Raw genomic sequence first — 126050 nt, forward strand, 5'->3', positions numbered from 1 at the left:
ATGGAGAAGAACGGGTGTTGCACCAAAATCTGAGTCCATGTTGGTTTGAAGAGCCGGATCCAACCACTGTAGCGGAGGAAATGAAGGTTGAGAGGCCAGCAGTGACCAGTGACCAGGGACTGGTGGGCCTACCCTTGGGTCATGGAGGTACTCCAACAGACTTTACCTCCAATCCAGGGATCAGCGGCGGAACAGAGGCCATTGCCTGTGCGGTGATCTTCACAGGCGAACTTTAGCCGGGTGCTTTAGCTGAGTGTGAAGTGTTTTCCCAAATGTTTTAGAGATTGCTGTGCTGAGATCATTGTGTGGGGGGTTGCGGTGTTGCCTGGGTGCTCTATTCACTTATTGGGTCAGGAACACTGAATTGTGGAATCCTGGTAATAAAGGCTTATTGCTATACTTCTGTTGTGAGCTGTTTCTTATACCTGGTGCCCAGTATAGTCGAGTCACAAACCTGCATCATTGGGGAAAAGTGTTCCTCTCTTACAGTATTGTAGCGTCAGATAGTGTTACTGTAAACTAGGTGAAGATGAAGGTAAATGACATACTTAGAAGATGGAGTCGAGTTCGGAAATTACGGTTAAATGATTGTAAGTTTGCTGGTTTAGAGAGAAGACTTGGATTGAGAGAGAAAGACGGAATGTTCCACTTATGTTAGATTTAGCAAAGAAACTGGCCCTGTGTCAGTAACCCGACCATATCACTTACAACTTAATATTTAATATTATCATATTAAACAGGAGGGATTATCCTTGGTCACTCTGATGTACCAAATTCAACACAGGAGAGACTTCATACTAATCTGTAGAAAATAATCTAAATAATCTATCAAATCAAGAGCTTTAGTATGAATTATCTAAATAAAATGGTTAAAATGAGAGATTTTGCCTGACGCCTTGTCTGAAACATCTTGTCTATCTACAGAGGTGTTAACTCTCATCCAACCAACTGGGGGCTGCAAAGACTCTAGAGGTGTATATTTTTGTCATATCTCACTGGTGCTTTTAAAAATTCCAATTATTTATGAATCAATATCATATTTTCAATTGCTCTTTTGATGAGTTTTTTAAAAAAAACAAATGCTTTGGGTCCCCGGTGACCCCAATCAAAAGCACCCAATTCCACATATACAGTTCTGACAAACTATTTATTCAGTTAATGTTTGCCATGGGTCCTAATTTAAAGAATCACACAGTATCATGGTGTCTAGGGGCACTCTGCCAGTCAATCTGAAGAAGACAGGTAGAGATTTCCACATAGGCTCTGTAGACAATCTGACATACCGCTGTTGCTAAGGTAACATGATGTTTAAAGTCCATCCATCTTCTGCACCCACTGGTTCTGTTAAGGGTGGCAGGGGGGTCCAGAGCCAATCCCAGACACTATGGGCACAAGGCGGGGAACAACCCAGGGTGGGGCGCCCATCTGCCATGTTTTAATGGATACTGGGCATAATTTAAAATAACCTTTACAGTCCTTGTTTGCTATGTTGCATATACAGGAACACTACACCCCCTGCCGATTAATGTTTGAATACTAAATACCGTTGTATCATTAAGGAAGGTTTGCTGCTGATAAGGTGAGATTACTGTGTTCATGTGCTTTATTTATTCATGCCTCTTATAATGTATAATCAGTCATGCACCTGTATGTGGGAAGCTGAGATACAGCCTTGCAGCATCATTACAAGGTCATTACTACTATATGACCATAACGTTTTTCCCCATCATATTAATGTGGATTTGGATAAAAATGTCTTGCTTTTAAATATAATTCATGTGTATTTCAGTTAACCAAAGCCTCACTGTAGGTAACAAAGGAGAGACATTTTACAAAAAGGGATTTTAATTGCCGAGTTCAACACGTGACAACTACTCAGTAATGACTGGCTAAGATTCTATTACAAACTCACCGTGTGTAGGGCAAGTACAGCATTATGGATAATACATCAGGACTCATACTGAAATTCCCTATATTTGGATATATTATGTAACCTAAGGGTTTTTAGGAATGTTGAAACACACATATACAAATATATCATATATGAATTTGGATATGGGTGCGGCTGCAACTGCAGAGGCTTGTAGTACATATTCTGCAAAATATTTACAATTGTTGCAAATATTATGTACAAACCATAAGAGACTTGAATGCAAACATGGGTTTTGTTGGGAAAATATCATTTCATGAAATACATTACTGATGAAACTGTATTTGCTATTACTCATATTTAATACTTTTAAGCACACACACATCAAAAGGAAAAATAAACTATTATAACAATTTATATAGCGTGCAATAATTAAACATAAAAAACTATAGTATAGAAAAATCCAATAATACTATCGGACAACATGGCCATAGAAATGTAACAGAGAGCGGTGAGCTGGAGACCAGAGTCTTGACCCTGAGGAGTGAAATTAAATATTTAATTTCTCTGTTGCGTCGCAAACCTGACAGATACACTACTTGTCAAAAAGAAAAGAACTTACTTCCTCACGCATTTCTAAAAGGATGTTTTTGTCAAATCCCTCCAACTCACTGCAAAACAACAGATCAAATTCACATATTATGACATAAATAAAAATATAATATAGATATATAATATAGACAGTTCATGGTGCATTTTGTAATACTCAAGACACACCAAGGCCATGCAGAGTGCATACTGATAAAAGGGAGAGGAAGGGGGAAAAACTTCAATACATTCTCTGTATCACAAGTGTTACGTCCAACAATTCAAGGTATTATATCTTACAGTTGTCTTGGGCGCTCGTCCACTGCTCCCGTGTGCCACGCCCCCTCGTTACTCACGTGTGGAATCCCGATGTCATTCGCTGTTTCCAGCTGTTTTCATTAGTCCTATGTATTTAACTCCGCGTCAAAATATGTTTCCCCAGACCTGTCATTTAAGTCGCTACTTCTATTGCCTCGTGTTCCTAGCTGGTTTCCCCAATAAATCCTTTGTTTCCCGATTCTCCGTCTTCCTGCTCCTGCTTCCCCGATCCGTGACAACAATCAACATGAACGCACCACAGTCCAGAGAACCAATCTGTTGAGGAACATCCTGCAAAATACAATATAGTACTAACGAAGACATTTGTTAAAATTCTAATACAAATGTAACGACAGAAAATGCTGAAATCCACTTTACCATGTTTTTCAAGTATTTTCCAGTGTCCTGGGCTTATTCGGTTTGTCAGTTTGCTGCAAAAAGAAATTTGGAATAGTCAGGGACACAATAAGTACAGCTTTTCATGTAAACGGGATTAAAACTCTATGTAGGAATTAATGGACAAACAGAAGACCTTTTGTCACATTTGTAAATCTTTCACTGTAGCGCGGCATCTGGCTGTGAGTGTTACCCAGAGCGTATGACAGTCTCTGCCCCAACTGTCAGCAGGAATGAAGGAAGAAAATTATGATTAAAAAAGACCTAACAATAAAACTTAACTGTTATAACATTTATTGTACAATATACTATACATATGATAAGGATCACATAACTGCGTGGTGCGCAAGTACGCATTCCCGTACACTCGCGGCAATTCTTTGTTGTAGCAGCGCAAATGCGTATTTATTTTATGTGCATTCACGCTGTTATGACAAAAAATTACCGTGCATCTTAACATTTATGTAGCTAATTTTTACTTCTGCAGGCATGAAGGCTAAAATACACAATGATTTCTTGTCATAACAGCGCGAATGTACATTAAATAAACACGTATTTGCGCTGCTACAAGACATTACCGCGCGTATCGGTTTAAACAGCGAATAAGTACTTTCACACCAGTTATGTGCCCCCTGCATATTATCATTTTTGCATATAAAATAAAGGGCGAGACAAGTCTACACACGTATTCACATTTATATAACGGTTTTATTACCTTGTAAATAATCTTTAGGATTTGCAAACTGCCCAAACACTTTTGATGTAGCCAGTTTTAGGTTTTAAATGGATTAATAGAGATTCTCCATAAGATTTCTTGCTGTGTGCGTTTGAATCTTAAAGCCAGAGTCTCGCGCCAGGTGCGTCAGAGTTGGCAACCTGCTTACAGCCGAATCGGACCTACGACCGGTCAGTCGGTGCCGAACGCGGCCGAAAGTCGCCGACAAGCTGCATAGCACCGCATTGTCTGTTATGGTACGAATGGGCGTCCGTGACAACAGCTTAATTACTTTTGAATCACATTTACTTATCTTCTCACACTTCTTCCGATCATCTGAGGGAAAGCTTGTATTTTGAAGAGAGTCTTCACAATGGAGAACAACGACAGCAAAATAGTTAAGATTAAAATTAAAATCATAATTAAAGTGAAAATATCAACGAAGGAAGGTGTGATAAAGAAGGAAGAGACGGAAAAGCCTCGATTGACACGGAGGGTGCCTGACATGCCGAAGGTAAAGCCCTGGCTTAAGAGACTTTATTAGAGCACTTTAATTAGAGCATAAAATGTGTTATATCAATAATCTTTCCTTGTTTTAACAACCGGCTGTCCAGACTGGAAGAGAAGAAAATCACCAGGGCCAGAGGGTTCGTCCGTGGAGCGGGAGGGACAGGCTACCCACGCTGGAGGAAGAAGGAGCGACGAGGAGGAGGCCCCAGCTGAAGTTCCTCCGTCGTCCGGACAGCAACGGCTCCTGCGCCCTGCGAGCAGAGAGAGGCCAGGGGCAGCATCAGCATTCCGCCGAGCAGCAACTCCTGCAACGAATGCACGGACTCATGGGTTATGGCCGGAAACGGAGGACTGACAGAGACATTATTGGTGACGGACTTGTGGGTTATGGCCGGGGACAGAAGACTGACAGAGACATTGGTGATGGACTTGTGGGTTATGGCCGGGGACGGAGGGATAGTAGAAATGTTGTTTAAGGATTATTATAGATATAAGATAGGATCGGATAAGAGGCTTAGATGAAATAGATTAAGATAAGATAAATTAAAACATAATAAGATTAGTTAAAATATAATAAGATAGGCTAAGTTAAAATATAAGATAGGTTAACATATGATAGGCTAAGTTAAGATAAGAGATTTACAATAAAACATATATTTACTTTTCAAACTGTGTCTTTGTCATCTCTTCAGTGTTGTGTCTGTCTCTTAAGTGTTTGATAATTTTGCACCGTTAATTTATATCTGACACTCTCCTAAATGTCAATAAGCAGAGACGGAGGAATGGGAGGAAGGTACGGTTAAGTTAAAGGAAATGATAAAGTATCAAAATCACAGTGTTACCTTATTTTGACGCAGAGAAAGTAATTTCAGTGTTACTACCACCTATGAGTTAATGGCTGCAAATGTTGGTGTTAGAAGTGCCGGTAAATAACGCGCCGTAAGTTTAACTCCGGTGTGTTTCTGAAAAACGCACCGCCTTCTAACTGCTGTCATTCGGCGAACGTATAGGAGACTATTCTGGTAAGTAATAGGTAAAGTTGTCATTTAACGTAATGCTAACGTGCATTACCAGTTAGTAAGTGTTTTACTATATCACACACCTTACGTCCTTTATAGTTTTAGTCCGGTGCACTCTGTATCCATAACTAGCTAGCTAATGTTAACATGACGCAGTACAGTCTTCCAGCTTGGGGATTCCCACCCCGGTCCGCGGCCAGTATTCCGCAGGGGGGTTTGCGGAGGAGTTGGTTGCAAATGCAAACGATCCCTTCATATTCATGCGTTGTGTTCTAATGTGTAAATAAAAGATAACGATCAAATTCAATGTTTATGACCTATTATACTAGATAAGACTGTAAAATAGTTTGCCCTGTATATGGATGCCATGCAGTCAGAGTATGATCAAGATAGGGTGTGAGTGTGGAATAAAGACAAATGTAACAGTATTTGAGGGAAGATTGAGAAGGAGGGAAATTCAGGTAACAAATCCTTAGAAATCCAATCCTGAGCATCATGCCAAGAAACACCACTTGTTTACTGATAACTGCTTTCATGTAAACTCTGCTGTGCTGAGAGTAAAGATGAAGAGGGAGAGACAGCAAGAGGCTGCTGACGGCAGAGAATGCAGGCGACATGGAGGGGAGTGAGAAAAGGAGCAAATATTGATGGTTAAGAGTGAATAATGACGTCACAGCAGCCTGATCCTGATGTTAGTTTAATATGCTTCTTAGTTTGGCCTGTGGTGTGTATTTCAGATACAGCATTTAATCAGGGAGACTGAGTGTGAGTCAATGACAGAGAGAGAGAGAGAGAGAGAGAGAGAGAGAGAGCAGACAGGCAGATGAAGATGAAGGTGTATTAGGGAGGAGGGGGGAGGAGCTTGGACCTTCACCAAATCAGCCAAATGTAAATGTCACGTCTATCAAACAGGAGACCCTGCTTTATCCAGTGGACCATAAACTAAAATAAGCTTTTCTATTTCAGTTTCTTTCAGATGTTATAAAGTAGTAAATAAACATTCATAATAATTAAACCATGTATTACTATCAGACAACTTCAACAAGTTACGAAATGTATGCAAAATCAAAGATATTCATTTGCGCCTGGCACTAACCATGTATTCCTTCACAATACTAAGCCATAGAAAGGTCCCCAATGAAACCCCTGCATTCCTGCATCGCAGATACTCTAATCTCAGCATTTATAAGATTATATTTGTACTACCTGCCAATTTTTATATTAGATGAGACTAAAAATTGAGAAATATCTATATGCAGAAGTAGTTTTTCCTGATAAGAAGGATAATATCAAGACTGTCAGCATTTACACATCGAATTATGACATATCTGAGTAGCCCAGACTGTCCAGAAAACAAAGCCATACAGCATATGTGGCTGACTAATGTACATACAGTGTAATAAGCTTATAATCAAATGGATAGAAAAACGCTCAATAATGGACAGGATTCAAAGGGTAAATAAGGTGCATCATGTGGAAGAGAAGTTAGGTGGCGTTGGGGTGCATTGTGAGTTTCATCTGGTAGCTAGAAGGGAACAAACAGGGCTTTAGGGGGGGGGGACTTCTCCGGGGGCTACATCGCTCTACCTTTTTGTAAAATGATTTATTTTTAAATAATCTTTTCTCCTTACACTATAATGGCAGGTTTAGGACTAATACAGTACAGTCATAACCAGTGTCAAGGATTCTACGCATCGCTACACAGAGACAAGTCCAGATATTGAGCCCAAGGCAAAAATTGTGGTTTACTTACAAGTGCACTTTGCTGGGCAGTGGGGGGGTTTGTCCATCTCTGCTCACATTTTCCCCTCTTATCCTGTCTTCTCCTCCGCAGCCCTTCCTCCTTCTCTCTGTTGCTCCTATATTCCCTCCCCTCCAGTCATCTATGTTCTCCTTCCTCTGTGGTCTCTCCTCTTCTCCCATTCTTCAGTTATACTGTCTTCTCCGCTCTCCCTGTATCCCTCCTGTCTTCTGGTCCTGTCGTCTTTTCTCCAGTCATCTTCTGCTTCTCAGTCATCTCTGCATCTTTTCACTCTTTTGTTTGCTTATTCTTTGATTGTTTGTGTTATTCGTTAACCCACCACCCCATGCTGAATGAGTCTTGATGTTTTTTGTTCTTTTTAAAGTTAGGCTTCTTCCTTTGTTTTTGTGCCATATCTTCTGCCCTCTTCTGGTTGCGGCAGTGCATGACACGGGTGGAAAAATGGTGACGATCCACCGGCAGCTCAGAGAAACCAAAGGGTTTATTACAACACACACATCAAAACCAAAAGGATCAGGATGGATCCAAAATAAACAGCAAATGACCAGGAATGAACTAAATGATGGAATAAACACAACTATAGAACTATATACATACATACAACATACAGCTATAATGAAGCATCAAAGAACAGAAGCAGAACAGGCACTTAAATACACAGCTAACAAGACACAATGCAGGACAGTGAGAATCATAACCAATAAGAAGGACTGAGGGCAACCCAGGAACAGGTGTTACAGTTAAACAGCACTGGTGAAATCAAAGTGGCCTTTCAGCCACATGGTCAGCTCTGCATCGCCCTCTGCTGTTTGCATTAGAAGCTGCTTGAAATTCCCACTCTCCTTACCAACACCTCGAAAAGCCAGGCCTTGCCGTGCCAAGTACTTAACTCCAGAAGATTTTTCCTCACTTGCTGCTGCTCTTTCCAGCTCATCTGAAGGTTGAATATTAACAGGATTGATCTTCTGAATCCATGTCATCAGTGCTAATCTGTGGCACTGCCTGTCTTTATGTGCACTGAATTTCCCCAGTGCCTTTTCCAGTTTCACATGCCAGTCGTCACAAGAGCTGAATCTGTCTTTCATGCCAGTTTAGACATTTGTGTTACAAATTACTTTGCACAGTAGAAACGAAGAACCCCCCTTAAGAAGAGGGGGGGCTGTAATGGACCCCAGTGTGATCTTTAAACCATTTCTCCTGAAAGCAGGGTCTCCTGTTTGATAGACGTGACATTTACATTTGGCTGATTTGGTGAAGGTCCAAGCTCCTCCCCCCTCCTCCCTAATGCACCTTCATCTTCACCTGCCTGTCTGCTCTCTCTCTCTCTCTCTCTCTCTCTCACTCTTTCTCTGCCATTGACTCACACTCAGTCTCCCTGATTAAATGCTGTATCTGAAATACACACCACAAGCCAAACTAAGAAGCATATTAAACTAACATCAGGATCAGGCTGCTGTGACGTCATTATTCACTCTTAACCATCAATATTTGCTCCTTTTCTCACTCCCCTCCATGTCACCTGCATTCTCTGCCGTCAGCAGCCTCTTGCTGTCTCTCCCTCTTCATCTTTACTCTCAGCACAGCAGAGTTTACATGAAAGCAGTTATCAGTAAACAAGTGGTGTTTCTTGGCATGATGCTCAGGAATGGATTTCTAAGGATTTGTTACCTGAATGGGATGATTAATATATGAAGAACCTTTGACTCACATACTGTATAAGTCTATCATCTGACTGGCACTAATTATCTCACTGTCTCTACTTACTTTCCTGCTTTTCTGTGGTTGCCCAAAAACTCACGATTGTCACACTTCCTCTTCATGATGACAAGCTACTCACTCTGAATAAAAGCTGACTGCAATAGAACTACCTTCATTTAAATCACACATTAATAACGCAAAATACCTTAAGTAAGCAAGTATAGCTTACTACAGTAATGGAATATAAAATTAATTATGCCTATTACTGTCTACAAAATAACACATTCAGCACTATATCAGATTTTACATCAGCTTTCTGACCAATATAAATATACCTGAGTGAGCACCGTTGTTAGTTTCTAGGAGAATGTGCAGCTAATAACATTTCCAGGTAACTTAGCCAACGCAACTGCACATGAGGCAATTACTATAATTATAAACGTAGTAGGGGTAGGGGGCGCTATAGAGCGAAAGGGTGACTACGCCATTCTGTAACTGTCGCTAAGACGGTTATTTTATAATCACCTTTTGCTGGTTTGATTTAATATAGAATGTATACTGTGAAATGTATGCCAGTGCCCTCTGCTGACTATTTAATTGATCCGTGTTAACCCTTGAATACATGGTCATGTGACGGAATAGGGTAGGAGTAAATGCATGCTGGGAGATTCATGGAGTCAACTTGTGGTTTGTCGGCTTGTCACGGCAGGATCTGTAATAACTCCTAAGCATTTGGTCAGAAGGCGCACACAGTAATTTATATTTATTGTATTTACTTGTTGTCTTGTATTGAAAAGTGTAATTGCGGTGATGTATGAGCCGCTGTTTAGCGGTAATATCATGGATCTTTTAGAATGTTTTGTAAGATTAAATGTAATGCAGGAATTTAATAATATGTTTATTTTATAGTTTTTCACGGTGTCTAGAAGAATAAAGACGGAATAAACATCTGTCAGGCGCATGTTTTCTGTACCAAATGAAGAACTTTGGGAGCTGTTATATCTTCTATAGTAAAGGTAACCTTACAGTAAATGACTTCAGCTGTGATCTGAAGCTATATAACAAATTTTATTAAATAAGATTAAATTTACCTTCTGCGAGGGGCACCCTAATATAATGATATATATAATAATTATAATATAATATAATTATATAATTATAATAAATATAATATAATTATAATATAATAATACACTGCTGTCTGTCTGCCATAAAATAAATAAAAGGGGGAATTGGAATTGCATATGACTATGGAGAGAATGGCTGACTATGGTGAAAAAGGTGTGAAAAGTTTTACTAATTCACATAAGGGACAGCATAAAGGGTTGTTTAATTCAGTATTGGAGGAACTCATATATTTGTGTGATTATGATAATCACACTATTATAACTTGATTGTACATCTCTTGAATTGAACTAATTACAGTGTCATGTATAACACTGCACTTTTTAATACATTGTTTGGCAGAACAGACTGCAAAACTGTAGTCTCAATGGAAAGCTGGATGAAATTCCTAGGGTGGCGTAGTCAGCTGTCCACTGAGTGGTTCACCGTTTTGTAGTTCGGTCTGTCGCAGTCTGGCGCAGTTGGCAGGATCATCGTCCTGAGAGCAGAGACGCGTGTTCAGTGTGAATGACTCTTCAGTTGTTTTTCTATTTTTAATTACTTTTTTATTCCTATCCACGTCTTTTTTTCCTTTTGTATGCTCATTATTTAGCCAGTACAGCTGTTTTTATTGTAGTCGAAAACAACAGTGAGTGCCAGTCACTGGCAAATCCCTTGGTTCCCGGTTCCACTCCATCGGTCCTCTGGTGGTCCCCTTGAGCTGTGGACCCCTTTCCAGTGTTCTGCAGCCAGATCCTCCTGAGCCGCACGGAAGCGGAAGTTGGCAAAGTGAGATGCGGCAGTAGGCCTATGCATGCAATTGACTGGAGTATGGAGAGTAAAGCCTTTCGTTTTCTTTAATAAATGTTGTCCGTGTATTTTCTCATATGCGAGAACATCACAACTGCCACTGCACTTGTTGATGTGTAAGTGTGTCCTATTCAAACAATAAAGAGAAACTACATGCAGCACTGAAAAACTATTCCACGGCCAAAAAAAATGTAAACATTCTTTCTATATCAGAAGCTAGTCTCTGACTGAAATTTCTATAAATCTTTATATGAACTGATAGCAATTAAACTAAGAGTGCATGCTTGGATTTTAGTATCTGCATGTACTGTGGAACTAAAAAGAATCATAATCAACATATATAATTATGTAAATGAAAAACAAATATGTTGCATTTTGCTTAATAGTTTTGCACGTTGCCATAATTTATATTTAATTTAAAGTATGAAGCACCCAAGCAAAGTTTATGTTGAAATAATACTCAAGATTCTTAAGTCTTAGCTCTGGCACAGTGGTGGATCTAGAAAATTTTAAATGGGGTGGCAAGAGATTTTAACAGAGTGGCATGGAGGTTCAGTGAGAAACCGACTATCATTCAGAATCGTGGAGCTCAGGAGCATACTTACACTGAAAAAGTGACAATTTATCTAAGCATTTGGACTCTCATGGTTAAAACAATGCTGATTGTACTTTTCATTATCACTGACCAGTTGTTTTTCTTTGTTGTGCTGTGCAGCAGAACGTTTCACAAACATATCCAAATTAAGAGCCTTTGCACGCTGTCTGTCAGTTTGCACACACACACACACACACACACACACAAACAGTCAAATGCATTCATACCTGTATATATATATATATATATATATACAGTACAGGCCAAAAGTTTGGACACACATTCTCATTCAATGTGTTTTCTTTATTTTCATGACTATTTACATTGGTAGATTCTCACTGAAGGCATCAGAACTATGAATGAACCCATGTGGAGTTATGTACTTAACAAAAAAAGGTGACATAACGGAAAACATGTTTTATATTCTAGTTTCTTCAAAATAGCCACCCTTTGCTCTGATTACTGCTTTGCACACTTGCTAAACACCTCTGGGAACTCCTTCAAGACTGAAAACCATTTCAGGTGACTACCTCTTGAAGCTCATTGAGAGAATGCCAAGAGTGTGCAAAGCAGTAATCAGAGCAAAGGGTGGCTATTTTTTTGCCTTCAGTGAGAATCTACCAATGTACAAATGGTCATGAAAATAAAGACAACACATTGAATGAGAAGGTGTGTCCAAACTTTTGGCCTGTACTGTATATATATATATATAATCAGGAGTGGTACTTTCACCACAAAATGTCACCCATGTGCACTGTGTCTTCGAGTAGTGAACCAGTTTTCAATATAATGGTTAAAAAGGTTCAAGCCTTCAGTGCCTCGTACCATCTCTACCAGTGTTTTTTGCAACAGGGAAAATACAACTTTTATGCTGGCCTTAGAAGCACAACTTCAAAGAATAGCTGCCATGCTTCTGTCTAGCATGGCAGAGGGAGTAAAATGGTATGGGACTGCTTTGGTGCTGGTAAAGTGGGTGATTTACACAGAGTACAAGGTGCAATGAACCAGCAAGGTTACCGCTCTGTTTTACAACTCATGCCACCCCCTGTGGTCAGCACTTCTATCAAGCAGCAAGGCTGATTCAAAGCACACTGGTGAAAGATGAGGAATCCAGAGGACTGTCCTGCTTGACTGGCCTACAGAATCATCACATCTCCAGCCTATCAAGCTCATGTGAGACCAGCTTCACCGTGAGGTCAGAGAAAATACCAAGCCAGTCCCACCTCTGGGAATAGCAGGATTGAAATTTCCCCTAATATTGTCATAAACGGACAGCTCTAATGGCAAAGGACTGCAAAGCTGTAATTGCTGCAAATATAGTTTTCATACAGTTTGATTAATTGAATATGAAGAAGAAACTTATTGCAATATTTATTATATCACAGAGTAGAAGGCAGCAGGGAAAAGTAAAAAAAGAATCACCCCAGATGGGACTTAAAACCACGATATCCAGCTCAGAAAGTCAGAGCCGTGGGCGTTTGGCCAGTGGGGCAACCGGCAGACCTGAGCTTATGACCGGGACACTTGACTCACAATGGAAGCTCAGCAAATTATAAGCAAGCCTGCAAAAGTGACATGAATGGATCTGTGTAATCTATGGTAAAATGCATCTTGGGGCTGAGACATTAACACTCACAGTCGAGGAGAAGATGACATCCATCACTGGATCTCAGTCAAATGCGCTCATCGAGTTTCCGCTATGCCTTTGGCATTTAATGTTTGTACTTAGCTATAGAGTGGCAGGAACACAAATGAATGGGAAGTTCATTTGCATTACAGCAATACGTCACACATGACTATGTAAGGGAATAGATGAAACCCTGCATACATCACTATACCAGTGCAATTCAGTACGAAATGCACTGACATGTTTCATATGATTCCTGGTTTATTTGGAAAATTTAGGTCCACCATAAGCTATGTGTTATATTTATGATGCAAATTGATGACACTATTTGGCTGACACAATATCAGACTGAATTTATTTTATAATTTTAAAGGTTTAAATACAGTTCTGGGTGTTGGACATCTTGTTAGCCTTAGAAATCTATAATGCTCCCCCTCAAGAGAGAGTAAACGACTGCAGGGCATTACAAAGGTCCAGAATGGATTTTTCATTTACAGATGTCTTCTCTGGCTGTCGTGACCAGTATCTCACTCCGGACCAGTGGTGGATCTCGTACTCAGGCACAGAGAATGGGTCCTTCCACCCCGTGGATCTCCTCATTCCCTCAGCCACTGATTCCCTCCAAGCTGATGGGGTAACTATGGTTGGCAGAACTGGGGTTTGCTGTTCACTGTCATCCGCTTGACATTGATGGACCACTTGCTAAGGCTGAGGATGGTGGTCTTTACGTATCCTCACTGTTAGGCCTCTGCACACCCATTTCTTTTGCTGACCTGTTGCACAGAAACATTTCATAGTAAACTGTAACATAACTACAGCAAATATTTCAATGTTGTTCAGTCAGTGAGAATCTTTTACATAGTAGGGAGCAGATAAGCAAGAAGGGAGGTGGTGTTGCAGAATATGTAAAAGAAAACTTGCAGGCAAGGGAGCTCACTGATAAAAATATAGCTAGAGAAGCTACAGCGCCCTCCACAATTATTGGCAGCCCTTGTAAATATTTGTGAAAAGGGTTAGAAAAAATGTACATTTTCTGAAGTAGCTTCATCTCACACTGAAAAAGTTAGAAAAATAATGCAGTCATTGGTATAGAGTGTAAGGAGGAGGGGCTGAGGACACACCCTTGAGGGGGTCCAGTGTTGTTGATCACAGTTGCTGATTTGGCTGTGCCTATCCTTACAATCTGTGGTCTATTGCTGAGGAAATTATGGACCCAACGGATGAGAGATGGGGATATGTTCAATTGAAGAAGCTTCTTGATCATCTGGTGCCGTTGAATGATATTAAAAGCTTAACTGGAGTTAATGAAGAGGACAGTAGCGAAGGTGCCTGGAGATTCAAGGTGTTGGAGAAGGGAGTGGAGGAGACATACTACAGTACCCTCTGTTCCGCTCTTCACACAGGAGGCAAACTGGTATGAGTCCAGCTGCGGTCTGACAGCTGGCTGGATGATATGGAGTATAATTTTCTTTAGGCATTTCATTATTATCGATGTGAGTGCTGCTGGCCGGTAATGATTTAGCTCAGAGGGACGAGGTTTCTTAGTACCCGGGACGATGGTAGAAGTTTTCCGAACTTTAGGAATGATCACCAATCTATATGAGTTTCAGAGGATGGAATGAAGGATGGGAGCTTGTTCTGTGGCGAATAGCTTCAAAACTTTAGCTGGTACACGATCAGGCCCGGCGGCCTGGCCAGCTTTGCATCTGCTTAGCTGCTGCCTCACGTCCTCTACAGTAAAGGGAGGGTTTGTAGGATCATCAGAGGGAAGGCCATTGAGCAGCTCCTCACAGACAGCAGAGTACTCCTGGTTATCGAACATTGTATAGAAGGAGTTTAAGGAGTCAGCAAAAGTTGTAAGATCAGTGCCTATGGGATGAAGGCCATGGTAGGGTATTTGACCAGTGAGTAACCAAAAGGCCTGTTTGGTGTTCATTGTACTGAACTCCTGATCCAGCCAACCCTTATATTTGAGTTTGGCATTGATTATCTCATTCTTTACTTGTCTACTGAGTGACTGGACAGAAGACCAATCCTTGCATAGAAATGCTTTGTGTTTTTCCTTCAAGCTGTGCTTAACATGGGAAGTGATACTGGGTCTGTAGGTAGAATATCTCCAGACAGTACTGGTGGGAATAGTGGAATAAATACAAACTTGATGTAGTCTGTAATTACAGAAACTTTATGGTTTTGATCACCCTGGAAAATGTCCCAATCTGTACATGCAAGTGAACCTTATAGTCGTTCAATTGCCTCCTCCGACCAGAGGGTGGCCAGGTGCACATGCGGTTTAATGCGCTTCAGTTCTGGTTTGCAGTGAGGTAGCAGGAAGACAACATTGTGGTCAGAGTGGCCAAGTGGAGGATGTACACGCGCGATGAAGGCGTCAGAGATGTTACTGTAACATAAGTCCAGAGTATTAAGCTTCCTAGTGGGAATATCCACATACTGATAAAAAGATGGCAAAACAGCGTTGACATTACAGTTGTTAAAATCATTTGCAGTAACTCCGGGGCGTCGGGATATCTTGCCGTCATGGAGCTGGCGTCCTCACACAAAAGCTCCGCCGCTGCCTTGGTGTTGGCGCTTGGTGGAATGTAGACACAGCTACACTGTAAAAAGTGCTACACCCACAAAGTAGGTTTTATATACTTTAAATATTTGTAATCTAGTTTATTTTATTTGTTTTTTACTAAAAGGTCTCAATATACTTCCTCTTTACTTAAAATATATAAGTTTTTTACATAACTATATATTGTAAATAAAACAATTGCAATTTATTCAGGTTAGTTATTTGTATGTGGTTGTTGTGTACAAGAAATGTTATAAAAGTGAGTTGACATACACATTTTATTAGAGCAGCTGCCGATGTGGCATGTGTGTTCATCAAACTTAAATATCTAAAAATTATTGTAAGTTGGCATTATCTTTTTTTCACTGGTGGGGACTTTCCCACGCAGGTGCAGCATTTTTCTCGGCTGTTGTTCGCTGCAGTGGATCTGGATTTCAGGGACTGGTTAACACGGTAAGTTGAACAATTTAACCAAATGATTGGTGATGTAAAGTCACGCAAAATCGCTACTCCACTAAAGAGCTGAGGTTAAGTTTGTAAGTTGTACTGTATAGCTAGCTATCCTGCACACATCGCACGCTAAGTTGGCTGCACAGTGTAGAAGCAGTGTGGTCTTGTAGGCAAGATGGCGGTTGAGACCGTGTTGTTAATATGAAATTAAATAAGTGCTGTAGTCATGTATACTATGTGTTTCAAGGCTACTTTGGTTTTAATTTTACCAATAATATCACTTTTAATCGTAAATTAGCGTTACTTTAAACTAGCGTAGAACTAATGTTAACGTGTTTTGTCTATGACGTTTGCCTTACAGTTTAATGTCAAATATTAGTTTAACGTTAACTAAAGATTAAAAAATTTAATCCAAAGTAGCCTTAAAACGCATTTGTTTAATTTCATATTAATGGTCTCATCATCGCCACTGTTACAACATTTAGGATGGACGTGTTTGAAAACGCAGATACGTAGTTAATAATTAGTTGCGCAAATGTTATATTTTTAGGTTGCACGAATTTAAATTACGGGCTCAAATGCAATTGAAACGGTCGCAATTTCGAGCCTTCAGGCAGTTGTTGTGCGGGCAAATAAGGGAAAGTAAGCTTTTCTCTACCATGGACAACAGGCAAAACGAGATGGAATTTGACATGATTCTGGAATCAGAGATCATGTTAGTATACTTTTGCATTACTAAAGCAGATGCACAGATTTGACTGTAGAGATGTATGCTTAGTAGTCTGTCTGATTTTAGAGATTTGATTGGTTTTTAATGCTCAATAGTCAATTAATGATATATTGTTGTTTGAAAAAAACCCTAAAACTATTTTTAACCTTTTGCTTAAATAAACTAAATTTACCACTGATTTTTTAAATTATTCTAACATGCATTTTCCTGATCTTTAGATATCCAAGTGCTTTTGTTACCTGAGGTCTTAAAGCTTCACATTCAGGTAAGAAAAACTTCAGAAAAGATACGTATAGTTAAGTAAAACTTAATTAAAACTTAAGTAAAATTGCAAACAGTAGTGGGCTCCATACAATTAGGCAGATATGATCACCTTTTGTCTCCTCCTCTCCACAAAAAACAGTAATAAAGCAGTTACTTGCTATCAGTCATTCTTTCTCTGAGGCAGTTTGGTAAGCTGTCAGTTCCCACATTTACTCAACTTTTTTTCTGTGATAATTTAAGATCCTGACATGTGATGACTAAAATCCTTAATCAAGTTAAATAAACTGTACAACTAAAAACTAACAGACTTTAAAAAGTGTATCATAAAAAAATAAATTGGAGAAAAAGTCCATTAAATGTGGCTTCAGCAGACAACCACAACACTGATGCCTGCACATAGGGGATACTGTATTTGACAGGTGACCAAAATGTAATGGACCATTACACTGAATAAAATGACAGATTTCTTTAAAATTTGATCTTGTTGAAAATAGTTGGAATATTGTATGTACATAGCTCAAAGTATATAACAGATTTTTGTAGACATTTTACTACAAAAAGTTACATATTGCTTTAAATTATTAATGTGGATTAATAGTCTTGGCATGAACCTGAGGGATTTCATTCTTGTATCATTCTTATCCTTAACATTTGTAAATAAATGGTGTGCCTTCATTATTGTAACTGCAAAGTTTACCTAAGACGTCATTACTTTGCCTTTCATTTCCTCTCTAATTTATGTAGGCACAGGCAAAAATGAGTTGGCAATGCAAAAGATGCAGTGACTGCCTATCTACCAGAAGTCACATTTTGAAACATTATAGACTCCATCATGGAACCTTCAGCCATAGTCATTCATGCATATACTTGGAATCAGTGGCGGACTGGGACAATAATTCAGGCCGGGAATTTGACTCCACTCCCAGGCCACCTCTGCTGCTGCAGTCACATTTACCAATAACTTTCACTACATCAATCACTGCCTAAAGGTTTTGCAAATGCAAGACATACTGAGCAGAATAGGGAGTGATTACTTTCATTGTATGTCAGCCATTTTCTGTTTGTGCCATCTTTTGAATGTAATACATCAGGAATGGCTCTTTCAGATGTTTGAATTGGGTGATACTTAAAAAAAAATCTAAATCCTTAGACTGTGGACGGGCAAAATAATCAAAAGAGATATCAAGGCTTTCACTGTCTCCTTCACCTTTCCCTGAATCATTCTCTCTCTCACTCTGCACATCTAGTTGCTCTGCAATATGAAATAAGCGGGTTCAATAATCTGTATTTATAATTGTGCAGCCATCAGTTGTATGTCCCCAAAATCACAGTCCTACTACTGATCTTATAAATCATAAAAAGCACATGTTGTTTAAAAAGTATAGCCTGCTGCCTGCATGTTTAGTTTTGCTTATCTTAAACTTTACCTGAAGGTTCCTGCTCTGACTCAAACGCTGAACTGTCCACCACCTCTAGCTCAACAGCAGGAGCATTTGCAGCACTAGTGCTACTGACGCTTCCTTTGTCACCTTTTCAAAATAAATAAATAAACAAACAAACATTGTAGGCTATATATTGTAGACTAGAAATTAAAAATCAAAATAACTAATACTGTATTCTTTTCCATACCATCTACTTGATTTATTTATTATTTAAAACAATTTGACCCACTAACACTATTCTGTCTACTTTTTATTCATTTTTATTTATTATATAAAAAATATGCTACATGTAGACGAAACGAAACTTGACACAGCACAGCAGCACTTACATATTGTTGCTCGTTTGTTGGTTTAATTTTATCTATTGTGATTATCTAAGTGATTTGGATGAAAGTGTTCGTCTGCCAAATTATTATAAATATAATGTAAATGTAATCTTGACCAACTTGTTCCCTTACTGGCGAACATGGCTGGGATTTTGCAGCTTGCTGCGTCTGCGGCCAGGGCTTTTTTCCTTTTTATACGCTCCCTCTCTGCTCCTCCTCTGCGTTTACGCTCCATTTCTTGAACGATTTAGTCAGATTTACCCTGTCTCTGGATATAGCCAGATATTAGGCAGTGCGCTGACGTTGGGTCATGTGGGAGTGTAATTTTCCCTCCGCCATTGCCTGATTCGTAGATTGAGAGATCCGTCAATTAATTCGTAGTTGCACACCAGCCTATCACATGCCAGGCTGATCGTCTGCACAGCGGCAGCCGGCAGGCCAGAACTACCGTCAGGCCACCGGGAAATGTCCCGGTGCTCCCGATGGCCAGTCCGCCCCTGCTTGGAATGTCCATGTTCTTTCAAAACATGGAGTGGTTTGCATTCACATTTGTCTCGATGTCATGTGGAAAGTCAGACACAAAGACCTGAGATTGTCCTGTCCTTTACATGCGTGGTGTGTAGGACACAAGGGTTTCCAACAGAGAGAGAATATTTTGCACATGTTGGCCATCACCTTAAGTAATGAGACTGTTGAGTGTGTTTGAAGGGTGTGATTTTCAAACCAATATTTATGGAACATTTACAGCACACAAGCACAGGAAGCACACTCCTCATATTCTGAGTGATTTTAAAGGAGTTCTTCTGGAAAAGCCAAATGAAGAACCAACTTTTGAACCTGATAACACTGGAGCTATATGTATAGTAGGACCTTTAACAGCAATCTGACATCAGGCTGTGAATTTTGATCAGATTTTACTTTTTAACAGGATCCATCTGCCTCTGTGGAGAAAAGGAGAGAAGTGGTCCTGAGATGCCTGATTGAGTACATGGGGGAGAGACATGAAGACCTCATCAGTGTCCACCACGTATGTATCGTGCTTAGAGCTACTTGTCTATTTTACTGCTTGTATGTATTCATATTGTGAGGTATACATATTTATCTCATTACTTGTTTGTCTGACCAAACTCTTGATTCTTTTTTGTCTCCACCAATAGAGTCATGATGAAACAGAGGTGCACGCTGAGCTTGGCAGTTGCCCACTGAAAATTTACATATGCCATCAGCCCGACACGATTGGGATCATCATAGGAGGACAGCCCGTGGTCAGAGGTGTGCCAAACCTGTCGAAAGCATGCTGCCTCCTGTTTGGACTTACCTATGCCCTCGACCTCAAGTATCCCTCAAAAATGGTGTATACATTTGAGATATATCAGAGGCTCTTTGTGGGATTGGACCCCATGCGTCCTAAGCCATCATCCAAGTATGCAAGCCTCCTTACCAAGTTGTCTTAGATTATTTCTCAGTGGCATCTGACATTGTTTGCTGTCATTAGAAAAAATTCAGTCACTTTGGTAGGTGATTTTGCTAAATGCCAACATAAACGTACTGTAACATAATCAGATAATTTTATAATATTCAGGGTGATATAAATATTTGTCTCTGAATTTTACCAATATTTTTATTTGAAATAATTAGTTTTACAGATTTCTTTTGTTTGTTTTTGATCTTAAAACTCATTTGACAGGTACAAGTTGCTCAGGTAATATAATTTGGTTATTTTCCTTTTTTGTTCATTATTCAGTGCCTTAATTAATGTGCACTTTGGCCTGTGTTCTGTGCCGATTATTACCTCATAAGGTAAATACTCAACAGTGTTGTGTGCACAATTTGGAAGTTCTTAAAAATAATGGTCAAAATATAGAAATATTTTCAATCTATCTTCCCATCTTTTTCTTCTTCAATTTAATTTGTAACTGTTTTTGACAAAGTCTGTTTATGTACAGTTAATCACTGTAGTACTTAGACTATATAGCCATTTAGATTTTTTTTCTGAGGTTATAGACAGGACTCAATTAAAATGTTTATTCACATTTGATTAGGTTAATTTTACTGAGAAAATAAAGTTAATAAAACCTAATTAAAATGAGTACAGGTTACTTGTAGCAACCCATAAATAAGTTACCTATACCAATAAAAGTAGGTTTATCTAACTGAGCAATACTAGTACTATTAGTTAACTCAACTTGATTTTGTTGTGTTTGTATTAAGTAATGCTACAGTGTTTATTACACTTAAAAAAGGCTGCAAGTTGACTCAACTTAAAACATCCAATGCAGCCACTTGCCTCACTTTTTATGTTAGATCTAGGTATTACTTTTTACAGTGTAATTACTACAGTAGGGAATTCTTACGGAAGGTAGAAGGGGCGTACAGATAGAATCAGCATCTCTGTCAGGTGTACAAACAATGCGGTGTACTTTAATATTCGTGTACCACCGCTCGTTGACAAAGATGCAGACCCTACCACCCCACTTCTTACCTGACTGAGACGTCCTGTCAGTCCGCCAGATCATAAAATTGGAGAGAATAACCAGATTTGATTGGAGAGAATAACCTGAGTCTGAGATGGTGTCATCAAGCCAGGTTTCAGTCAGGGCAATAACACAGGTGATACCGCTCCACCCGACACTTGGCATGCAATAAGTCCATTTTATTCTGGAGTGAACATACATTGGCCAGTATGATGGGCAGTAGCGGTGGTCTGAAGGGTCTCCTCCTCAGCTTGGAGCGTACACCTCCTCGCCTACCTCTTTTCCTCAGGCGAAACTCCGGAGGAAGAGCAACTGCCTTGAGGTGATAGACGACCGCAGTTGGAGAAGCTCCCCTCTACTGTAGGTGAGTGGAGTGTGTCCGCTCACTCTTCCGGGTGGAGTCATGAGGGGATTGTGCTGGATCCATCGGGTTGCCCCAGGAAGGCACGCTGCCCGGCTCCTGGGGTGCTCATCCCTTGCACTGGTGCTCCTGGCCACCACTGTAGGAAGTCGTTGTATAGGAAGTGGTTGTAGTCTTCCACTGATCCCAGGGAGGTTCAGGTCAGGGGACTGAGATGACCATGGCAGAAGCTTCATCCTATAGTCAGCTAACTATTTTTGTGTTGATTTGGACATGTGCTTAGGATCATGGTCCTGTTGGAAGATCCAGTGACGGCCCAGTTTTAGTTCCTAGTGTCAGTATTGTGTATGAATAAAATACAAAAAAATATCCCTTTGTCCACTGGTGTTCCCTTGTTGCCCTCACCCTGTTTGTCCCTTTATCCCATTCCCCTTTCCCGTGAATACTGTTACACTCCAACCCTAGACAGGATATCATAACAGCATCTTACCTATAGTTTTAAAAGAGATGAGGGATATTATTTGTCGACCTTTAATAATTTCATAAATCTGTATCTGTTGTTGTGGTACCTTCTGATTGGAAGCATGCTAATATAACACCCATATTGAAAAGGATAGAAGTAATCCATCAAACTATAGGCTTCTGGAAAAGTAATGGAAGCTATAATCTAAGACAAAATGGTAGACTACCCTTGGTGTGTATGTTGATGCTGCCATGTCCCACTCTCACAAATGTGGGGAAGCAATTAAAAAGGCCAGTATGATATTGGGTTACATCTCTAGCTGTGTGGAATTTAGGTCAAGGGAGGTGATATTTAGATTATATAATTCCTTGGGGGGGGCGGCATGGTGGTGCAGTGGTTAGCACTGTCGCCTCACACCTCTGGGACCCGGGTTCGAGTGTCCGCCTGGGTTACATGTGTGTGGAGTTTGCATGTTCTCCCCATGTCGTCGTGGGGTTTCCTCCGGGTACTCCGGTTTCCCCCCACAGTCCAAAAACATGCTGAGGCTAATTGGAGTTGCTAAATTGCCCATAGGTGTGCATGCATGAGTGAATGGTGTGTGATTGTGCCCTGCGATGGGCTGGCTCCCCATCCAGGGTTGTTCCCTGCCTCGTGCCCATTGCTTCCGGGATAGGCTCCGGACCCCCCACGACCCAATAGGATAAGCGGTTTGGAAAATGGATGGATGGATAATTCCTTGGTAAGAGCCCACCTAGAATATTGTGTGCAGGTTTGGTCACCTTACCGTTAAAACCATAACTGCTGATTTGAACTATTTGTGTGTTTTAAATGCACAATAGCGTTAAATTCATAAATCCAGCTTACCTTAAAAAGGACATTGCTGCCTTTGAAAGGGTTCAATGTAGGGCTACAAGAATGATTCCTGGTCTTAGAGGAATGTCTTATGAGGAGAGGTTAGCTGAGCTGAATCTATTCAGCCTTGAGCAAAGGAGACTAAGGGGGGACATGATCCAGGTATGTAAGATTCTAATAGGATTATTTTTTTCCATTACTGCAATTTGTCACACATGATTATATAACAGAATAGATGAAACCCTGCCTACATCGAACTTTCTCCCAGGGATTCACTATCCCAGTGCAATTCAATACAGTCAGTATCTACTGAGATGCTTGATATATTTTCTTTTTCATTGCATTATTGATGGACATAGAGGACAGAATTTGGCTGAGACAGCATTAGCTTGAAATTTTTATTACATAATAAATATAAATTCTTAAAATTCATAATTTTCACGACAGTGAAAAAGCCATCAGGCCATTGCAGAAGCCCAGGATGATATTTTCATCAATGACTGTCTTTGCTGGCTGTCGCGACCAGTATTTTTCTCTGGGCCAGTGGTGGGTCTCATATCCAGGCACGGAGAATGGGTCCTTATGCCTTTTTGACTCCCTGTGTTCCTGAGTAACAGGTTCCCTCCAAGATGACATGTTAGACAGAACTGCGGCTTCTTCCTCCCTGTCATTTACTTTCTGCGCCGCTTGTTGAGGCTGAGGCTGGACACACAGATGGAGTCTCATCCTCAAAACCAGTTTCTTTTGCTGGCCTGTTGCACAGAAACATTTCTCTTTATTGTACATTGTAATATAATTTCAGCAACTATTCTGCTGTTATTCAATCAGTGAGAATCATTTTCATAGTGCCGACCAATTTTTTAAACTCCAATTATGATCAGACTGTCTCCAATTAATGTAAAAAAAAAAGCTCTGAAATACATACGTTTGAATACTGGCTGCTGGTGATGATCCACCCCAACATCCACGTCTCCAGTGCTGGTGCCAGCCTGGATAGAGGGAGGTGTTGTGGGTGAAGACTTTTCATCTCCCCAATCTATCACCTCATCCCACTTATCCCAGGCTGCCCAGTACTCGTCATCTGTCCAATCCACTGCTTTCTCCATTCTCCTAGTGCTGAGAGGAGAAAAAGGTATCGGTCAGACAGGTTGCACTACAGCACACCAGACAACAGTAAAAACCTCTTAAAGAGCAAATAAATAAGCCGGTTCAATCTAATAATTGTACTTAATAACAAAACAGTACTATCACCTAAGTTTTATCAATGTAGATGCCCAGAAAGTTTTACTGTCACGTATATATGCACTTGTTATAGTGGCAGTACACATATGAACAATAATGCTAATATACTCAATGCAGCTACAGGAAATACAAATACAGAGCATATGGCATACCGAGCATTCTCCTGTATGGTATTAATTCTCGTGGCGCCCCCCCTCCCCCGGTCAATAAAATGTATCACTTGGCAAAAGTTATCCACTTAATACGAACCAGTGTTAATTTTGACAAATTTTTATTTAGTTTTAGTCGTAGTCTTCTGACTAAAATGTAATTTAGTTTCAGTGATAATTTGGTCATCTAAAATATTTTAGTTTTGGTCAACTATATTTCATAAGATTACAGTTGAGTAAAACCAGTTGATTTCCATCCATCCATCCATTTTCCAAACCGCTTATCCTATTGGGTCGCGGGGGGTCCGGAGCCTATCCCGGAAGCAATGGGCACGAGGCTGGGAACAACCCAGGATGGGGGGCCAGCCCATCGCAGGGCACACTCACACACCATTCACTCTCACATGCATTCCTACGGGCAATTTAGCAAGTCCAATTAGCCTCAGCATGTTTTTTTTTGGACTGTGGGGGGAAACCGGAGTACCCGGAGGAAACCCCACGACGACATGGGGAGAACATGCAAACTCCGCACACATGTGACCCAGGCGGAGACTCGAACCCGGGTCCCAGAGGTGTGAGGCAACAGTGCTAACCACTGCACCACCATGCCGCCCAACCAGTTGATTTAGTCGACTAAAATGAAAAGTTCAAAGAATAATGTTTAAAGTTTCCCTTCGATTTCTGAAAGTCATTATGTTCACCAAGATGAAATTAAACCAATGTTAAGGAACGGTGTTAAGGTCTGACTGTGCAGTGCACAGTGACAAAGATTTCACTCTTATTTGAAACATAAACATGTTCATTCACCTGGAAACTAAAATCAGTAATGCCATTAATGCAAAAATAAAGAAAAAGTGCACAGGCTATAGTGCCACCTGGCCTGCTCTATCTGAATATTAAAATAAAAATATTAAAATAAATATTTGCGATATTTTTATTTACTATTGTTCGCTGTTAAATGTTTCACCTGAAATTCTCAAATATGTTTAAAGAAAAAGACCAATAAGGGATTTATACCCATTATCAAGAAAAAAAATCCAAACGTTGAAAACATACCTCTCAACGGTAGCAGGTATTGCAACCATTCTATTTGAACATTTTCAACATCAAAATAATTACCCCAAGGCAACAATTTTATGAGTATATAGAGCCAAAAAACCTCTCTTTCAGGTGATTTCATGTTCGTTGAAGTTTCCGCTTTTTAACAACTGTATAAAGTAATGTTATTTGTTATATAAATCAGGTGAAACAAAAAAAAAGCGTACGTTTTCATGGTTGACAGACCTTAAGCTTCTGGCATGATACGCTTTCAGACTCACGCAGGAAATATTACGGCAATCTTACTGTATTATACCATTATAAACCTAAAATTACGTCCAATTTATACATGGTAAATACAAAAGCAGACTATTTACAAGGTACGAACTGCTACATATGTGTGCTGACAACTCGAACTGAAAATCTCACTCCAGCCAGCTAGTCGAAGTTGGCAACCCCGCGTTTTATTTGAAAAGAAAAGTAAAATACGCTGCTCTCGCCTGAAACCGCTTGTCATTCCTTTTGCGTTGTTACTCCGACAAATATAAAGCTAATATAAGAAGAACATGTCACGTTTTATACATGTTTCGAAATAATAAGACCGCCCATATCCTACTCTAATTGCGATTGAAGTGATAAGTTCGTATGTATTTATATTAAAACGAGACTTTAATTTAATTACCGGTGTGGAATTACAGTATACAAACCAATACTTAAATCCACGAACAGTAAAATATATGACATAAAAACGATTGTATTAAGGTTTTACGGTTTAAGTTAAGCACTTTATTTTATCTAATTTTGAAATGCAGTCCTGTATACTTTTAAAACTTTTGTCCTTTTAAACCTAGTAAATGAGAGAACATTATAAAACATATCGGCACTCATACATGTATGTTCAGCTCTGTCACGTAACAATAAATATTGTCAAAAAGTCTTTGAATTGTACTGAATTCATTTGATAGTTAGATTTTGATTACATGCAATGTTGATACAACTAATAGGATACTTAATATGTCACACTAAAGAGTTAGACATTATGATCTTCCAGACCTTCGCTTCAAGAAATTCTCCAAATGGACCTCTTTAACTTTTAGCTGAATACCCCTGCCTTATGCGAACTACATTAGTTCTGATTGTATGTCGTCTCTGGCAAACATTTTCCTCTCGTTTTTATTTGTTGACGAAAGTGTTAATACGCTTCGTCATAGTCTTAGGTCTCGCAAAATCATTTTTATTTAGATATCGTCTCGTTTTAGTCTAAAAATAAATGTCGTTGACGATAACGATGATTATGGATGAAAATCTGTAACTGATTTTATTTCGAGAGAAATCGCCAAAAAAGTTTAAAACTGGTTTTTCTTTGCCACTCCCCAAGTACCAAAATTTATAAGTAACAGTGTAGCAGTGCATTGTGGAAGACCACCTTGCCCTCTTGTTCAGCAAATTGTCATTAGCAGTCAATGTTAGCCGGTTGATCAGTGTTAACCCAGGAACGCCCTGCCCCCGTCCCCATCACTGAGCTAATTCTTTTGTGGGGGACCCGCCCCCACCCCCCTGCAAAATGTATTTTGGGGGACTCAAAAATCAAGTGCCAATATTTAATCCTAGTTCAGAACTGTATAGAAGTCTACCACTTACCTAGCCATCTTGATCAAGAATGAGCGCCACTGGTGATAGGTCAAAGTTATATAATACTTGAAAATTCTAGAACTTCTATGACAAGATACGCACATAGCAACATGAATTCAGCCAATCAGTGCCCTTGAGTGAGATGCTGTCGTGGTTTTTTCTCCTTCCCCGCCAAATCAGAAGTCAGAGGTCCGCTTGTGCAGTATCCAGAATTCAGTCTTTATTGCAACAATGAAGTTACAACCAAGGCTGGACACGTAAAAGTGTGTCCAGTACTGTTTTACACCAATTTTTATAAGTTCTTATCATTTAACAATATCTTGTCACTTAAGCATCATCATTCCTTCAGCCATTCACAATAATTGTTTTTTCCCTTAATCCACACCCCTAGGTGACAAGTTTGTCCATCATTTCTTTTACCGTTTGGTCTCTCGGCTGAACATAATGGTGGCGCGAGCAGCTCCACTTGGTTTTTAAAAAATGCTCAGCCGTGAACTTCGGGTGAACTCAGGCGAATCCCTTCCTTCAGTAGTAAACCTAGGCAGTTTCAGCCTTTTACACATTGTCTAACTAAAAGGTTGATAATATATTTATCCTTTAACATTGTGATAAAATATACGTTAATAAAAGAATATTCATAGATTCAGGACTAACATAAAGTAGATAACAGAATCTCAGACTAACAAAAGGTGCAAATACATACTCAGTTGATTATATTGTAATCAACACAAAGCAATGTTTATATTGTAATGATTACATCATGGATATTTGACACACTTTTTAATAATATCATAATACTTGTATTCTACGTTATATAGTGCTAAATAATATTCCATATATTTCCCCCTTTGGGACTCCAAGGAGTCCCACACACAATCCTGTCCATCCAGCCTAGGAGGGAGGGCAAAATCCCTATGACCCAGGGAAATTCCACTCCCAGCCCGCCACAGGCACGGCCCCCCTTTGGGGTCCATGGCAGGCATGGCTCACAAACTACTAACACTGAGAATCAACCAACAGCAGCACAGGGGGTACATCAGGAAAGGGAGGGCCTCTAACATCGGGGAGGGGGGACACTGTCGGCCTTGGTCCCCGGCCGCCACTGCTGGCGAGGTGGCAGCCGGAGGGCTGGGTGCGTCGGGTTGCGCCTCCCTTCTGCTCTTCTTCCTCCCCCGGGGGGATGCACCGCTCTTCTTTCGCCTGCTGCTGACGCCTGGAGCCAGGGCGAGCTGCTCCACCTTGTTCGGAGACCCCTCCTGCATTGGTGTCGTACTTGAAGGGGCCTCCTCCACCTCGACCAGGGCTTCTCCTCCTGCCCCCGTCGCCGGCTGTTCCTGCCCAGTCGTGGGGGCTAGAGCTCCCCCACCATTCTCCGTGCCGACTGCTCTGTTACCCGACAGAGCGTCGGCATATGTAGTCTCTCTCTTTGGGCAGATGGTCCTCGCCGTTGCAGTGAATGCAGCGACGGGGGCCCTTGCAGTCCCTGGCCATGTGCCCCGACTCCAGGGTGTGTCCAAAGCTGTGGCACTGCCAGGCAGAAGGGAGGCTGTCCAGAATAAAAAAGGTATGCCTTATTGCCCTGTAGAGTAAAATAGGCTGGGGGGTGGCTAAAACCGCCTGCCCCATTAGCGTCCGGGCGCAGGCGGGCCTGGAACTGGCGTCGGCCAGTCCAGATCCCCAGCTCATCCCGGATGTCCCTGTGGCCAGGAAGAAGATCCACATACTTTGTCAGAAATTGGGAAACGGCCTCGGCGGTAACATGCGGGTTGAAACAATGGACTGTTATTACCCGCTTGTCGGGCCACCACAGCGGCTCGATGTTGTAACGTCCGAGGAGGGGGTGCTGGGCCCCCTCCTTGCTCCGCTCCAGGACCTTGGTGTAACTCTCGTCGGTGGACAAGGTGACCTCAAAGAATTGGAAGGGGCCATTCCGCTGTACGCAAAGAATATGAAGGCCCAGTGCTTTGAAGGCCACCTCCCGGATGAAGGCCAGCCGGTCGGGGAAGGTGCCCACCTCCTCCTCAGCCCTCCAGCAGAACCGGGCGGTATTCCGCAGGCCCCCGCCTGCTACCAGCCACGGCCCGCTGAAGGGCTTCCTCGATGGTCCGCCGGCCGTTGCCATCCGGGAAGGTCCACCGACGTCGCCGCTGGAGCAGAGTCCTTCTGCCGCCGTGGTCCCGACGTCCGCCGTCCGCCAATCTGGGATGAGTCGAGCAGAGCTAAACTATAAAAGCAGCTAAAAAAAAAAAAAACACCAGTTCGCCCAGCAGGGCGGCGGACAAGCCACCAGCCACTGCGGGATCCCCAGCCTACTATAAACAGAAATAAAAGCAGGGATAAAAGGCTAAAAAGGAAGGCACGGGTCGCCCCGTGGCAGCGGCGGTCAAGCCACCTGCTGGTCACGCCTTAGGTTCACCGTGCCTTCCTCTAAAAAACCCGACGCAGTCCGTAAAAAAGCAGTAAAAAGTCAGTAAAATCCACTTGATCTTAGCCAAAAGGCCAAGAAGCGATACCCGCAGACTGCACCCCGCCGATTTTTAAATAATATTATGCTTGTACTACTTGCATTAACACAAAATCACAATTTAAAAGGCTGAAACACCATGCAAATCAATGCCAACCCAGTACAATAAGAATTTTAAGGATAACATTTAACAAATAGAACTACCTGCAGAACTATTACCCTTAAAACAGGCAAAAGAGCAATTCCACCAACAAATACAATTATACACCATTAAAATCTAATTACATGGCCAATAAAACAATTAAAATGTTACCTTATATGCATGCCAATAAAAAGTTAAGACAAAAAGAAAAAGTTCAAAAAGGAACATACCCGCAGACTTCCGACCTCTGCACAAGGGTCGGGCTAAAACACTGTCATACACCTTCCTAAAACACATAAAAGCAGTAACCTTAGGAACAAAATAGGTCAATCACAGAATAAACAGCACAACAGATAAAATAAAATGTTAATAATGTTAATACTGATGAATATGTGCTAACAGTGATCAACATCAAAAAAGTGCTCAGTAAATTCTGTACATGCCATTAAATAAAATCCAAACCAAATAAAACACAAGCACAGAAAAAGAAAGCAAACTTACATAAAACCCGAGGTGTCCTTTGTGTGCTTCAGGAAAGCACATCATGTCAACCCTGTAGGATGGATTGTCACCACCTAGATGTACTGGGGCAGCCTAGGATCAAGGCAGTTAGATGGATGTCAGCTTACCTCTAGGGGTAGGTCGTTTAGGTGGATGGCAGCTTATTTCTGTGATCAGGGTGTTTGGGCAAATGTCAGCTTGCCTCTGAGATCAGAGTGTTTAGGTGGAAGCGAGGTTACCTCAGGGGTCAGGGGGCTGGGTCACAGGCAGCCTACCTCTGGGGTTAGGGCATTTGGGTGGATGTGAGCTTACCTGAGGGGTCTGCGTGTTTGGGTGGACAGCAGCTTGTCTCTGGGATCAGGGTATTTGGGTAAATGTCAGCTTACCCCAGAGAACAAGGCGGTTAGATGGAAGGTAGTTTACCTCTGGGATCAGCATGGTTGGGTGAATGGCAGATTACTTCTGGGAACAATGTGTTTGCGTGGATGGCAGCCTACATCTGGGATCAGGGTGTTTGGGTGGACAGTGCTTTGCCTCTGTGATCAGGGTGTTTCGGTAGACGGCAGCTTACCACTGGGATCAAGGAGCCTGAGTGGATGAAAACATACCTCTTTTATCAGAGTGTTTGGGTTTATGTCATCATAACGCTGGAGTCAAGGCGCTTGGTTGGATGCAGTTGGTTGGATAAGAGCTTTACCTTTGGAATTAGGGCATCTGAGTAGATGACAGCATAACTCTGCGATCAGGGTGTTTGGGTACATGTCAGCTTAGCTCTGGGGTCACGGTCTTCGGTTGGATGTGAGCCTTCCTGTGGAGTCAGGGCGTTTGGGTGAACAGCAGCTTACCTCTGGGGTCACAGCGTTTGTGTGTAGGGCAGCTTACTACAGCTAACTCTCAATTAGTTTAACTGAATTCATCCAAAAAAATTATATTTCTCTCTATACCTGACACACAAAATACTGTGACTTATATATAATGTGGCATGTTGTAAATGCAACCAGTAATCAGAAGACAGTGTGACATGTGCTGCACACCAGGGCAATTTCAGAATCCCAAATCAGATCTGTAGTTAACACCAAGCTATGGTAAACCAAGTGGCAACTATATACATGTATGGAAATCACACAACCCGAAAAACATATTAATACACAGGTATGTCTGACTCACTATCAAAAACGATGTAAACTTCCCTGTAGTAGTTAATAGATTAACAGACACAAAAAACCCAGAGGTACACCAACGAAAACACAGTGCAATGCTAGTACCAACTAGCAAGAACTAGCTAACCAGCTAAAAAGTCGCAATTAACTTCTAAACTATCAAAACCCAGCTACATCGATAAGTACAAAAATTACCACGGAACATACATGTATTAGTTTAATAAAGTTTAGGCAGAAATTATCTAAATAAATCCGGCTTTGGTTTTGTTTGCCGGAGCTCCAACGTCGGACATGTCTTACTCAAAGGGCGCGAACTTTGGCCGGTTTGTGGCAAAGTAACCATGACAACCGCCTGCCGCTGGCGCCACACAACGTCGTTGACCGCAGTCAGACTCTCGCGTGTTTATGTCTGACTGACGCCGCCATAATGAGATTTAGTAGTACTAACGTTAAAAAAAAGCTCTTACCAACCTAATTTCACTGTATCCTATGCACGGCAATTTATTTAGCTTTCAACAAACTTAATTTTACAGAACAGAATTTCTGTATTGCCTCATATATATATATATATATGTTCATTAATTTAATCTAGGCAACGCACTGAATTACGACGGCCAATATTATGTATTATTTTGACAATAATATAAGTAGATTATTCTTTTACTATATGTAAATTCCTTAATTATATTCCATTGCTACTTTACAAAAGCCTTCAGGGAGTTTGGTCTTTTCATGACAACTAACCAAGTGTCTAACCAGTGTTTACCTGAATAATACAGAAAATTAAATGACACTTGTTAAACTCACCTGGACGTACCTTTTACAGTCGTTTAAACCGTCATGAGCAATGCTGAAATCACTGTTGCAAACAGTTCAGCGCGTAACATTGTCATTATTTTTCATCCTTATTAAACAAGGACACATTTTTGTGTAGTCTGTGGTGAAATGCATTTTATATTTTCGTTTTTTGAGACACTCTCCCTCCGCCGTGACGCTCCATGGAACCGATACCTTCGGTTCTCTAGGAGTTAAATAAAAGCCCGCCCGCACTGAAATATGATTGGCTTATATGGCTAAGTAAACCAATCAGGATGCTGTCTGTCTAGCACTGACTACATGAAGAGTCACACATATAGGGATCCACACATATGCACGTTCTCTCTTTCTCTCTATCCTTCTCTCTCTCGCTCATTCCTAGCTCATTTACTTGCTCATTAGTGCGCGCTACTGTCTCGCGTGCATGCTCTTGTTTGCTTGCTCTAGTTTCCGGAATATATATTTTTTTAATTTAGGAGCATCAGGGAGCCGCTGTCAATATGCGGGAGACTTGGGATGTCTGGATAACTGCTTATTTGTACTATAATGATAACTGATCATTTCCAGGGAGCCGTGATGATATTCTAAATTGTGCAGGGTTATATAAGTACTGTGAAGCTGTCTTTATCTAGTTAAATGTTTACAAATATTTATTATTTTATTATATTTCATGTATATTTTCAACTTATTCACACCTTATTGTACCATGCCTCCATGCATACTTTACTGTAAAATCAGACAGATAAACGTTTAGAAAAATAATCGATTCTACAACTTGACTTGCAGCTGTCCAATTACACATCCATATTTTATTGCTGCAGATAACTGAGGTAGGTGTGGCATATAACGCTGAAGGTTAGACGTATAGTACAATAACATATGTACAACATGTGGGCATTTCAGTCAGACAAACGTTTAAAATGGAAAACGAGCTTTATATTTTACCAGCAATTTCCATAGCACGTCTTAGTCGAAGTACTACACTGCCATCTATTGGACAAGTAGGGTTACTGAATCATGAAATGTGTCTTAAATCATGTTTTTTTAGGACCACTAAAAGAGGATTATCAGTATGAAGGTTTATCAATAAAAATAATTTATTAAAATAAATATTACAGGACTCTCCCTGAAAATAAGGTGTTCTTAGCTTCCAAAGCCAAGGACACATTCTAGTGATTTTCCAGGAGACTGGACCTAACTAACCTGGGGCCTTATGAAAAACAATCAATCAGCTCATGTTGAAGCTCACAAGGTGTGGAGAACAAGAAAGACAAGTAAGGGAGAAAGACATGGTGCAGAGCATACACAAGCAGTGTAGCGGCACATCAGTTATAGTGTATGATTAAAAATACATCATTTCTCACAGTATCAATAGTGGCCCATTGCTCCTACTGTAGCCTTACACCTCCAGGGTTGTGGGTTCAATCTGCACCCCTGCTGTAATAAACAGTGAAATTATCACAGTAACACTGTTTATCAGTAAAATAGCACAATACTGTAGAAAGTAGGGCAATATTTATGAGAACCTTGCTGATAAAATGCTGCAATGCACTGTAATTCAGTACGTAAACTGCAAATAAATAAACTGTAGAATTTACTCAAATTAAATGATGCAATAATTTGCACTCGCTTTTTTGGGTTGAATTTAGTATACGCAATTCTAGGAAATATTTTAAATAAATCAAGTTAAAGTCTGGGGTGGCACGGTGGTGCAGGAGTTTAGAATGGCATCACTGGTTCATCAGGTGTGGAGTTTGCATGTTCTCCCCATGTCGTTGGCACTGTTGCCTCGCACCACTGGGACCTGGGTTCGAGTCTCCGCTTGAGTTATATGTGTGTGGAGTTTGCATGTTCTCCCCATGTCGTTGGCACTGTTGCCTCGCACCACTGGGACCCGGGTTCGAGTCTCTGCCTGGGTCACATGTGTGTGGAGTTTGCATGTTCTCCCCATGTCGTTGGCACTGTTGCCTCGCACCACTGGGACCCGGGTTCGAGTCTCCGCCTGAGTTATATGTGTGCGGAGTTTGCATGTTCTCCCCATGTCGTCGTGGGGTTTCCTCTGGGTACTCTGGTTTCCCCCCACAGTCCAAAGACATGCTGAGGCTAATTGGAGTTGCTAAATTGCCCGTAGGAGTGCATGTTTGAGTGAATGGTGTGTGAGTGTGCCCTGCGATGGGCTGGCCCCCCATCCTGGGTTGCTCCCTGCCTCGTGCCCATTGCTTCTGTGATAGGCTGCGGACCCCCCGCGACCCAGTAGGATAAGCGGTTTGGAAAATGGATGGATGGATGGATATTATTCAGAACAATAAGTAAAAAAAACACTTACCGTGTCAATTCTAGGGAAATTAGTTTCAGTAGTTTTGTGGTTGAGGTGACACTTCATCCAGTCCAGACGGTGGATAATTGCAAAACATCAGGTCAGCAGGATCACTGCTTCGTTTCGCGACTAACATTTTCCGCGCTCTAACATACCGGTCTCGCACTTGTTGCCACTTGTTTTTACAAATTTCCAAATTAAAATTCAGGATGTTTGAAATCTCTTGCCATCTATTATTACACGTTATTTTGATGAGGATAATTGCGGACCTGCTCAATCAACAGGTCCTCAAACGTGGACATCTTGACTGTTGACTGCAGATCTCGCAACACTGCCCCCTATAAATTATGCAGGTATTGCATCTCCGTATACGTTCCGTTAATTTTTGAGTACGTGCACAAAAACCGACGCAAAGAACGCAGGATACGGACCGCGGCTGTACGTACGTACATAAGTGTGTAATGAAAAGCAAGTATTTTTCTGCCTTTAGTTTAACATGTAGCCCTACCTCTCGGCTCTGCTTCAAGTGGGCTCTGCCTGCAAGATTTCTGACAGAAGGGATAATCCAGATCTGGCAGGTTAAGAATAATATTGTGAAGTTGTTTACCAATCTCTACCTCAGTGCCCTCCCTAAGATGCAAAATAGTCTATCTGCTGGGGAAACCTCTGAATGCTTAGGTTCACCCATCCCTACTGCAGGCACAAGCAGACTGATGGGATGTGCCAGAGATGTGGTCAGAGCATGGCTGCATAGTAATGACACTGTCACTGCCACTGGAGATGTGGATGCAGTCCTTAGTGTCCTGAAGCAGCATTCTTATTTGACTGTGCATTCTGGGATGCCTCCAGTAGATTTTTGTTCAACCAAGTCAGATGCTAGGGAGGATCCTCTGGACTATTGGGTTAGGCTGAATAAGGCAGCAGATGATGCCAAAGGGTTTATTACATGAGATGTTAGGGCACTGCCATGTCTTTTAGAAATTGCTCTGTAGGAATATCTTATTAATGCATAAATTACATTTATCTGATGCTTTGATCCCTGCGATGGGCTGGCCCCCCATCCTGGGTTGTTCCCTGCCTCGTGCCCATTGCATCCGGGATAGGCTCCGGACCCCCTGCGACCCAGTAGGATAAACGGTTTGGAAAATGGATGGATGGATGGATGATGCCTCGATCCAATAAATGAGTATTTATGTCTGCTCCCTGGGACTCAAAGCCCTTTAGTACCCCGGTGTCTCAGCATATGGTCGCTGCTGATCCTGGTGGGAGGGGACTTGTCATTGGTGATGTAACCACTACTGTCTAGCTCCTCTACCATTTGCCTCCCATTGTAATTTCTCATGTCAAGGTGCACCCTGGGGCGGCATGGTGGTGCAGTGGTTAGCACTGTTGCTTCACACCTCTGGGACCCGGGTTCGAGTCTCCGCCTGGGTCACATGTGGGGTTTCCTCCGGGTACTCTGGTTTCCCCCCACAGTCCAAAAACATGCTGAGGTTAATTGGACTTACTAAATTGCCCGTAGGTGTGCGTGTATGAGTGACTGGTGTGTGAGTGTGCCCTGCGACGGGCTGGCCCCTCATCCTGGGTTGTTCCCTGCCTCGTGCCCATTGCTTCTGGGATCGGCTCCGGACCCCCCGCGACCCAGTAGGATAAGCGGTTTGGAAAATGGATGGATGGATGGATGGATGTGTGGGTATGAGTATCTGTATATAATTAATAAATCATTCATATTAATCACATATTAATCAGGTAAAACACTAACCTGAGGACAGATTATGTTCAGGGAGAAATGTAAATAAATCAACCTGTCCAATGCTAGGATATTACCTTCATCAACTCAGCCAAGTCTGTGGCTAAGAATGGCATCACTGGTTCATCAGTTTGATATCTTGTCAAGAAAGGAGTGAAGGTCCTGGTGATAGCAGAAATGTAGAAATGTAGCTTTGCGAAAATGAGGGGTCTGTCTGAGCAGCTTCAAGGGTGTCAAACGATGCAGTTCCTGGATTTGGTAGCTTCCTCATTCTGACTGCATCCAGGTACCTGGTCAGAGACGGCCACACCTCCAGGGCTCTCTGCTACTGGTAAGTTTAAGCCATCGGTGGCTACAGGATGCAAGTGGAAATTTTGCAGATTTAGTAAAAGCAGTGAAGTCCTCTCTCCTTGCTGGCACACTATGGAAGATAATACAAATGGCTTTCAAACTTCCTCTAGCTGCCATAAGGAGAAACCACATTTGCTGGCATTATATGGGGTTTGAAGGCCACAGCTCCCAACCACAATCAGCTGAGTGCCCTCATACTGCTCATGCTGTTCTTCATGAAGCAGTTCTAAAAACTTCCAGTTTACATTTGGTCCATCCATGGAGACTGAAAGCAGCTGATGAAAAACTGAGTGTCATTTATCAAGCATATATAGACTAGGTGATCATCTATCACAACAAGTAAAACTTAGAACTGCTGCACGGGAAAGTCATATTTTATTATTGTGAAATTTTCAAAAATGTGTTGTTTTTTTTAGATTTACGCATTTTCCAGTTGAAAAATAAAATGTGTTCTCTGTTACAGATTCCAACACGAATGCAAGAATAATAATAATGCATCATTTCAAAACAAAACAGCTATAGTTAGACTACAGGTATTTAGATTTAGATATTAGTGTTGGCTTATAACTTACTTTAAAGTGGTGTAGTAAATCCTAAGGTGTTCTATGACCCATGAATTGGGATCCCAGCTATCTGGACTGGACTTGATTCTCTTTCCAGTAACGAGCATGTAGGTCCAGTTGCTTGGTTTTAGTTGTTTGGTTGAGGGTCTCATCAAACATCAAAGTAAAACTGCCACTGTTGACATCGACCACGCGGAGTTTAATGATGTCAGGAGCCAAATCAAATCTTGTGAAATAGGCTGTTTTGTCTTTACCACACGTGAAGTTTATTGCGATTTCCTAGTCGGGAAACATACAAATGTAACAACAGAAAAGGCTGAAATCCACTTTACCACGTTGTTCAAGTATTTTCCAGTGTCCTGGGCTTATTCGGGTTGTCAGTTTGCTGCAAATAGAAATTTGGAATTGTCAGGGGCAATATAACTACAGCTTTTCATGTAAACGGGATTAAAACTCTATGTAGAAATGAATGGACACACAGAAACATATCCCCAACTCTCTCATTAGCGTTGTAGGATTGGTGTCTTGTTACGCTGTGCAGGCACCACAGTACCTCTGCCTGGAGGGTAGCGCTGGACCCAAAGGTAGACCTGAGGTCTGTCACTGTAACTGATGTGGCGGTCACTTGTGGGTTCGGAGATGGAGCTGAAGTCTGAGAAACTGTTGAGACGGAACAGAAGTGAGAAATGGCAGGCGCCTGTTGGCGGGTTATGGCAGCAGCTTTGTGCTTCACGCTGTGCATATGTGACTCTACAGCTTTAACTCCCACTGAACCAAGTTTAAAAAGCTTCTTGCACAGCGTACAGGGGTCTCATAGCTATTACCTGGAACTGCTTTTAACCATGTCGCAAATGTGGGATTATCCAACCCAGTTAACGTTAAACTTGCACTTCTCCATGAATGACGTGTCCACTAGCAACAAACTGCTAATGTGCGTCCCTGAAATAGCACCCCTCCCACAAACACAACGGAAATGTTGGCGGTTCCGCTCATTCCGATCTCATACACAAAAATGCAATACACCAATTAGAAATTCACCAAATTCTTTATAGATTACCAGAAAAACATATAGCAATCTTGTTTACTGGGTCTGTGGTATTTTAAGACCTTTGAACTCTGGATTTAAGGACTACTAGTCATTTTTAAAGATATTTAAGGCCTTAATTTTGGAAAATCCAATGTAACATTTTTTAAGAATCTGCAGATACCCTGCTCTTATACATTAAAGACGAGGGTTTATATGAATAAAAAGACGCACATGAAGACTGTAATCTCAATTGATCAACAGTAAACCTTCCATAATGATATAACGGTATTTAACACCTCTGTAAGATAGAGATGATGTTTCAGACAAAGCTGGAGAAAGTCAGGCAAAATCTTTCACTTTTACCTTTTCATTTAGATCATTCATCCTAAAGCTCTTGACTTGGTAGGTTATTCAGATTATTTTCTACAGATTAGTATGAATTCTCTCCTGTATTGAATTTGGTACATCAGAGTGAACAGATGAACAGAGTTCATTACACCCATATGACCATAACGTGTTTCCCCCCATCATATAAATGTGGATTTGGATAAAATTGTCTTCCTTTTAAATTTATATTTTGTATATTTCAGTTAACCAAATGTCAGCCTTACTGTAGGTGACAAAGGAGAGACATTTTACACCCTCACAGACCAAAAACAAGGAGTTTTAATTGCAGAGTTCAACATGTGACGACTACACAGTAATGACTGGCTAAGATGTTTCTGTGACTAATATAAACTCACCTTGTGTAGGGAAGTACAGCAGTACGCATAGGACGTCAGGACTCACACTGAAATTCCCTGCATTTGGATATATTATGTAACTCATGGTTTTGTAGGAATGTTGATACACACATATATAAAGATATCATATATGAATTTGGATTTGGGTCTGGCTGCAACTGGAGAGGCTTGTAGTACATATTCTGCAAAATTTTTATAATGGTTGTTGCAAATATTATGTACAAACCATGACAGAGGCTTGAATGCATACATGGGTTTTGTTGGGAAAATATCAGTTCATGAAATACATTACTAAGGAAACTGCAGTTTCTTTTACTCCTATTTAATACTATTAAGCACAGACATCACAAGGAAAAGAAACTTATTTATAATGATTTATACAGCAGACAATAACTACACATACAAATATAGCACAGAAAAATCCAATAATACTATCGGACAAAATGGCCATGGAAATGTAACAGAGAGCAGTGAGCTGGAGACCAGAGTCTTGACCTTGAGGAGTGAAACATAATATTTAATTTCTCTGTGCCGCAAACCTGACAGATACACTACTTTTCAAAAAGAAAAGAACTTACTTCCTCACACATTTCTAAAAGGATGTTTTTGTTTAATCCCTCCAGCTCACTGAGAAATAACACATCAAGAGCACATATGGCCTAAATAAAGATATAACATAGACATATAATACACTGGGCGACATTTTAAAATGTTTTGTTAGGTGATTTAACAAAAAACAAGTGCATGTTCTACAGTTTTTCCTGTAGTTTTAGAATATGGCTTCCAATTTGCCGCCACATGTCTGGTTTTGTCACAATTTACAATTAAAGTTCAACATAAATTACACTAACGACATCAAATTTGGTTAATAATAGCAAATGACATTTTTCAAACACCCTTCATAAACAAACGTTTTTAGTATATTTAGTTTTGCTCCAGTACGTCTGCTTTTTCGACGTAACTTTATTTCATATACAATGCATTGTATTCCTAATAATGTCATATAAAATCACCAGTAACCTGTCATAGACTCATTTTTTGTACAAACTAGTCAGCAGGGTTTACAGGCAGCTTGCAGATATGTAAACTTACAGGTATGCCGCTGCAGGTCAACTGACGCCGACCTTTGTATGCAGAACTGTGTTCCGCCTTCCGGTACTAAGTGACAGTCCAACAACTCAAGGTGGTCTATCTTACAATTATCATGCCCCGCTTGTCCGCTTCTCCTGTGTGCCACGCCCCTCGTTAACCTCGTATGGAATCCCGATGTCATTAGCTGTTTACACTTATTTTCATTAGTCCTATGTATTTAACTCCACAACAAAGTATGTTTCCCCAGTCTTGTCATTGGAGTCGCCAGGGGCGCCGCTAAGGGGGGGAAAGTTGGGACAATTCTAAGGGCCCACGCCCTTTAGGGGCCCCCAGAGATCTGCTTTATTAATAATAACACTACTAGCAGTAAAGTAAAAGAAATTAAAAAATGTATCTACAAAAGAGTTACAAATAAAACAAAATTACGGCTTATTTCTGCATCTCCAGTCAAATTACACCCCTCTCTGATTCACTGCATGGTTCAGCCCATCCTACCTAGCGTAGAGTGTCGCTGCTGAGTGAGAGCAGGTGCAGATATGTCAAGTTCAACAAAGAAGCATAAGTCCGGTCATCGGAAACGACAAGCGAGGTTACATAGAGCAGAGAGAGAAAACGGGCCGACAATTACTCACTAAGTTTTTCGAAAAGAAAGGTATTCACGAAGCTTCCTTTGATGTAATGTTGGCGCTACTTGCATAGCGAACCATTAACGTTATCTGATACTGAATAGAACAGGTTACGTTTTTCACCAATGAAAATTAAATATGTAATTTTTTGTCCAGATATAGATCTTGAATTTGTTGCAAATATGCCAGCATTATCTTATTGGCTAACTATGCTGGCGGACTTTAAATACTACCACCGTGTATGATAGCAGATAGTTCACTAATAATGAGATCTTCCTAATACTGTACAGATGCAGCCTCGCCCTCACCCACTCTTCCTCACGAAGTTCCCCCGGCTCTTCTCCCAGTTGAAGAAGGAAGTAACCAGAATGTCACTGAGATCCATCCTTTTAAAAACAGGCTAAAAGGCATTGCAGTTTGATTATAAGCATTAATTATACTATTTCAATGTCTGACATAGCCTTACTTAGTCAATATTAAAGATGAATTTTTCTTTTTGTAGATTGATTTTATGCAGAAACAGTAAATTATTAATCAGGTTTATTATGTAGAATGATTGAGAATAATGCTCAATGGATATTGAATATTGCTGAAAATTATATAGTATTAAGGGGTATTCTACATACTATTATAATTTATTTTAATACTGATTAACTAGTCAAACTCATTTCATATCAGCATAATAGTGTGGTACAGAACCTCTTTCAGTGTAGACATGTTCTGAATGAATTATGTATACGTCTTTTGTATACACTAGGGCCAGGATGCTCCTCAAGCCAGTCTGTCAGGGAGGTCACAGAAAGAGATTTTAAAACAGCAGAGGAGGCTCAGGAGAGAATCTGTAGCAGCAGCAGCTCAGATGAGGAGGAGAAAGAAGTGAGGAGCTTACAGTTTAAGGGACAGAGTGAAGATAAGATGGACACTTTAGATACTGAGCCGCATGACCTGTTGTCAGTTGACCCAGGTTTGTGGCCTACAAAATTAACTGACAAAGACAGAGCAACTATCGTTTGTAAATTGGCACAAAAAGAAGAAAGAGACATGCCTCATGATTCACAGGGAAAGCCATTTCCAGACTACTTGAAATACTGTAAGGCAGCAAATGGTAGAGTAAAGATGAGAAGGGATTGGTTGATTTATAGTGAGAGTACAGATGCACTGTTCTGCATCCCATGTGTTCTTTTCTCTCAGGGGCAGAAAAGACCTTCTCATAGTCTTCTGAATAGTGACCAGGGGTACAAGATGTGTGATGTTAAGTGGCGTCGTATGTATGATAAACTCCCAAATCATGAGAATAACAGGGCTCACAGGGACTGCTATTTAAAATGGAAAAGTCTGCAGTGTTCTGAAAGAACTGCAAGTGGCATCAACATGCAGATGCAGAGAGAGTTACAGTCTGAAATTGAGAGAAATAAAGCTCTCTTGCAGAGGCTCCTTGATGTAACTCTACACTTGGCATCAAGAAATTTACCTTTCAGGGGTAAAACAAAAGACTTAGGTGATGTCCATAATGGAAATTTCCTAGGGACTTTAGAGCTTTTGTCCCATTATGACCCACTGTTGAAAGACCACTTAGAGAAAGTGAAGGCATCCAGAAAAGAAGGCAGGTTAACTCATTATTTGAGCTCAGACATCCAGAATGAGTTTATTGAATTGTGTGGCCAGAGTGCAAAAAAACATCTTGAAGGAAAGGGAAGATGCCATATATTATGGGATCATTTGTGATGCTACGCCTGACATTTCTCACACTGAGCAGAATGTTGTGCTCATACGATATGTGCATTACAATAAAAATATGAAAGACTGGGAAATTACAGAAAGATTTCTTGAATTCAAGGATTTCTACAAGAAAACAGGAAGTGAAATAGCAGGAATGATACAGAGTGTGCTTATGGATCAAGGGATAGACATTAGTGATTGCAGGGGGCAAGGTTATGATAATGGGGCAAATATGTCTGGGAAGATCAAGGGAGTCCAGGCCCAAATTTTACAAAAAAATAATCTTGCCACATTTTCACCTTGTGCTTCCCATACATTGAACCTTGTGGGTGTGCACGCAGCAGGCTCTAGCCCTGAAGCCTCTACATTTTTTGGCTACATCAATCGCCTGTACAGTTTTGTAAGTGCCAGTCCAGAGCGATGGGCTATATTCAAAGACACTGTAGGCTGCTCTCTGCATAACTTATCTGACACTCGATGGAGTGCTCGAATAGATGCTGTCAAACCTGTGGCAAAACATTTGCCACGGGTAAAAGAGGCCCTGAGTGCTATACTAAGCACATGCAGTCTTTCAAATGAGGCCAGGGCAGAAGCTTTCGGACTCAGAAAGTACTTTAGCTCATTTGATGCTATTGTGCTTTTGACCATTTGGGTAAAAGTTTTGCAGTGCATTGATGACAGGAATATAATTCTCCAGTCAGGGAAAATTTCCCTGGAGGTTGAGGCAGCTAATGTCAGGGACCTTAAAAATGAGATACTGTAGGGAGCCGCCCACTGGCCCAATGGCGGAATCCAATGGCGCAGCCGAAGGCTGTGAATGCGTGTTGGTCCTTCCAAGCGCTCCTGGGAATTACTTACCCTTTTTAATATACAAGATATTCTTTTAGACATATATCTGACTCCATTTTATTAATGACCTTATTTCAGTATATTGTAGTCATGACGTTTATGTTGTTCGGATTACTTCGGGACTCTCCTTTAGATTACCAACTCTAGTTTACCCCTGACGAAGGAGTCCGCCAGATTCGCCTCGGCCGACAGGGCGATCCGTGGGCTCGTTCCACAGGGTTTGTCTTAGAGGTACGGAAACCGCCACCATTTAAGACAATGTCAGCCTCTGATTATTCGGGTCCCTCGACCTATATAATTCCCCAAAGGCTCAGTGTCTGCCAATTACTGAGCATGTGGGTGCCTCGGAGATTAAGCCGATGTTTACCTGAACCACACGTACGTTCACCTCAGAGGCTCAGCCGGGGGCAGCCCACATCATAACATGTGTCAACCTCAGCGGCTGTGACGGCGCACCTTTTGTTGCGGTAGTTTGTACAAGGTTTTACTTTGGGCTCGTCTCAGGGACTCCGCCGATGCCGCCCATTGTCTTACCATGTGAGCGTCTCAGGGACTATGCCCGGTGCCTAGGAACATAGTGTGTACGCCCCTCAGAGGGTAGACCGGTACCTTTCATCAGCATGTGTTGACCTCAGAGGTTAAGTCGGCCCGTAACTGAGCGTGTGCGAACTCCAGAGGTGCGGTTTTGGTATCCACCTAACTTAACTTGGGCAGTCGAGTTTGGGACCCGGATAAAAGGTATTTAACCCAGAGGCTGCAAGATAGTATTTACCACTTTAGTCCTAATCAGGATCGAAGCCCAATCTGGAAAGTTTATAAAGAAGTTAGCAAATCAGACAGTCATGAAGTAATCAAGACAACATTTATTAAACATATTACAATATCCAATCATTGACATGTGGCCACATACTTGTAAATACAATTTGACAAATACAATATTAAACAATCACATTCCTCAGCTGAGAGTGCACAAAGTTCTGCGGAAAGTATCTGACTACAGATGGACTTTCACGCAGTTCTCTGTGGGAGCTCTGATTACAGAGTGACTCCCCGAATCCTTCTGAGGCCCTTCCTTAAGTATCTAAACCAGGTGATGGCATGTCTCTGAAGACTGACCAATTTCGGTCAACGGTTAATTTTAGGGGCATTGTTGGCCTTGGTTCTCAAGTCCTCAGCCAATCAGATCACTTTAGGGGGTGGTCGTAATTCCCTTGTTCTGCCATGTGAGAGGCTCTCTCAGTTTGGTGGGTTTAGCCGAAGTTTCTATAGTTCTCTTAGGGAAAACTATACTGCCTTAAATCTGAGTGTATAACACTCGCCGTCTCATGCCTATTCAAACGAGACCAAACATGCGTGTATTTGTCCCTAACATCTATGTGTGGTGAGTTATCCTATTTCTAGTGGAAAAGGTGTCTGTGTCTGGGGACTGACAGTTGTTGTTCTGTGGATCGACTGTGGAACTCTGGCCACTCCAGGGGGTGAAAGGTCTTGCTTTTTCTGTATTGCTCCAGTTATTCTCAGGAGCCAGCAGGGCTTTGCCTTCCTTAAAAGGGATGGTTTGATGCATGGAGTCCAATCTTGCCTGGGCCAGTGGATCCTTTTCTTGGAGTTCTGAAATAGACTGATGCAGGCTGATCAGAGTTGGGGCCTGCAGGACCTATAAGTTTTATGTCCTTACAGTTCCCCCCTTGGCCCCTTGGGGCAGACCATTGTCCCAGAGGGGTCATTTCCAAGGTCCCTGAAGTCTCCAACCTCTGTACAGGTTGTACCTGTAGAGGACTAAGGATGAAGGCGTTTTTGGTAGATGTTTTGAGAATCAGGATGTGATGTCGGAGGTAGCAGAATCGGAGTCTGATGATGATGAAGATAAAGCCACTGGCGATAACGCATATCCGAAACATCCAGTCCCACCGTGAGCAGATATACTGCGCTAACCGTGTGGATGTGCTGGTCAGGATATGTACAGTTTCCTTTGCTAAGCTGGCCGGCACCTGCGGTTGATGGAGGTGGTAGTCAATCTGTAGAATGACCTGCTGAACTAAATCCATGGTTTCGGTCATGGTTCGAGTGCCTTCTACATAAAAGGCGTCGTCCCATCATGGGAAGACATCAACATCTAATGGTACTCTCCCCAGAATGTTGATGTGAACCATGATGAAGTCTTCGGTTACCTCCAGGCAGAAAGTGTGATTTGCAGGGCAGGTAAGGCCTCCATAGGAGAATGAGTCCATTTCACTGACAACACACCATTGTGTATGTGAGACTTGAACTGCTTCTGCGTGTCCATGTAGTGAGTGTATGTTGATGAGTTTTGTGTCGTTATGTGAAAAGAGCTGAAGTGTGTTGCAGGTGCAAATGATATGATGCGTGGTCTCGTGGCAACAGGCACGAGTATTAACTAAGGTTTCAGTCCCTTTCAGAGTCATGCATCCCATACGATGGTCCCACTTAATTACCTGGTCTTTTACTATGGTTCCCCGGGATCGTATGGTAGTCGAATTGGGGCATACCTGGCCTGGATTACTTAAAGAAAAGGTTACAAAGAATCCTATACAACCAACACATTCAGTACCAGTATGCATCATTAAAGAGATTAGCAATTCAGAATATTTCAGAGTTACTCTTATATCTGATTTCAACCATTTCTCTAACTCAAGTTTCCCAATCAGGTCTTTAAGAGCATGTCTTGGAGTTTTTCTCAGACGTAGGTTCAATATTTCTTGTCTTGCTGCGGTAAACAAATCTTGCGCATACACGCAGCAGGCTACATCACGCTCGAGGAATTGTGTCTGGTTAAAGAGGGCTTTGCTAATTGTTAGAAGCGTTAGGGCTTCAGATTTTACTGCTTTGATGAGGTTCTCATCGCTGTTTGAGAGATGTTGGAACCCGGTGGCTACTTGATTAGCCACCCAGGTTGTATACTGGGATTGTCCTGTTATTCTATAACTGTTTATGATGGAATTCCCTGACCCAAACAGTCCGGTTATGCTTGCAATTAGATCTCGTTTGAGTCGTTTATGCGACACTTGAATAGCAAGCCGGCTTTTGTAATCAGAGACTAAGTCCTCGAGTCGCGTTTGTAACTAGGTATATGTCTTATCTTCACCATTACAATGCTTTAGATACAGAGGTAACAGATTTGAAATATTATACGTTACATGAGCCATTACCAAATTAACATCATGTATTAAAGTTTTGTTTAGGTTGCCTTTGATGAGTCCGCCGGGAGGAGCAGGATATACCGTAGGGCATCGGTTGGGCTTATGGTACCCACATGTGGTGAGGTTGAAGCAGTGATGTGCTGTCCATGAGCAGTTCTGAGGGCTGGTGTAGTCAGTCCTGCTGCTTTGGCACTGCCCCACACAGTAAGTCCTTTCTCTCCGGCTGGTCCATATGAAAGTCTTGGGTATGCTGATTTTCCTGGAGGGGAGGTTACTGGAGATTGAAGAACAACTCTGTATAGTGTGTACTAGTGGTGTTGTGGGTTACTGAGTGTGTGCACCAATACTTCGCAGGTTCTAGATCCTGAGTGTTATAACACTTCTTCAGGTCTAGCCCATCGTTTTTCTGTTTATGCATGGGATATAACTTTCCCTCAGTCGCGTCTGGTATATCCTTAAGTTTATACCAGGATGTGAGATTATGGGATCCTGAAGGGATGCTGAGGTATCCAGTTATATTTAAATAGGGAAGATAGGTGGATCCTGTCTTACAGCAAATCTGTGTGGCACAATTTGCTTCCGGAGCTACTCCGGGGGGCCATATAACTGATCCTGTAATTGTGTCTCATGAGATGTGTATGGCCCCTCCATGTGTCTCCACACCCATCTTCCGCATTCTGGGCTGTGCTTCAAGTGGACTCTGCCCCAGCTTGAGGAATGTTTGGTTAGACACCTGTCTCATGTCTGGCATCCATGGAATTTTCTTTTACTAAGACCCATACCATTATCATATCCCCTGCTGAGAACTTGGTCTCAGAATTTGGGTTGCAATAGCTCGGTCTGATTGTTGTTGTCTGATGGCTGCTGACGCTTGAAGTACTTTCAAGCGTTCTTGCAGTTGGAGCAACACTGTTTGTTGCTTAGCCACTATCCGGGGTCCTAAATCTGCAGGGGATATATCTGGGTCAATTTGGCAATCTCATCACTCGTCCGGTCATGAGTTCATATGGACTAACGCCTGTTGCTTTTGTAGGGGTTGCTTGTAGTACCGTCAGGACTGTAGGTAGTACATCAATCCATTGGTTGTGGCATTATGCTATCTGCTTTGCAATGCCTTCCTTGATTCTGCGATTTACTCGCTCAACTATCCCAGAACTCTGGGGTCTGTATGGGACATGGAGCATCTGCTAGATGTTTAGCATCCGGCACATCTCTCTTACTACCTGTCCTGTGAAATGGGTACCCTGATTGGATTCAATTTATTGGTGTCCCCCATAATGGGATGATTTGGTTTGCTAGCACCGTGCCACTGTGGTTGCGGTATTGTTACGTCTGGGTATGACTTCTATCCACTCTGAGAATTTATCAATTATGATCCAGCAATACTGGTACCCCCCTTTGGCACTGGGTAGCGGGCCAATGAAATCCATTTGCAATTTCTCCCAAGGGCCCCATGGTGGATCTGCTCTATGTAATTCGGTACGCTCTGGTTTTCCTTGGTTAATTATGGCACACACATGACATGACTTGTACCATGCGTCCACGTCTGATCCCATTGCTGGGCACCAGAAATACCGCTGTATAAGCTGTAATGTTTTACAGGCTGATACATGCGTATATTCATGGTACAATTTGATTATGGGTTTTCGTTATGCTTTGGATACAACATATTTGCCTTCTCTTTCTCACCTTATAGCAGTCCTCTGTATTATGGCTTGCCTTTTGAACAAAGTTTACACCATTCTAGGGATTTCTGTGGATCTGGGCTATTCCCTTCGGTTATCCACTGAGTTGCGGCTATCGTCCGAGTTTTGCTCAATTTCATCCGGTTTTCTATTTTTCCAGCCCAATCCACTAATGCCCTATACGTATTTTCTGGTAGATCCACACCATGGATCATTGCTTGTTGGATGTGAGGGCCTGCATTATTCTTCAGGAGGTGTATTAACACTTCCTGATCGCGGTGCGCTTCCTCCATCCCCGAGTGTTCTTTAAAGGACACCCACATGCGCTCCGCATAAGCTTCAAACGGCTCTTTAGTAGCCTGCTTAATCTCCAATATTTTATGCCATGCTATATGTGTGGGTCCCCTCAGGTGAAGCAGCGCGTCCCTGAGTCGGCTAAACACATCTTCCTCAACATCCCCATTCTGATTTATTATAATGTCCCCTGACTTTAACTCTGCGGTCAATTTGGGCCACAGCTCTTCGGGGATTGTAAGCAAGACTATTTGCCACACATCCCTGGCTTCCAGATTGTACACTGAAGCCTGTAACATGAGTTTGTCCCAGTATGGCTGAACCGGGCCTTGTCTGGGCATCATACTGACCACCTCTCTGTGTCTTGCACACTCGTCACATGTTAAGGGACGACTGATCACCGTAACATCATTGCCTGCATCCGTCATTGTTTTGAGAACCCTACTCTGACGGATTTTTGGGAAGAGTACCTGTCCTGATCCGGGTCCTTAAGGGACTCCGGCTTTTCGGCTGTCCAGGTCTATGGGGCCGATATTGAGTATCACTAGAGGGACTTGGAGATCTCACTGGATTCCTCCTTTGACTAGCAATCCCCATAGAAGTTCGGCTACGGACTTCTTCCACAGACATATCACGAGTTTTATTAGTTAATGCAGCAATTCCTCATCCTCACTATCGTCATGTGGGTTGGAATCTCTAGACTCGGTTGCTGCCTGCCGAATGGCGGCTACTGGGAACCCGGCATTACCGCAATAATCCTCTAATGCGGATGTATAATTATGCTTCCGCTGGAGTTTATCTTCCAACTTATCTATTTGGGTTTCCCAAGTTTCACCCTGATGTGCCCAGCCCTGCTTTTCATATGCAAAGCTATCAACCTGTGCACGGAGTCTTTTCAACTCCTCTGATTGTGAAGTTTCCAAGCTGCGTATTACCTCTAAGGTCCGCTCTTTCTCTGCTAATGCAGTAAGATCATTACGGCGGAGCAAATACACAATTGCAGCAAGAAGGTCTCGATACTTAGACTTGGATCCCAGCTTCCGCCCTTCGCTATTATACCAATATAAGATTTGGCTCTTATCCCAACTCAGCCCTAAGCCTTTACCATGCAGGCGAACCAGAGTATCTTTAAGGCACACTGAAAGTGCTCCCATCAGCTCCTCATCAGCCTCTCCACTAACATATCCCTGCTTATCCATGTTTAATTACTTACTTTTCTCCACCACTAGATTCCTACTGTCTCCACTCTATTCCTGTTTTACACTACCTGTCGCTCACTTGCCCTCAACTCTTCACCTATAAACAAAAACCACTTTACTCACCAATCCTGCAGAGAGAGAAGGGATGCACCAAACCTCATCTTCTATCCTTCGGGGGCTGTCTTGGGGACGCTTGAAAGCGGCGCTAGAAGGACGTCACTCGCCTGGCTGCTCCAGCTCTCACGGGATCACGTCGCTCGTCTGGCTGGTTCAGCTCTCGTGAGATCACGTCGGGGTCACCAAATTGTAGGGAGCCGCCCACTGGCCCAATGGCGGAATCCAATGGCGCAGCCGAAGGCTGTGAATGCGTGTTGGTCCTTCCAAGCGCTCCTGGGAATTACTTACCCTTTTTAATATACAAGATATTCTTTTAGACATATATCTGACTCCATTTTATTAATGACCTTATTTCAGTATATTGTAGTCATGACGTTTATGTTGTTCGGATTACTTCGGGACTCTCCTTTAGATTACCAACTCTAGTTTACCCCTGACGAAGGAGTCCGCCAGATTCGCCTCGGCCGACAGGGCGATCCGTGGGCTCGTTCCACAGGGTTTGTCTTAGAGGTACGGAAACCGCCACCATTTAAGACAATGTCAGCCTCTGATTATTCGGGTCCCTCGACCTATATAATTCCCCAAAGGCTCAGTGTCTGCCAATTACTGAGCATGTGGGTGCCTCGGAGATTAAGCCGATGTTTACCTGAACCACACGTACGTTCACCTCAGAGGCTCAGCCGGGGGCAGCCCACATCATAACATGTGTCAACCTCAGCGGCTGTGACGGCGCACCTTTTGTTGCGGTAGTTTGTACAAGGTTTTACTTTGGGCTCGTCTCAGGGACTCCGCCGATGCCGCCCATTGTCTTACCATGTGAGCGTCTCAGGGACTATGCCCGGTGCCTAGGAACATAGTGTGTACGCCCCTCAGAGGGTAGACCGGTACCTTTCATCAGCATGTGTTGACCTCAGAGGTTAAGTCGGCCCGTAACTGAGCGTGTGCGAACTCCAGAGGTGCGGTTTTGGTATCCACCTAACTTAACTTGGGCAGTCGAGTTTGGGACCCGGATAAAAGGTATTTAACCCAGAGGCTGCAAGATAGTATTTACCACTTTAGTCCTAATCAGGATCGAAGCCCAATCTGGAAAGTTTATAAAGAAGTTAGCAAATCAGACAGTCATGAAGTAATCAAGACAACATTTATTAAACATATTACAATATCCAATCATTGACATGTGGCCACATACTTGTAAATACAATTTGACAAATACAATATTAAACAATCACATTCCTCAGCTGAGAGTGCACAAAGTTCTGCGGAAAGTATCTGACTACAGATGGACTTTCACGCAGTTCTCTGTGGGAGCTCTGATTACAGAGTGACTCCCCGAATCCTTCTGAGGCCCTTCCTTAAGTATCTAAACCAGGTGATGGCATGTCTCTGAAGACTGACCAATTTCGGTCAACGGTTAATTTTAGGGGCATTGTTGGCCTTGGTTCTCAAGTCCTCAGCCAATCAGATCACTTTAGGGGGTGGTCGTAATTCCCTTGTTCTGCCATGTGAGAGGCTCTCTCAGTTTGGTGGGTTTAGCCGAAGTTTCTATAGTTCTCTTAGGGAAAACTATACTGCCTTAAATCTGAGTGTATAACACTCGCCGTCTCATGCCTATTCAAACGAGACCAAACATGCGTGTATTTGTCCCTAACATCTATGTGTGGTGAGTTATCCTATTTCTAGTGGAAAAGGTGTCTGTGTCTGGGGACTGACAGTTGTTGTTCTGTGGATCGACTGTGGAACTCTGGCCACTCCAGGGGGTGAAAGGTCTTGCTTTTTCTGTATTGCTCCAGTTATTCTCAGGAGCCAGCAGGGCTTTGCCTTCCTTAAAAGGGATGGTTTGATGCATGGAGTCCAATCTTGCCTGGGCCAGTGGATCCTTTTCTTGGAGTTCTGAAATAGACTGATGCAGGCTGATCAGAGTTGGGGCCTGCAGGACCTATAAGTTTTATGTCCTTACAATACAAAATCTCAGGGATAGTTGGGATTCAATCCTTTCAGAGGCATCCTTAATTGCCAGTCAGATGGAAGTGCCACCTAAATTTAATAAGGAGCTGGGCCGTCAGAGGAAGAGAAAGAGATTATCTGATGAGACCCCTGACCCTGAAGAAAGTCAGAAGGACAGCAGTGACAAAGTGTTCCGCAACACAATTTTTTTCACTGCCATGGACCACATTATCTGTGATTTGGACACGCGCTTCAAAACAACTGCAGGTATTGTAGAGGAATTTGCTGCCATAATAAAAGTGGGGCAGTTGAGTGACTGTGATATTTCAACTGTGTGCCAGCCACTCATAAGTAAGTATACAAAGGACCTCACACCTCAGTTTGAGAATGAAATCAGGCATCTCAATGCAATATTTTCAGCCACTTTTTCTGATTGTTCTCCTCTTGCTCTCCTAAATGCAATTCATAAAATGGAACTCCAGAGCATTTTTGGAGAGGTGTGCATTGCCCTGAGGATCTTTTGCACTCTTCCAGTCACTGTTGCCTGTGGAGAGAGGGTATTCATGCAAGCTTAAATTGATAAAGAGCTACTTGAGATCAACAATGTCTCAGGAAAGGTTGAACAACCTTGCCATACTGTCCATTGAAAGTCAGTTGGCTTTAAAACTGGATTTTAAGGATTTGATTGAGGATTTTGCCAGCAAAAAGTCCAGGCGTTTGGCTTTTAGCATTTAAGTCACTGGCAGGTTAAACAAAAGACCATTTCTAATTGATTTGTGTCTAATTGATTTTGAAAAGTCACTGTTGCAGTGTATTGCATTGTGTACTCTGTTTATACATGTTTGTTTGATATTTTTGATTTAGGATTTTGCCAGCAAGAAGGCCAGGTGTTTGGCTTTTAGCATTTAAGTCTCTGGCAGGTTAAACAAAAGACCATTTCTAATTTATTTATGTTGTGTCTCATTGATTGTTAAAAGTCACTGTTACACTGTACTGCATATTGCACTCTGTTTATATATTTTTGTGTTTAGTATAACACGTTTAATCTTTAAGAATGTTGCATTTTCAATGAATATTTGATTACTGTATGTAATTTTTCTATTACATTTATTTTTGAACAATAAATCATCTGCTAGCTACAGCCATGGTAGGTCTCTGATTAAATACTGATACGGTACCTGTCAAAAGCAATAACAAAAGTAATAGGTCGGTACTATTATATTGCAGACAAAGATTTTGAATAGCTAGGTTGGCTTGTATGTTTTGAGCGGAATGGGTGTGGTAGGGGGGCCCAACCTCATATTTTGTCATAGGGCCCAAAATTGCTAGCGGCGCCCCTGCCCATGAACAGAACCCGGTGTGACAATGGTGATATGCATCAGCGGAATGATGTTTGCCCAGAGCTCTCATACTTTGCAGATCGCCGCCATCTTGTCGCTGGATTTCCTGAGTGCTCTGGACTGACGATCGTCAGAGCAGATAACCAGCAACACGTCACAAAAGCTTTGTTTGGGCATCGTTGCTAGAAAAATCACCGGTCTCATTTTCGCACTTCATAAACTTTTGATTGATTCTTAATTGGATTTGAAAACCTCAGCCAATATTAAAAGCCCCATATATGCCGTAAACTCCCTTGCTGTTATTTCTTTCTAGTCCTTGACGAATTTCCTTCTTACCTCCAGGTTGCTAATGTTGATTTTTCCATTGATCTTGGAATAAAAAGTTGGACAGGATATCTTTGGCTTGCCGAATGCAGAGCCTGGTTGGCCGCAGAGAGGTTTTCATTGTGTACTGTGCTGTAATCCTGCCTGGACCATGTCCGTCCAGTGCTTTTCACTACCAGCACATTTGCACATCTTTGGTAATATCAGTCTCTTCCTCTGCAAATTCCACTTCCGAAACCTCAACAGAGGTCTCACACCTACTTCAGTACTGTCCCTTTCTGTACTACTGCTTTCCAATTCCTGGAATACGAGATCTGCTGCTTCTTCAGGTGTATCGCTCCATGTCTCTTACAGAGCAGCACCTCAGATCATCCTCAGGTTTGGCACCAGTATCATAGATAATGCGAACCTTCATATAAGTAAGAGGTAATATTTTGCTCAGTATCAGTTCAAATTCAAATACTTCAGGTTTTTTATTTGACAAAACCCCTAAAATAGTCGTGCAAAGTCATTGATTTATTTTTAAAACTATTGCACTGTGATATATTTAACATCATATTTTCAGTTCTGCCAAATCTCATATTGACATCTTAGTGGTTTTCCAACGGCTTGTGGTGTCACATGGTGGTCGAAAATGATATTACAGGCTTTTGTTGAAATTCCTTAAAATTCATCTGGAATGTATTGATTTATGCTGTAATTAATGATGCAAATTAACACAGATGGGGCCATTTTGACCCAAACAGCTAGTTGGAGGGTAGCAATCCTCCAGATTGTAAAGGTCAAGATACTAAAACCTGGAAAAGTGCAAAGGACTGGAGCAAAAGAATAACAGTGAAAGCTGTCAGAAACAGGCAGGAAACTCTGCATGGATGTTTTTGAAGAGGTAGATGGTCCAGTTGGCTGTATTAGTCAGTCTGCTAAGAAACATAGCGCCAACAAGCCCATGGCCCCTTTTCATGTAAAACTTCGTACAGGAGGCTGTTTGTGCAGTTTAGTGCCTTTGTTAGCCTCGGCTCCTGTAAATCATATAAGCACACCCACCACACCCCCAGGAGCATTCCGCGTGCCCCCACCGGCCAACCTGCCTGTCCCCCCCAACCCACAGACCGTCTGTAGTTCTGAAATCTATCCACATGGCTGCTGGCCAAGTCTAAGGTAAAATTCCATAAATGAAATATTCAGTAAAATACAATTTTTCCCCTAATCTGGGAGACAGTGCAGAATTATTGGAGTCGGTCCTAACTCTGTCTTCAATATGTACCCAGCAGGCACCTAGGACTCGTATCTTCCTCTGAGAATTTCTTCTAATGCGCTCAGCAGCAGAAATTCTCCATCCTAGATGAGCCTGCAAAGTTCTGTAGAAGTTAAATATACTTTAGTCAAATGAGAGACTAACCTGCTGTCAGGCAGGGGAAGCTTGAACAAGGCCTTCATTCATGACAGCTCCACTTGGCTTTTTGACGAGTCCCCATTTAGATGCAGCACGTCAGAGACTGAAGAGCAGGATGAAGGCTGTAAGTACAGTTTGCTGTGGATTGTGTTTGTGTTTAAATCTAATAAAGGATGAGGCAATTTACTTAAAGCATGATACAGTTCATATTGCTCTTCAAGCTTCGTGATAAAATATTAAAATTATGGAGTACAAAGTTGTACATGCAAAGAAAACAATGCAGAGCGGCAGGGCGCCTGGCCCAGAGGGTCTTCACATAGAATTCTACAAAGGCTATTTTTTCCTGTTAGATTTACAGCTTTGGTTGTCTTGCCCTTTAAAGAAATTCTCTCAAGAAAGAAGTTGCCTCTTACCATGTCACAAGCAATTAGTTTTACCCAAAAAGGTGGAGGACCCCTCTCTGCTCCCCGTGTTAGTAGGTTCTCCCCGACTCCTCCTGCTTATTCCTTCCTCCCTCCCTCCTATTTGCGCTCTCCTCCTCCTCTTGGGTTCTATTCATGTCTTTTGGTTCAGCAATAAAACCCACAAGGCTGCCCTTGGATTGTCCCTCTTCCCATCGTGACATATTATGTATTACATGATTATGAAATGATTTGATTATTATACAATAGTCAATTAACCACTTTGTTTCTTCAACTTGTCTTTCTTCTGAATCATCAGATATATGTCGTAGCTGGTAATTTGTTACACTCTGCTGTCAGTGCCAGTGTAGCCTAGGTACAACCAGTCGTATGTTTCGGTCATGCTGATGTTTGAACATTTTTTGGGAACAGATTTTCATAATGTTTTCTCATATATGTGGTGTGATAATTGAGCATGACCCCACTGTTGCTGTGCTTGGTGCTCCTGTCATGACCTGTAATCTCTTATTTTTTCATGTCTCCTCCCACTCATGCCAGCAGAGGGCGCTGCTGGCCCTTTGTAACCCTCCTAATTCTCCTGTATCCCATTATAGTTCTCCATCCTAACCCTGTACACCTGTTTTGTTGCTGATTAGTGTGCTGTGTATAAATATGTCTGCCCTCACTGCGTTCCCCAGCTCAGTCATTGCTGTTCCATGTGTAGTCTGTGTTTCCTTAAAGTCCACGTCTGTCTCAAAGTGGCTGCATTTGAGTCGAGTCTCACCCGATGCTCACATCTCCCCGCAGAAAAACAATACACCGCCTCACAGGCCAGAGCCACAGCCTTCTCCTCTCTGCTGGGTGGAAGAACAACTCTCACACAGTGGAAGTCCTCCAGACCCCCTGCCTTCAGACAATAGGTTAAAGATGTGTTTTCTATGTTACCTATTGAAAATCTGAGATACAGCAGAGGCAACTGTAGGAAGAGCTTTCATGCTGTCTGGTCTCCTTTGACTGAAAATGTGGAGGGCCTGTATCTCACTTGGAAGATATTATTTAATCCCTTATATTACAAACCAAAGAATATTGCACTACACCATTACTAGGCTACACAAAGTTATTTTAACAACCACTGAATGGAAAAAGGTCAGTGCTGAATATATATAGCTGTGGAGCAGCAGCAGACCTTGCTGGGCCGGAAATGCAAGCAGCATTGTCCACATTACCACTCTCTGTACTTGGATTGACCGAATGCTCAGACCGTAGGATAAGAATTAATACTTTTTATTGATCCCCATCAAGAAATTTTCGTTTTGCCTCCCCCAACTTGCTCAGAGTGAGCTGGCCGTGACGGGCAGCCAGTCATAGTGGCACCCAGGGAGCTGGGGGCCTTGCTGAAGGACCCACAGATGTGCCCAGGCTGGGCTAAAATGGGCAATTTTCTGATCACAGGGACAGAGGCTTAGGCCACCGAGCTACACACTGCCCCTAAATTTAAATTTATATGTAACCTGTGTGTGTATGTGTTATCTAGATTTGCCCTGTATGTTTCTAACTAAATCTAATCCAGGCCTTGATCCTACACCTACTATAATTATAAGTACCTCACTATACCTATAACTAACACTGCTATTCATCACCAGTGTTACATGTCAGGGCTTCGCTGCAATAGATCCCTCAGTGCTGCAGGTTATTACTGTGACTTTGCACACACACACGTTGCTGCTTCCTCAGCCAGTGTCACATATACTTTATTACACACAGACCTCAGTAATCTCTGCTACACTCACACCTGCTCACTTTACATCCATGGTTAAATTCTCCTAATGGAATTTATCTTAATGTCTTTATTCTATTTTATTTTAATTGTTGCCATATTATTCATTGTATTGTTCTTTCGATTTTATTTCTATTTTATTATTGCTAATACACCGGATCTGAGTGCCTCATTTTGTTCCCTTCATGTAGAACACGTTTTGTAATGACAAAACATCCTTATCCTCATCTAAATCACACTGTCTAACTACTAACCTGTTTAAATAATATAATTGGATTTCAAAGGTTAATAGTCACTCAATTACCCCCTCAGCCCAACAGTACCACAAACACCCAACATGCACGGAAATTTTCTCCTAAGTTGTTTTCCCTGCCTGGAACAATACCACAGCAGTCACATGGACTGATGTTTCAAAACTTTTCGGAAACCTTGCATTGAAACTTGAGGTCTTTAGGAGGGATCAGTCCTGGGTGGCAAAGTTGCCATCACAAAGGTTTTTGATTAAGGGATTCATGATGCCAGGTAGCCATCTTTCACAAGCTGGTGGGCTGTGCCACTGATGCCTTTGCTTGGGTTTTATATGTCTGTCCTGGTTTGTGTTCTTGCCACTTCAGGTTCCCTGGTTTTGGTCTACATTCCTCGGTCCTCTGCTGTGGAGTCTAACTTCTGCTTCACCTCATTCTGGAGTCGCCCATCCAGTCAGCGGCCCATGTCCCCCTGGTTCCCTGTTTCCTGAAGTTGGTCTGTTAGTCTCCGGGGCCAGGGGGCAGTAATATGCCATGTTGGATGGGTGGCCCAGGTTGGGGTGCTCCATCATAGACTGGTACATGAAGCATTATAAATGGTTTTCAACCAGTATGTACCGAGTGTGCGTCGTGACGAAAAGAATGTCATGGGAACATTTAGGACTGACTGCAGTATTAGTTCAAAGCATGATTGTGTTTTTCTTAATTTTTATTGATTTATTTTTGGATTATTAATTTTCTTAAGTAACTTGATTCAGATAAAAGGGGTTTGTCCATTTGCTTTAGCAGAAGTTCGTGTAAGTATGATGTTTACCTTCCCTTTTCATAGTCTAGTCTTTGCCAAGTTTTATGCTTATTTCCCCTGGTTAAGTTAATCTGACTTGTGTGTTTAGGAGGGTCATACAGGCTTTTTGTTTGTAATGGAAGCACAGGGTCTGTACTTGCAGCTTATTTGCCATGTTAATGGAAGCATTTTACCTTCCTCTCTAATCTCTTTTTTTCTTGGCTCTCACTGCAGTCTCCTCTATGCCAGGGTTTCTCAACCCAGTCCTTGGACCCCACTGCAAAGATCCACAGTTTTGCTCTGTCCAAGCTCTCAGCACAGCAGTAAAAGGTGACTGTTTGGTTCATGCATGCAGGGATCTGGGACAGAGCAAAAACGTGGAGCTGTCTGGTGGGCTGAGGAATGAGTTTAGAAATGCTGCTGTATGAAATATTAAACCATTTGACCGCTTGCATAAATGTTAAAATGTTTTCTCAAAATATAAAAAGAGAGAATCTTCTGTTTTGCGTCTCATTACAAGCAAACTTGTGTTTTGTTTTTATGTCACTCTAGTATTTGATATCTAATTTTCAGTTTTCTGGCAATATAATCTGGTGAATGGGGAAAGTCTTCCAGCAGGGGCTCCGGTTTCCTCCCACAGTCCAAAAGTGCGCAGGGTAGGTTAATTGGCAAATCTGAGTTGTGAGTGTTTGCGCCCTGCAGAGTGTTGACTCCTGCCCAGGGTTGGTTCCTGCCTACGCCTGTTGTTCCAAGGACAGGCTCCGGTCCCCCCCGCGACCTCAGTTTGGCTTCCTGTCTCCCCGCTTGGTTTTCTTTGGTTTACGTCTTCACTAGCCCCCTTGTTGCTTTGACTTGTGTGTAAGCTATGTATGTGTGATTGTATAGCTGTGTAGGCAGTGACTGCTATTTTGTTTTGCAAGTGTGTGTTGGATTCTGTTTATTTGGTTAGGGAGTGAGGTGGAGTGTTTGTCTTTTGGTTTCCTTTTCTATTGCACTTAGGTGAGATTAGCTGTGGGCCGCACTTGATAGTTGAGGATTTTGTTTGTTATTTTGGCTGTGGTCACTCCCAAAGTCTTTTGCACTGGGTTATTTGTTCAGTGTCAGTATTATACATGAAAAAAGCAAAAATACAAAAAATATCCCTTTGTCCACTGGTGTTCCCTTGTTGCCCTCACCCTGTTTGTCCCTTTATCCCATTCCCCTTTCCAGTGAATACTGTTACACTCCAACCCTAGACAGGAGATCATAACAGCATCTTACCTATAGTTTTAAAAGAGATGAGGGATATTATTCACCGACCTTTAACTTTGCTATTTCAGAAATCCGTATCTGCCGGTGTAGTACCTTCTGACTGGAAGTATACACTGTAAAAAAAGGCAATTTGTTTCACAGTTTTAAATCATTTTATATCAGCCAATTTGACTACAGTATAATTATTTTTTTCCTCTCATGTTAAATGACAGAAAAGTTTTATTAAAACTACGTTGCATAAACATATTTTTACGCACAGTTTGTAAAATAACAGAGAAATCCCTTCAGTGAAACTGGTCAATTTCTTTTCTGTATTTTTACAGAAATTAAACTTATAGTCATATGCTTTATCTGTAAAATTTTTATGGTTTTACTGTACCAACATGTGCCTTCGTTTTACTAAAACACAACAGCTGTTTTCTATAATTTTGCTTTCATTAACTCAGTGTACAGAAAGTCTACATTGTTTTACTGTCATAAACCAGATATCCACCCTAAGTGTACTGTGTTGTTGCATATATATGAAATGGTTTGCATAGAGCTAAGGTTATAAACATAAAAAAATGACTTTTTAGAGTTAGATAATTAGAATTAGAAAATATAGAGCATATATTATAGGGAATATATCGAGTCATCGAATTGATATCAAGTACAATTATATTATTGTATAATTAGTTACAGAATCCCTAATTCGGAGAAGTAAGTAGATAAAACAGTTGCCATAGCTCAGTTGACAGCGTCTATATCTGAACATGAACAATCAGGAGCGTTTATAGTGTATGCCTAGTGATTTATAAATTCACAAAAAGTTTAGTTTGTGTTGGACTGCACGCCGCCGGTCGAAATTCGCAAATTCTGTGCATGCGCTGAAGACAGTGGAAAGTTTTTTCTGTATAAAGACATAAAAATTTGCAGTTTAGAACTGATGGGATAATCTGAAAAATAATACAAATACAAGCAACTACAGAAAAGTACCAAGGAACATATCAAGGTACGTGTATTTAGACTTTTCAAAACCTAGTGATTTATGCTTTGCTTGACAGCAGGGCTGGACTGGTAATCTGGCATACTGGGCAAATGCCCGGTGGGCCGACGCACTTGGGGGCTGGTCGATTTAATATGATTTTTTTTTTTTTTAATTGGCCAATGACCGGCCCATAAAGCAGGGCCATCGGCCCATTGGTTCATTTTCTATACTGACACTGGGCTGGCCTAATCATCTCTTAACAGGCTCCACCCCTCCCCCTCTGTTTCTTGTGTCAGATGCAGTCAGTGGCTCAGAGCCAGAAATCAGTGGATTTAGGATGGAGAAGCAAAAGGGCAAGGGGGGTGCAGAGAAGTTGCGGGCCAAAAAAAAAAAATCTAGAGGTTGATGCCTCAACATGTGCAAAACTAACCGACATGTTTAGTGCTGTAGCTTCGGTTTCCAAGCCAACAGTAACGTTACCTGACGACACCAAACAGGTGAACATAGCACATGGAGGAGAGGTGACTAGTCATGGCGGCACCCAGGCAGAGGAGCAGGTGTCTGACAGTGAAGTCAAGGAGGGACAGAGACAGAGTGAGCAGGAGGAGAGTGTAGTTGAAACGGTAAGCATGGTAGCTACATGATTTAACAGGGAGGGAGTGTTAAACAGGGCGGATGCAGCAGGATAGCGTGTGTGGGCCTGGCTGGGCCTCGGGGAAGATGATGATTTACCTAAATTAATGAATATTATAATTAATGGTGGGCCGTTATCGGCGTTAACGTGCTGTGTTAATGCGAGACTCTTATTGCGCGATAAAAAAAAATATTGCCGTTAATCTATTCACAAAGTTGGGAGCTGGGTCTTATACTATGCAAGCTATGATGAAAGAATGAAAAAGTATATCAAAGACATCGCATTCGGAAATTATCACAGAGGTTGTGAGAGAAAAACACAGACATAGCAGATTCGGAGGGGATTAAAATCACCAAGTACGTCTGTGAAACAAAACATTCTCTAACGACCCCCTGAAACACTAGTTACTTTTAATCATTATTTAGGTAGCACAGATATTCTGAATGTCTTTGGCAGAATTCAAATGATTAATTTCTAAATTAATCTAGATTAAAAAAAATAATCCATGCCCACCCCTAATTATAATAAAAACAAACTAATCGTTGTCACTATTATAAAGTCTGTCATATTATCAGTCTGTTACTGCACTAGCGACTTAGTCAGCTAATGTCCAATTACACAGCATAAGCTATTTTGCATTGTTTTTGTAGCTAGGTTAGCAGAGTTAACTTATTCAATTGCAACTTCTGCTGACTATTCTAATGGTAACCCTTTAAAACACATAACGGCCGTCGACAGCCCTTCTCTAGAAAAACTTAGATGATGCTATTTGATTATTTTAATTATTCAATCATTTCCCTCTGTCCTTATGTGTAGTCAATTTTTGGGAATGGAACAGTAGATATGCATATCTACAGGGACCGCAACGATGGTGTACTTGTTGGGTGTGTCCGACCGATTGTGGTGGGCCGGTCTAAGCGAAAATGCCAGGGCCCTTTTTTTGTCCCAGTCCAGCCCTGCTTGACAGTGCTGCTGTCAGTTGATACCGTGTCCTAAAACTGCGTGTGCACGGATGACAAAGGAAGAGGCCGTTGCAAATCGTAGAAGTTATCGATCTGATAATTCGACGAAGAAAAAAAGTACAACTAAACTCACAGAGCAGATAAGGCCCGTTGAAAATTGGTCAATGTAAGTTTTAAGTTATTCTTTATAACTAACGGCTGGTTGCATTGCTTTATTTTGCAGTCATATAGGTAATATGTGGCTGTGGATGAAGACTATTTCAGACATAGCTAACGGTAAACGTTAAAATTAGCTAACGTGTATCATTTCTAGCGAATCATTTCTAATATTAACATGAACATCTAACACATTATTTAAATATTTCAATTTAAGAAAGTAAGCGTGATGCCCGGCCCGTCCGCTCCTCGTGTGTGCCACGCCCCCCTGCTTACCCACGTGTTCGTTCCCGATTGTACCCAGCTGTGTCTAGTTACTTTGATTAGTCCTGTGTATTTAAGTCCAGGTCTCCCCGGCTTCCCTTGTCCGTCATTGATGTCAGTCAGCGTGAGATGTTTCCTGCACCTTGTTTATATAATAAATCCCCGTTCACCCTGCTTCCTACCCGCTCGCCTGCTTCCTACCCGCTCGCCTGCTTCCTACCCGCTCGCCTGCTTCCTACCCGCTCGCCTGCTTGCCTGCTTCCTACCCGCTCGCCTGCCAGTGCGTTCGCCCGCTTCCCGGACGATCGTGACAGTAAGACCTACCGTTATCCTGTTATGAAATATTCGTTTATAGCTGCAAATCATGCATTACAAAATTAAAAGCAACGTATGACTAAAATGAAAGACAATGTATGCCGCACAGTGTTGTGTATATTTTTTGTTATATTTTCCTAAGTGTTTTGTCGAAATTAAATGATGAGAGACTTGAACTATATTTAAGAGGTCTGACATTTCTGAACACCAATGATACGAACTGTGCATATTATTTATATTTGTAGATTCAGCTGAGAACAGAGGAGATTAAAGCACAGACTCACTTTCTTTTTAGAGACCATGGGAGATAGGGAAGGAACTGTTTGGCTCTTTTATTCAGTCTATTCTTAACCCAAGTGGACATCAACAAGTAGTGGAGGCTCTCCAGATATTAGGTGTTGAAGACATGAAGTATATACAATCAGGAGCGGATTATGGGTTGTGTGGGCCCCTAGGCAAAACGTTCGCGAGCCCCCCCACCACCACCAGCACCACCACCACAACCACCACAATTCAAGGGCCCTTAGCAGCCAAACGCCCTCCCTATAGGGTCAGGGGCCCTGGTAGGCAGAGGATCAAAGAATGTAGGCCCTCTAAAATAGACAAACGAAAATACATTGTTCATAAGCGTTGCAAATTGTTTTGGGCTGGGGCCCCACGGGCCCCCTGCACCCCAAGGGCCCCTGGGCAGCAGCCCCGCTTGCCCGATCCGTAATCCGTCCCTGCATACAATTAATGGATCTTCTTGGTGCCCTGTTTGTTTTTAAATATTGGAATATTAACTGCATATTTCAGAGTGTAAAATCAACACTGTGAGTTTGAAGTGAAAACAGTTGGGCACCCGAGTCCACAGTTATCTTGTGTTCGCCACAGAACAAAAGACAAAAATGTATTTATATGTTTTTTTTTTTTTCCCCACAATAGATGTGTTATCTAGATTAACCCAGAAAGGGGCTCCAAGGTGGAGAAAAGACCAAAAAGTCAAGCAGTGAATCCGAATATTCTGTCTCTTATTTCAAGAGTAGCTGACACTGAGTGGAGGAAGCAGCATAAGTTGCACTCAACATCACATGGTTCATCTCAGAACATTGGGGTTATGTATGTACTGTAAGGATGCACTGAGAATGTCATCCTAAACATTTATATTATGATTTACACTGTCCCAGAGTAACTCTGCTGTCAAAACTCCTGTGTGTTCTCCTGTTTCAATGCTTCAGATAAGACCCTATCCGGGGCTGCATCTAAGCAGATCCACACCACCTTCACAGTGCCCACCCTTTACAGCTGGAGAAATAATTTTATTTCAATAGGTTCCTGTGATTAACTTACACAACCTGTCAGAGCTCAAAGAAAGATTAGCTTTCCAAACAATAAGATGAAGTATACAAATATAACATCCAAATTCAAAAAAGAGGATAGAAGTAATCCATCAAACTATAGACAATTAGTTTATCTTGCATTACTAGAAAAGTAATGGAAGCTGTAATCTGACCCAAAATGCTAGGCTACCCTTGGTGTGTATGTTGATCCTGCCATGTCCCACTCTTGCAAGCGTGGGTAAGCAATTGAAAAGGCCAGTAGGATGTTGGGTTACATCTCTAGGTGTGTGGAGTTTAGGTCAAGGGAGGTGATTTTTAGATTATACATTTCCTTGGTAAGAACCCACCTAGAATATTGTGTGCAGGTTTGGTCACCATACCTTAAAAAGGACATTGCTGCCTTTGAAAGGGTTCAATGTAGGGCTACAAGAATGATTCCTGGTCTTAGGGGAATGTTTTATGAGGAGAAGTTAGCTGAGCTGAATCTATTCAGCCTCGAGCAAAGGAGACATGATCCAGGTATGCAAGATTCTAATAGGTTTATTTATTTTCCATTACTGCAATATGTCACAAATGATTATATAACAGAATAGATGAAATTCTACCTACATCTCACTTTCTCCCAGGGATTCACTATCCCAGTGAAATTCAATACAGTCAGTATCTACTGAGATGCTTGATATATTTTCTTTTTCATTGCATTTTTGATGGACACAGAGGACATAATTTGGCTGAGACAATATTTGCTTGAAATTTTAATTTTATAATAAATACAGTTTAAAAATCCATAATTGTCATGACAGCGAAAAAGACTGCAGGTCATTACAGAAGCCCAGGATGATGTTTTCATCTATGGAGGTCTTTGGTGGCTGTCGCGACCAGTATCTCTGTCTAGGCCAGTGGTGGGTCTCATGTTCAGGCAGGTAGAATGGGTCCTTATGCCTGTTGGACTCCCTGTGTTCCTGAGTAATAGGTTCCCTCCAAGATGACATGTTACACAGAACTGCGGCTTCTTCCTCCGTCATTTACGTTCTGCGCCGCTTGTTGAGGCTGAGGCTGGACACACAGATGAAGTCTCATCCTCAAAACCAGTTTATTTTGCTGGCCTGTTGCACAGAAACATTTCTCTTTATTGTACATTGAAATATGATTACAGCAACTATTCTGCTGTTATTCAGTCAGTGAGAATAATTTTCATAGTGCCGACCAATTTTTTAAACTCCAATTAACATCAGACTGTCTCCAACTCATGTTAAAAAAAGCTCTGAAATACATACGTTTGAATACTGGCTGCTGATGATGTTCCACCCCAACATCCACATCTCCAGTGCTGGTGCCAGCCTGGACAGAGGGAGGTGTTGTGGGTGAAGACCCTTCATCTCCCCAATCAATCACCTCATCCCACTTATCCCAGGCTGCCCAGTACTTGTCATCTGTCCAATCCACTGCTTTCTCCATTCTCCTAGTGCTAAGAGGAGAAAAAGGTATCGTCAGACAGGTTGCACTACAGAACACCAGACAACAGTAAAAACCTCTTAAAGAGCAAATACATAAGCCAGTTCAATCTAATAATTGTATTTAATAACAAAACAGTACTATCATATGATAATTACATTTATCAATGTAAATGCCTAGAATGTTTTAATGTTACATATATACATCCATTGTCTATTCATTTTGAGAGGAATTAGCACAAAAGTTTAGAATTTGTTTTCCCTTGCCAGGTAGCTAAATTTTTGTGTAGCAGTGCATGTTAGTCTTCCACAATAAATTTCTACCTATCTTGCAACCTTGTTCAGCAAATTTGGAAAAAGTTGGAATGTGCACAGGATATCTTTGGCTTGCCGAATGCAGAGCCTGGTTGGCCGCAGAGAGGTTTTCATTGAGTACTGTGCTGTAATCCTGCCTGGACCATGTCCATCCAGTGCTTTTCACTACCAGCACATCTGCACATCTTTGGTAATATCAGTCTCTTCCTCTGCAAATTCCACTTCCGAAACCTCAACAGAGGTCTCACACCTACTTCAGTACTGTCCCTTTCTGTACTACTGCTTTCCAATTCCGCAATACGAGATCTGCTGCTTCTTCAGGTGTATCGCTCCATGTCTCTTACAGAGCAGCACCTCAGATCATCCTCAGGTTTGGCACCAGTATAGGACAGTAAGCATCCTTTTCTTCTTTTATAAAAAAAAAATGTTTTTTTAACTGGTTGACTGAAGTGACAACTGTGTTTTCTTTGGCACACACAGAGTAAATCCCATTATAACAGAATTCAAGGGACCTGGAAAAACAGTCCGTTATGTCCAGAGTTGCTGTCTGCCCAGAACACAACTATAGGACACCTTTTACTCATGCCACCCTCCAGCAGACACACTTGTGGTATAGATTATCATATAGTACATGCAGTAATACAATTTTACCTGACCAGATGTGTGTCTATTAATAATCCCGACTTCTATCCTTTATCTTCGCTGGATATTTCCCATAGAAATGAATGGAGAGTCCCAGCAAATACAGAATTGTGTGTGTGTGTGTGTGGTGTAGTGCAAAATATGTATTTTTACAGTGGAAAATGTATTGCCTACTTAGAAAATACTTGCTATGATCACAAGGTATGAAATCTGTGTTACAAAGTACTGTCTGTCTGTGTGAGAGGCAGGGGCTGCTTGGCAGCGACCAGGAGGAAGGTCACACCGATAATTACAGAACTGCTTCTGATGTGTTCTGTTTGGTTGCACACAGAGAAGACAGTAACTGTGGTCCTTCTTTCTTATTACATACAATGACGAACATGAAGCAGAAGAATAAAGGAGCAGCGCAAAAAAAGAATTTTTGTCACTTCTTGTCTGTGGGCACGGTGTCCCGGCTCATTTGATGCATGAAATAACCAAATAGAAAAACTTTGCCGCCTTCATACCCTGTCTTTGGCTGTTTTTGCACCACAGTGTATGTGTGTGTGAAATTCTAATTATTACATTGTGAGGACCTTAATCAGTTGCTGCCATACTCATTACATAAATTTTGCTTATTCTGAAATACTGCTAACCCACACTCCTGAAAACCCCAATAGTTATTTAACTGATAGTAGATGGTTACATGTAAAGCTCTTTTTGACGTAACAATGGTTTTTGAAAGTACTGGATAAGCTTCTATAGAACTAGATCCAGTATATTTGCCTTTTTCTTTCACTAGTTTCCTCAAAAGACACAAGAAAATCTCGTCCTCCCTGCACACAACTTTCCTTCACACAAGCACACCCTATGGGCAACTTGGTTACTCCAATTAGCCTCAGCATATTTTTGGACTGTGGGGGTAAACCGGGGGACCCAGAAGAAACCCCACGACGACACAGGGAGAGCAAGCAAATGCCACAAACATGGAGCCATGGCTGAGACTCAAACCGAAGACCTAGAGGTGTGAGGTAACAATGCTGATCACAGTACCGCCATATACATACAAAGCTATGATAAGGTTTATAAATTTGGTAAATAAGAGATTGACAACAACATAACAAATGTTATGTGAATATGGTCTCTCTCTAAAAATATCTTATTGCACTGTTCCCACACTTCTTCATAAGTATTGTATTTTAAAATAAAGTCTTTTATTTAAAAAAAAAGGCAGCTACTTGAACACAAGCATTGACATACGCCGACAGTATGACACCGATAAACGAGGCAGCAGTCTGACAGCAGGGACGTCTACTAAGTGACTAATGGGCAGGTTGCGTAGTGGATACGATAGACAAACGGATGATTGAAGGCTGGACGGTGCGAAATTTTATCATGGTTCTCAGAATGGTGTCCAATTTAAAACTTTCTGGAATTTTCCATTTAATATGTTTGGGCCATGGGTAACCAAAATCGCGAAAAGTGAAAGTGTTTGAGGACATTTATGACCTCAAAAGATTAAGATCTAGCAAACTGAAATTTAAGCTCAAATTGAAGACATTTTAAGAATTTTTATACACCCTGATATTGCATAAATAACAGTGATTATTTCACAGAAATAAAAAGATTAAATATTACAGTAATTTAACTCACCACTATATTATGCAGGGGGCTGAAAACTGGGCACCAGCTTCCTCTCAAAAACCTTTAGGTGTTTACAGACTGCACAAGGTCACCTGAGTGGCTCACAAGTGAGGCAGTCTTCACTGACAGGGATGCTGGTTCCATCTGTTCAGGCCTTCCAGGAGGCACAGCTGAAAATCCAGACTGTTTGCACTGGTACCTTAATGCAAAAACAAACAATATAGTCAGCAAAACCTTAAGCACAGTTTACTAGTTCTACAATGACTGCTGAAGTGTGAATGTTAAATAGCTTTGTGTTATATAACTGGGCATTAGTGAATAATATTTACATGAAATGAACCTGTCAGCCTGGCGCTCTTAGGATTAATTTTAAAGATCTCTGGCTAGTTTGTAAATGTTTACATGGTCTTGTCTGTCCCAGGCAGATCTCTCAGATCATCAGAGATAAATTTACTGATTATTCCTAAAATGCGGCTGAGGAGGGAGGAGTCAGCTTTAAGTCACTATGGTCCCAAACTCTGGAAAACTATCCCAGAACACCTGAAAACTACTGAATGTCTTAGTGCTTTGAAAACCAGGCTGAAAATGCATCCTTTTCACATTGCAAATAATGATCTACAATGATCAGCTGTTTTATTATTTTATGAATGCAATAAAGTCATCTACTTTTTAATGCTGATTATGTTATTTTCCTTCCATGTGTATGCTTAATACCTTTAAACGTATATAAAACACTTTGTAAACCCTGTGGTTAAAACAGTGCCATATAAATAGAAATTAATTTACTGAAGATTACTGTGAAATAACTCAAAGGAGGTGGAGCGCCTGGCACACCTGTAATCTACCAGGGTGGTCCTCAAAAGTGCACATAAACCAAAAAACAGACTTTCTTGGGGTGCTTGTTACTAAAATACTTCATTATTGTAGGAGTATGATTGGTGCCGAAAATGTTATCTATATGGCTTTATTAACCACCGTCACACTTGGGATGAAAATTACGATGTTGAAGTCTCACATAATTGTATTAATGCAACGGTGCAACTGCTCAACACTAAAACACAAACTAAAAAAGGCAGTTCACTATTAAACTTAAGGGATGCGTTTTAGAGGGGCTTTAGTGCTATCTATCCATCTAGGTTGATCTGCTGGGAGATGCCTAGTTTTTGGGATATCGGTCATAGGAATGTAGGTCTTCTCTCGAATATGAGAGTGAATGACATTCTTTCTGAGGTGATTAAAGCACCAGAACAACGCATTTGAAAAATTCAACAGCAATATTTCTTACCAGAAATCAGGAACAGGTTAAGAAGATCCACAGACGTCGTAGCGAGCAGTTTAATGTACAAACTATTTCTACCCAACTCCACACACCAATAACATTACTGCGCAGCAGATATCGCCAGGGAGCTCGTGCTTGTGTCTAATGCACAGTGATACGAGTAGTGTACTTCGAAAGAAGCCCGACATTTCTACGACTGATATTTCCAAACCTGAACAACTCCCAGCAGAACTTTGATGAATAGATAGCATTAAGGCCCCTCTAAAATATCTTTTTATAGTTTTGGGGTGAACCTCCCATTTAAACGAAGTACATGGTGGTGCTCATGAATTTGAAAGCCTAGATGCCTCATCTCGCTTTTCCACAACGTGTCAGCAGTGCCACCATCTTGGAGCGGTAATTAGACATAAACAAGCAACATATCAGGGTGTAGATGGAAAGATCTTTTGGCCATAACTTCTTTACCAATTAACGCATTTATATCTTACAATTATGTAGAATAAATAAACAAGCCCACCACTACTGCCCCCCCCAAATTAATGTAGTACTGCTGATAGTATTGTCAATAAAAACTAATCATGCTACTATAACTGTCATCAGTTACTTTGATAGCATGAATTATATTTTGAATATACAGGCTACCTTTTTTGGTTATTTATTCGTTTTTGGTATTTGTTTGTATGCACATGTGGTATGCCTAGTTTGTATGGAGTATTGGAGCGGAACATTTGTTGGGAGTAACTTCCGGTAGGATATAATTTTGTGAGGGAACGGCGAGAAAACAAATTCTTCACTGTAACGGTGATAAAGGTGTTATTCTAAGCTGCTGTATGACGTTAATGTTTAAGATTTGTTCTGCAAATGCGTCGTGGAGGAAGCTGAAACTAGGAAGTGAAGAATTAGTTCCTTTGGTAATAAGCTGCCAGCGAGGTATGTGGTCTAATGTTCGTAATATTTAGCTAATGTAACCTGCTAGTTGGCTATGTTAATTTAGCGACATCTGTTCAATAAGATTAGCATGAGTTTGATTGTTGTTTTATTACCAGCTTTCACGGGACGAATCGAGCAACGAAGAAATAAAGGATTTCCCTGTATTTAAAACAAACTTCTTGTCTGCGTGTTACCGGGGAGCTACATGCTAGTATCCCGTCAGTGTCACAGGCTAGTAAACATGTTATATATGCATCGAGCGAACTTCGGGAAATATACATTTTATTGGACCATACCGCAGGTTTTTTACCTGTGAAATGTGATTCCCTGTTTTCTAGTTTTAACATTCCTCATGTTGTTGCAGTTTCGAAAATAGTCGGTTCACTAAGAGATATCAGTCTTCTATTTCACAATCGCCGCGCCAATATGGCGTATCGCCCAACGAGGCATCCAGGCTTTCAAATCTATGGCGATGCTGTCTACGCTACTACCCGTCACATGACACAGGAGCTACCGAATACCCGCCAATCGGGAGCCGGCTAGATCAACCACGCCCACCCGTCACATAAAACGAGGAGAGTGAGGCGAAAGAAGCGAATCAGTTTAAAAATGTCACCTTTAACGTAGTATTCAGTAGTTTGGAGATATTTTACACAAAATAAAGCTGTAGTATTTGTAATACAATTTGAAGATTAGCCATCCCCGAGGAGCTGACAGGAAAGCCAGGTACAGGTTTAGTCCTCATTAACCAGCTAGTCGGTTACTAAACGTCGCCAAATAAGCTTGCCTTTTTCTATGATTTTTTTTCAATTAAATTGACATTAAACGAAGTAATTTTGAGACCTGAGAAATAACATTAGCAACGATGGTCAGTTTTTACAATCATGGATATTTTAACATTGAGGACGTGTGTCTCGTGTCATTTTCACATAGAGGAAGTTTGTTTTTTCTGTGTCTGTGTGTCAACATATATCTATTTAGTTATGTCACTCAAATGTATGATTAGTATCGACATTTCGGTAGACTACTATGTTGTAATAAAACTGTATGGTCCTCTGGGAGTTGGGCAATAGAACGGAATTGTAAAGTATCAATAAGAAACTATTAATGAAGCAGCCGCCCTATCCTTTTACTTTGTATGGAGTGGGCATACAAGACACAAATAATGCAGTTGTACTGTTATGTATATAATTTAAAAGGTATACTTTCCAGCAAAAGATAGAGTTAATAAAATTAAATGAAAAGTATTAAGAGCCCTTGTCATTCATAGTATTATATACCTCTAAATTTTACAAAGACTTTTTTCTCTCATATTCAAGTTTTTGAAATTGATAATCTGGAAAACTATCCATTCTTGACACTTGGAATAGGAATTGAAGTAGAATCAAACAGCCTTACTCACAGCACCCTCTTGTGACATGCAGTAATATAGAAAACAGAACAATTACTAACTGAACGCAACATCCCCCCATTACTTATGTATTCTTCTTCCTGCAGCAGCACTGTATTCTATAAAAGACACGCCTTACCTGTAACATTTCTTCCTTTAAGGTCACTACACCAAAGACATAACCAATAATGTAAGTTCAACAAAATACATTGTGCTTGTGCCTTCCTGTAACTGCACAACCTTTTCACTATGAACTGCCTGTTTTGCTTCCAACAGAAATCAATTACAATTAGAAATGTTCCATTCACTGAGGACCACAGTAAGAGGATCTATGAACAGCATGAAAGGCTCACGAGTTGAAACTTCAAGAATAGGCACAGACACATCTTAAAACCAGCTTGGAAGGTGATGAAATTGTAACCTGGCTGTCTTCATCGCCTGATTTAATCCCCATCGTTAACTACGGGGCCTTAATGTAGCATAAGATTAACCATGATCACAAACATTACACTTCTCAGAGCGGCATCTGGGAGGTTGTCCTACCTGCTTGTGAGTGAGTGTGTGTGTGTGTGTGTGTGTGTGTGCGTGTGTGAACTGATACCAGGCTCATGATGGTCATTAACAAGAAAGGGCATCAAACTTGGCAAAGGGGACTGTAAAGAATGGCAGATAGTTTGTTATTCTTTATATAAATTCAATAACTAAGTCTGCTTTTATTATTGCTTCTCTTAATAGAAAAGAGAGAAAAATCCATCAGTTTCTTTTGTTTTCGTTTGTGACTCATTTTCTCTAAAAAAGAATTTACTTTTAGCAAGACAAAACTTCTGAATTCATTTTCCCAGTCTGTCAGTTTGCACACACACACACAGTCAAACAATTCATAAATGTATATATATAGTCAGGAGTGGTACTTTCACCACGATATGTCACCCATGTGCACTGTCTTCGAGTAGTGAACCAGTTTTCAATACAATGGTTAAAAAGGCTCAAACCTTCAGTGCCTCGTTGTGCCATCTCTACCAGTGTTTTTTTCAACAGGGAAAATACAACTTGTATGCTGGCCTTAGAAGCACAACTTAAAAGAATAGCTGCCATGCTTCTGCCTAGCATGGCAGAGGGAGTAAAACGGTATGGGACTGCTTTGGTGCTGGTAAGGTGGGTGATTTACACAGAGTACAAGGTGCAATGAACCAGCAAGGTTACCGCTCTGTTTTACAACTCATGCCACCCCCTGTGGTCAGCACTTCTATCAAGCAGCAAGGCTGATTCAAAGCACACTGGTGAAAGATGAGGAATCCAGAGAACTGTCCTGCTTGATTGGCCTACAGAATCATCACATCTCCAGCCTATCAAGCTCATGTGAGACCAGCTTCACCATGAGGTCTGAGAAAATACCAAGCCAGTCCCACCTCTGGGAATGGCAGGATTGAAATTTCCCCTAATATTGTCATAAACGGACAGCTCTAATGGCAAAGGACTGCAAAGCTGTAATTGCTGCAAATATAGTTTTCGTACAGTTTGATTAATTGAAAATGAAGATGAAACTTATTGCAATATTAATTATTTCACAAAGTAGAAGGCAGCTGGGAAAAGTAAAAAAAGAATCACCCCAGATGGGACTTAAAACCACGATATCCAGCTCAGAAAGTCAGGGCCGTGGGCGTTTGGCCAGTGGGGCAACCGGCAGACCTGAGCTTATGACCGGGACACTTGACTCACAATGGAAGCTCAGCAAATTATAAGCAAGCCTGCAAAAGTGACATGAATGGATCTGTGTAATCTATGGTAAAATGCATCTTGGGGCCGAGATATTAACACTCACAGTCCAGGAGAAGATGACATCCATCCATGGATCTCGGTCAAATGCGTTCATCGAGTTTCCGCTATGCCTTTGGCTTTTAATGTTTGTACTTAGCTATAGAGTGGCAGGAACACAAATGAATGGGAAGTTTTAAAAAAAAAAAATGCATTACAGCAATACGTCACACATGACTATGTAAGGGAATAGATGAAACCCTGCATACATCACTATACTAGTGCAATTCAGTACAAAGTGCACTGACATGATTCGTATGATTCCTGGTTTATTTGGAAAATTTAGGTCCACCATCAGCTAAGTGTTTTATTTATGATGCAAATTGATGACACTATTTGGCAGACACAATATCAGACTGAATTTATTTTATAATTTTAAAGGTTTAAATACAGTTCTGGGTGTTGGACATCCTGATAGCCTTAGAAATCTATAATGCTCCCCCTCAAGAGAGAGTAAACGACTGCAGGGCATTACAAAGGTCCAGAATGGATTTTTCATTTACAGATGTCTTCTCTGGCTGTCGTGACCAGTATCTCACTCCGGACCAGTGGTGGATCTCGTACTCAGGCACAGAGAATGGGTCCTTCCGCCCAGTGGATCTCCTCATCTCCTCAGCCACTGATTCCCTCCAAGCTGATGGGGTAACTATGGTTGGCAGAACTGGGGTTTGCTGTTCACTGTCATCCGCTTGACGTTGATGTACCACTTGCTGAGGCTGAGGATGGTGGTCTTTACGTATCATCACTGTTAGGCCTCTGCACACCCATTTCTTTTGCTGACCTGTTGCACAGAAACATTTCTCTTTATAGTAAACTGTAACATGATTATAGCAATTATTTCAATGTTGTTCAGTCAGTGAGAATCATTTACATAGTGTTACATAGTTGTGTTTTCAATTAACTCCAACTCAGAAGAAAAAAGGTCTGAAATACATATGTTTGAATTCTGACTTCTGATTAAAGTCTGACTTTTTCTTTTTATTCTGATAATATTCCTTCACCGCCCCAGCATCCATGTCTCCATTACCAGTGCCAGCCTGGTTGGAGGAAGGTGTTTTAGGTGAAGATCCTTCTTCTCCCCATTCGATCACCTCATCCCATTTATCCCAGGCTGCCCAGTACTCGTCATCAGCCCAGCTCACGGCTTTTTCCATTCGCCTAGTGCTGAGAGGACAAACAGCTTTCTGTCAGACAGGTTATACGACAGCACACCAGACAACAGTAAAAACCTCTTAAAGACCAAATACATAAGCTGGTTCAGTCAAGTATTTATATTAAATAACAAAACATGGTACTATTACCCAAGTATTATCAAAGTAGATGCCCAGAACATTTTAATGTCACATAATACATCCATCAATCGCCTCCCCTGGTCATACAGTATCACCTAGCAAATGTTATCCACTTAATGCAAACAAAGGGTAGGGTGAGTGCTCTTGACCTTCTGAACATGGTAACTGGTATTTGTTGCATCCATCCATCCATTTTCCAAACCACTTATCCTACTGGGTCACGGGGGGTCTGGAGCCTATCCCGGAAGCAACGGGCACGAGGCAGGGAATAACCCAAGATGGGGGGCCAGCCCATCGCAGGGCACACTCACACACTATTCATGCTCACATGTACACCTACGGGCAATTTAACAAGTCCAGTAAGCCTCAGCATGTTTTTGGACTGTGGGGGGAAACCGGAGTACCCGGAGGAAACCCCACGACGACATGGGGAGAACATGCCAACTCCACACACATGTCACTGCACCACCATGCCACCCCTGTATTTGTTGCATCTCATTATCAATTCACATAACATCAAATGTTATATGCATGAAAATCTGTAACTTATTTAATTTAGAGAGAAATTGCCACAAAAGTTTAGAACTTTTCACTCGCCACCCCCCAAGTAGCAAAATCTATCTATAGCAGGGTATCAGTGCGTGTTAGCTCAGTGTTATGCCACGTACGGTCTGCCCCTGTCCCTGGGATAATTCTTTTGTGGGTGACCTGCCTTTCTTGTCTAATGTGAGTCCAAGATATTTGAAGTGTTCAACCTGTTCAGCCGTTTTATTGTAAATTAGGTAGGAGTCCATTCTGATGGTGATGTGTGTAAAGTATGAATGACCAGTTCTTTTGCCTTGTCCACGTTCAGTTCCAGGAAGTTGTCGGAGCACCATTGTATGATATGTGAAACAGAATGTTGATAGGCTATAATTGAATTACTGTCAGTAATTCAATTATAATTATTACAGTAATTACAGACCCAGTATAGCACTATCATCAGAATACTTGTAGTAGGTGGTGATAGGTGAGGGGCTAATGCAGTCATTGGTATAGAGTGTAAAGAGGAAGGGGCTGAGGACACACCCTTGAGGGCGTCCAGTGTTGTTGATCACAGTTGCTGATTTGGCTGTGCCTATCCTTACAATCTGTGGTCTATTGCTGAGGAAATTATGGACCCAACGGATGAGAGATGGGGATATGTTCAATTGAAGAAGCTTCTTGATCATCTGGTGGCGTTGAATGATAATAAAAGCGGAACTGGAGTTAATGAAGAGGACAGTAGCGAAGGTGCCTGGAGATTCAAGGTGTTGGAGAAGGGAGTGGAGGAGACATACTACAGTATCCTCTGTTCCGCTCTTCACCCAGGAGGCAAACTGGTCTGAGTCCAGCTGCGGTCTGACAGCTGGCTGGATGATATGGAGTATAATTTTCTTTAGGCATTTCATTATTATCGATGTGAGTGCTACTGGCCGGTAATGATTTAGCTCAGAGGGACGAAGTTTCTTAGCACCCGGGACGATGGTAGAAGTTTTCCAAATTGCAGGAATGGTCACCAATCTATACGAGTTCCAGAAGATGGAATGGAGGATGGGAGCTTGTTCTGTGGCGAATAGCTTCAAAACTTTAGCTGGTACACGATCAGGCCCGGCGGCCTTGCCAGCTTTGCATCTGCTTAGCTGCTGCCTCACATCCTCTACAGTAAAGGGAGGGTTTGTAGGATCATCAGAGGGAAGGCCATTGAGCAGCTCCTCACAGACAGCAGAGTAGTCCTGCTTATCGAACATTGTATAGAAGGAGTTTAAGGAGTCAGCAAAAGTTGTAAGATCAGTGCCTATGGGATGAAGGTCATGGTAAGGTATTTGACCAGTGTGTAACCAAAAGGCCTGTTTGGTGTTCATTGTACTGAACTCTTGCTCCAGTCTATTCTTATATTTGAGTTTGGCATTGATTATCTCATTCTTTACTTGTCTACTGAGTGACTGGACAGAAGACCAGTCCTTGGATAGAAATGCTTTGTGTTTTCCTTCAAGCTGTGCTTAACATGGGAAGTGATACTGGGTTTGTAGGTAGGATATCTCCAGACAGTTCTGGTGGGAATAGTGGAATAAATACAAAACTTGATGTAGTCTGTAATTACAGAAACTTTATGGTTTTGATCACCCTGGAAAATGTCCCAATCTGTACATGCAAGTGAACCTTATAGTCGTTCAATTGCCTCCTCCGACCAGAGGGTGGCCAGGTGCACATGCGGTTTAATGCGCTTCAGTTCTGGTTTGCAGTGAGGTAGCAGGAAGACAACATTGTGGTCATTGTGGCCAAGTGGAGGATGTACACGCGCGATGAAGGCGTCAGAGATGTTACTGTACCATAAGTCCAGAGTATTAAGCTTCCTAGTGGGAATATCCACATACTGATAAAAAGATGGCAAAACAGCGTTGACATTACAGTTGTTAAAATCACTCGCAGTAACTCTGGGGCGTCGCGACATCTTGCCGCCATGGAGGTGGCGTCCTCACACACTAGCTCCGCCGCTGCCTTGGTGTTGGCGCTTGGTGGAATGTAGACACAGCTAATTACTACAGTAGGGAATTCCCACGGAAGGTAGAAGGGGCGTACAGATAGAATCAGCATCTCTGTCAGGTGTACAAACAATGCGGTGTACTTTAATATTCGTGTACCACCGCTCGTTGACAAAGATGCAGACCCTACCAGCCCACTTCTTACCTGACTGAGACGTCCTGTCAGTCTGCCAGATCATAAAATTAGAGAAACTAACCTCAGAGTCTGAGATGGTGTCATCAAGCCAGGTTTCAGTCAGGGCAATAACACAGGTGATACCGCTCCACCTGACACTTGGCATGCAATAAGTCCATTTTATTCTGGAGTGAACATACATTAGCCAGTATGATGGGGAGTAGCGGTGGTCTGAAGGGTCTCCTCCTCAGCTTGGAGCGTACACCTCTTCGCCTACCTCTTTTCCTTAGGCGAAACTCCGGAGGAAGAGCAACTGCTGGCCTTGAGGTGATAGACGACCGCAGTTGGAGAAGCTCCCCTCTACTGTAGGTGAGTGGATTGTGTCCGCTCACTCTTCCGGGTGGAGTCATGAGGGGATTGTGCTGGATCCATCGGGTTGCCCCAGGAAGGCACGCTGCCCGACTCCTGGGGTGCTCATCCCTTGCACTGGTGCTCCTGGCCACCACTGTAGGAAGTCGTTGTATAGGAAGTGGTTGTAGTCTTTCACTGATCCCAGGGAGGTTCAGGTCAGGGGACTGAGATGACCATGGCAGAAGCTTCATTCTATAGTCAGCTAACTATTTTTGTGTTGATTTGGACATGTGCTTAGGATCATGGTCCTGTTGGAAGATCCAGTGACGGCCCAGTTTTAGTTCCTAGTGTCAGTATTGTGTATGAATAAAAATACAAAAAATATCCCTTTGTCCACTGGTGTTCCCTTGTTGCCCTCACCCTGTTTGTCCCTTTATCCCATTCCCCTTTCCCGTGAATACTGTTACACTCCAACCCTAGACAGGATATCATAACAGCATCTTACCTATAGTTTTAAAAGAGATGAGGGATATTATTTGTCGACCTTTAATAATTTCATAAATCTGTATCTGTTGTTGTGGTACCTTCTGATTGGAAGCATGCTAATATAACACCCATATTGAAAAGGATAGAAGTAATCCATCAAACTATAGGCTTCTCGAAAAGTAATGGAAGCTATAATCTAAGACAAAATGGTAGACTACCCTTGGTGTGTATGTTGATGCTGCCATGTCCCACTCTCACAAATGTGGGGAAGCAATTAAAAAGGCCAGTAGGATATTGGGTTACATCTTTAGCTGTGTGTAGTTTAGGTCAAGGGAGGTGATATTTAGATTATACAATTCCTTGGTATGAGCCCACCTAGAATATTGTGTGCAGGTTTGGTCACCTTACCGTTAAAACCATAACTGCTGATTTGAACTATTTGTGTGTTTTAAATGCACAATATTGTTAAATTCATAAATCCAGCTTACCTTAAAAAGGACATTGCTGCCTTTGAAAGGGTTCAACGTCGGGCTACAAGAATGATTCCTGGTCTTAGAGGAATGTCTTATGAGGAGAGGTTAGCTGAGCTGAATCTATTCAGCCTTGAGCAAAGGAGACTAAGGGGGGACATGATCCAGGTATGTAAGATTCTAATAGGATTATTTTTTTCCATTACTGCAATTTGTCACACATGATTATATAACAGAACAGATGAAACCCTGCCTACATCTAACTTTCTCCCAGGGATTCACTATCCCAGTGCAATTCAATACAGTCAGTATCTACTGAGATATATTTTCTTTTTCATTGCATTATTGATGGACATAGAGGACAGAATTTGGCTGAGACAGCATTAGCTTGAAATTTTTATTACATAATAAATAGTCTTAAAATTCATAATTTTCACGACAGTGAAAAAGCCATCAGGCCATTGCAGAAGCCCAGGATGATATTTTCATCAGTGACTGTCTTTGGTGGCTGTCGTGACCAGTATTTTTCTCTAGGCCAGTGGTGAGTCTCATATCCAGGCAGGTAGAACCGGTCCTTATGCCTTTTGGACTCCCTGTGTTCCTGAGTAACAGGTTCCCTCCAAGATGACATGTTACACAGAACTGCGGCTTCTTCCTCCCTGTCATTTACTTTCTGCACGGCTTGTTGAGGCTGAGGCTGGACACACAGATGGAGTCTCATCCTCAAAACCAGTTTCTTTTGCTGGCCTGTTGCACAGAAACATTTCTCTTCATTGTACATTGTAATATAATTACAGCAACTATTCTGCTGTTATTCAATCAGTGAGAATCATTTTCATAGTGCCGACCAATTTTTTAAACTTCAATTATGATCAGACTCCAATTCATGTAAAAAAAAAAAAGCTCTGAAATACATACGTTTGAATACTGGCTGCTGGTGATGTTCCACCCCAGCATCCACATCTCCAGTGCTGGTGCCAGCCTGGACAGAGGGAGGTGTTGTGGGTGAAGACCCTTCATCTCCCCAATCAATCACCTCATCCCACTTATTCCAAGCTGCCCAGTACTTGTCATCTGTCCAATCCACTGCTTTGTCCATTCTCCTAGTGCTGAGAGGAGAAAAAGGTATCGGTCAGACAGGTTGCACTACAGAACACCAGACAACAGTAAAAACCTCTTAAAGAGCAAATACATAAGCCGGTTCAATCTAATAATTGTACTTAATAACAAAACAGTACTATCACCTAAGTTTTATCAATGTAGATGCCCAGAAAGTTTTACTGTCACATATATACACGTACTTCTTATAGTGGCAGTACACATATGAACAATAATGCTAATATACTCACTGCAGCTACAGGATATACATATACAGGGCATATGGCATACCGAGCATTCTCCTGTATGGTATTAATTCTTGTGGCGCCCCCCCTCCCCCGGTCAATAAAATGTATCGCTTGGCAAAAGTTATCCACTTAATACGAACCAGTGTTAATTTTGACAAATTTTTATTTAGTTTTAGTTATAGTCTTTTAACTAAAATGTAATTTAGTTTCAGTGATAATTTGGTCATCTAAAATATTTTAGTTATAGTCTTGTTTTGGTCATCTAAATTTCATAAGATTACAGTTGAGTAAACCAGTTGATTTAGTCGACTAAAATGAAAAGTACAAAGAATAATGTTTAAAGTTTCCCTTCGATTTCTGAAAGTCATTATGTTCACCAAAATGAAATTAAACCAATGTTAAGGAACGGTGTTAAGGTCTGACTGTGCAGTGCACAGTGACAAAGATTTCACTCTTATTTGAAACATAAACATGTTCATTCACCTGGAAACTAAAATCAGTAATGCCATTAATGCAAAAATAAAGAAAAAGTGCACAGGCTATAGTGCCACCTGGCCTGCTCTCTCTGAATATTAAAATAAAAATATTAAAATAAATATTGGCAATATTTTTATTTGCTACTGTTCGCTGTTAAATGTTTCACCTGAAATTCTCAAATATGTTCAAAGAAAAAGACCAATAAGGGATTTATACCCATTATCAAGAAAAAAAAATCCAAACATTGAAAACATACCTCTCAACGGTAGCAGGAATTGCAACCATTCTATTTGAACATTTTCAACATCAAAATAATTACCCCAAGGCAACAATTTTATGAGTATATAGAGCCAAAACACCTCTCTTTCAGGTGATTTCATGTTCGTTGAAGTTTCCGCTTTTTAACAACTGTATAAAGTAATGTTATATGTTATATAAATCAGGTGAAACAAAAAAAAGTAGTACGTTTTCATGGTTGCCAGATCTTAAGCATCTGGCATGATACGCTTTCAGACTCACGCAGGAAATATTACGGCAATCTTACTGTATTATACCATTATAAACCTAAAATTACGTCCAATTTACACGGTTAAATACAAAAGCAGACTATTTACAAGGTACGAACTGTTACATACGTGTGCTGACAACTCGAACTAAAAATCTCACTCCAGCCAGCTAGCCGAAGTTGGCAACCCCGCGTTTTATTTGAAATGAAAAGTAAAATACGCCGTTCTCGCCCGAAACCGCTTGTCATTCCGTTTGCGTTATATAAAAATAAATATAAAGCTAATATGATAAGAACATGTCACGTTTTATACGTTTCGAAATAATAAGACCGCCCATATCCTACACTGTAAAAAATTAATCATGAAGCTTGTAATTTTCATTTAAAAAATTGATGTAATTATTAAAAATAATGTGCATGTTTAATTAAAAAAATAGGTTTTCTGTGTTTCTTATAATATATTGAGAACATTTCACTAATAAAATCAAGAAAAAAAATGTAACTATTTTTTTAAGGAAATGAGTGCAATTTTTAGGCTTAATTTGAGGAACCGTTTAGGCTAAAAATTTGAGGAAAAAAGGCTTCATATTTATTTTAAGAGAATTGGTCCAATTATCTGGGTTTGATTGAGTCACCTTCATTTGAATCTCAACAATGGCTGTGGTCAGACGGCGTTTTGAAGGAGCAGACGATCAGTGTAAAATATTAAGAGGTAAGTTAAGCCCCTTACTATTTTTTACATTTTATTTTGATTTCTTAAATAAGCTCCTCAGGACACCGCTTATTCACGCTATAGTACAGGAATTGTTTTACATTGATTTTTGAATCTGAACGACATTTTGGCATGTGAAACAGTAACTATGTTCAACCAGGTCTTTTAAAATAAAGGTTTACAATTATGCGATGTTATTTGATGTGAAAATCTGAGCTCGAGCTTATTAGACATAACTCCTCACATGCACGTGCTGAGGCTATATGGACATGTTGGTCGCTAAAGCAAAAATAATTATGGCCATGCATCGAGCTTGATAGATGGGGCAGTTTCTATGATTATACTTAACTTTTAAGACTGTTGATGTGTTTATATATTCGCTTCAAATTGTAAAGATATATTAAATTAGCGTTTAATCATTTCACGCAATATATGCATTTTTTTTTCATTCATCCTCGACGTTAGAAGGCGCCCTCTTAAACTAAACAAGTCACAAACACCATAGAAGCAACACGATTGCGTTTCAGGAATTGATATGGACATAACCATGCTTTTGACTAGTTGAAGAATACAAACATCTTTGCAATCATTAAGGCAATATCAGTCTCCACAAAGAGTAAGATATATATATAGCAATTTACATTTTCTCCTTGATTAATCTATGTAAAATTCGACCTGAATGAAGTTATTTGAACACATTTGAGATTTACTATAATGCAAATTTATTTAAAATTAGTCTTTAACGATATTTAAAAATGTTTAGACTTGTTTAGCAGTATTGGGTTTCTAGGCTTAAACCATTCCAATTTCATGATTTTGGTGATTAAAAATATGTAATAAAAATATTCCACAAACATTACATTAAATGTAAACCCTTATAACTACTTTTCCTTATGAATAATAATTTTAACAGCAACTTCTGAGATGACAATGGAGCTTGTGGTGAAAGAAAAAATGTCAAAAACCCTTGCTCTCCGAAGACATGAGGTGGTTGAATTGTGCCCAACTTGCAGAATTTAAAGATCACTGGCCTGCTCTGTTTGACATTCTCCAGGTAGGGATTTTATATTTTGTCATTAAATACCGTCACAGACAATAATGTGGTTGTCAACTGAACATAATTATAATCAGTGTTTGTGTGTTTCATTTTTTAGATTAATGAAGAGTTTAGGAGAATTACTACTCTGCACCTTGAGACAACATTTATTAAGATGTTGGATTACTACACTCCTAAACTTTTCACAATATTTTCCTGCAAAGGAGGAGCACTCGGACAGATTTTGAAGAAGAAAACGGGTGCCATACAGCAGGTATTTTAGTTGGTATTTTTTATCATTATTTGATTGATATTTGCTTCATTATTATTGAGTACTATTACTAATTTCTACACTTTTGGTGCCTTAGACCTCACATCAAAACATAGAACAGACAAGAGATGTTGTCCTCCGTTGCTTGGTCTATTACTTGGGTGAAAAGGAGGAAGACCTCATCCAGGAGTACAATGTAAGTGTCTAAAACTAATTCAGATATTTGTTTGCAGAAAACTGCAATTAGCATTTGTTTTCCTTTACAAAAACAGAAATACATCTTAAACATAAGTACGTTCCTCATGCAAAAACATTCTTGCACTAGTGTCAGTGTCACGCAACGTGCCGAACGGGTGATCGCTCAGGCAGCGCGAGGGAACAGGCAGGCAGGCGGAAAACAGGGCAAACTGGGGGTTTATTGGGGAATGCGGGTCGACAAACACCAGGTAACATCAATGACAGACAAAGGACTCGGGTAAGACATGGACTGAAATACACAGGACTGAGCAAAGTAACTAGACACAGCTGGGTACAATCGGGAAAGAACACGTGGGTAATCAGGGGAGCGTGGCACACAGGAGGAGTGGATGAGCTGGGCATGAAAGAAGGAGCGCCTAGGAGGAGGCGACGGACGGGACGAGGGAAACGAGACCTGGAACAGAAGAACAAAATCAACGAGAGACGGGAAACAGGACCAAGGCACAAAACAGGGCTAGCGACAGGACGTAGGAGTTGATAAAGGGCAGGGAAGGCGGACAGACAGACCAGGAATGGGGTCAGAGAGGGAACAGGTGGAACAAACGGGCCAGGAGTGAAAGGAGGGAACACCGGGGAACAAGGAGCAAAGAAGGGTGGAACAGAGGGACGAGAAGCAAAAAACGAAGGGACAAAGACAGGAGGGGGAGTCGAGAATGGAGGGGCGAAAGCAGGAGAGTAGGGCGAGAAGGAGGGGGAATGCAGGGTCGGCTGAGGGAGCCCCAGTGGGCGACGGGAGGTAGCCAGAGGGGCCGCAGGAGGCCGGAGCCGGAGGGGACCTCGGAGGGGCCCAGGAGGCAGGGCGAGGGACCGACAGGGGGGACGAGGAGGAAGTCGAAGGGGGAGCTAGGGAAGGGGACGAGGGAGCTGAAGGGAACCCTGGTGAGGGCAAGGAAAGGGGGGGAGCCGCTGTAGGCGGCGACGTCCTCTGACGCGCAGGAGCGGGATATATGATACTATGATTCTGCTGTGGGTCCTCACGACCCAATTTTAATAGTTTTGTTAATATATTTTTTTTTAATTTGCGAATACAAAAAATGTCGTCTTTACTGCAAAAAGTCATCCCTTATGTGTAATGTAATGCTTTTTTTTGACCACTGGATGTCGACATAGAGCCTGGAAAGCCGGTCAAAGTAAGTGTGACACCTAGCGGTAATTACAATATTTATTGTTAAATCAATGTAAAAAAAAATAAAAAATTAAAAATGTAATGACTTGTACTTTTTTATGAATTTGGATCTCTTTAGAGCAAACATGTTCATATGGTTTGCTTTTATAACACTCTAAGTAATTGCGCAAGTGCAATTACTGCCATAAATTACTGCGAATGGGGAAACAAGGGCGGGGGGGGGGTGACCAATGACAGTTTGATGATCGTTGCTGTAATTGGTCCTACCTTGTTGCCAAGCCATTTCCAAAATAAAGAAGTGTGTGTTTATGTCCAGGGGAGTCGGGGGGGGGGGGGGGAGTGACCAATGACAGTTTGGTGATCGTTGCTGTAATTGGTCTTACTTTGTTGCCAAGCTGTTTCCAAAACAAAGAAGTGTGTGCTTATTATCTGGCACGAACCCTGAGGAGAGGGTTACTTGGAATTCAATCATGGCAAGGTACAGTGCTCAGGAGGTCGTCGACTTCGTTACGGGTGAGGAAACCAGCAGCTCCGATGAGGATAGTGTACAGCCCAGCAGTACAACACAGGAGGTTGAAGAGATCTGCGCCGAGGACGAGATCTTTCCCTCCCGCAAAAGTGAAATAACATGGACAACCAGAGCAGAAGATCGTGCTGCAGGTAGACTGCCAGCACGACACATCCTGAGGACACCTCCAGGACCAACGAGGCAGTGCGTGTCACAGGCAGGGGACATTATATCTGCCTTCAAAGCTTTCCTGCCTAGATCAATAGAGAGCATCGTTGTCAGCATGACAAATATAGAAGGCAGAAAGAGGTTTACTAGCAGCTGGGTGGACATGACAACTGTTGAATTGGATGCCTTCATCGGCGTCTGCATTCTAGCAGGCGTATTCAAGTCCAAAGGAGAGTCCGTCGCCAGCCTTTGGGAATCGAAATTTGGGAGACCAATCTTCCCAGCGATCATGAGCAGGGTGCGGTTTGAGCAGCTGACAGTGACCCTAAGGTTTGACGACAAAGGATCGTGGGCAAGTAGAAGAACGGGTGACAAGCTTGCACTTATCAGAGACATCTGGGACCTGAGGTCAGGAAATCTCCCGGCGATGTACAATCTTGGCAAGTACGACAATCTTGGTACGACTTGACAGTGGACGAGCGCCTGGTACCATTCAAAGGTACGTAAAATGTGTTATTTTTTATTACCGATCTACAGTTATTATATATACATTGCTTCAAGTTTATTGTTCAAATATAGATCTCATGTTCATTAGCAATGAATCGTAATGTATCATTGATTTCGACCAGTTACCTTTTTCATGATTTGTGCCCGAGTAGTTAGGAGTTAGATTGTAACGGGTTACCTAAAAATGTGTACGTTGTATCCGATTGCTTCATTTGACATCAAATTGATATTCCCCCGATGCGTCCTTGCAGGACGCTGCTCCTTCAGGCAATATATGCCTCGCAAGCCCGGGAGGTACGGACAAAAAATCTGGGCGCTGTGCGACACCAGGCCAAGCTACTGCTGGCGAGTGAAGCTGTACACGTGAAAGCCTCCGGGGGAGGCACGGGAGGTCGATGTGGGTAAAAAAGTGGTGTTGGAACTGTCTGAGGGGCTGAGGGGGCACACCATCACTCTTGATAATTTTTTCACCTCCTTCAGTCTGGGACAGGAGCTCCTCAAGCGCAACATGACAATGGTAGGCACTGTGCGCTGAAATCGTCCAGAGCTGCCGCCTGCCCTGCTAGCAGCTAAGGGCAGGCTTGTACACTCTTCAAAGTTCGCATTTTCCCAAGGCACCACACTGGTGTCTTACATGCCAAAAAAAAACAAAAACGTGATTCTAATGAGCACGTTCCACACCAAGCCAAATATAAGCCAACGGCAAGACAAAAAGCCAGAAATGATAATGTTTTACAACAAAACGAAGGCAGGGGTTGACACCATGGACCAGCTCATTTCCAACTATTCGTGCAGAAGGAAAACCCCTCGCTGGCCCCTTGCAACGTTTTACAATATGCTGGACATTTCGGCGCACGATGCCTACTTCGTGTGGCGGGAGGTCAATCCTTGATGGAGGACAGGATCGAAAAGGAGGCGCAGGGTATTCCTGCAAGAGCTAGTCGAAGCCCTAATCGCTCCCACTGTTCTGCAGCGAACGCGTCTTCCTCGAGGGCCCTTTGCTGCAGCGGCGGTGAAATCGTTTAGGGACACCCAGCCCGGTCCAGTCCCGCCTCCCCCGGAAGCGAAATCTAAGAGAGAGAATTGCAGCCTGTGCCATTATTCTGCTGACCGCAAAACAAACGCGCTGTGTCGCCAGTGTGGGGCACAAGTGTGGAAAGAGCATTATAGCATTTTCTGTAAAAAATGCAAACCATAAACTGTAAATAATAATCACTGTAAATAGTTTAGTTTTATTATTCATAGTGTTATAGTGTATGTTGTAGTTGAAGATTGTTTGCCGCACTTGTTTGTGTTTTGTGTTCCCCTGTGTTCCTCTTTTCCTGTTTTAAGAATTTAAACTTTTCCCGTTTGTTTCAAGAATTGTATTTACCTCTTTCTGTGTTCTGTGTTCCCATTTAACCTGCAATTATCTCATCAATCTAATTCAGCACTTTTATGTAACCATACTTTTGTTCTGTGTTCCCGTTTTACCCGCAATTGTGTGTTCTCTGGTTCTGTAATTGTTTGTTTTTTTGTTTTCTAAAATGTATTTCACAAGGTTCATGTCTTTTTTATAAAGTTTCATCCCTTTAGTACTGGCTGGCTCATTGTCTTCATTATTTATTAGGATGCAGGTGAAGTGAATGCTGCGACCCAGATTGTGTGTAAACAGTATTTCCAGGCGCCATTTTCTTAGCGCAAACTTTTTTTTTCCGCCATCTTGATATCCTACCGTCCTCAGATACGCCCCCAAACACACACAGTCAGCGCACTACAGCCAACATGTTTAAAAAAATGCTGCAAAACTGCAAATTAAATTGGGTCGTTAGGACCCAAAAAGGGCCAAAGAGTAATAAACTGTAACTGCTGATTTGAACTATTTGTGTGTTTTAAATGCGTTAAATTCATAAAATATAAATTATCGTGCTTGGGGGGGAGCTTCATGTTCATCCCCTCTCTCTTAATATCTCTTCTGGGGCACTAAAAATTTCACTAAATGGTTGTCATCCCCCGCTCTTCCGATCCTGCTGTGTGCCACGCCCCCTCGTGCGGAATCCCGATTGTTGACAAGCAATGACGTTAATAATCAGACTCGCAATAACATGACTAACAGACTTCAATACATTGGACTATTCAACAACAAGGAGAAACACACGAGCTCTGTGGAATTTTAGCAGAAGGAGTTGAATCAGGTGTGTTAAATGAGAGGAAACCCCAAAATGTGCAGGCCCAGCAAACAGCAAGATGTCCTTAGTTCGTCCTTAGGACGTCCCAGGCCTCTAGAGTGCGAGCTATTTGGTCGCACGTGTGACCTAATTTCTCAATGGTGCGACTAAAAAAAATCAAAGGTTGCACCGGTGCGACCAGCCGTTCGAGGGGGAAAAAAAACGAAACTCCGTGACTCTTAAAGTCACCCTGTTGTTCAACAACAGACACACATTAGGCCCATATCGTGGTCTAAACCAATCAGAGATAGTGATGGGCAGATCCCACCCCGCCTCTGATTGGCCGTGGTCCAGATATTCCTGTACGTGTGTGTACGTTTGAAAATGCATGTGATGCAGTCAGACAGAGAGAGGTGAGTAGCTCATCAGGTAAACAGTGCATGTAGCCACGGATTATGAGAGAAGATGAAAAAAACGATTGACAACTTTTTTGTTAAGAATATTAAGTTAGGGCCTGATCCGTCCGAAAATCATAACCAATGCTCTGACACGGAGCCATCAACCTCCCAACTTATAGCAAGCCCAGGTCCGGAGACGGCATTAGATAATGAGCCACATACGATCGAGCCCGAGCCCACTGAAATTAAAAGGGGTAAAGTGTATACATTTCGAAAAGAGTGGCTTGACCAGTTTCCCTGGCTAAGATACAGTAAAGCCGATAATATAATGCGCTGTATTTACTGTAAAGAGTGTGGGAAGACCATGGCCGGCAGTAGTGCACTTGTGACTGGTTCTAATACATTTAGAATTGAAACGCTGAAAAAGCACAATGCATCTATAAAACACATTACATGCCGCGATAAATGCACTGCTCAAGTGTCCCCTCTCCCCGCTGCCTTTCAGCGGCAGGCAGCAGCAAACAGATCATCAGACGAGGCCGAGATGATAATTAAGTTTAACGTTGCCTACAATATTGCAAAAGAAGAACTTCCCTTCACTAAATGGCTTGAACGTAAACCCGACGTACAGCAATGATGTCGCGTGCACCCAATTTATAGGAGTCATCGCAGATACATTGAAAAAAAAGACGTCTGTGCAAATTGCGAACAGTGCGTACATGGCATTCCTGATCGACGGAGACACAGATATCGCCACAAAGGAATGCGTCATTGTGTACGGTCATATCTTGCGGAGAGGAAGACCGGTGAATATACTTATTGGACACATTGAGGCCGAGCAAGCTCATGCCCAAGGTAAGCCATGTCATGTCATGAAGCCTGTGTCAATAATATGCCTACCGTCTCGTTACTGCATTAACCATAATATTCTTATACTTAAAAATGAAAAAATAAATAAATAGACTGCATTATAAACTCTTGATCTGGGTAGTAAATGGTATTATCGTTTTTATTTGTTTAATTACGAATTTATGCTGCCTCAAAGAAAGCATTTGCTGCTCTTGGGGACCAGTGCAGTAACTGGCTGGAGAAAATCATTGCTCTGGGTGCTGATGGTGCTGCTGTTAATTTGGGCAGCAAAGGGGGTGTCATAGCACTTCTGCAGCAAGAGGCAGGTGACCACATTGTGCCTTTCCACTGTATGCCTCACAGGTAAGACTAGAAGATAAGGTATGACTGACACCCTAAAGTCACTGTGAGTTTTTTTCATTTAAATGTAGATGTATCTAAATTTAAAATTTGACTATCTTTTCAGATTGGAATTGGCAATGTTGTCAGTGCAGAGGGACAATCCAATGATGGGGCAATTGTACGACCTTCTACATTTAATTTGGAAGACCTACCATTTCAGCCCAAAATCAATGAGAGAGCTCAGGGTCATTGGGGCTGACTTGGGGGTAAATGTGCTGATGCCCAGTGGGGTGAAGGGGACAAGGTGGCTCCCACATGTTTCAAGGGCCCTGGAGACCTTTTATAAAACCAGGACAGTTCACTGCTGTGTACTACCATATGGACCATTTGGCAGGCTCCTTTGCCAATGCAGAGCTACAAAGGCCAGTGCATTCTTTCAGAATATTCCTTTCATTTTATTTTTTTTAGGAATTTAGTTCATCAGTGTTCTATGTGACTAATTTTTACTGTTGTATGATACAGGTTAAGAAATCAATGGAAGATGCCACTTTTGTGGCCTTTTGCCATTTTATTGCAGACGTGTTCAGTGGCATTAGTAAGTTTAGCCTCCTACTTCAGAGGAATGAGATCATCCTACCTCAGGTAAGGGAGATGAATGTGGGATGTGTAAATTTGAATTGTGTTTGTGGTCATCTTCAGCTGTGTTAATAATACTGCACTGTTATATCTAAACAGGCAGTTTGCGGCCTTGAAAAACTGCTGGTGACCACAGAGGCAATGGTTGTGAGACCCAAGCCTAATGGACAACTGTCAGAGTTCCTGGCTGACATGAGGCTGCAGAGAAGGCAACAGCAGGATGAGGGTGAAATGGCAATCTACAAATTCCAGGTATATGTATGGTTTTGTCTCCTAGAACAGTCCATTTTTACAAATATTTCTAATATCTAACTCAGAATCTCTATTTATGGTTTATGCAACACACAGACAATAACACTCAAAGGAGAGGCATCAAAGCTGGCAGGAGATGGTGTTGCTGCCACTAAACTTAAAAAAGTAATGGATGCAACAATCAAATCCACTGTAAAACATCTGAAAGCAAGATTCAGTAGCCTCCTAGGCAAGTGTAGTCATCTGTCTTATAAACACATGTAGATAAGAAATATTGTTACTTATTTACTAAAATGTATTTGTTCTTAAGACAGGGAAGAGTGCTTCTGAGTCTGACACAACTAAGAGAACCAAGGGGACTTAGTGGACCATGGTGCTGATGACCTTGCATTTCTCTTGGATCGCTTCTCCACAGTCCTGAGAAGGTAGCTGGTGGATTACTACAATATTATGTGTGCTGTTGGTAGATATTTTCTTCATGTGAACACTGATTAGCTGTGTAATCATCATTTTCAGAAATGGTGTAATCACTGAGCTTGCAAAAGAAGAGTTTGTAGGCTTGAAGCTGTTAATTGCCAGGATGTTCAAAGACAAGACCTACCTCAGCCTTTGGGAGCTCATGTTGACCAGAGAGCCCTACTGTTCAGAGTACAAGGTCAGTTTTTGTTAATGTTCTTGTAAGATTGTGTCAGTTTTGCTATCGTACACACATTGCTTAAATAAATCTCTTGAATGTATTTTTTTTTCTCAGAACATCCTTGTCACGCCCTCTCAGGCGGAACCCGCCACCCACTCCTCCTCAGCACCGCCAGAGTAGGCAGGGTTCCCCAGGTGTTCTGAATGTCTCAGTAATGAGATCTCTAGATAAGCCAGGAACACCGACAGCTCAGTGCGAAGTATTATGCCATTTCAATGAGCCTTACCGAGCAGTTACTTGTCTCTCGTGGTCCCACTATTCCTTACCTGTTCTGTATTCCTATTGTGCTTGCCTTACCTTGTCCTCCTCCTCTCCCCAGACTTGCTCCCGTATCTGACACGTCTTACATGCTGATCCCGGCTTCTCCAGTTCCCCTTCCCCCGTGTGGTCGTGTCCTGTGTGATCGTGTAGGACTGACCTTCTGGCTTTCGATCCCAGCTAACGGCTTACGACCATCCTTTAAGGAATACCCCTTAATTGTATTGCTTTCTGCGATCGCATTAAACCATCTTGCTGTGCGCATTTCTGGATCCTCGCCTGGTTATTCTGCCTACGGTCACAATCCTGCACCTTGTACATATTATGCTGGTCCTCCCTGTCTCAGCTGCAGTTTGTGAGAGGCTTTTCTGCACAGAAGAGGATCAAATCAGACACTAGAGCATCCCTTCATTCAGACACAGTGGAAGATCTGATGAGAATTAGTGTAGAGGGGCCAAGTCTGGAAGATTTTGATGCTAGAGAGAGTGTGGCCAGCTGGTTTAGTCAAGCCCAAAGATCAAGAAGGCCAAACTACAGGAGTTGGCCATCCGAGGGGCATGTGACTGCAATGGAGGATAGTCCATAAGACATTGAGCCATGAGATGTTCCGTTTGAAGCCCTTAAAACATTTAATTTAGATTTTTTAAGTTTAAATTTCAGCTCAGTAAAGCACTTTAAGCACCAACACTTTTTCAGTAAGTTACCTTTCTTGTAGAATTGTGCTTGCCTTCAAATAAAGAACTTTATATTGACCAGATTGTTAGTTAATCATTTACAAGTCAATATTGCCTATATGGACAGCGATTTAAAAAAAAAATTATAATAAATAAATAAAGTGAACTTGTAAAACTGCCGTGTTAAATGTGATGTGGTTGAAAATTTGGGTGCACCTAACTTTTGTGCTGGTGCACCTAAGAAAAAGAGTTAGGCGCACCAGTGCAAAAAGTTAGTCTAGAACCCTGCCGTCCTCTTTTTGTCGTCCTCAAAGGACGTCCTTAGGAGATCTTGATGGAAAGTTTTTTTTACGTCCTTAGGATGACTTTTAGGGACGTCCTAAGGACGTCTAGAGGACCAGGTATGGTCCTTTTAAGGACATTTTCAGGACATTCTGTGAACATATTCTGGGCATTAAACCACGTAAATCCCCTTTTCTAAATAATTAACATTTGACATTTTACCAGTAATGCTAGGGACATAAACAAGGGACAGCATGAGGATGCCCTTTGGAGGGCCAGCTCAATGTCCTTTATTGGGTACATTCTTAGGATGACCATGTTACTGACGTGCTGCTGTGGCCAACATTTTACCGCATACTGTGGTCTGTGTGGATCCCAATGTCTCACTGCAGTGATGGGGACACCGTACCGTAAAGTATTGCCGTCCTTCACATAGACATAAAACCGAGGTCCTGAATCTCTCAGGTCATTAAAGATCCCTGGGCATCTTTCCAAAGAGTAGGGATGACTAAAATTGCCCACTGTTGCCTTATCAAATCTGATCTAAGGTGACTTATCAAATCTGTCCTCCTAATCATCTCCGGTATCTAACTGGTAAATTCTCTCCTGCCCCTTCACCACCTTAGCTACTGTGTGGTGAGCATAATGGGGCAGAATGGCTGATGTCACATCATCCAGGTCGGTGCTACACAGTGAAGGTGGCTGAAGCGGCTCCCTATTGCATCTATAAAGCACTTTGCGTGTCTTAAAAAGTTCTGTATAAATGTAACTTTCATTCATTTATTCTTTCATGAAAAATAATGAAATCCATCAAAAACAATTTGTTATGACAACTTGTTGGAATAATATTTAAATAGATATAATTTTGTCTGAAGTATTTCTTTATTTATTAATGTTCCATTAGGATGTCCAGAGGACAGCCACAGGATACCCTTCAGCTTTTCCTTGAAAAAAATATGTTTAAAATTTGTTGAAATATATATTTTTATTGTAAGAACATTAGCAATTTTCTTTAAGATTCTAATTTAACAACTGTCATTAATAAAAATACAACATAAATATTGAGATCACATTTTAAAGGTCTTTTTGTGAAAATTTCATTCTGAGTCATCAGTATCGATGGCCAGATATTCCTTCCTTACTTCAGAACCTGTGCCCTGTAACAAAAACATTTATGAAATGATGATCCCAGTCCATTGATTACTTAATTACTGCTAATTAAAACTAAATAATTATGTGGCAACTATCTTTACAAGTCTAAAATTTGCACAATTATACAATTTATATGCAAACAGAAAATTCACTGAAAAAGTAATAGTAATAGGTTGACATGCAATGATAAGGGCACTGAATATGAAATGTCATTTAAATGTTTACCTTGTGTTTATCTCCACCTTTTCTGTGTGGTGTGCGCCAAGAGAGTCTAGATGCAGACGCCTGTAGAGTGGAGCTCCACTGGAAATACGTCACCTCCACAGGAAATACATGATCTTTAAGGACGTACAGTGGAGCTCCGGTTAGGGGTACACTGTAAAAAATCTTATGTATCTACTTAAAAAAACTATGGCAACAATATTGCACATATTATTTTTAAGCAGTTTTTAAAGCTTGATTTTTTTAGAAGAATTTACTTGAATAAATCATGTAAAAAACCTTAAATTATTTAGCCAGACACATGATGGTTTTAACATTAGTGGAATAATCGTTTTTAGTTTAAGCAGATAAAACAAAATGTACTCATATGTATTAAGGAAAATTACTTAATATAAAAAAACATTTTACAATGAAATGAATACATAATGCATTTTGGTGTTAAACATTAACATAAACCGGGCGGCATGGTGGTGCAGTGGTTAGCACTGTCGCCTCACACCTCTGGGACCCGGGTTCGAGTCTCCGCCTGGGTCACATGTGTGCGGAGTTTGCATGTTCTCCCCGTGTCGTCGTGGGGTTTCCTCCGGGTACTCCGGTTTCCCCCCACAGTCCAAAAACATGCTGAGGCTTATTGGAGTTGCTGAATTGCCCATAGGTGTGCATGTGTGAGTGAATGGTGTGTGAGTGTGCCCTGCGATGGACTGGCCCCCCATCCTGGGTTGTTCCCTGCCTCGTGCCCATTGATTCCGGGATAGGCTCCGGACCCCCCGCGACCCAATAGGATAAGCGGTTTGGAAAATGGATGGATGGATGGACATTAACATAAACATAAGCAGAAGGGAACAAGACACTACTGGGCACGATCATGAAATCACACGTGGGTAATTAGGGGGCGTGGCACACACGAGGAGCGGACGGGCCGGGCGTCACACACTAGTGGAAGAATAGATTTTTTTACATGAGGAACATACTTATGTTTAAGGTGTATTTCTGTTTTTTTAAAGAAAACAAATGCTAAATGCAGTTTTCTGCAAACAATAAATATCTGAAATAGTTTGACACTTACATTGTACTCCTGGATGAGGTCTTCCTCCTTTTCACCCATGTAATAGACCAAGCAACAGAGGACATCATCTCTTGTCTGTACTATGTTTTGATGTGAGATCTAAGGCACCAAAAGTGTAGAAATTAGTAATAGTGCCCAATAATCCATCCATTTTCCAAACCGCTTGTCCTACTGGGTCGCGGGGGATCCGGAGTCTATCCCGGAAGCAATGGGCACAAGGCAGGGAACAACCCAGGATGGGGGGCCAGCCCATCGCAGGGCACACTCACACACCATTCACTCTCACATGTATTCCTACGGGCAATTTAGCAAGTCCAATTAGCCTCAGCTTGTTTTTGGACTGTGGGTGGAAACCGGAGTACCCGGAGGAAACCCCACGACGACATGGGGAGAACATGCAAACTCCACACACGGGACCCAGGCGGAGACTCGAACCCGGGTCTCAGAGGTGTGAGGCAACAGTGCTAACCACTGCACCACCATGCCGCCCCTACCCAATAATAATGAAGCAAATATCAATCAAATAATGATAAAATATACCAACACCAATTTTATTCTTAAAAATCTGTCTGAGTGCTCCTCCTTTGGAAGAAAAAATTGTGAAAAGTTTAGGAGTGTAGTAATCCAAAATCTTAATAAATGTTGGCTCAAGGTGCAGAGTAGCAATTCTCCTAAACTCTTTTTTAAATAAAAAATTAAACACACAAACGCTGATTATAATTATGTTCAGTTGACAACCACATTATTGTCTGTGACGGTATTTAATGACAAAATGTAAAATCCCTACCTGGAGAATGTCAAACAGAGCAGGCCAGTGATCTTTAAATTCTGCAACAGTCGGGCACAATTCAACCACCTCATGTCTTCGGAGAGCAAGGGTTTTTGACATTTTTTCTTTCACCACAAGCTCCATTGTCATCTCAGAAGTTGCTGTTAAAATTATTATTCATAAAGAAAAGTACTTATAAGGGTTTACATTTAATGTAATGTTTGTGGAATATTTTTATTACATATTTTTAATCACCAAAATCATGAAATTGGAATGGTTTAAGCCTAGAAACCCAATACTGCTAAACAAGTCTAAACATTTTTAAATATCGTTAAAGACTAATTTTAAATAAATTTGCATTATAGTAAATCTCAAATGTGTTCAAATAACTTCATTCAGGTCGAATTTTACATAGATTAATCAAAGAGAAAATGTAAATTGCTATAGATATCTTACTCTTTGTGGAGACTGATATTGCCTTAATGATTGCAAAGATGTTTGTATTCTTCAACTAGTCAAAAGCATGGTTATGTCCATATCAATTCCTGAAACGCAATCGTGTTGCTTCTATGGTGTTTGTGACTTGTTTTGTTTAAGAGGGCGCCTTCTAACGTCGAGGATGAATGAAAAAAATGCATATATTGCGTGAAATGATTAAACGCTAATTTAATACATCTTTACAATTTGAAGCGAATATATAAACACATCAACAGTCTTAAAAGTTAAGTATAATCATAGAAACTGCCCCATCTATCAAGCTCGATGCATGGCCATAATTATTTTTGCTTTAGCGACCAACATGTCCATATAGCCTCAGCACGTGCATGTGAGGAATTATGTCTAATGAGCTCGAGCTCAGATTTTCACATCAAATAACATCGCATAATTGTAAACCTTTATTTTAAAAGACCTGGTTGAACATAGTTACTGTTTCACATGCCAAAATGTCGTTCAGATTCAAAAATCAGTGTAAAACAATTCCTGTACTATAGCGTGAATAAGCGGTGTCCTGAGGAGCTTATTTAAGAAATCAAAATAAAATGTAAAAAATAGTAAGGGGCTTAATTTACCTCTTAATATTTTACACTGATCGTCTGCTCCTTCAAAACGCCGTCTGACCACAGCCATTGTTGAGATTCAAATGAAGGTGACTCAATCAAACCCAGATAATTGGACCAATTCTCTTAAAATAAATATGAAGCCTTTTTTCCTCAAATTTTTAGCCTAAACGGTTCCTCAAATTAAGCCTAAAAATTGCACTCATTTCCTTAAAAAAATAGTTACATTTTTTTTCTTGATTTTATTAGTGAAATGTTCTCAATATATTATAAGAAACACAGAAAACCTATTTTTTTATTAAATATGCACATTATTTTTTAATAATTACATCAATTTTTTTATGAAAATTACAAGCCTCATTATTCATTTTTTAAAGTGTAGGATATGGGCGGTCTTATTATTTCGAAACGTATAAAACGTGACATGTTCTTATCATATTAGCTTTATATTTGTTTTTATATAACAACGCAAACGGAATGACAAGCGGTTTCAGACGAGAACAGCGTATTTTACTTTTCATTTCAAATAAAACGCGGGGTTGCCAACTTCGGCTAGCTGGCTGGGGTGAGATTTTCAGTTCGAGTTGTCAGCACACGTATGTAACAGTTCGTACCTTGTAAATAGTCTGCTTTTGTATTTAACCGTGTAAATTGGACGTAATTTGAGGTGTATAATGGAATAATGTAGTAAGATTTCCGTAATATGTCCTGCGTGAGTCTGAAAGCATATCATGCCAGATGCTTAAGATCTGGCAACCATGAAAACGTACGTTTTTTTTGTTTCAACTGATTTATATAACATATAACATTACTTTATACAGTTGTTAAAAAGGCGGAAACTTCAACGAACATGAAATCACCTGAAAGAGAGGTTTTTTGGCTCTATATACTCATAAAATTGTTGCCTTGGGGTAATTATTTTGATGTTGAAAATGCTAAAATAGAATGGTTGCAATTCCTGCTTCTGATAGCCGTTTTCAATGTTTGGATTTTTTTTTCTTGATAATGGGTATAAATCCCTTATTGGTCTTTTTCTTTGAACATATTTGAGAATTTCAGGTGAAACATTTAAGAGCGAACAGTAGCAAATAAAAATATTGCAAATATTTATTTTAATATTTTTATTTTAATATTCAGAGAGAGCAGGCCAGGTGGCACTATAGCCTGTGCACTTTTTCTTTATTTTTGCATTAATGGCATTACTGATTTTAGTTTCCAGGTGAATGAACATGTTTATGTTTCAAATAAGAGTGAAATCTTTGTCACTGTGCACTGCACAGTCAGACCTTAACCCCGTTCCTTAACATTGGTTTAATTTCATTTTGGTGAACATAATGACTTTCAGAAATCGAAGGGAAACTTTAAACATTATTCTTTGTACTTTTCATTTTAGTCGACTAAATCAACTGGTTTTACTCAACTGTAATCTTATGAAATTTAGATGACCAAAACAAGACTATAACTAAAATATTTTAGATGACCAAATTATCACTGAAACTAAATTACATTTTAGTTAAAATTCTATAACTAAAACTAAAGAAAAATTTGTCAAAATTAACACTGGTTCGTATTAAGTGGGTAACTTTTGCCAAGCGATACATTTTATTGACCGGGGGAGGGGGGGCGCCACTAGAATTAATACCATACAGGAGAATGCTCGGTATGCCATATGCCCTGTATATGTATATCCTGTAGCTGCAGTGAGTATATTAGCATTATTGTTGATATGTGTACTGCCACTATAACAAGTACGTATATATATGTGATAGTAAAACTTTCTGGGCATCTACATTGATAAAACTTAGGTGATAGCACTGTTTTCTTATTAAATACAATTATTTGATTGAACCGGCTTATGTATTTGCTCTTTAAGAGGTTTAAACTGTTGTCTGGTGTGCTGTAGTGCAACCTGTCTGACCGAAACCTATTTCTCCTCTCAGCACTAGGCGAATGGAAAAAGCCGTGAGCTGGACAGACGACGAGTACTGGGCAGCTTGGAATAAGTGGGATGAGGTGATTGATTGGGGAGTTAAAGGGTCTTCACCCACAACACCTCCCTCTATCTAGGCTGGCACCAGCACTGGAGATGTGGATGTTGGGGTGGAACATCACCAGCAGCCAGTATTCAAATGTGTGTATTTCAGAGCTTTTTTTTAACATGAGTTGGAGACAGTCTGATCATAATTGGAGTTTAAAAAACTGACTGAATAACAGCAGAATATTTGCTGTAATCATATTACAATGTACAATAAAGAGAAATGTTTCTGTGCAACAGGCTAGCAAAAGAAACTGGTTTTGAGGATGAGACTCCATCTGTGTGTCCAGCCTCAGCCTCAACAAGCCGTGCAGAACGTAAATGACAGGGAGGAAGAAGCCCCAGTTCTGTCTAACATGTCATCTTGGAGGGAACCTGTTACTCAGGAACAAAGGGAGACAAAAAGGCTTAAGGACCCATTCTCCGTGCCTGGATATGAGACCCACCACTGGCCCAGAGAAAGATACTGGTCGCGACAGCCAGCAAAGACCTCCATAGACGAAAACATCATCCTGGACTCAGTAGACAAGTAAAGAATGAGATAATCAATGCCAAACTCAAATATAAGAATAGACTGGAGCAAGAGTTCAGTACAATGAACACCAAACAGGCCTTTTGGTTACTCACTGGTCAAATACCCTACCATGACCTTCATCCCATAGGCACTGATCTTACAACTTTTGCTGACTCCTTAAACTCCTTCTATACAATGTTTGATAAGCAGGACTACTCTGCTGTCTGTGAGGAGCTGCTCAATGACCTTCCCTCTGATGATCCTACAAACCCTCTCTTTACTGTAGAGGACGTGAGGCAGCAGCTAAGCACATGCAAAGCTGGCCAGGCCGCTGGACCTGATCGTGTACCAGCTAATGTTTTGAAGTTATTCGCCACAGAAAAAGCTCCCATCCTTCATTCCATCCTGTGAAACTCATATAGATTGGTGATCATTCCTACAATTTGGAAAACTTCTACCATCGTCCCGGGTACTAAGAAACCTCGTCCCTCTGAGCTAAATCATTACCGGCCAGTAGCACTCACATCGATAATAATGAAATGCCTAAAAAAAATTATACTTCATATCATCCAGCCAGCTGTCAGACCGCAGCTGGACTCATACCAGTTTGCCTCTTAGGTGAAGAGCGGAACAGAGGGTACTGTAGTATGTCTCCTCCACTCCCTTCTCCAACACCTTGAATCTCCTGGCACCTTCGCTACTGTCCTCTACGCTACTGTGTGACGTATTGCTGTAATGCATTTTTTTTTTTTAAACTTCCCATTCATTTGTGTTCCTGCCACTCTATAGCTAAGTACAAACATTAAATGCCAAAGGCATAGCGGAAACTCGATGAGCGCATTTGACTGTGAGCTCGATGAGCTTCTCCTGGACTGTGAGTGTTAATGTCTCGGCCCCAAGATGCATTTTACCATAGATTACACAGATCCATTCATGTCACTTTTGCAGGCTTGCTTATAATTTGCTGAGCTTCCATTGTGAGTCAAGTGTCCCGGTCATAAGCTCAGGTCTGCCGGTTGCCCCACTGGCCAAACGCCCACGGCCGTGACTTTCTGAGCTGGATATCGTGGTTTTAAGTCCCATCTGGGGTGATTCTTTTTTTACTTTTCCCTGCTGCCTTCTACTCTGTGATATAATAAATATTGCAATAAGTTTCATCTTCATTTTCAATTAATCAAACTGTATGAAAACTATATTTGCAGCAATTACAGCTTTGCAGTCCTTTGCCTGTCCGTTTATGACAATATTAGGGGAAATTTCAATCCTGCTATTCCCAGAGGTGGGACTGACTTGATATTTTCTCTGACCTCATGGTGAAGCTGGTCTCACATGAGCTTGATAGGCTGGAGATGTGATGATTCTGTAGGCCAGTCAAGCAGGACAGTTCTCTGGATTCCTCATCTTTCACCAGTGTGCTTTGAATCAGCCTTGCTGCTTGATAGAAGTGCTGACCACAGGGGGTGGCATGAGTTGTAAAACAGAGCGGTAACCTTGCTGGTTCATTGCACCTTGTACTCTGTGTAAATCACCCACCTTACCAGCACCAAAGCAGTCCCATACCATTTTACTCCCTCTGCCATGCTAGGCAGAAGCATGGCAGCTATTCTTTTAAGTTGTGCTTCTAAGGCCAGCATACAAGTTGTATTTTCCCTGTTGAAAAAAAACACTGGTAGAGATGGCACAACGAGGCACTGAAGGTTTGAGCCTTTTTAACCATTATATTGAAAACTGGTTCACTACTCGAAGACACAGTGCACATGGGTGACATTTCGTGGTTAAAGTACCACTCCTGATTATATATATATATATATATATATATATATATATATATATATACAGGTATGAATGCATTTGACTGTGTGTGTGTGTGTGTGTGTGTGTGTGTGCAAACTGACAGACTGGGAAAATGAATTCAGAAGTTTTGTTTTGTTGAAAGTAAATTCATTTTTAGAAAAAATTAGTCACAAACGAAAACAAAAGAAACTGATGGATATTTCTCTCTTTCCTATCAAGAGAAATAATAATAAAAGCAGACTTAGTTATTGAATTTATATAAAGAATAACAAACTATCTTCCATTCTTTACGGTCCCCTTTGCCAAGTTTAATGCCCTTTCTTGTCAATGACCATCATGAGCCTGCAAGTATATAAGATTCTAACAGGTCGAGATGCTGTTCAGTTGTTCAGGTCGAAATGGCTGCTTCAATATTAGTTTAAATACTAGAACTCATGGCCATAGATGGAAATTAGTGGGAGAACATTTTAAACTGAACTTGAGAAAACACTTTTACACAGCGTGTAGTTAGAGTATGGAACAGTCTTCCTGTTCATGTAGTGCAAGCTAAAAGCCTGGGTTCCTTTAAATCAGAGCTAGATAAGATTTCAAAAATTCTGAGCTATTAGTCAAGTTCTCCCCAAACGTGCTTGATGAGCCGAATGGCCTCCTCTCGTTTGTAAATTTCTTATGCTCTTATTATTTTTCAGTCCAAACTTGGTACCTATTTGGAATAATAGATATATTACCCACAGAAATCAGTCCCCGTACCATGAACGTTGGGTAGAGAAGAACGTCTGGTCAGCTTTGCATCTATTGGACATCACAAGAAATGTTCTGTTTTTTGAAAACTTTTGTTTAAAACATAATAGTGTCATGCCCGGCTCGTCCGCTCCTCCTGTGTGCCACGCCCCCTGATTACCCACGTGTTTTCTCCCGATTGTACCCAGCTGTATCCAGTTCATTTGCTCAGTCCTGTCTATTTCAGTCCGTGTCTTACCTGAGTCCTTCGTCCGTCATTGATGTTTGTGAGAGTCAATGCCTGTTTCCCGTCCTGCTCCCAATAAATCCCCGTTTTCCCCGTATCCCGCTTGCCTGCCTGCTCCTTGCCCGCACGATCGCCGCTCTGCCCGCGATCGCTGCCGATCTCCTGTGACAGAATGACGGACCCCAACAAGGCGAAATACATCTCCGAGGAGGAGTACTTCCGCCTCGGAGACCAGGTAGCGTACTGGAGATCCCAACCCGGAATCATTGAGGATCGTCCAGCGTGGAGCCTCGTCCGCTGGTGTGAGAAGACCCTCGGCCAGCTAGCCCTCGACCTAGAAGCCCGCTTGGCCGAGGAGCTGCGCGAGGGTCTCCTGCGGATAGCTCAGCTCCGGACCAAGCGCTCCGTCGCTCCCAGCGAGCGGGGACCAATCCTTCCGCCGTCCGCATTGGCGGACGTAGCTCCACCTCCCGCCGCTACCAAGAGCCGGAGGAGGAGACGGAAGGAACCGGCGATCGCCCCGACGATCGCCTTAAGGGCATGTGCCCTCATCCCGGCAGCCCTCCCAGAGGAGGATCGGGATGTCTCCCCAATCGCCCGGATGGTCCCTAGCTTTGCTAAGCTGTCTCCCCAGGCAGCCTCTCCTGTCCGGAGAGCACCGGTCCCGGCTACGCCGGCGGAACGGCCGCCGCCACCCGCGGACCCCGCTCCCACGCGGCGGCCGCCGCCCGCGGACCCCGCTCCCGCGCAGCCGCCTTCGCTGCCGCCCGCGCAGCCGCCTTCGCTGCCACCTTCGCCTGCTGCAGCTCCCGGGCAGGCGCCCCCACTGCAGCAGCCTGCAGCTCCCGGGCAGGCGCCCCCACTGCAGCAGCCTGCAGCTCCCGGGCAGGCGCCCCCACTGCAGCAACCTGCAGCTCCCGGGCAGGCGCCCCCACTGCAGCAAGCTCCTGTTCCTGACCGCGCTCCTGTTCCTGACCGCGCTCCTGTTCCTGTCCCGGCGCCCCCTTCGCCTGCTGCAGCTCCCGGGCAGGCGCCCCCACTGCAGCAACCTGCAGCTCCCGGGCAGGCGCCCCCACTGCAGCAAGCTCCTGTTCCTGACCGCGCTCCTGTTCCTGACCGCGCTCCTGTTCCTGACCCGGCGCCCCCTCCGCCTGCAGCAGCTCCCGAGGCGCCCCCTCCGCCTGCAGCAGCTCCCGAGGCGCCCCCTCCGCCTGCAGCAGCTCCCGAGGCGCTCCGAATGACTTTACTTCCTGGCCCCGTTCCTACTCCCGCTCTAAGTCCCTTGACCCCGGTTCCCGAGGAGGTCCCCGAAGACTCCACCGCAGCTCCTCCCTCTCTGGAGGTGGAGGAGCTGGAATGGGACCCCTCGGGGACAGAACTTGTAACCCCTTGTCCCTCGTCCCGGCCACGTCGACCCCGACCTAGGGTCGGCCTGTCTGTGTCCCGCAAGGGGAGGGGACACAGACGCAGGGCTGGGGTCCCGCCCGCCCTGCCCCCTGGCTCGCCCTGCCTCGCCTGCGCTGGGGCTCGGTTGGCGCCTGCGGTTCCTGGCCCTCCGGGTCGGCTGTCGCCTGCGGGTCCCTCTCCGGTGCCTCGTCGCCCTGCCTCGCTCCCCTCTCCAGAGCCTGGTCGGCCGCCTGCGGGCTCCCCGACGGCGGCTCCTCGGTTGCCTGCGGGGCCCCTACCTCCGGCCCTCCACCGGACGTCGCCGCCTGCTGCGGCTCCCCCCTCCTCCGGGCCTTTGCCGTGGGCCCCTCCTGCTCCCTCGTCCCCTTCCCCGGTGCTCCCTCCTGCTTCCTCCCTGGCCCCTCCGCGGGTCCCTCGCCCTGCCTCCTCGGCCCCTCCGTGGTCCCCTCCGGCTCCGGCCTCCCGGCCGTCTGCGGCCCCTCCGGCTGCCTCCCGTCGCCCGCTGGGGCTCCCACGGGCTCCCCTTTGTTCCCCCGCCTTCTCTCCCTTCTCTCCTGCCCTGGTCCCTCCTTCGTTTGCTTCCCCTTTCTTTGTCCCGCCTGTCTCTGCTCCCCCTCGCTTTGTTCCTCCCGTCTCTGCTCCTCGTCCTCCTCTGTTCCCTTCGTTCACTCCTGGTCCTTTTGTTCCTCCTGTTCCCGCTGTGTCTCCCTTCCTGATCTGTCTCTCTGCCTTCCCGTCCCTTTGTCAGCTCCTATCTCATGTCCTGTCTCTTGCCCTGTTCTGTGCCTCGGTCCTGTTTCCCGTCTCTCGTTGATGGTTCTGTTTTTTTGCTCCAGGTCCCGGTTCCCGTGTCCCGTCCGTCGCCCCCTTCCTTGGCGCGCCCGGAGAAGCGCGCCTTTGGGGGGGGGTTCTGTCATGCCCGGCTCGTCCGCTCCTCCTGTGTGCCACGCCCCCTGATTACCCACGTGTTTTCTCCCGATTGTACCCAGCTGTATCCAGTTCATTTGCTCAGTCCTGTCTATTTCAGTCCGTGTCTTACCTGAGTCCTTCGTCCGTCATTGATGTTTGTGAGAGTCAATGCCTGTTTCCCGTCCTGCTCCCAATAAATCCCCGTTTTCCCCGTATCCCGCTTGCCTGCCTGCTCCTTGCCCGCACGATCGCCGCTCTGCCCGCGATCGCTGCCGATCTCCTGTGACAAATAGTTTATTAAAAAAGAATTTGATATTGTTCTAAAGGCTATTCCAGCTGGTCAGGAAACTTTTAAACAATTCTCCCCTCGTCCTATTTCATAGCCTCCCTCCTCTCCAATTCAATGGTATTATTTTATAAGGAGGGTAAATTCCTAAATAAAATTATTAGACATAATATTATTAGACATTACTTACGAACTATTTCATCACCTTTCCAATAAAAATTCAAATTAACCAGTACACACATTTGCACTAAATATATTTATTATCCAATACCCCCCAAAGTCAGAGTTACAGTTTAAAGTATTCAATGCTATATATCACTGTAATTAATTTCTTCATGCTAAATTTAACTTTGATAATAATACTTGCACCTTTTAAAATAATGACATAGAAACTTTGGACCACTTGTTCTCTTGTTGCTTCTCAACAGGTACAAAATTTCATTTCTTGACTTCCTTTACTTGTAATGATATTATCTTTGGTGTTGTCTTAAATGATGATACGCTTTATCTTTTACTCAATAAAATTATATTGTTGGGAAAATCTATATTCATAAAACAAGATTCTTCAAAACTCCTCCAAACTTTTTTTTTTATCTTCAAAAAAGAACTTTCTCAGTTCTTCACAGCTTTGACGTTAATGAGGAAAAAAAGCTGCAGTGAAACTTTTGCAAAGGATAAGGGGCCAAACTTTTAGTCCGTAGTACGTGGCGATCGTCAGTCGAATTATGCACTGCTTTTTGGAGCTACAAACGTTCCTGTTAACTTTAGGGATAACAAAAAGCCGGCCGATGATCGGGAGATGAACTAGACGTTTTGAGTTGTATGCACGTATGGAATGCAATCCAGCAGGTCAGGTATCGTGAACGAAACACGTAATTTTGAAATTACTCAAGTTGATTCACCCCCCCCCCCTCCAGCATACGCACACGTACGCAAAATTCGGTCAAATTTTTAGATCCCCACCCCTTCCGTGTAGTAATGTGAATTACTGTTTATGTTTGGTTCCACATAGGATTGTGTTACAGCACGGACGGTTTAGTGTGACAGACAAGAGAGTTGAAGCAGGATGTTTTGGCTGTATGTTGAGATTGCACGTGGTGTAAGACCAATCTGAGTCGCATGACTTATTAATAAATCTTACTACCCCATTGGGTAGGAAATAGATATTCTGGAGTTGTCGTGAATGAGACCAGAATATAACATGGTGGCAGCGGAGCGGACAGCGGAGCCGACAGCGAAGTAAGCTGCACGGCCGTAGTGAACTCCCGAGATACGCCTGTCGGAGAGCGGAGCAACTAGCGGCTAATCGAGGTAGCACCGCCACGAGGCATGGAGGGCCTTAGAGCGCCGCCAACGCTGGTATTGGACTCCAGTAACCTTTCACGGACATGGAAGACCTGGAGGGACGAGTTTATGCTCTATGTGGAGCTGACCATGGACTCAGATGGCGAACAGAAAAAAGTAAGCCTGTTCAGTTATCTCGTTGGAGAGAGCGGCAGGGAGCTGCTAGACACGCTAATGGGCGACACGGCGAGAGACCGGTGGACGGTTAAGGACATCATTGAGAAGTTTGACAATCATTGCAATCCTGTAGTTAATGAAACGGTGGAGCGTTATCGGTTCTTCACGAGAAACCAAGGCACCAGTGAGACAATCGACAGCTATGTGACGGAGTTAAAGCTGCTGACAAAAACGTGCAATTTTGGAGTACTAAGGGACTCACTGATTCGTGACAGGATTGTATGTGGACTTCACAACCCCAGTTTGAGGGCGAGACTGCTGCGTGAGAAGAACATGACACTGGATACATGCATACAGCACTGCAGAGCCGCGGAGCTGTCGTGGGAAAACGGCAAAACCATTTCGGGAGCTGCAGTGGAGGAGGTGCATGCTGTGCGTGGAGCTGCGCGCCAGAAACGGATCGGCGACGCAGTGGACTGTAAGTTTTGCGGCAGAAGAAAGAAAGAAAAATGTCCAGCATGCAGGAAGAAATGTAAAAAGTGTGGCAGAGAAAACCACTTTGCAGTTAAATGCACGGCACATTCAGAGCAGAAAAGGAGGACGAATGTACACAACGTGACAGCATGTGAGAGTGATGAGTATGAGGACGTTCTCTGTGTTACAGAGGCAGACACACATGGCTCAACTACAAAGATCACGGACAAAGTGAAAGGCACTCAACTCTTTGCAGGCATGTTGATGGGCAAAGAGATTGTAAATTTTCAGATTGACTGTGGTGCCAGTTGTAATGTAATGCCAATCCACATGCTAAGCCCGAACACACAGTTGGAAGACACACAGACTGTGTTGATGATGTACAACAAAAGTGAGATAAAGCCGTTGGGGAAATGCAAAGTTATGCTACGTAACCCGAGAAATCAGAAACGGTATCGGTTGGAGTTTCAAGTGGTTGACACAGACTGTAAAGTGCCGCTTCTGGGCAAAAGAACCAGCGAAGCGATGAAGCTCATAAAAGTGCACTACGAAAACATCTTGAAACTGGACAGCATTGTTACTTCAGAGCACCCAACAGCCAATGAGTGGAACATGGATCAGATTAAAGCAGAGTACGCCGATGTCTTCACTGGAGATGGCTGTTTGGAGCGAGAGCTAAGGCTCGAGGTGGATGAAGCCGTGAAACCAGTGCAGTTACCAAAACGGCGTGTCCCTATCGCAATGATAAAGTAGAATGCAGCACAGACTGGATCAGTGGGATGGTCGTGGTCCAAAAACAGAGTGGGGACCTAAGGGTGTGCATAGATCCAAAACCCTTAAACAAAGCCCTACAACGGAGCCACTTCCCATTGCCAACCATTGAGGACATTTTGCCAGAGCTGTCAAAGGCTAAAGTGTTCTCTGTCTGCGACGTGAAGAATGGATTCTGGCACGTGAAACTGGAGGAGGAGTCGAGCTACCTGACAGCATTTTCGACTCCATTTAGACGCTACAGATGGCTGAGGATGCCAATGGGGATAAGTCCAGCTCCGGAAGTGTTCCAGAGAAAGCTCACACAAGCTTTGGATGGACTGGCAGGGATCTACATCATTGCAGATGATGTGCTGATCACGGGTCAAGGGAACACAGATACTGAAGCAGTACGTGACCATGACGAGAAGCTGAGACAGTTTTTGACTCGGTGCAGGCAGAAAAACATTAAGTTAAACGCAGACAAGTTTAAACTTAAACAGAAGGAGACTACGTACATTGGACATCAGCTGACATGCAATGGTTTGAAAATAGACCCAGAGAAGGTTAGGGCTATAGAGCAGATGCCCAGACCGACAGACGTGAAGGCAGTACAGAGACTGTTAGGTATGGTGAATTACTTAGAAGTTTTGCCCACATCTGTCTGACCACTGCGACATACTGAGACAACTGACTCATAAAGACAGTGAGTGGAACTGGACGACTCGACATGACGACGCATTCCAGAGACTGAAAGAGACTATAGCAGGGGCTCCAGTCCTGAAATACTACTGCCCAGAGGAGGAGCTGACAGTGCAATGTGACGCTTCTGACAAAGGGTTAGGTGCAGCACTCACCCAGAAGGGTAAGCCTGTAGCTTTTGCCAGTAGAGCACTTACACATACAGAGCAAGGTTATGCACAGATAGAAAAGGAGCTGTTGGCTGTAGTCTTCAGTATGGAGAAATTTCACCAGTATACATATGGTCGTAAGGTGGTAGTACACAGTGATCACAAACCCTTAGAGACTATCGTAAGGAAACCATTGTTAAGTGCACCCAAACGGTTGCAAAGGATGCTTATGCGCATTCAGAAATATGATTTGGATGTGGTGTATGTACCATGTAAAGACATGTTATTAGCAGACACATTGAGCAGGGCATATCTGCCAGAGTGCTCACCACAGGGCTCCAGAGAGGAGGAAATAGAGAGCATTAACATGGTCACTCATGCACACATCTCACCAGACAGACTAAACAGAATAAGGACTGCTGCACGAGAGGACAAAGCACTACAGATCCTCATAGACACGATTCACAAAGGGTGGCCGACTGACAAAAGAGACGCTGACGGTGACATCAGACCATACTTCGCGTTCCAGGATGAACTGAGTAGTCAGGATGGACTTGTGTTTAGAGGTGAACGTGTTGTTGTTCCGACTACCATGAGGCAGGAGATCATAGTTAGACTACATTCGACACACCTAGGGGTAGAAGGTTGTCTAAGGAGAGCCAGAGAGTGTGTGTATTGGCCAGGCATGAACGAACAGATTAACACTCATGTGACTAAGTGCGACATCTGCAGGTCAGATGACTACAGACAACAGAAAGAGACTTTAGTCCCACATGAGATCCCGACTAGACCATGGGCTAAGGTAGGCTCAGATCTGTTCATGTTTGACAACAAGGACTACCTTATCACAGTGGACTACTATTCAAACTTCTGGGAAACTGACTATCTCCCGGACCTTTATTGTTTGAGGGGAAGGGTTGTGTATTCTGTGAAAGTTGGGTTCCCTACAGCTTGCAGAATTGTAAATGTTTAAATAGGGAAATTCTTTTATGTTCTTTGGTGTTTCATATTGTTTTCTCCCTGAGTAGGAAAAAAGGACTTTTGTTTGTGTCCAAATGAAAAGAAAAAACAAAAAGAGAAGGGATGTAGTAATGTGAATTACTGTTTATGTTTGGTTCCACATAGGATTGTGTTACAGCACGGACGGTTTAGTGTGACACACAAGAGAGCTGAAGCGGGATGTTTTGGCTGTATGTTGAGATTGCACGTGGTGTAAGACCAATCTGAGTCGCATGACTTACTAATAAATCTTACTACCCCGTTGGGTAGGAAATAGATATTCTGGAGTTGTCGTGAATGAGACCAGAATATAACATTCCGTGCGGAGGCACTAAAATGTATGGCCCCTAAAAGATCTGGATTTTCCCTTCATTTTCTGTTATTTCTTTTAGTTAAAAAAGTGCTTCGAAGCTCTATTTTGTATGTTCACCATCGTTTGTCTTTTCTTTATTCTCCCCTTTTATATGCTCAGGGTTTTGTGATACTACTACTTATATATTAATTGTTGCATTGTTTGTACATTTCTAAAAAAAAAAGAAAAAAAAAAAAAGAGTTCTAGAACGCATTGCGTCAAACTGTCACTTACGTCTTTGCCCCTTCCTATACATACTCTCTTTCTCTGCATTTACCCATTATTTCCACGCCTCTTCAATGACATTCACGACTGATACATATATGCCAAAAATGGATGATCTGGACTACAGTGAGTATATCCGTCTGAAGAAATAGCTATTAAACGCCATAGGCAGAAACCCACGGGATACCCCACCATCTAGCTAGGTACACACATAGTGTCGGGGCGCTTTATTTCGCTATGTCGGAAACATGCGTGTGACTAATTAAACGACGCTCCTCAAAGCACAATGACAACTTGACTAAAGGTAACCATGCGCCTAGGCACACCCATTCTCGGCTCTATACAATTTGTGGAGCAACGAGCTATTAGACTGGACCTTTTAACTGTATATTATTGTTTTCTGTTTCGGCTGTCCAACAACGGACTGAACTGTCCCGTTGACAGCGAAATTGTTGTGCTAATTAGACAACTGTGCAAAGCGGAGTTACTGGCTTAACAGGGTAACTTTGCGAGTAACTTGATGACGTGTGGCGTAACTTCGCGATTAACCCGTACTACAAAAGGTGGTTAGGTTTTAGTCGAGGCATGCTGCTATGGCAGTTTACGCTGCGTCTCAAACCTGCTCCGAGTAGTTTATGTTCTCGGTTAAGTCGAGGTTTCTGCGTAAGCCAGCCCTGTATGAGCACCGCCCCTCCAAGAACAATTTCTCCGAAGACAATGCCGGCGTACTTGGATGATCCTGTAGCGCGCGAATCGTGAGGGACTCTCTCTGTCAATATGTATGAAACGGAGCAATGACATATAATATGCATACAATGTATCAATGAATAACTGTTAGAGAGTATTCTGAAAACCCAATGGGTGTGCATTGTTCCCTGTTGTCCACTGATGAAAGCACACTGCACTAGATGTGCTTGTCTTGTCTAGTTTTAAAGTTATTAATCTATTCATGTATTGTCCCGTTGCATTTATATGGATACATACGAACATTAAAAAATTAATTACAATTCGTACGTAAAGCAATCTGGGAAACAAAGGGGTGTGCAACAGTCGCCATGAGGCCAAAATGCTAAACCACCATGTCATTACAGCATTATTAGCTATTAACACGATTTGGCACAAATCACGAAATGGTTTGAAGCGCAAAAATAATCGATGTGCATCGTTGTCTGTGTACTGGACACAATTCTCTCATTAAAAACGCCCCACCCTACTTCCGTTAAACGTTATTAAAGCCAGAAAACTGAATATCGAATATGAGGCTAACTTAACCGCGGTAACAGGTTCATAATCGTTTTCCCACTGCACATATGCTTCTGTTTTGTCCTGTTGCAAATCATTTGTTTGTTAAACAATGGCTCACCTTCTATAAGTGTAATATTAACAGACACATTTTCGTATTAGCTGTAAAACAAAGAAACACTGACACTGAACACAGACACAACAAATCTTTCATAATGAGTAGAAATATAAATACATATAAATATAAATAGCCCTGCCACTTGACATGATGTTTTTATATCTCATCTTAACTTGCTGCCACGTATGCTTTCCACTACTATTGTATTTGAAACCGGATCAGTTAAGTTATTGTTAACATTAGGTTTACATTATGACCAACATCACAGTAATGGAAGTTTAGGGAGCATCACATTACTTAACAGCAAATAATAGCTGGGTGACTTCTGAACTGTGCCGCTTCTGTGAGCCTTTGTAGTTATTATCAGTATTTACATTTTTTTCACACAACACTTCATAGTCTAATACTTGGTCGTGAGATATTTTAGACCACGTTTTATGAGCATGAAAACGTACTTATGCATTTACTCGGTCGGCAATACCTTGCCAACAAGCCTGCCTGCTTTTCTTGGCTGCAGTGGTATTGGACTTTCTTTGCAGCGTTGATTTAAACTCCTTATATCCCTGTATAATTATCATGCAGTCTTCCTCTGTGAAATATAGAGATCGCGCCATGAGTCAAACGGCGACTTACGCTGCCGAACGTGCTCCATTTATGTGAACACGCACAAACTCCAGTTCAGTTAACGCCGATGGAACAAATCAACTTCTTAACTGGCGTCGTAGTACTGATTAGCACCGATTCAGACATCCCGATGAACAAATATGAAGTTCATTTAAACTGTGGTACCTTAAATCCGTCAAGTTACCCCGATAAGCCAGTAACCCTGATTCGTAGTACAGGCCACTGATCACAAGCACTCGGTGTAAACGTATTGTTTAACCGGCGCTGTTGCATTACCAGGGGGAGACGTTGACTTGCTGGTTAGCTATAAAAACAGACGTTAGTGCAGCTCCACGTTAATGGTGCGGTCATCATGGCTTATAAATGCTTATTATCGTTCATCATTGTTTGTGTCAGTAACGATAACATAGACAGGGGTAGGCACCAGGAGAACATCATTGGCTCTTGCATCGATTACTTTTCCCGTAACACCCTTTAGATTGTTTCCCTGAAGGGCAGCAAACCGACAATTTCGGTGTGATTGAGCTGATCACATGTGCATGGGGAGGGAATGCGGACCACATGACCTTCCCGGCGAGCTCAGCACATCCAGCATCGCTTCACAAATACAATCAAAATGTTTTATCTTTATTCACACTTTCTATCTTTATTCATTATCTCTACGATCTCACTGCTGGACGAATGCCTGGCATTCAGAGCATTCTTTATTAGCCATTTGCCTTTGGATGCAGTTTATTTGCATGCCCCAAAGCTTCCAGGCATCAGTAATTGCTTCCCACGTTACTCCGGTCCTGGGGTCTTCTGTAACTGCCCTTTGGGATTACATATATTCAGCATATGCTTTTGTCTGAAGTGAGGAGAGTTTGGGGTCAGAGCACTTGGGTCTAAGGGACTTGCTCAAGGGCTTAACAATGTTATGATTACTCTGCCATGGGAGTTGAACCAACAACCAAACTGGCAGAGATTGCCAACCTGCTGAGCTCCACACCCGCTGACGATCTCCTTTTCCTGTCTGCTGCAGTCTCCATGGACCTGAGTCCAGAGAAGCACTCTGAACTTGAGGACATCCGGCTGAGGAAAGGAGCCCTTCTGCTGGAGATCCAGAGGCTGCGGGAGACGCTGAGAGAGGCCCTCATGGAAGCCTTGAATCCAGCACCAAACGCAGCCAAATCTTAGAAAAGAATAGGCATGTCGCCATGGGAAGAAAGAAATTCAACATGGACCCTAAGAAGGGTATCCTGTTCATGGTACAAAACAATCTTCTCCGGCACACGTCTGAGGACATCGCCCAGCTCCTATACAAGGGAGAGGGGCTGAACAAAACAGCCATTGGGGATTACCTGGGTGAGAGAGACGACTTCAATATCCAAGTCCTCCAAACATTTCTTGGGCTTCATGAATTCGCAGGGTTCAACCTGGTACAGGCTCTCAGGCAGTTCCTCTGGAGTTTCCGTCTGCCAGGAGAAGCACAAAAGATTGACAGGATGATGGAGGCCTTTGCGCAGAGGTACTGTCAATGTAATCCTGGAGTCTTCCAGAACATTGACACCTGCTATGTACTTTCATTTTCCATCATCATGCTAAACACTAGCCTTCATAATCCAAATGTGAGAGACAAGCCCAGTGTGGACAGGTTCATCTCCATGAATCGAGGAATCAATGATGGAGGCAACCTGCCAGATGATCTCCTCCGAAATCTTTATAAGAGCATAAAGAATGAGCCATTCAAGATTCCTGAAGACAATGGGAACAATGCCTTCTTCAACCCTGACAGAGAGGGTTGGCTCTTCAAAATGGGAGGAGGACAGGTGAAAACATGGAAAAGGCGGTGGTTCATCCTGATGGATAACTGCCTTTACTACTTTAAACATACTACGGATAAGAAACCCAGGGTGATCATTCCGCTGGAGAATCTGAGCATCCGTGAGGTGAATGATCTCAGGAAGCCTAACTGCTTTGAACTGTACATCCCTAACAACAGCAGACAGCTGATGAAAGCCTGCAAAACGGAGGCAGACGGCCGCCTGGGAGAGGGAAATCATGTGGTGTACCGCATCTCGGCGCCAACCCCTGAGGAGAAGGACAAGTGGATACAGAGCATCACTGCTGCTGTGAGCGCTGACCCTTTTTATGAGATGCTGGCAGCAAGAAAAACACGGATCACTTAAAACAGGGGTGTCAGACTCATTTTCACCCCGGGCCACATCAGCATCATAGTTGTCACCTTATTCGGCCCTCAGGAAACCACCATGTCCCCCACAGACGTCCCGATGTCATGTATTTGGTGCCAGAATTATAGAACACACAGGACTATTTGTGCCAGATTCCAGAGGAAGAAGTCAACCACTGTGAAAATGACTGCATTCACCGACGTGACATTGCTTGTGATGATGATGTCTTCACGTTGTGCACCTCTGTCATGGCAGAGAATGGTCTTGATGTTCCTCTGGATGCTTATAAGGCAATTGACCTCTACCTGCGCCTACGAGAAGAATGATCAGTTCTTCTAGACATTGAACGATAAAGACTGTGTGAATATGCTTGGATGTGCTATTGCAGAAAGTATTTATTTCAGAACAAGGAACTTTGCACAAAACAACTGACTATTTGACTATGATCGCCCACTCAAACATTTGGGCCCAGAATTGTTGTTGCAGACATTCTTTGCCTTTATAATGTGGTCTCACAAAGTAATGTTTAACCTTAAGGTAGCATGATCGAATACCAGGTTTTGTTTTGAGGCGACTTATTGTTCACTACAGATTTTATCATCGAAATGCCCTGTCCTTTTTTTGTATAAATGTGAAATTAAATGTTATTCGCAGTGTATTGCTGATCTTTATGTCAGAGTACCTTTTTTTCTGAGAATCCACACTGCTGTAAATTTGCATCAACATGATTGGGATTGGGATGGAAAAAATATTTTCTGAACTGTTACTGTTCTGAACTTCCGACTGTTATTTTACTGATTAGGATATATCACCCATGATTGGGGTATACTATATATCAAGGGTCAGCAACCTTTTTGAAACTGAGAGCTACTTCACGGGTACTGAGCCATACAAAGGCTACCAGAACAGACTTTACCTAAACTTATCTAAACTTCATGTAGAATAAACACGTTTTAAATGCTTTTTTGGATATTGTCATTTTCAAATCTATATAAATACAAATGTGATTAAAGAAGAATAGCAACAAGATAAAATTTAATTTTAGTCGCTGCCCACTGGTGAGTTGTGGTATTTTTAGAACAGGTCCGTGGGTGACTCATGTGGTCCTTGGGGGCATCCTGGTGCCAGTGGGCACCATGTTGGTGACCCCTATTCTAAATGGTATGTAGGGTTTGCAAACTACACCAACGCTTCTGATGTAGCTACATTTAGGCTTATAGTGGAATAATATAGTGGAAGATTCCTTGCGTGAGTGTCTGAGAGCGTGAAAGTCATGCCAGATGCATGGTAGTCGGCAGCCCTGCTTTCCGTGTGCATCTGTCTCTTACTTTAGGTGGCTAGAGATCCAGCATTACTCAGGATTAGGAGCCACTTGCACTGATAATAATTAGTTTCTTTTTCCCCTTGCAGTCTGCTGCTGTATAACATTATGAAATCAGCCCAAAAATCCGCAACCCATGACGTCCTAATATTTACCCGAAACTATGTTTTAAAAATAGCACAATTGGGCATGAACACCGCGGACCTGGAAACTCTGCTGAGCATTGAGAATCAGCGTGCAAAGGCTCTTAATTTGGATATGTTTGTGAAACATTCTGCTGCACAGCACAACAAAGAAAAACAACTGGTCAGTGATAATGAAAAGTACAATCAGCATTGTTTTAATCATGAGAGTCCAAATGCTTAGACAAATCATCAGTTGTTCAGTGTAAGTATGCTCCTGAGCGCCACGATTCTGAATGATAGTCGGTTTCTCATTGAACCTCCATGCCACTGTTAAAGACTTAAGGATCTTGAGTATTATTTTAACATAAACTTTGCTTGGGTGCTTCATATTTTAAATTAAATATAAATTATGGCAACGTGCAAAACTATTAAGTAAAATGCAACGTATTTGTTTTTCATTTACGTAATTATATATGTTGATTGTGATTCTTTTTAGTTCCACAGTACATGCAGATACTACAATCCAAGCATGCACTCTTAAGTTAATTGCTATCAGTTTATATAAAGATTTCCCATTCGGTGCCTGTTGTAGAAATTTCAGTCAGAGACTAGCTTCTGATATAGAAAGAATGATTAAATTTTTTAGCCGTGGAATAGTTTTTCAGTGCTGCATGTAGTTTCTCTTTATTGTTTGATTAGGACACACTTACACATCAACAAGTGCAGTGGCAGTTGTGATGTTCTCGCATATGAGAAAATACACGGACAACTTTTATTAAACAAAACGAAAGGCTTTACTCTCCATACTCCAGTCAATTGCATGCATAGGCCTACTGCCACATCTCACTTTGCCAACTTCCGCTTCCGTGCGGCTCAGGAGGATCTGGCTGCAGAACACTGGAAAGGGGTCCACAGCTCAAGGGGACCACCAGAGGACAGATGGAGTGGAACCGGGAACCAAGGGATTTGCCAGTGACTGGCACTCACTGTTGTTTTCGACTACAATAAAAACAGCTGTACTGGCTAAATAATGAGCATACAAAAGGAAAAAAAGACATGGATAGGAATAAAAAAGTAATTAAAAATAGAAAAACAACCGAAGAGTCATTAACACTGAACACGCGTCTCTGCTCTCAGAACGATGATCCTGCCAACTGCGCCAGACTGTGACAGACCGAACTACAAAACTGTAGACTCAGTGGACAGCTGACTACGCCACCGTAGGAATTTCATCCAGCTTTCCATTGAGACTACAGTTTTCCAGTCTGTTCTGCCAAACAATGTATTAAAAAGTGCAGTGTTATACATGACACTGTAATTAATTCAATTCAAGAGATGTACTATAGAGTTCTTTAACGTGCTGGAAAGTCTCCATTCCTTCTTTAGTGTGTCTCTTGTAAACCATCATAAGTTCATGGACACTCAGAAGAAATTAGGATTGGAGCAAAGTGAACTTGTGCAACTGTCAAACACACGCTGGGCATGCCAGGTTCGTTCAGTAACGGCTGTGCTTAACAACTTCCATGCCATAATTGAGTGCCTCTCCACTATCAACACACCTATTGCGGTGGGATTAAAGGCAAAACTCAGTAAATTCTCCTCAGTGTATTTGCTGATTGTTTTCAAGGATCTACTGTCTGTAACCGCATGTTTACACAGATACCTACAAAAGGAGACCATAGATATTGCCCAGGCACAGACATACAAAGATGCGGTGGTTGAGACTCTGAAGCAGAAGCGCAGTGATGCCACTGCTACTGATATTCATGCAAGGACAAAGGCTTTGTGTGAGGCAAACCAGGTAGCTGTTTTGGAGCAGTCTTCTGGACAGAGGCAGAAACGAAAGAAAATCGATGGATTTGTTTTTGAGTCAACCTGTGGGGCAGGCAGTGAAGTCTGTGGCTCTTCTGTGTCAGAAGAGCTTAAAAGGAAATTGTTGTTTCCTTGTCTGGACAGAATGATCTCTGAACTTGAGAAGCGTTTTTCTGGTGTTAGTCAGGAATTGCTTAATGGGATTCAGGCGTGTAGTCCAACCTCAAACCAATTCTGGTCTGAGCCTCATTTGTCAGCCCTGGCACTGCATTACCATATTGAACTTCAGTTAGAGGAAGTTGTAGTTGCCAAAAACTTTTTGAAGCTCAAGAGTGAGGCTGGTGCCATTCCAGATATGTTAACATTATACAAACTTCTGGATAAGATCTTCCCCACACTGAAAACTGTTATTCAGGTTGCCCTAACAATCCCAGTTAGCAGCTGTAGCTGTGAGAGATCTTTCAGTGTCTTGCGTCGGCTCCATACCTGGCTGAGAAGGACCATGGGTCAAAGCAGACTCCAGCACCTGGCTGTGATGTCAGTTGAGAAGGAGATGCTTGAGAGAGTTGACCACCAAAAAGTGACAGACAGATTTGCCAGCCACAAGGTGAGGCGACATAGGTTAAAATAAAAAAACAAATCTGCAGTCATAGTAGTATCTGCAGTAAAGATCTTTTCATACATTGCATACATTGTACCACAGGCAAAGTTGCCTCCATCTTTATAATTTTTTTAATTAATATTTTGTACATTTGTGTATTTCACACTGTTCTGTTTTTTGAGGGTATTTTTTATGTATCTGTATTATATTATAGATACACATTAAAAGTGAATCCCTGTCCAAAAAATGCACTCCGTTTACTTTTTACTCACTGTTAGAGCCAAAGTACAGAAAAAATATCCTTTTAATGTTTTTTGTTGATATTTCAAATTGGAATGTTATATTTGGGCTTACATACCAATAGCCATTGTTATGGTTAAAAGTACGGAAATGTACGTAGCGTTATTGACGCTGCGTTTCTATTGGTCAATGTGTGAATCCTGGGCTGTGCATGTGACAACGGTAAAAAAAGGAAAAGGAGGAAAAGTGGACATATGCGCAGCTTGGCAGTATATAGTTTTTGGACCGTGAATCCTAATCCATTATTATTTCGTTCATTGTTGATTATTAATTAGAAAACCTGAAGCTTATTCACAACTGGATGTGATCCCGTTGATGACAACCTTTTTGAAAATAAAAGAGTTCGACGGTTACAAGGATTTCGAGTGAGTAAGTTCGGTTGTTAACGAATAGACGTGGATACGAGTCAAAAAGTTGTCTGGTCTGCTCATATGAGGAAGTGGTTGAATTTATTTGATTAAAACCCTGAAAATTTGCCACTACACTCACTATTAGCATCATTCATTACTCTCCTCCAGTAATTAAGGTTAGGATATGTATTTTTTTTATTCCAATCCATTCTTCTTTTGCAGTTGTGGGCTTTTGCAGCATTTAAAAAAAACCTTTATCAAATTTGATGGTCTTGTTAAAGACTTTTCCAAAAAGTGTTTTGCTTTTCTTACACAAATGTTGGAATTAAATTGTTAAAATGTACAAAACAGTCATGTCATGTTTTTTGACAAGGACCCAGGCACAGAGAAACTCTTAGGATTTAATAAAGAAATTTGCAGACTTGCACAGAGATGGTAAAATGATGACTGATGACGGAGACGAAGACAACAGACGAAAAGAACAGGGAGGAACAGGGATTTAAATGCACAAAGGAGACAGTCAGATAGAACTCGGGACAACTGGAGACATTTAAGGATGCGGGGACTGAAAGAGGCAGGGAAAAAGTCTCATTGTGACGAGTAAAGTGTATCTTGCCTTGCTGGGCAGCTCTCTGGGTGCTCAGCACCCCCAAAGCTCTGAACCTAGAATCACCCCTGGACTACAGTTTTGCAGTCTGTTCTGCCAAACAATGTATTAAAAAGTGCAGTGTTATACATGACACTGTAATTAATTCAAGAGATGTACAATCAAGTTATAATAGTGTGATTATCATAATCACACAAATATATGAATTCCTCCGATGCTGAATTAAACAACCCTTTATGCTGTCCCTTATGTGAATTAGTAAAAAGTTCCACACCTTTTTCACTATAGCCAACCATTCTCTCCATAGTCATATGCAATTCCAATTCCCCCTTTTATTTATTTTATTGCAGACAGACAGCAGTGTTTCCCCTATCATTATATTAGGGTGCCCCCCCCCCGCAGAAGGTCAAGTTCATCTTATTTAATTACATTTTCTATATAGCGTCAGATCACAGCAGAAGTCATTTACTGTAAGGTTACCTTTACTATAGAAGAGCTCTATACATTGTCCTTTTAATAAACAGATTAAATAGCCTTTTGTTATTTATCTTCTTTGCACAACAGCTTGTCATTTTTCTCTCTATACCAGAGGTGCCCAATACATCGATAGCGATCTACTGGTCGATCGCAAAGAGTGAGTAGATCGCATGACATAAAAAATAGAGGAAGGATGACGCGATCAACCTCGCCAGCTGCTGCAAAACTCCAGTAAGCAACCGAGTCGCCTCCAATTTATTTCTACTAAACTTAAGAGAGGGTATAAAACTGAATGGGGGAGCAGGACCAAGTACGAAGCCAATAACCTACCACTTCCATACGGAATGAAAGGAGTATTTTTTCCCCACAAGGTCATATTCGAAGTGCGTTTGTTTCATCTGTCAGTCTACCACTGCTATTCCGAAGAAGGGAAATGTGGAGCGGCATTTTCGGACTGCTCATAAAAACTACGGCATTAACTTCCCTCCGAAAAGCGAGCTAGAAAGAGAAAGGTGAAGGAACTAAAATCCCAGTTCAATTAAAAAATGCTTCATTTATGCCAAAGGGAAATTAATAATAATGATAAACAATATTAAATAATAACAATAATAATAACAACAATAAATAATAACGAATATCTATAAATATATAAATAACAATATGTTTTGCATTTTTATAGTAGATCATTTTGACTTGGTCATTCATAAGTAGCTCGCAAGCTGAAAAAGTGTGGACACCCCTGCTCTACACTTTCGCGCATGGCGGAGTTCCGTCCCGATGCGCGCTCACAGACACATGCGCGCACACACAGGTGAGCACACTCCCACCAGCGGACAGAGAGCGCGCGTCAGAAAATATGTAGCGTCAGCCACCTGAAAAGCAGAGAAAAATATCTGCGTTTTTTAAAGGGTAATAAAGACGTTTCACAATGGAATTTTCTGCTTTAAACTATCACCATTTTATACTATCAGCTATCGTTTTTAAAGCCTAACAGTTAATATATTTTCAGCTCGAGCCAAACATCCGCAATAGGCTGCCAGGAGACCATCTTGTAGCTTGCATGCGGATCTCAATAAATGGGCCTGATGTTTCTGACTTCCCATGTCAAGAGGCTCTAGAAATGTTATGTTTTCCCCCTTGTCCTGTCTGGCAGCTTTGGCAGAATCATGGTCTAAATGCACTGCTGTGCCAAACATGTTTGCTTTACCATGAGGGGCTCTATAAACTCTGTATAGGCCCCTCATGTTGATCTATTTCTTTTTATTTTAATTTTATTTATTTATTTCAGTTTCATCATGTAAAAACATTGCAGTGGGTGAGCTGGCCGTAGAGGAGGGACATATTAGGAGGGGAAAAAAGAAGGAAAAGGAGAAAAAAAAGACAGGAAAAAGAAAAAAAAGGAGTGATAGATTCAGAAAGGAATAAACAAAATTATAGCGTGCAGAAAGTAACACAACTATACAAGCATATAAAATCTTAGTGTGTGCTTGGATGGGTGTGTGCAAGTATATGTACATGTGTGCTCAATTGTGTAGGCGAGATGCAGGCTAGTGTGCGTGCCCATTCACTCAGAGATAGAGTGTTGGATGCGTGTGGAGATGTATGAGACTGTATGTAGTGTAGGGGTGAGTATGACTGTTGAGAAACTAAGATGAATTTAAAATTGACGGGCGCTGCTTGTGAACAGCTCTCCTCCACATCACTCCCCCATCAAGACCCTGAATGTATATGGTCTGAGTAAAATTGGGGGGCGGCAGCAGCACAGAGGCGAGTGATACCACCAGCCTCTGAGTAGTGCCCCCGGCCCCCAAGGCCCTGTGTGTATACTGGCATGTGATGACTAAAGTGCAATTAAAACAGGGGGAGGCAGAAGGCCGCACAGCACAGTGAGTCAGGCCACGTAAACGGCCCTCCCCACCGTAGTATGCACGGCAAACACCCCCCCCCGAGGCCCTACATGTGTGCGTGGCATATTGTGAATGAGGGGGGAGAGGGGCTGGGATTCATAAGGCCAGGGGGCAGATTGCTCACCCCCTGGCAAAAGAGAGCCAGCTAGCTGGCTCAGTAGGCACCCCAGCCCCCACCGCCGAGCAGGAAGGAGCGGACCCGGGGCCCCCGGCGACCACACCCCAGGGCACCGCCAGCACCAAAAGCCACCCCGCCCCCCCCCACCCTGAAGGGCAGTCACTCACTCTACAACAAAAAATGTGGCAGCCTTGCCCAGGCCCGAGACACGCCACCCCCAACACAGTGCAGGCTGGACACCCCGACATGGACCGACCCCTCCCCCCCAGCGGCACCCCCGGGGCATGCCCAGGCCACCCCGGTGCAGGGGGGGCACCCACCGAGGAGATGGCCAGGCCCCGGGCGCCAGAGCCCCGGACCATGTACCCAGGCCCGCACCGAAGAGGCCAACCGCCCCTCCCAGGGCCAGCCCCTGCCACCACCAGCACTCCAGACCCCACGCCCCATGACCACCAGGCAGCACCCGCCCAAGCTCCCCCCCACCACCCCCAGCCAGGGCAAACACCCAGACATCACAAGACGGCAGCCACAGCCCCCCAGCCCCAAGAAGCCACTAGACGCCCAAAGCTCGAGGGCCCAACCCCACCACCCGCCAGGATCCCGAGGAGATGAGACCACAGCCGACCACCCCCCCATATAATGGAATTGGTCAGAGTGGACCAGAGAGAATCCAATTCACCTAATTGTTTATTTCGGATGGGAGCAGATATTCTCTCCATACTTACAGTAAGTGGTCTAACAGTAAACTGAGTAATACATAAATTATTTTTTGATTTCCAGTTCATGAAGATAGTTTTCTTTGCAATGCCTAAGGCAGTAAGGATTATGTGTGCCTTATTTTCTTCCATATCTAATTCACTTGCATTTCCTAAAATGCACAGTGTAGGTGAGGTTGGGATATGACAATTAAACCATACTGATAGATCTTCACATATCATCTGCCAGAACTTCTGCACCGGTGTGCAGGACCATATTGCATGCATGTAGTTCTCCACAAAGTTACCTGAGCAGTGGGTACATAAGTTTGAGTGTATAAGGCCCATTTGGAACATCCTTTGTCCTGTGTAGTGTATTCTATGGAGAGTCTTGTATTGTACAAGTTGCAAGTTGGGACGTTTAGTCATTTTGAAAGGGTTTAAACATATTTGATTCCAAAAGTTTTGCTCTGGATAAATGGATAGATCTTGCTCCCATTTTAAGGTTGGGAGGGAAATTGAGTCATCTATTTTTGACAATAACTTATACAATTTTGATAATAATTTGGGGCAAGAGAGATTTAAAAATTCAAGTACCCATGGAGGTATTTCTAAATTAAGCTGATTAGGGTTGAACCTCGCCTGAATAATGGACTTCACTTGCTGATACTCAAGAAATTTATTGTTGCTAATTCCATATTTTGAGACAAGTTCCTTGAATGTGACAATTTTCCTGTTTTGAATAGCATGTTATAGATTTATAATCCCTTTATCACGCCATACAGGAAAGTTCAATGCTTTCTTTTTCTGGCAAATATCTGGATTGTTCCAAATGGGTGTTAGATTACAGGGGTAAGTGTAGACTTGGTTATTTTAAAAAATTCCCACCAGGCTGTCAATGAGGTGTTAATACTAAGGCTTTTAAAACAGTTATAATGCTAGTTAATGCTAGGACTTATAAAGGGTAGTTCAGAGATTTTTACTTCTCCACAGATTGCATGTTCTAAGTCCAGCCATGGACTGTCTACTGGGCTTGATTTAATCCAATTTGATACATACTGCAATCTGTTGGCTAAGAAGTAGTGATAGACATTTGGTAGTTCTACACAGGGACGGATTACGGACCGGGCCAGCGGGGCCGCTGCACAGGGGCCCTTGGGGTGCAGGGGGCCCATGGGGCCCCTAGCCCAAAACAATTTGCAACGCCCTGACTGGTGCCCCTCTGCAAGCAGAAGCTTCAAGAAATAAGTTCATTTGTCCTAACACATGCATTTGGAGAGCTGTATAGTGTTTTAATCCAGTTTATGAAGGATGAACCAAATCCAAATTTATGTAGAACTGCAAATAGAAATTTCCAAATTACTTTGTCAAATGCTTTCTCTGCATCTAGAGATATAACCGTGGTTTCTAATTTTTTAATGGAGCAGTAGTCTATAACATTCAGTAGTCTATGTGTATTATTGGCTGAATGTCTACCCCTGATAAAACCTGTTTGGTCAGGATGTATAAGAAATGGACTAACTTTCTCTAATCTTTTGGCAAGGACTTTGCAAATTATTTTAAGATCTACGTCTATGAGTGAGATTGGGCGGTAGCTGGATGTCAGCGTTGGGTCTTTACCAGGTTTCAGAAGCAGGCTAATATTGGCACAGTTCATGTTTGGAGATAGCGAGTGATCATTCTGAATTTGAGTAACCATTCTGATAAAAATGGGTGCTAGCTTTGGCCAAAATACTTTGTAGAATTCTGCTGGGAAACCATCGGGACCTGGGACTTTATTATTTGGAAGATGCTGTATGCCTTCATTGAATTCAGATACTGATAGAGGAGAGTCTAAAACAGTAATCTGCTTTGGCAGATTTATATTGTTAAGAAATTTGTTGATGTCAGCATCAGATATATTATTCTGTGATGAGTATGAAGCTTCATAAAATTCTGTAAAAGATTTATTAATTTGTTGGTGATCATGAGTTATATTCATCCTCGAGTCTTTAATAGAACAAATTGTTGATTTTTATTTATTTAGTTCTAACTGGTTAGCCAGGAATCTTCCAGATTTATTACCTTGTTCAAAGTTCTCCAATCGCAATATTTCTACCAAAAATTCTGTCTTCCTATAATTTAGTTCATTAAATTCCAATTTGAGTTTCCTCAAGTTGCTAATTATCTGCTCTTGCGGTGAGGAAGCATAAGCTGTTTCTAATGATTTAATTTTCTGTTCTAATTCTGCAACATGTGATTTTTCTTTATTTTTTTATGTGAGCAATAAGATATTATTTTTCCTCTCATTACTGCCTTTCCCGCTTCCCAGATAACACATGGTGAGATTTCTGGTAGATCATTGTTATCCAGATACATTGCCCATTCATTTTTGAAATAATTAATAAAATCTTGATCTTTAAGTAAAGATGTATTGAGTCTCCAGTTCCTGCTCGTTGGTGTGACTCTGTCCTTAACCAAAGACACCAGTGAGTGATCACTGATAAGGATAGAGTGTATCTGAGTTTCTCTGATGTGTCTCATCATGGAGCTGCTAATTAAAAAATAATCTAAGCGAGAATGTGAGTGGTGTACTGCTGAAAAGAAGGTGTCATCCCTGGACGTGGGATGATGTGAACGCCAGGCATCATAAAGACCAAAATCATTCATGTATTGTTTAAGAATATCTACAGATAGCCAGTTCCTTTGGTTCACTGCCGTGCTGAGCCTGTCCATTTCTCGGTTCAACACCAAGTTAAAGTCTCCTCCTGTAATGAGAGTGGTGTCCGAGTGGTCAGAAAGTGAAGTGAAGAGAGCATGAAAAAGGAGGGGTCGTCAACGTTCCGTCCATATGCACTAGCAATGCAGAAATACATATTTTGAATAGATAAGTTTAGTATTATAAATCTACCTTCTGCATCTATTATAGTGTTGCTAATGGTGAAATGAATCCTTTTGTTAATCAATATGGTTACTCCTCTTTGTTTTGAGTTGTAGCAGGCTGAGTACGTGTGAGGGAACTGTGGGAAGGTATGCATATATTCAGATGTTTTGGCCATATGAGTCTCTTGTAAAAAGACAATGTCTGCCTTCAAGTCATTTAACCGATTAGCAATTTTTAGCCTCTTTTTCCTGGAACCAATTCCACGTACATTCCATGTGACAAATCTCAGTGTGGACATATTTATATTACCTGTTAAGATGTTTGATGTTTGCCAAATGTTTGTGTCATTATTTATGCTGTGCATTGAGCATATGGCAACATGGAGAAAATGGGAATGTAACAGAAATGTGATGCAGAGAAAAAGTAGTGAGAAAACGTAGGAGGAGCCTCAAGTGAACTAAAACAGTGCAGGAGCCAAAGCAACATCGCAAAGTGACAACAGCAATCATCAGGGGAAAAACAAGGGACAAAAAGAAAGAGAGAAGAAAAAACGGATAAAATAATAATAATAATAATCATAATAATAAAAGAAGAGAGATGATGACAATCCCTTAAGCTCATTAGACCGGCAATTATTATTATATCTAGATCTATCTGCAAAGCGTCGAGATTGTTGGTGTGGATACAGATCACCTGATGCAGATTCAGAACAGCCAGGGGATGGAATTCTGGTGGCAACAGAGCCATCCGTTGACGTACAGTTTGTCGACCGCAATGACAGTAAGGGAGCCTCCGTCGATGAATGTTTTCCGTATAGGGAACAGGATCTTCCTTCTTTCCAGGATATCCTTGGGAAACTGGTCGTTGATACTAAAGTTCGTTCCTTTTCAGTCTCAAAGTGGGCAGGTGATGGCAGGCAGGTGCTGGTGCTGCTTCCGATGACAGGAGGAACTGTGGTACAGCAACAGGGCATACAGGAGAGACGTTACAGGCTGAGAAAAAAGTGGGCTGTCCTGATTTCATGTCTTTCATCAAGATGGTCACTGATTGGTGGCCTCTGAGGGGGAGCTGTTATCTGAATTTACATTTAATTTTAAAATATTTGTAAAATATTAATTCAATCAGAATATTTATTAAATCAAAATAATGACAAATATACAATGCAATAAGATTTTTACTTTCATTAATGAATAAACCAATTTTAATCTTTGACCAGCAGGTGGCAGCAAAGCACGTGTGAAGAAGAGGCCATCAGCAGTACAAAGCACCGGCTGTACAGGTTCCCAGCAGACAATCCAAACCTCCTTGATTAACTGACTCTCATGGTATGACTAGACAGACTGAGCAGGGCTGCGTGAAAGAGGCCGCACTGCAGTTAGCATAACCATTTATTTTACAGCTCTTCTGTCTCATTCTACTCCATAAAGGTCACATCCCCCTTCCAGCTTCCTCTGACGCAAGGAGATTCATGCACAAATAAGTAGCTACAGCCGTTTATGTTTCTACTGATTAATCTATCAATTATTTTAATGATTGGTCGACCAATCTAAGCAATTAATTTTCCTGCAGAAAATCACATTGAGCGTGTAATTTA

General features: G+C 42.1%; 2 protein-coding genes, 2 long non-coding RNA genes and 1 pseudogene across 12 annotated transcripts; 2 read left to right on the plus strand and 3 right to left on the minus strand.

Annotated features, from left to right (window-relative positions):
• Positions 1–23411: 23411 nt before the first annotated feature.
• LOC125723089 (uncharacterized) lies at positions 23412–70351 on the minus strand. Its single transcript, XR_007386733.1, has 5 exons — positions 70213–70351; positions 67703–67892; positions 65055–65127; positions 23872–23989; positions 23412–23698 (listed from the first exon to the last, which is right to left on the minus strand). It is a non-coding gene; the product is annotated as an uncharacterized LOC125723089 (long non-coding RNA).
• Positions 27203–32292, minus strand: LOC125723056 (uncharacterized). Of its 8 annotated transcripts, none has more exons than XR_007386715.1 (6): positions 32082–32292; positions 30812–30922; positions 30115–30702; positions 29844–29899; positions 29022–29206; positions 27203–28553 (listed from the first exon to the last, which is right to left on the minus strand). XR_007386715.1 is itself a non-coding variant. In XM_048999478.1 (6 exons), coding segments are annotated over exons 4-6 (906 nt in total). In that variant the 5' UTR covers positions 30117–30207; positions 30538–30702; positions 30812–30922; positions 32082–32292; the 3' UTR covers positions 27203–28358. The 8 variants fall into 8 exon arrangements, 7 of the variants coding, with proteins under 7 accessions (XP_048855435.1, XP_048855431.1, XP_048855436.1 ...); XM_048999478.1 differs by having other exon boundaries at positions 27203–29206; positions 30115–30207; positions 30538–30702; XM_048999474.1 differs by having other exon boundaries at positions 27203–29206; positions 32092–32292.
• Positions 44654–46294, minus strand: LOC125723038 (uncharacterized; annotated as a pseudogene).
• A 10882-nt stretch (positions 70352–81233) lies between the features above and the next one.
• On the plus strand, positions 81234–83755 carry LOC125723090 (uncharacterized). 2 transcript variants are annotated; one of them, XR_007386734.1, is made up of 4 exons: positions 81234–82041; positions 82339–82479; positions 82580–82735; positions 82830–83755. It is a non-coding gene; the product is annotated as an uncharacterized LOC125723090 (long non-coding RNA). The 2 variants fall into 2 exon arrangements; XR_007386735.1 differs by having other exon boundaries at positions 81234–81425.
• Positions 83756–84479: 724 nt separating this feature from the next.
• Positions 84480–86416, plus strand: LOC125723075 (uncharacterized). The gene has a single exon (XM_048999520.1). It carries the CDS (start codon positions 84587–84589, stop codon positions 85259–85261), a length of 675 nt encoding a protein of 224 aa, XP_048855477.1. The 5' UTR covers positions 84480–84586; the 3' UTR covers positions 85262–86416.
• Positions 86417–126050: the final 39634 nt, after the last annotated feature.

This window comes from Brienomyrus brachyistius, unplaced genomic scaffold (assembly GCF_023856365.1).
Source record: "Brienomyrus brachyistius isolate T26 unplaced genomic scaffold, BBRACH_0.4 scaffold45, whole genome shotgun sequence".
Taxonomy (NCBI): Eukaryota; Metazoa; Chordata; class Actinopteri; order Osteoglossiformes; family Mormyridae; genus Brienomyrus; species Brienomyrus brachyistius.

What these genes read in the sequence shown, in the direction of transcription:
- LOC125723056 (XM_048999477.1), bottom strand. An exon ending in CAGAGGTCGGAAGTCTGCGG is followed by an intron (nt 29,207 to 29,843) that starts GTATGTTCCTTT and finishes GACTCATCCCAG; the next exon opens with ATTGGCGGACGGCGGACGTC.
- LOC125723075 (XM_048999520.1), top strand. Translation starts at nt 84,587, where the DNA reads ATGGCAAGGTACAGTGCTCAGGAGGTCGTCGACTTCGTTACGGGTGAG.